This window comes from Amblyomma americanum, chromosome 4 (assembly GCF_052857255.1).
Source record: "Amblyomma americanum isolate KBUSLIRL-KWMA chromosome 4, ASM5285725v1, whole genome shotgun sequence".
NCBI lineage: Eukaryota > Metazoa > Arthropoda > Arachnida > Ixodida > Ixodidae > Amblyomma > Amblyomma americanum.
Genome location: NC_135500.1, coordinates 115,197,328 through 115,341,506, shown reverse-complemented (window position 1 = coordinate 115,341,506; position 144,179 = coordinate 115,197,328). Strand labels below are relative to the sequence as shown.

The 144,179-nt window shown below is 47.3% G+C and overlaps 2 protein-coding genes and 1 pseudogene across 2 annotated transcripts; all 3 read right to left on the bottom strand.

Annotated features, from left to right (window-relative positions):
• Positions 1 to 40,072: 40,072 nt before the first annotated feature.
• LOC144129776 (histone-lysine N-methyltransferase PRDM7-like) lies at positions 40,073 to 65,793 on the bottom strand. Its single transcript, XM_077663850.1, has 7 exons — positions 65,709 to 65,793; positions 53,630 to 53,743; positions 51,060 to 51,161; positions 50,555 to 50,631; positions 43,378 to 43,566; positions 42,715 to 42,967; positions 40,073 to 40,149 (listed from the first exon to the last, which is right to left on the bottom strand). The coding sequence occupies exons 1-7, from the start codon at positions 65,791 to 65,793 to the stop codon at positions 40,073 to 40,075; spliced, it is 897 nt and encodes a 298-aa protein (XP_077519976.1).
• A 6,969-nt stretch (positions 65,794 to 72,762) lies between these two features.
• Positions 72,763 to 105,844, bottom strand: LOC144129775 (histone-lysine N-methyltransferase PRDM9-like). Its single transcript, XM_077663849.1, has 7 exons — positions 105,835 to 105,844; positions 104,727 to 104,828; positions 104,233 to 104,309; positions 94,911 to 95,099; positions 94,250 to 94,502; positions 77,163 to 77,328; positions 72,763 to 74,393 (listed from the first exon to the last, which is right to left on the bottom strand). Exons 1-7 carry the CDS (start codon positions 105,842 to 105,844, stop codon positions 73,883 to 73,885), a joined length of 1,308 nt encoding a protein of 435 aa, XP_077519975.1. The 3' UTR covers positions 72,763 to 73,882.
• A 24,147-nt stretch (positions 105,845 to 129,991) lies between these two features.
• Positions 129,992 to 131,893, bottom strand: LOC144129774 (uncharacterized; annotated as a pseudogene).
• Between the last annotated feature and the right edge of the window lie 12,286 nt (positions 131,894 to 144,179).

The following is a 144,179-nucleotide window of genomic DNA, read 5'->3' as shown; positions in this document are numbered from 1 at the left end:
TCAGATTTTGTCCCCTGCCTTAATTTCAACTGCATCTGTGCAAGTTTTCTTTTTTCCAGCACAATTTGGAGTTTCAACTTTTCAATTTCACTCGCTTTTCTGCCTCCTCCTGCTAAACACGTCGCATCATGCCCTCCCGATTACACCACGCAGCAAGCATCTCCGTTTTCTTTGCTACCGTTTCTAGCACGTAAGCCTACACCGATATGGCGAATTCGGAAAAAGCCGAAAGGTCTCATACCCCACTCGTTGCTCTCTGCCACGGTGATCTCGTCGCCCCCAGTGATGACGAAAGGCTCCTCGACGCGGACAACTTGAGCCCTGGATCTCTCAGCAGCTCGCTGACTTCAACCTCAGCAGTTTTCTGATTTTTGTCTCGTTTGAATTGGTCGCCTGGTTCGCTTTCTCAAACTTTTCGATGTGGACGCCTGGTTGTTTTCATCTGCTTGCCGACTCGAACCCTTGAAGGCTTGTCGTGGCCCGACTCCTTCAGCTCCTCGCTGACTTGAGCCTCCGTTGTACAGTCGAACACGGCCAGTGTTCCTGAATCTCGCGACGTCAGTATTTCGACGCAGCTTCACGTTTTCTCAATTAGGACAAACTGCTCTTTAGCTTGTCCGCCGACTTGTCTTGCTCTTTTCACCTTCCGTCCAAAGGCTCGAGTACAAAGACGTTTTGATCCTGTGTCGACTGCACCAGTTGAGTTTCCTTTTCAAAATGACTGCACCCGTTGCAATCTTGTCTCGACTGCGCCAGTTGGGTTCCACTTCAGATTGCGCCAGTTTTGCAATCCTGACTCGACTTCGCCAGTTGCAATCCCCTTCAGATGGCCATGAGAGGAGACACCTTGTTGAAGATGAAATCGGCGTGTGTTGATGTCCCGGTGGTTCTAACTCGCAAACATTCACGTTACTCTAGGAAAGGAGAACGTTAACTATTTATTTATAACTTAAATAAAACAAGAAGAAGCGAGCAAGGAGAAAACTATTTACAACATGACTAAACCGTTGATCAGACGAATTCAGTTTTGGTTCAACCCAGGGCGCTTACTTTTAAACACTCTGTCTCCGCGCTTAGCGGGAACAGCAACCAATAAGGTAGCAAGCGACCCTCCTCACCAATCAGTGATTAGGAAAAGGAAACTATGGTTTCGCCTAGATTTCAGAAAGAATATTGATTAAACAATGGTCGAGGAAAGGCAAGCCAAAACTCTGCAATGGGCCTTCTTCCAATGCGGCGTCCCTCTAGCGGCCGCCGATTGCAAACCGAGTTGGGGGCAAGCCTAGCAACGCCTTTCTTTCCTGTGTGTTCAGCTTGCAAAGCCATTGGATGTGTTCTCTCGGCTAGTGAAATTGTTTTTGAGTTCGCGCCGAGTTCCGCCTATTTTTTTTCGTCATAGGCGAAGTCTCGCTGCAATTGCGCGATGCTCTTCACACGCCACCAACAATTCGCCGTTTTTCTATCCAGTTTTTGCTACGTCGTATGTGGCCGCGCTTGCCGCATAGAGGCACCGACGAGCCGGACTTTTTTCAGCATTTTCAACGAAAAAAATTGGAGGTCAGACTTCAGAGATGCGCCCGCACTTAGCCAAGAAGGTATTCAACAACATTTCAAGGCTGCGGGCGCCGGGTGGTGCGAACGGCAAATGCGCTGTGGCTGGAACTTCCTGCAGGACAAATATATAGCGCATGTGCAGTGGCTAAGTACAGAGGAGGCGGAGTATCACAAAAGTACTTGTCCCCTTCATTGAAGAGCAGGCATTACAAACAGCTGGTTATGCTGAGCGGTGAGCCAATGCAAATCGTGCAAGCTTTTTGCGAGTCTACCACAGGGTAAGTATTTTCCTTCAACTACTGTAATGTAGTGTGCACGATGACGCTTGCGCTAGGCCACTGCGTTACGATCTCAGTCCTCGCGGAAAGCTGGCGAGTACAGGCGCAAGTGAACACCTTTTTACATTGAAGCTGTTCTGCCCGCACGCATGTGAACGTGTTTCCAAGAGGACATCCTGCCGCGCGACGACCGGCGAGCAGCAGCCGCTGGCTTCTGTACTACAGCGAGGAAACTAACTCGTGCTGCTGCTATAACAAAAACCTATTAAATGCATCACTTGGGCTTATAAAACATGTTCTGCTTTAAACCTTGTGTGCGCCGTGCATGTGTCCCTTGCAATTTGATAATATGTCAATAGAACAATTATGTTGGCTCATTCTCTAAGCTGTTTATCGATCCATATTCAGGCAAAGACGTTCCTTGCAGCGAGCGCGTTTTGAACTGATTTGCGGTTGCCACTTTGGAGTCATGTACTGTATGCAATATTTCTGTTACTTCCCCTTCTCAAACAGGTTGAGCGCGACATGTCAACACTTAGCTGCATTGCTGTTTGCCGTTGTGGATTTGAAAACACCATCAACTACAGACCAGCAGTGTGCATGGGTTGTGCCATATGGAGGTGTCTTTCATGCTCATATTGATCGCAGTTAGTGAATTTGAGACAAGAAATCACAAAATGAATGTGTGAGATTTTTATTTATTTTTTATTCGAGAAGCGTGCCATGAGGCATAAGTTGAAAAAGGAAGGGGGGGGGAAGGAATTTCACGGGATTGAAAGTTAAAAGAAGGAGTGAAGAACCGTTGCGCTGAGGTAGTCGCACAGGTTGCTAATGAAACGGTTGTCCATAGTCCACTTCACGTAGTCACTTCCGCGGTTCCACCGCAGGCCCACCTCCCTGAGGAGCCGTTTTCTGATAGCAGCCGTCGCTGGGCACGTCCACAACAAGTGCCGCACTTCACAAATGGCCGGTGCAGCGCTACAGTGAGGGCACCTGTCAGGTGCTGGCAGATCTTTGGCACGCCACCAATGACGGACAGATAGTGTCAGAGCCGCCCCTGCCCGAATCCGGCGCACGCACAGATACCTCCTCCTGCCGAGTAAGACTATGGGGGAGAAGGTGCGAACACGGAGGAATTACAGCGCGTGTTCGCTGGCGCAGAACTTCGGAATCGGAAACATGGGACAGGAACGGATCTGGGGGAAGGTGGGAAGGTGGCGGATCGTCTAATGTATGAAGATGAGTCATAGCACCCGCTTGAATGTTATGTGGATCCTGGGCATGGCCGCGAATCCAGTGTATGCGCACAGGACATGGATACTTTGCGCAGAGCACATGAATTGATTGTGAAATCTGGAACGTTCGTCGAACAGCCTTAAGCTGCTTAAGGGCGATGCGGGAGTCGGTGTAAATATGAACTGTATTGAATGTTGGAACGAGCGGAATGGAAGCAATGGCATTATAAATGACTTGAAGTTCCAATGCCAGGGGAGTGCACGTATCCGCAGAATACGTCGCGCGAGAGTTGAGATGCGGATGAGATGGACAATACACAGCAGTAACTCCCCTCTCTAAAGAATGTGATGCATGCGTGTATAATATGCACCCTTCAGGCAGATACGCTGCTGATACCGACGGAGAAACAGTGGGGCGATTATCAGTGAGCTGGCAATAGGACCACGGTGGAAGTGTATTTAAACTATGAAGTTTGAGAGACTATTTTCGAGCTCTATTTGCCACCCGTTGGTCGATGATTTCACTGAGTGTATTAAGTTGGGCGAACTCCTGTAGCACAGGTATAGGTGTTAAACGAGGCAGATATGTTATGACGCGCATAGCCTCACGATTGATAGCTTCAACGGAATCCCACTGTCTGCGGGTGAGACGTTGAAATTGTGTCTGATATACTATCCGTGGCTGAAGGATAGAGCGCACAAGCTGGCGGGCCGTATGAGCGCGTGCGCCACCAGAGCGCATAGCTATGCGACGAATCAGACCTAGAGTAGCGTGAGCCAATTTACGGGTGGCTGTCAGCCACGGAGTGCCAGTCCCAGATGTATGGAGGAGAAGACAAAGAATACGATCAGTTTCTACCTGAGAAATCAGAGAATTATGTACCGAAAAATTTAAAGGGGGAGCTTTCCGTAAGCCGGCTTTATTTCCAATTCGAATGAAACATGATTTAGTAGGAGAGAGTGTTAGACCCAGAGGTGGGAGGCAAGATGTCAATATATCCAGCGCGTGTTGAAGGACCACCTGATGAATAGACGAATCTGGATGACAGCAGCACAAGGTTATATAATCGGCATACGCAAGCACGTGGAAAGAAGGGATGCACTCAAGGGCTCGAACAAGAGGAATTAAAGCCACATTAAATAATGTGGGGGCGAGAACGGAGCCCTGCGGCACTCCTCTATTGGAAGTGAAGTCACCAAAGGGCTTTCCGTGGACACGCACACTGAAGGTTCGATTTGCTAAAAAGGCGTGAATAGAGAGGAGGAACCGGTGAGAGAGACCAAGAGTTTGAAGGGAGGCAAGAATGGCAGAGTGAAGGATGTTATCATATGCCTTTGTTATGTCTGTAGCGATTACGGTTCGTACAAGGTGACTCTGCGGGGAGTGGTCAAGCACATCAGCAGCAAAAGTAGCAAGGCCGTCCTCCGTTCCAATTTGTGGGCGGAAACCAATTTGGGAATCTGGGTAACAATCATAGGATTCCAGCCACCGCGACAAGCGTGCGGCTAGAATGTGTTCATAAAGCTTGCAGATGGTAGGCGTAAGGGAAATTGGACGAAGGGCCGAGAGAGATACTGAAGGCTGACCTGACTTGGGTATTGGAACCACAATAGAATGCTTCCAGTCTCCCGGCATGACGCCAGAAAGCCACACTTCATTAAAAGTATAAAGTAGGGTTTGCAAAGGCCTCCCTTTCAAGTTACGGAATAAGGAGTTAGGTATGCCGTCGTGCCCAGGAGTAGTAGTAGTTTTTAAACGTTCAATGGAGGCCAGCAGCTCTGCAATGGTGAGGTCAGAAGTAATCCTATCGGAGGGCTCTGTAACCGATAAGTCAGGTGGAGACGTAGCGGTGCAGTCATGGTTTGGAAAAAATTGACGGGCCGCTTGTTGTGCAAATGTGTCCTAATCCACATTTAGCGCGAGGCGAATGCTCTCTGTGTAATCTGCTACCTGAGAAGGGCGCTCCATGGCGTGAAACGCTCTCCAAAGATGTCGATTGCCCTGCGTAGAGGACAGGCGGGCACACCATGCAGCCCAGCGTTGCCTGCCTAGCCGCTTTGCATAGCGCCGCGCCCGTGCGGTAGCGCGATGAAGAGTAGGAAGAGCCGATGGGTCATCGTGGTGACGAGTAGCGTCAAGATTGGCGACGAAGAGCCCACAGATTCAAGAGATGTATGTCCAGGTTTGGGTCGTCTTCTTTTACAGTAGTGGTAATAGTGTGAGTAGCGAGAACAGCAGAGAGAGTAGACAGTGCTGAAGAGGGGTTGAATGTAGATAAATGATTGTCTGCGCGTACTAAGTCCCATGACGTTATTCGTACAGTGCGGCGTATTTTCCGTAGACGCGTAAGCGTGAGGGGGATAAAAATAGGGCTGTGATCGCTACCCCAAGTATCAGAATCAACAGCCCAACGAGGGCCTAGCCACCAAGTCAAATAGGTGAATACTGGCCACCTCGTGGGCGGGTAGAAGTATTCGGGGGGTTTAAAAGTTGAAAGGAATGATCCGAAAAGCTCCCTTGGATGTGTGCACCCCTTGAGGAACCCGATGGGTAACCCCACGCAGTGTGTGCGCCGTTGAAGTCACCACCAACTAGAATAGGGATACCCGAGTTGGTAGAACGTAGAAAACGAACCCATCCCTGATTGGGAGATGCGGAGCCAGGACGACTGTAAAAAGAAACTAGGACAAAGGGTGTGCGTGCAGGTTTTACGAGAAGTGCGACAACCTCTTGACGTGTGTTGCACCACCGTGAAAGGTCGAGCGGTGTGTGCGGAACTGAACTGTGAATATAAATTGCAGATTTACCTGGGCTGAGAGAGGAGGCGGTGCAACGGCGATCAGGGATAGAGGGTGAATGGTATGCGCAGAAACCTGAAAGGCGTGGGAGTGTATTATGCTCTTGCAGTAGGAACGCCCAGTCCTCAGCTTTTCGTCGCGAAGGCGGATGTTCACTTCAGAGGCCTTATTAGCGAATCCTCGACAGTTCCAATGCACCACCGCCGATGATGAAGCGCTATCCATGACGAGACCGAAGAGCTTCCACGATGAGGGATGCCACCTGCTTCATCAGCGCTAATATCTTATCTACTGTCGGGGTTGTCACGGCTAACAGGTGGTCGGCACCTGATTGTGGGCCAGTGCTTACCCTAGGTGATTCCTCTGATGATTGCTCCCGAGTTATTAGAATTCTTCGAGAGGATTGAGAACGATGCTGTTCCCGGCTCTGGGTGAGTTCGTCTAGTCGGCGGCGAGCCTCCGCGATTGCATTGTCTAAATCTGTGTCTTCATCTGTGGTATCCACATGTGATGGATGCACTGGACGTTTTGGCGTACCATTTGATCCGGGAAGGTGAGCAGCTTGTGCATATATATGTACGCTGGTGAGGAGACGTATGGTGAGCAGCGGGCTCAGATAAAGGAAGTTCAGGGAAGTTGTTGTCGTCACATGCGAGAGCAGCAAAGCGATTACTTGTAGGAACATCCATTTTTGCAGGCGACTTGTGAAACTTCTTCGCTTGCTTCTTCTTTGGACAAGCGGGGGAGCGAATGTCATCGTCCGGCGATTTGCACAGGACACAAGGAACTGTTGGTTCATTCATGTCGGCCACAGCTGCTGGATTAGGGCAGGTATTCAGCATGTCTTTCTTTGTGGCAGTCATAACAAAAAATACGACGAGGTCGGAAGGGCTGTGGTTTGACGATCACAACGTAGTAGGTAAGGTACTTCGGGAGAGTCAACGGGCCTTGCAGGATGAGCAGGTATGAGCCCCGGCGACCCATAGGCCGTGCTTGCAATACAGCGTGAGTTGAGCAGCGAATATTTGCGCGCACCTCCTAGGGAGGGCTCGTGCTGACGACATGATAAACCATGCAGCGGAGTGTGTCAGGACCAGATGCAAAATATATTTGCACCGGGACATGCTTGCTGTCATCCAGGGGGATCCGCGTAACTGCGCAAACTTTCTGGGCGTCCATCAAGGATAACAAGTTTACCATGATGGTGTTCGATGGGCGATGGACGAGAAACCCGCAATAGTTCGAAGAGCCAAGAGCGTGGTGAATTGTGGCTTGAACATTCCGGGCAGGGATGGCAGTCATATCAAAGCGCAATGTAGGCTTGATGGTAACGCGGAACGAGTTCGCAGCAGGCGGAAGAGAGCCTTGACTCACGGGAGGCACCTGTGGAGGAGGCTCAGACGCTGGTGACGGCCCTTGGTGGGAATACTGAACTGGCGCGACGGGCAGTTTCTTGAGGGAGTGCCACGGGCACGGAGGCGGTGGAGCAGTCCATGTTACAGGCCAAAGTCGTAGCATCGGAAGACGGCGCAGGCTGGATGCCCAGAGGCGCTGACGATTGCGTGGACGTGGAGGCTGCGTCAGGTGGCAACACAGCGGGCATCCACGTAGCTGTCGTCGACAACGCAGAATCCATGCAGACGCGTAGCGCGGCCTCGCTCGGCAGCGCCGAGCTAAGCCTAGCTTGCCCCTGAGGGTTCCGGTTGGGTTTTCTCACTTGAGAATGCGCCCACCTTGCCGGGAATTTCTCCACAGGGGCGTCGTCAGCATTCGGTCTCACGGAGGGCACTGTCCGACCCACGCCACACGCGAGAAGACATCGAAAAGCGAAAACACAGACCTAGAAGCAGACACGTAGCCACCCACTAGGTCTTCGTCTTCTTCCCTGATTTTTATTTACATTCCATAGAAAAGATTGAGGAGTACGAGCGAAGTATATAAAGCGGCGGTCGTGCATTGTTACACTACATTGTGTAGAGCTCCTTCTCATATACATATTCCTACATTCCGTCACATTTCACCTCCTTGTGAGGCTTTATCAGAATATTATTACTCCCTTATTAGCTGCTCGTTCGCGAGGTACAAGTAGTAATTTATTAGTTACCTCAATTAAAAACCTTGACCCTGATAGAATTTCATGCGAATTTCACTCGTGTATTAAATAAATGAACACTTCAAGAAACTAGTACACCTTTGATCACTCGCTGTGGGAGCGCAAAACTCCTCCAGGAATGCACCGGTTACTACGATGCGGCCATGCAACGCTATGCTATTGTTTACATAACTGCATATACAAACAGCCATGTACTGCTTGTTTTCATGCATATAACGCAAGCTAAACTCACATTATCAAAAATATTTTCTTGCGCGCCGGTTTTATTTTAAGTTGTTTAGACACTGCAATAACGCTGCAAGAAGCGCCAATGATGCGATCGCCGGCCAGGGAAACAAAGCTTGATGGACGGTTTTGTTGACACCGCTAATGACTAGCGCTTCTCGCTGACTGCATCTTCTTTTTCAGATGTGAAAAATACTTGATTTTAAACTGCTCTATGCACTAGCATTCTTGGGGAAAGTTTGGATTTAATAATGCACTCAAGTTTGTTACCCACAGGTGGCACCAAAAACTTGCCCTGGCAGCCTGTAGGTTTTGTCATCGCACCGAATCACTGCAGCACTCCTTGCTTATTGTACGCGCTTCCTACGACGTACAAAATGTTCCATTTAAGTCACTATTGACAGAACTACACTAGATGATCATTTGTCTTAGATGAAACTTGTGAATTCGCTTTCTTCAGTCGTCTAAATCTCACACACGAATCTGCGGACTTGCTAGGCTTACTCGTCGAGGGAGAATTCGTCCTGGGCGGCACCGAATAAGATTTGAGGAGAGCCTCATCACTAGCAAGTGTTCATGTCTGATTATATAACATTCAGCCAAGCGTTTCGTTTTTTCCAAAAAGCTTAAGGCTGTGACAAGCGCAGCTTTTCAGGTCGTCAGCAGGAGTATCTTCATCGACCTGCGAATGCAACCTCGATCGTAGAAGAAAGGAGGCATGTCCACTGAAACCACAGGCCGCATTGCAGACGACCCTGGGGCCTGCATGTCCTTGCGACGTACCGTGAGGATTTCAATATGGCGGTCGCTGTCGGTGCGAGGAGTTTCCCGATCCCAGTATCGATCGCATGGACACTGAAAATTTGGGAATATAATCACAGCCTTTTGTATTTTTCAGTGAAGTACAAAACAGCAATACTTCGAAGAAACATGCAATAACCATGTCATGATCTGCGCGTTTTCAGATGTCCGCCAAAACAACGCTGCAGAAGCCGCTTCACTATCTCAGAAAGCAGATATTTAAAAATTGCGCTTTACCTTGGCGTAAAACCTGTATATATGCTCAGCTTGATGCTTGATGTTTAGCAGCTTAGATGCGATGCGCGAGCTTAGATGCGATAAGCAGCTTAGCAGCTTATAGCTTAGATGCGATGTTTACCAGCTTGAACCCGGTATTTCGTTTTATTACGCTATCTGAATCTTGGTATGACCACAGCAGTCCTCCCCGCGACCCCCAAATTATGACTGTTTTAGTCGAATCAGAAGTTTTTCACGTTGCGGCGGTGTCAGCATGCTAGTGCGAAAGAATTTCCACGTGCAATGTCTCTAAAATTCTTATGTGTTTCCGATGATTATGAAGTGTTGCCTGTTTTGCACGCCCGTACGGTTTACTCTGTTTTTTATCGACCACCACAAGGAAATTGATTGTCTTTTTCTCTTCCCACAAGGGGTTTTCGAATACATCTCTAATTTTCAGTACATCCTATGTGGTGATGACTTCAACATTGATTTCTGTGCTGATACTGCCGTGGGGCGTGAATCTGAACTGCTGCTACGGTCTTAAGGTTGTTTTAACGTCATAAGTGGCTCTAGCAGAGTTACCTGTGAGACTTCAACGTGCCTTGATCTCTTCAACACGAATTCTTGCTAGGCTGATATCAGGTCTGGTGTTCTTTCATAACACGTCAGCAACCACATGCCAATTTTTTTTTTAGCGTTCTCCTACATTTCGTTCAATCACACGTAAAAACCTTGACCACTTTCAGGGGGAACTGCACAAAGTTGACTGGAGTACTGTTTATGCCTCTCAATGTGCGTATACCGCGTTTGAACTCTTCATTGATAATTTTACCTCATGTTATAAGAAACACTTTCCTCTTTTTAAGAAGGCCTAGATCCTCACAAAGTCGTAAGCCGTGAATCACGAATGACCTATTTAAATAATTAAAAGAAAGAAAACAGAGCTTTTTAATAAGTTTATTAGGTCTAAAGATCCTGGCGATCTGCGGATTTTTAAGTCCTTTCGTAACCGGCTTACAAAAGAACTACATCAGGCAAGAGCCTAATATTTTGAAGCACCCAGCAAGGGGGTGTCTGCAGCTTGCAGGCGTTAGTGAGTGGCGACACCACGGGTTCCCGAGCGTCCGCGGGGGGATGATGGTGAACAGTGCATCACGCCGTGCGTGGCATCGCCGTGTCCGGGGAAAAGGGGATCCTGGTGGTTGAGCTGATGCCGAGCGTTTGGACCTTTAAGGCCTCTCGGCGGAGGCAACACACCACTTTGGCGCCAGCTTCTTCTCGACGGCGCCTACGGCCTTACCCCTCCAGGGGAAATCGGCAGTCGCCTTTTCCTATCCTCCCCTCCGTCTTTCCCTTTCCTATCTTCTTTCTTACAACTCTCCTGTCTCCTCCTCTCTTCTCGTTTTTTTCAATACATACAGTCGAACCCCGGTGCAACGAAATTCATGGGGTGCGCGAAAAATCTCGTTGAAGCGGAAATTTCGTTGTGGCGAAATCAACCCAAAAAAGTTCAGATCTGGCTGCACTGTCCAAAAATATCATTTATTTCCAAGAAATTCGATCATCTTCGCTTGCGTGTTTTTAGTGTATGTGAGCGTCGTGGTGCGAGTTTCCGCACTGGGCCAACAACTGCATCGCGATGTCGTCGTCATGCGCACCAATGAAAGCGCGAATGGTGTCAAATGCGTCCGTCACATGCAATGCAGACAGCAGGGCTGGAGCATCTTGCACGCCGCTCTCATCTTCCGACGAGGCGTCGTTGTGGCGGGCCTCTTCAATTATTCCTTTATCGGTTAGCTCCTCGCGTGCTACCATGTATGGCGCCACCCATTCGCACTCGACGGACTATGGGGCACACATCAATTCCAGGAACCATTTTCGGTGAAGTTAAATGCCATGAACGTACTGACGGGTAACGTTATGCTTGTTTTGTCGCAAAATAAGTGTTAAGCCCATCTTCACTCAACAAAAATTTCGTTGAATCGTAAAAGGGCCTGAAAAATAATTCGTTGTGGCGAGAGCCAGCATGCCTTGTTTTCTATGGCTAGCTGACAGGGAATCTGAAATATTTCCTTGAAGTGAAAATTTCGTTGAAGCGTCGTTCGTTGTAGCCAGGTTCGACTGTATTTCTTAGGCGGCTAGGGTTAACCTTGTGTGGCGTAACTACCCTGAGTTGCCCATATTTGGTTAAAGCAGTGGTGTAGAGCTGGTGGAGGCAGGACTTGCTTTCAAGGTCCTGTCCTATCCCCTTGTTAGGCTCCATGTTGGGTGGCTGGCACCATGACCGAAGAACACACTTTTTTATGGCTGCTTCTCTCCTTTCAAATGAACGCCCGCTGAAAAGAGGGAGGACCGATGTCACCTCTCAGTTTTTCAACAAAAAGGAAACTATAATTCCAAAGTATCACATCGTTCATAGCGAACAAAAAGAAAAGCCAGCCATCCCTGTTTCTAGTATCAAAAGTTCTCACAGATTTCCTGGGTCCTAAGTATAAAGTAACAAAACTAGCTAGTGATCCCCTTTTGCGCGAACTGATCGATATCATTCAGATCTCAAAGCTGGCAAACATCGAAACTTTTGGTGATATTCCTGTCTCCGTGACCCCACACAGATCTCTAAACACAGTACGCTGTGTTATTTCTGACAGTGACTTTCCGCAACTAACCGAAGAAGAAATTCTCGAAGGAATGCTAGATCAGAATGTGACTAATGTACACAGAATCAAAATCCGTAAAAGAAGACAGAAATTCCGACAAAGCACCTGGTTTTACCTTCGCCTCCTGCCCCCTGCCCGAGTCAATCGAGGTAGGATATGCAAAAATCTCCGTCCGTCCGTAAATACCTAACCCTCGACGCTGCTTCAAGTGCCAGACGTTTGGCCACGGCTCCCGAAGCTGCCGTGGCCGTGATACCTGCGCCAAATGCGCCTCCAATGATTATCAATCAAACGACTGCGATGCTGCGCTGCACTGCGCAAACTGCGAAGGCGATCACGCCGCTTATTCAAGGTCGTGCCCTGAATGGAAAAAAGAAATGTAAATAATTACCACAAACACCAAAGAAAATATAACATATAAAGAGGCAAGACAGTGTTACGCAACCACTCAGGGCACGTTCTCTTTCACTGCACGTACAAATTTCGCCGATATGGTGCGTGGGCGCGGCACACCACAGCGGCCTTCGGCACCTGCCCAGCTCACACCTAGTGAGGCTGAGGCAGGGCCATCCGCGCACCTGGCAGATGCAGCGAAAGCTGCTATGCCACCCTCGAAAACGGGCCCGCCAGCCACCCAGTCGGCATGCCGCAAGGCTTGCCCCGCTCGGGAGAAGCCCAAAACCTCCTTGCCCCCGGGCTCCCCGCGGAACTCCAACGCCTCCAGTGAGGCAATGGACACAATTCTGAGCTCACCTCCGCCGCTGCGGAGGCGGAGCTCTCTTGATCGCAAAAAATAAAAACCCTTAATAACAGGCCCTCAGCAAGGGGGGACCTAAGGTCTCTATACATCCCCCCCCCCAAATAATGATGGCGTTTTGTATCCACTGGAACTGCCCTGGAATTCTAAATAACTATCGTGACGCAATAGGTATCAAATTCTCTATCCCCTGTAGCACTGTGTCTGCAGGAGACCAACTTGGGACCGTCGCATAAAAATATTTTTAAAAAGAATAAAGTTCATCGCAGCGACCGTGAGCAAATAAATAGACTCTCTGGAGGCGTTGCTGTTGTAGTTCAGAGCTGCGTTGCAACCCATTAAATAAAGCTCCAGATGAATTATGAAGCCGTTGCAGTCACCGTCCTAAGCTTTAAAACAATTGCCGTATCCTCTACATATCTTCCAACACATCTCACTGTAACACTACAAGATCTAGTGGAGCTTTTTAGGCAGCTACCAGAGCCATATCTGGTAGTCGGGGATTTTAACGCGCACTCCTCGTTTTCGGGGAGTGAACAGACAGACACTAGAGGTCGGGTTTTAAAAGATTTTATTCTGTGCAACAATGTCTGCGTGCTCAATACCGGCAAACCCACATAAAGCTCTTCATCCTCAAGTAAGACGAGTTGCATAGACTCGTCTTTTAGCTCTGCATCCGTCTTTCCTTATTTTAAGTGCGATATTCTTGATAACCCTTACGGAAGTGATCACTTTCAGCACCACCAATAATCCGAACAAAACCGCGCCGTTGGAAGCTGCACTTAGCGGTCTGGCCACTATTTCAAGAAAAGGCCTGTATAGTGAAAAATTTTTCTGATAATCTCAGCGTTGACGAACTAAATGAAATTTTTGCATGTATCATTGCGGCTGCACGTCTAGCAATTCCTGAATCGTCAGGAGTTGTACGAAAAAATAATAAGCTCTGGTGCACACAACAGTGCAGAAAGCAAAAAAAGAAACAAAAAAAGCCTGGGGAACTTTCCGAAGATATCCCATCCACGGCAACCTCATAAATTTCAGAAAAGGCGAGAGCAAAAGCACGGTACATACGTCGCAACGCTGAGAAAACTTCATGGCAATATTATGTGTCGTTCATAAATAGTTCAGTTCCAGCGAAACAAATGTGGGAACAAGTCCGCAAATTCATTGGCAGCTTTACCTTTTTACAATTCTTTTCCTAACAGCCCCGGACTCACAGACAAGCATTAGCGAACAGGCCGACAAACTAGGGGAACACTTCGCCACAGTTTCTAGTTCCTCACACTACACACAATTATCTATACAGTACAAGAACACAACAAAAAAACGACTGCCGAGAAGTTGCAGTGCAAATAAACATTACAATAAATTAATCACACAAGAAATTCGTACAATGCTGTCGGCGGGCAAACAGACAGCACCAGACCCAGATGAAATACATTATGAAATGCTTGTTCACGTCTCCGAAGACGCTGTAGAAGCTCTTCTGAAATTATTCAATAAATTTTGGCAGTCTGGAAAAATGCCGTGGTTGTGCCATTCCGGAAATCTGGATAACCGCCAACTTCGGCTGGCAGTTACGTTACAGGCCAATAGCACTTACGAGTTGTCTTGCTAAATGTTTTGAAAATGTGCTAAATATTAGATTAATGCTCATCCTTGAATCGCGCAAACTTCTTGATATCCACCAATGTGGATTTAGAAAAGCATGCAGTACAAATGACCATCTCATCCGTCTTGAAAACACAGTCCGTGAAGCATTCATACACAAACAGCACTGCTTGGCAGCATTTTTTGACCTGGAAAAAGCTTATGGTACCACCTGGAGGTCGGAGATTCTTCGTGACCTCGCGGATCTAGTTATCCGTGGCAGGATTCTGAACTCTTTAAAAGACTTTCTTTCTGACCGCTCATTTCGTGTACGTCTATGTTGCACGCTTTCAAAAAAAAAATTCATCCAGGAAAATGGCTTACCGCAGGGGTGCATTATAAGTACCACACTGTTAATTGCGTATATCGCAAATAATTTCCAAATCCACCATGTATTCCGTATATGTTGACGACCTTCAAATTTCATGGCATCTTTCAGCTTACCAACATGCGAAAGGCAGAGACAGCTTACACTGAACAAACTAGCGACTTGGGCAGACCAAAATGAATTTAAGTTCTCTCCACAAAACACAGTTGCCGTGCTTTTCTCACTGACACCGGGCTTGCAGACGGATCCCACCTGCAATTGAATAAAATTATTCTACAAGTAAAACAAGAGCATAAATGCCTAGTTTAACGACCCCCCATAATGCGCAGGTCCACACGGGACGGAGAGGCAAAGAGACACCGTATGGCTCAGTTTAAACAAACAGATATATTCAATAATTATACATGGTTATGATTATACATCAGAGGCTGGGGTGTCCGAGCTTACGTGCCGACGACTTCATGGGGACGATAGAGGGGCTCCGGAGTTGAGCTCGAACGGTTGCTGGCAGAAGCTGCACGCCGTCGGGCTTCGGCGCAGAAGGCCCCCTTGGCGAACGATGTCGTCCTGAGCATTCCTTCTTCCGTACTCCTTGTCGATTTTTATATCCTTCTTATTCCCCACATTCCCTAGGTTGAGGACGCCCACGCCGGAGTGGGAGGGGCCTAGGGCTTTCACTTGGGCGCACAAACACACCACCGCACTTATGGTCTCGCCCCCGTCACGTGTTGAGTCCGAGGGAAAGAAGGTTGTCGTCGAGGTAGCGTCGGCTGTGGTAGACGGTCTCTGGCCCGCTGACGGTTCCCGCGGGTCACCGACCTCCGTTCTCCATCAAATGACACTCGCCACTCAAGGCCGGAACGCGAGGTCACTAAAAGGCCGGGAAAGTGGTCCCTTGTCCTAGGATGTGCTCGGGAGTTTTGGTGATGATGCCCGCCATCTTGTCACGGGGCCAGGCCCGTCGAAACGAGGCCCTTTGTCCCCGGCACGGTCACGGCAAATGGGGAAGACAACGCCCGTCTCCCCGCGGCGACGGCGTTCGACACGTGCCGACACTATGGAAAGGTTGTCCGGTTGTGCTTAAACCTCTTCGTTTTGGTCGTTCACTCTCGACGAGTATGGCTCGGTAATTGGACGCAGCTGTCACCTGGGTCTTCTCCGTGCGGTCCATGGCGGCAGGCCCGAAAGCAATCCCACTCAAGTTGCTTGCAGCCATATACAGTAGAAACATGTGTGCTGGCTGCTTCCAAAACGAGACCGGCTGTCGCCGATCTCCTCTCTTCCAGCTGAATTGCTTTCCCTTGAGTGCTTTTGCCACCACTGGCGGCTCCGTCTACGCCGCGCCGTCGAACGCGGACCCTCGTAGCACACACAAGGAACGTCACACTCGCTCACCCTCCAAAAGAATGTTCTCCGAACATTTGAGTCCATGCAGCTCCCCTTCGCTTTCTGAATCGCCTCGCACAATGCGTCCGACAATACATTTTTCGCTGCACTCAACACCACTGCACAACACCAAATGCTTCAGCTGTCATAACTGGCGTCTCCAGGGGCAGCACTGATCTTCTTTTACAGATAAACATGAAACTCAGCACCCAAGCCTCTCCTTTCTAGTCCAAACTGGACTAAATAAATTTACCACAGTTACAAAGGAGCTCCCTCTTCTAGCACGATAACGGCACAGACAAAAATATAGATAACGAAAGGAAGTAGGGCAGGTTCTGCATGGGCTCCGCATGCTCTCCTGTGAAGGTGTTACTTAATGACAGAAAGGTTTAACTACCAACTCCGATATCTTAACACATAAGCACATAGCAATGTTATGAGCTGCGGCATTACACAATTCTAACCAGTTCACAACTCCGCTCTGTTTACGCCATTAGTCCGACTTAGCTTTCCGATTTCGCAGCGGATATCGGCCTTCATGAGTCATACCAAGTAAGTCTGTGACCCTTTGTCTGCTTTGAGACTCGCGAGGGCTCGTGGCAGGAGCCTCTCCTGGCATTATTTGCGCGGCAACCTCGCGCGCTTCTTCTTCTAGCAATGCATGAAGTAAATCCGGTGGCATTCCGGCCGTCACCTCTGGCGCCTGCCGAAAAAATGCAGGAGAGGGCGTTTCTTGCGAACTATCTGGGCGCTCCGCTTCACTTCTGTCCCCATCAAAATCCGCGCTTTCCCTTTCCTCATTTCGTGAATACTGAACCGGTGCCGACTTGAGGCGATTTGCGTGTATCCTTATCAAGCGCCGGTTCACGTCTCGGACTCTGAAGTTTACCGGAGAAAGCTTCTCGACAACCTCGCACGGTCCTCTCCACTTCGTCTGGAACTTACGAGCTAGCCCAATCTGCCTTTGGCAGTTTTTAATGTACACACTGTCCCCCACATCAAACGGCGCGTCTCTAGCACTGCGATCGTGCACCTCCTTCCTGCGCTTCGCCGCTTTCTTTAAGGCCTCCTTTGCGATGTCCCTCGCCACTTGCAAGCGCGATTCTAGCTCAACCTTATAGTCGTCTAGTGAAGCGTATGGGACACGACGGGGGCCCTCTGGCACTTCACTAGGCTGGTCCGGGTCTCTGCCGTAGAGAAGAAAGAATGGCGATTCGCCCGTGCTCTCGTGTGCTGCGGAATTGTAGGCAAACATTGCATACGGGAGCCACATGTCCCAGTCCCGCTGGTCGCGCGAAACAAAATGCGACAGGAACCCGGCCACGGTTTGGTTCAGTCGCTCCACCGCGCCGTTGCAAGCCGGATGGTACGGTGTTGTCTGCTTCTTAGCGATCTTAAGCAGCTCGCAAACTCTCCTCATTAGCTGCGACACAAAGTTCGTTCCCCGATCTGTCAAGAGTTGCCTCGGGGGTCCATGTCGGAGCACGATCTGTTCGACAAATGCTCTTGCAACCGTGTCTGCCTTCTGATCTGGGAGTGCTACCGCTTCCGCGTATTTTGAAAGGTGATCGACAAATACTAAAATGTACTTGTTTCCGGAAGTGGTCGTGGGCAATGGCCCCATTATGTCCATACCTGTCCGCTCGAAGGGAGCCGAAACCTCAGGGAACGGCTGAATTGGAGCTGGTCTTCGTACCTTGGGTGTTTTTTTTTACAGGAATGACACTTCGCACAGTAGTCTCTAACATCCTGTCACATGTCACTCCAAAAGTACAAACGCTCCACACGCCTGCGTGTCTTCGCTACGCCAAAAATGACCGGCGCATGGCGCACCGTGAAACGCGCGAAGAACCCTTTCTGTCCACGACCGAGGTATGACGACTCTCTCCCAAGCGGTTTTCTCTGGTCTCCCTTTCCTGGTTGGCCCCGTAGGCCGACACAGGGTGCCGTCTTTGCCAATGAAATAACCTAGCTGTTCGGGGTGAGACGGTGCGCCCTCTAAGCTTTCGATTATTCGCTTCAGGTCAGGATCTTTGCACTGCTCTGTGCGTAATTTGGCGGGGTCGACTACGGGGACAAACTCATCTATAGCTGCCACGGCAGCTGTGCGGCTGTGTGCATCAGCATTAAGATGTGTCTTTCCTGACTTGTGCTCCACTTCAAAGCAGTATTCCTGCAGGTGTAGATTCCATCTAGCGAGTCGCGAGCTAGGGTCCCTGACACTCATCACCCATTTCAGAGGATGGCAGTCTGTGACTAGCTTGAATTTGCGGCCGTAAAGGTAGCATCTGAAGTGCTTTACTGCCCAGACAACGGCGAGGCACTCCCTTTCCGTGGCTCCGTAGTTTTGCTCTGTGGGGCTCAGCTGTCGGCTAGCAAAAGCAACGGGATGTTCTTTGCCCTCGATAACCTGAGATAGCACGGCACCAACTGCGAACTTTGACGCATCTGTGGCCATAACGAAGGGCAAATTAAAATCCGGGTGGCGCAACAGCGGTGCACTCATTAGCTTCCTTTTCAGGGCCCCAAAAGCATCCTCCGCGTTTTCGTCCCAGCGAAAGGCGACATTTTTGGCTGCTAAGGCGGTGAGCGGCTTAGCGAGCTTGGCGAACTCCTCTATGTGCCTTCGGTAGTAACCGATCAGGCCGAGAAACTGCCGGACCTGGCGGACGCTAGTCGGGGATGGAAAATCCGAGACACACCTTAGTTTCTCAGGGTCCGGTCGCACGCCGTCAGCTGAAACAACGTGCCCGAGGTATTTCACCTCGTTTTTGAGGAATTGGCCCTTAGAGGGCTTCAGCTTGAGACCCGCTCCTCTTAGTCGCACCAAAACCTGCTCAATATCGCGCAAATGGTTCTCAAAACTGTCACTATATATGATTATGTCATCCATATACACGAAGCACAGCCTCCCCAGAAGACCTGCCAGGATAACATCAGCGGTTCTCTGCCAGACAGCAGGGCTGTTGGCCAGACCCATCGGCATTCTTTTCCATTCATAGGGCCCTGAGGGCGTGTTGAATGCCGTTTTCTCGGCATCTGCCGGATCCATTGCTATCTGCCAGAATCCCGCCGCCATGTCCACTACCGTGAAGTACCTGGCAGAGCCCAGCTGAGAAAGCGTCTCCTGTATATTGGGGATGGGGTATGGATCGATGCGAGTTACGGCATTTAGTTTGCGGTAGTCCACTACCAATCGATACGAGCCATCTGGCTTTTCCACCAATAGTGCTGGTGCTCCCCAGGGTGACTTTGAGTGTTCGACAATGCCGCGATCAATCAGGTCCTGCACCTGCCACGCCATCTCCTCACGTTGGGAGTAAGGAATCCTGTACGCGCGCTGGTAAACGGGCGATGAAGTGCCGGTTTCTATCCTGTGCTTTATAACGCCACAGCAGCCCAAATCCAGGTTGGACGCGGCGAATACCTCCGAGTAGTCGTTCAGCAAACCAGCCAGAGCCTCCCTCTCCCTGGATTTTACGTGAGAAAGATCGAACGACTCCTTTGGAGCAGCCAAAGGACTAGCATGCTCTACAGTTGCGAGTACCGTATCGGTGAGCTCACGTTTCTCTATCGCGGAGGTGAAGAAAGCCAATGTTTTGTTCTTGGGAAGGCTCAGTGGCTGCTGGCTACAGTTAACCACCCGTAGGGGCACTCTGTGGGCGTCATTAACTGTCACGAGGCACGCGGCTGCCTTCAGGCCATTGCTGAGAGAGTCGACCGGCTCAAGCACTCCCACGGCGCCGCTCTCTACATCTGAAGGCACACACGCGTACAAAATGTTCTCCGACCAAGGAAGGACGGCCGCCTCATCGACCAGCCTGACGGCAACCCGCGAATATAATACCTTCTCCAATGATCCCACTGTTTGACGGGTGTCAATATCGGTAATGCGAATCTCAGCCCCTCTCCTGTTCAAAAACGAAACTTTTGAGCCGCCCGCATTAACCTCTTCCTCAGAGAATGAGACTACTACCTTCCCCTTTCTCAAAAAATCCTGCCCTAATATACCTGACACTCCGTTTGGCAGACACCGTGTCCGGGAATACGTAGCAGTGGTGCTCCAATGCAATTCCGCCGAGAGAGAAGTGTAACCGGTAGAGTCCACTTATGCCAAGAGGATCCCCCGTTATGCCTACAAATTTGGTTGCCATACCACCAGACGCTTCCAACACCTCACGGTCCCCCTTCCTTCGAAGCGCGTTAAAACTGCTCTCCTTAAGCAATGTCACCTTTGACCCCGTATCTATCAACAATTCCATGCAACAACCATTTAACTTGCAACGTACAACAGGGCATGCCTCGTCGGCCACACAAACCACCACCACCTCATCACCCACTGCTCCCTCCCCACGCTCCTCAGGATGGGGAGGACTATCTAGTTTTTTGTCTCGGTATCTGGAGCCCCGCTATAGGCTTGCTTAGGGCGTGTCTCGCCTGCTTGTCTTTGTGGCTCCCCACGGCGCACGTTTTGGCAGAACCTAGCGATGTGTCCGCGACCCTGGCAAGCGAAGCATACGATTTCTTCAAAATCTCGCATACCGCGCCTGTAGCTTTGTGGCGGTCTCCGGTTTCCAGCGAATGGGCGCGGTTGAGCGTGCGCTTCAACCTGGCGTTCCACCTGCTGAGATAGCAGCTGTTCTAAGCGATCTAACCGCTCTGTCAAGAGAGCAACCTCAGGGTTGAGCACCGCTCTCTCTATGACGCGTACTCTCGCTGCGGCTGTCGTTAACGCCTCATTTCGTTCCTCATCCAATGCGGCCGCCACGGCTTGGTCGAAATTGCTCGGCTTGCGCGAGAGCACGAGCCGGCGCACGGGGTCTTGCAGACCAGCCACGAACAAAGCGGTCATTTCCTCTTTAAGTAGATCCTCCGCGTATTTCTTCTTTAGCTGGTATTCTTCCTCCTCCTTGCTTAACGTATCACGTGCTAGGCGCTGAAGCCGCGACGCAAACGTTCGCACGTCCTCCCCTACCATCTGTCCGGCGTCACGGAACCTCTGTACCCGCACGTGACGTGGTTCAGTGTCGAAATTCTCAAACGCGAGCTTCTTAAATTCCGCAAATTATTTTGTGGATTTTACTTTTTCGTCTCGCCATGCAATATCATGAGCAGCTCCTGCCATCATACACCTCGCCATTCCCAGCATTTGAGCATCGGACCATCCCGCCATTTTCCCAATCTCTTCTAGCATGGAAAAGAAATCGCAGATTGGAACCCCTGTCTTATCTCCCGTAAACGTCGGAATGACGCTTCCTAATGCCAGCATGCTTGCTCCGAGCGACGGCTGTAGAGTGGGAGCTCCCTCAGATACAGACATTTTTTTTTCGCTCAAGCCCTCCGGTGCCTCAAGCCTCTCAAATGGGGGTAAAAGTCCCACAATCAGTCCCGTGATTCCCTTTTGATTACAGTTTTGAAGTCATGAATGTCGCAGCATTCAGAGGACATTTGCTTTTGAGACCCCACTTCTGACACCAGTGTGACGACCTCCATAATGCGCAGGTCCACACGGGACGGATAGGCAAAGAGACACCGTATGGCTCAGTTTAAACAAACAGATATATTCAATAATTATACTTGATTATGAATATACATCAGAGGCTGGGGTGTCCGAGCTTACGTGCCGACGACTTCATGGGGACGATGGAGGGGCTCCGGAGTTGAGCTCGAACGGTTGCTGGCAGAAGCTGCACGCCGTCGGGCTTCGGCGCTGAAGGCCCCCTTGGCGAACGATGTCGTCCTGAGCGTTCCTTCTTCCGTACTCCTTGTCGATTTTTATATCCTTCTTATTCCCCACATTCCCTAGGTTGAGGACGCCCACGCCGGAGTGGGAGGGGCCTAGGGCTTTCACTTGGGCGCTCAAACACACCACCGCACTTATGGTCTCGCCCCCGTCACGTGTTGAGTCCGAGGGAAAGAAGGTTGTCGTCGAGGTAGCGTCGGCTGTGGTAGACGGTCTCTGGCCCGCTGACGGTTCCCGCGGGTCACCGACCTCCGTTCTCCATCAAATGACACTCGCCACTCAAGGCCGGAACGCGAGGTCACTAAAAGGCCGGGAAAGTGGTCCCTTGTCCTAGGATGTGCTCGGGAGTGTTGGTGATGATGCCCGCCGTCTTGTCACGTGGCCAGGCCCGCCGAAACGAGGCCCTTTGTCCCCGGCACGGTCACGGCAATTGGGGAAGATAACGCCCGTCTCCCCGCGGCGGCGGCAGCGGCGTTCGACACGTGCCGACACTATGGAAAGGGGGTCCGGTTGTGCTTAAACCCCTTCGTTTTGGTCGTTCACTCTCAACGAGTATGGCTCGGTAATTGGACGCAGCTGTCACCTGGGTCTTCTCCGTGCGGTCCATGGCGGCAGGTCCGAAAGCAATCGCACTCAAGTTGCTTGCAGCCATATACAGTAGAAACATGTGTGCTGGCTGCTTCCAAAACGAGACCGGCTGTCGCCGATCCCCTCTCTTCCAGCTGAATTGCTTTCCCTTGAGTGCTTTTGCCGCCACTGGGGGCTCCGTCTATGCCGCGCCGTCGAACGCGGGCCCTCGTAGCACACACAAGGAACGTCACACTAGGCATACCTTTTGACAGAAAGCGCACACTCATACCCCAAATAAACAGCCTCAAAAAGAAAGCTTAACGATCTTTAAATATACTGAATGCAATCTGACGGATAGGTTATGTCTTTTACAGATCTACCGCTCCGTAGTACAGTCCACTTTGGACTATGGATGCACTGTGTACGGGTCTGCAAGACCATCATACCTAAAAAAGCTGGATCCCGTACAAAACCTGGGTCTTCGTCTAACAACTGGTGCATACAGAACGTCCCCGATAAACAGTCTGTATGTAGAAACAAATGAACCATCTCTTGCAAACAGAAGAGCAATGCTTACCAGTGCATATGTACTGAAAATAAAATCCTTACCAAAACACCTTTTTTACGCCCATAGTTACCAAGTGCACATCTAGAAGACTGTTCAATATTAAACCACAGTCAATCAGACCTTTGTTATTACGCTTTGAAGATGCATGTCATGAACTGGGAATACTAGATGCTCTACCTAAATTTTCCGCGAGACACGATCCATTGCCGGTATGGTACTGCCTTCCCGCTGCTTGTGACTTGGCTCTAAAAAACAAACACCGCCTAGACACCAAGTCCAAGAATACTTGGCTGTGAAAGAGAAATATTCAAGCTACATGGAGTTTTACACAGATGGCTCGAAAACAGCGATGTACATTGGAAGTGCCGTGGTACAGGAGAAATGGGAAAAAATAGTAAGATTGCCAAGTTATGTATCAATTTTTCCTGCCGAATGTTATGCAGTGTGTATGGCTGTCGACAAAATATTTCATGAGAAAATTGAAAACAGTATAATATACACCGATACCCTGAGCCTATTCACAGCGCTGCAGTCAAGAAATGCATTTGAACCCTTGGTAGGCAGCATCATGCACAACTTAGAAAATTTCACAACGCAAGGACATGCGATAAGTTTCGGCTGGATCCCGAGCCACGTCGGCATAGAGGGTAACGAGAGAGCAGACGCAGCAGCATTACGAGCTCAAAACGGTGAAATCAAAACTGTGGACTTGCCTTTTAAAGACTGCATGAAGTTGATACATAAAAAATTAAAAAAATGACATAAAGAGTGGGATAATGAACTGAACAACGAACTACACTTCATAAAACCCACTTTACGGGATTGAAGTTATGCAGACACAAAGAACGTTTCACTGAAATAATCTTATGTCGCCTTCGTTTAGGACACACACACTTGACACGCAACTACTCACTTACGAAAGAAGCCAAACCTGCTTGTGAAAGATGCGGCGACGAGCTCACACTAAACAATATCTCATTTACATGTTCAAGCCTAGAAAAGCTAAGAAAGAAGTATTTCAGTCAAATTTATAATCAATGCATTCCATTTCACCCAGCGCTGCTCTTGAGTGATAATGCAACTGTTGACATTTTCGATTTTTTAACTTTTTACGAGAGGCTGGTTGTCTTAAAAAAAACTGTGAATGCCTCACATTTCTTAGATAAACCTCAGCCACTTTCTCACTTCTGAGAAGAAGGCTTAGGTGTCTTTTTCATTGGTTGGGGGCCTCGACATCCTTGCCCTGGAAAGGGTGGCCGCTAAGGTTACCTTACCTTTTAAATACTGTTACTATTAGCCATTTTAAAACTTTGTCTGCCTTTTACCTTCACTAGGTGATATGAAATAACCTTTTAGGTTCTTTACATCACCTTTTTTTTCTTTTTTGCATAAAGCCAGCATAAGGCAATTTTCTATACCTTGCGTTTGGCGCATGATGGATTTAGCCGCCTACGTGCCATAAAACCCAACACAACAGAACATATTTTGAAGCGAACTTTCTCGTGTACCTAAAAGATAGCCGCAAATTATGGCACAGTCTAAATGTTTTAAGAGATCGGGACTCGAGGGCAGCACCCGAAATCTATTGTGGTGAACGGCGCAGATTTCATTGCTGATGCACTACACCGGTTGTCTTAATGGCCATTTCAGCACTAATGGTCGCCAAACTGCTAGTGTGAATCCATGCCGTTATATTAATGCACACTGCACAGAATAGATCTTTCTTCACCCTACAAACGAAGGTGAATTAACAATGATTTTCATAGAACTTCGCAACAGTACTGCCTGTGATGTAGATGACCTGAAGATCGGGCCCGTGAGGTATGTCCATGACCTAATTTCACCTGTTCTTGTTCATGTTTACAATATTTGTCTTTCATTAGGCCAATTTCCAAAAAGAATGCTGTTTGCAAAGGCGCTAGCTCTTTTCAGAAAAGGTGACAAAGCTCAAATTTCTAACTTTAGGCCCATCTCCATACTTCCAATTTTTTCCAAAGGACTTGAGAATATCATATTTTGCAGGCTATGTAGCCTTCTCGATAAGCATAAGTTAATAACCCCGCATCAACATGCCTTCCGCAAAGGCATGTCGACCGAACTAGTTCTCCTTAAACAGAAAGAGCTAATCCTATAGAATTTTGAGGAACGCTTATTAACCTTAGGCGTTTTTGCCGACATGTCCAAAGCCTTCGATTCCATTGACCAGAAACCTCTTCCTTGCAGACTATCTTACTACGGCATTTGTGGCATCGCCCTTAGCTTAATTGATTCATAACTAAGTCATACAAGGCAGTTTGTGCATGTGAATGTCATATCAAGTAATGTCCTTCCTGTTGTTGTAGGTGTCCCGCATGGAGGCATTTTGGGTCCTCTGTTGTTTAACATTTTCGTTAACGATCTCACTAACATTAATCCCAATACGGCATTCATTATGTATGCTGATGATACAACACTTCTCTTCTCCAAATCTCCACGACCTAACCCTACATGCTAACGACGTGCTTTCTAAGTTACATCTGTGGAATATTAAGAACGGCCTCTTAATAAGCAGTGTTACACTTTCAACCGAAAAACATGAACACTGCGTTACCTAGTGATATACTGCTAAATACTTTTAAAATCTAAGTTGTAGGAACATTCAAATGTTTTGGCGTGCACTTTGATCATAATGTGTCCTGGCATTCTCATATAAATTTCCTCACCGGTAAATTGTCTCAGGCGCTGGGTCTTGTCCGTTCTGTCAGATGTCTTCCTTTTTTCGTATATAACGCGCATTTCCTCTGTCATCTTAATTACTGCTGTCTTGTATGGGGGACAACAACTTGCACAAACATTCACAGACTGCTTGTCATTAAGAAAAACTTTCTCCGCGTCATATGCAATAAGCGTCACGACTTTCATTTTGCTCCCCTTTTCCGTGATCTTACAACCCTGACACTTCCCTTCTTTTGGATCACCGCCTAGTTTTGTCCTACCGTAACGACACAAAGAATAAAATAGGTAATATTTGCTCTCTCGCTAATCTGTCCAAACGCGTTGCCTCCTATACTACTCGAGCTCCTGAGACTTGCTGTATTCCTCATGAGCGAACTAATTATGGTCAGCAAATGTTAAACTACAGTTTGCCGAAGTTACTAATTGACATAACTCAATGTAACTTCGACGTCCACGCTTGTTCTTTAAGAAACCTGCTTGAAACATTTTTTCTAGCATTTTTGTACGCATGTTTGTGTTTCTGTAATAAGGTGTGTACGGCGTTGGTTTGTTTTGTTTTATTTTCTCTTTTACTGTTTCAATTGCATCTCTTTGTGTTTCTTGTTTTGCCTTTGTTTAAACTCTGGTCTATTAATAAGCCATCTCTCCGCCCTGCTGCATCCGCTTTAACGGTACTTGGGGCCGGTCAAGCTGCCTCTGAGCAGCTTTTTCCCTTTGTATCCCCATCAACCGCTGCATATCCTTGTTTGTGGAAACAAACTCAAACATGCGCACATGCCAGCCAGGCAATTCGACATAAATTTTGGGCGGAACAGGATTCTTTTAGGCCCTGTAATGCAGTTGAGCCAGTGCTGGTAACGGCAAGCAGCAAATGCTCATATCTAGGTAATTAAACTAAGGGTTATGGCGAACTTTCTTTAACTAAGTCGAATTGTGAAATACGGCTTGGAGGTGCATATAGAGTGAAAACCCATTCAACAGCTAGTGACTGCCACGCATAGGATCAGTGCTGAGGCGTGATAGAAAAGAAACAGCAGTGGAATGAAGTTACAGAAGAGGGCTGTAGCACGTAATAGAAACTTTCCGATGACATACGGGAAGGAAATAAAAAGAATTGAGCTTTCCAGTTGGCGGCGGAAAACTAGCGTCCGCCTATTTCCATTATTTATTTTCAGCTCTTTCAGATCTGCGCCATTTTAGAGAACGCTGAAAGCGGCGCCGAGCATCGATAGCCGAGCAGGTGAACATCAACAGGACGAGTGCGAACAGGGTTGCGTTAGTTGACAATTTTGGATGGCCGAATCATCTGCGAACACCAGGCTGACTTCTGCGGCGTTATCCTGCCAAATTCAAACACAAAAGCGGGACAAATCTAAGCTTATCAACACATGAATGTCTGAGCATTTACAGTAAAGGAAAATCTCTGCTTCTTTTTCCTTTTCGCAGAAAAGGTACTAGCCGAAGGTAGACTGCTCCACGCAAGAAAAATGTTTTGATTTTTTTTGTTTTAGTATTTCTGTGCTTCAAAAGATGCTGTTCACGTGATTTTTTTTTATTGAACACTTTCTTGAACAACTTTGTTAAGATGGGACGTTTCCCTCGCGAACTGGTATAAATGTAACAGACCTTCTCATTCAAGTTGCGACACCTGCCGCTCAGCGTGGGGGCGCCGCCTGTCAAAGTACTTCTGCTGTCGAGACCGGCGCAGTGTGCCCTTACTAGATAGCTTCTCGAAGCCAGAAGTGTTTTGTCAAGTGGCGTCCCCACGCAGAGTGGCACGGGTCGCAACTTGGAGGGGTGGTCTGCTACTTTTGCCCACCATAGTAACTAGGCTCTTCCAAAGGTTTTCAACCCCGTTCGGCTTTGTCGTGCCTCTTGGCCGTCCTCGATCTTTCTTTTGTGTCGCACAACCTTAACTTGGCTTCAATCCACTATTCACTGTGCGTTTTATCTGTCTTTCACGTCGGCATTGCGACAGAAGCACGTACCCTTTCCCTCGCCTGTGGGCGCATAATAGAGCTCGCTCAGTCCTTGCTGTACTGCGGTTCCTCTTTCTCAGCGGAAGAGTGGTGTCTGCGCACGTGGATTCTCAAATGAGTCATGTCCGCAATGCCCTTACCGCAGTGCGGGCAGTGCAGCGCGTACTGGCGGCTATGAACTACTCTCTCATGCCTTTTGGTACTGGAGCCCGTGGCGAACCTCCGCCCACAATGGGAGCAGGCATGGGGCTTCTCTCCCGTGTGTGTCAGTATGTGCCGTCTGAGGACGCCGAGGCCTGAGAAACTGTTTCCGCAAAAGCGACACACGAGTGACGCAAGCCTGCCGCCGGAGGAGTGATGCAGTTTGCGGTGACCCGCCATTTGAAAGGTGCGTGCGAAACGCTGTCCGCAGTCGGTGCACTCGTGAGGCTTTTTCTTTGAATGGGTAAGCAGGTGGCTGGTGAGGTGATGCCTCAGTGCGACAGCCTTTCCGCACTCCTTGCACACGAAGGGCCGCTCGCCCGTGTGGCTCCGTTGGTGAGTGGTGACATGGTTTCTGTATGGAAGCAAATGAAAAGAGTAGGGGAGAGGGCATATTTTCACCGGCATAGTTGACAACGATTATCAGAACATCGTCAATATTCCCTGCATAATACATAAACAACCTGCGCCTACCCAACATAATCATCGTCATCATCAGCCTGACTGCACCTACTGCAAGGTCAAGGCCTCTTCCATGCCTCTCCAATTAACGCATTCCTTCGCCAGCTGCGCCGACACAATGCCTGGAAACTTAATCTCATCTGCCCACCAAACCTTCTGCCGCCCCTACTATGCTCGCCTTCTCTTGGAATCCAATTCGTTACTCTTAAGTACCAGCGGTTATCTTGCCTTCGCATTAGATGTCCTGCAAAGCCCATTTCTTCCTCTTGATTTCTACTAGGATGTCAATAACCCGCGTTTCTTCCCTCACCCACTCTCCCCGCTTCCGGTCTCTTAACGTTACACCTATAAAGAATTGAGGTTTTTTTCCCCCGAATGCAACTGCACAACTCGGCTCAGTTTCTTCTTGTAACAAAAAAACATTGATCCTCTCCGACTCCGTTTATTCCAGACTGAAAATAAAAAATTCCCGAAAAAAATAGCAGACGGTTGAGCAAGGCTGAGCATGGAATACCGTGCAGAAGCAATATAGCCAGGGTGCTGTGTTTCCATTCCGTCAACGGTACAGCGCACCAAGTCCTGCTCTTGCCTCTTGGCTGGTATCAAAGGTTTTTTTTATACGACGATTTTTGCTGCAAAGCCCGCATAATGCAAATAGCATAAAAGGTAACGCACAACGCAGCGAGGATTAGTCAAATATTTGTGAATGCGGTAATTGTTTTCCTAATAATTAAGAAGCCAAATTGAGTTTTACTCTGTTGCTTAAGCGAGAAATTTTCACTCGCATTTCAGAATGCGACCTAACAGGCAACACAATCTCCAGAGAAGTTGAGAAATGGCTTCAGTCGTGTAAATGATGTAAAAAAAGAAACGAAGAAAAAAAGTGTTCGTGCAAAAATTGGATTCTTACGCTTTCTAAAGCAGTGCTCTAATCAACTGCGTCACAGAAGAAACGGAAATCAGCGGTGTTAACTGTGCATTTACATGTTCTCAGTAATGTCCTATATTCCACGTGTGACGCAGCTGAGTTAGTGCGCTGTACCGTCGACGGTTCGAAAACACGCGTGAAAAAACTGTTCGAACTCGACAAGGCACAGAAGAGAAGGAAGACACAACAGGCGCGCCGCCTTCTCCGCGTCAAGTGCATTCTTTCTCTTCTGTGTCCCGTCCAATGCGAGCTATTATTGCCTAAGCGATAATTGGATGGGTGCCAACGCTCAGCGGAATCGTCTGTTTTCTGTTCCGTTTTTGTTCGCAGCCGGCCCATCTCGAGTGTTTCGTCCCGCGGCACTGCCCGCTCATCGTCGTCTTCTACGTGGAACTAACCCTGGGGTTCTAACCCCGGTGGAAGATGGTCTTCTGCCCGCTCGTGATCGTCTTCTACGTTGCAAAAATCCCTGCTAGCGCACTATTTACAATACAGAAAAAATTCTCTGTAATTCTTTTTTGCACCTTGTCTACACAACAGACAGCAAGACATATTTTGGCTTACTTGTGATTGCTGGTATAGGGGCAGTATCTACAGCAGTGTTTCCCTTCCGGCTTCTGCGAGTGGTTGCTCTGCCGATGCTTCTCCAGAAGCTCTTGTGCCGAGAACAGGTCACCGCATGTCTCGCAGGGGAAGGCCGGAACTGGAGCAGACTTGGTGTTTTCACCCTCTGAAAAGAGATCAGAGTAGAGAGCGATGTCGTGATGAGCACCGAATACTTGGGACGCTTTTCGTTTTAGCACTTCTCTTTCTCTAATCGTCAGAAACGCACATCGGTAACGCACGGCAACCAAACAGGTGAAGTAGTGTGTCAGAGCCTCTGTTTTCCTTTTTATTTTGAAGAAAGAATAGAACGAAAACTTCATGTCGCTGGAGTCTGTAAAATAATTACGACGGCTCATCTTTCGGAAATATTCACGTGACTTCGCGGGCGCCATTTTGCTCTACAGCGCGCAGCTTCAGCGGCAAACACACCGGGCTGTCTTTCACTGCTCCTACAAACGACAACCTTGCCCGCAGTTTAATTGAAGCATGATTTTTGATAGGGTGACAGAGAGCGCAGTGAATGAGCGTTCATTACACCTTTCTTTCCTAACACCACTCAATCCTCTCGCCTTTTCTTATTCAGAGTTGACTCGGGGGGGGGGGGGGGGGGGGGTTATTAACTTCAAAAGGCATTTTCATCTTCTGACCAGGATAAATTTGCTTACATGAGATTAAACAGGTTGGTAGCAAATTATTCAAACTTGGGTGGCAACTATGAATTACAACTACCTAGGAAGGTGGACCACTGTAGTTAACTTCCCGAGCTCGCAATTGAAGTTTAAATGAGCTGTTTAGAAAATACTTAAGTGGGTGATATGTGAGCAATGAAAGCCAACGAGTGTTCCTATCACGTAGAAGTCTGCAAGCGAGCCAATAATGCAGAAATATTTCTTTACAGCGTTACCACTTATTCGTGAGGTAGTGGGGTCAGCGTTTGCATCCGGCTTCAAAAAATGAGGCGTAACAGCCTCTCCTACATTGATTCCTTCCTTCATGACCCAACCTATACGGAGAAGTCGAAGTGGGAGAACAGGGCGACGACATTGCCATCAGTTCCGGAAACACTGAGACACTCGTGACCGCCTCAGAGCAAGAAAAGTCGCGGCCAAAGTCGCGGCCTGCCGTCCGAAGACATGCTTCCGAACGCCGCTGCAGTGAGCGCAATGGCAACATTCTGACGCTGGGGATGAAATGCCAGTATAAATTAGGCACATATGGTGGAACCAGTGAAACTGACGCTGGAGAAGACAAAAAGGCACACACGCTACACCGTACTCACACAAACCTGTGCATTATGAACCAACTAGCCCAGCAATTTACTTTACCAAAATAAAATAGGCATATCGGATAGCGTGCTCTAAGGTATGCGTGCACCAAACGCTATTTCGCATCGAGCATTACATTACGCTTGCTTTGCGTACCCTATTTTCCCAATTTATCGCACGCGTGAATTGCGTGCTCTAAAACATCTTTTACAAAATGGCGGCGGCAATTGAAGCAGGACCCCTCCGACCCTCGCCTAGGACTAAATTCCTCGTTTGTACTGTCGTTTCCTGTGCGTTCACTGGCCATAAATGGGGCACCGGGCCTTTGATTCGTCTCATATCTCGCCGATAACAAAATATATGAGCAACAAATTTGCTTTAAGTTTTACTTCGACTGATGTTTATGCCGCCTGTAGCCTCAAAAGAACCGTCAATTTTTTGACAAAAATTCTTCCTATTCTAACAACCAGACGGCGCCACTGGGCTGAACTTATCGTTACAACGTTGCATACGCTCAACTAAACGTGTTAATGTGACAAATCGCGTAACGTGCCGCAAAATGCGTGCGTTTAGCTTACATAAACGGCCATACGCTTATGGCACATAGACAGCGTGAATCATACTCTTTTCTAACCATAGCTCTGTACGCCCGAGCAGAAGAGCACACACGAATAGGAGCAGAGGAGCACATTTAACCGGCTCTCCTGATTGGCTGAGGAGATCTCCGCCTTCGGGATACTAAGGGATGAGGTTGTGTTTCCGTCGAGATGATGTACTAGTGCCTGAACAGGGTCCCAAAAATCACCACATAGGTTTGCATAATCGATTTCGTAGACTCAACGAACTTGGTTTCATAGCTATTAAAAAGGCTGGTTGTGCGAAGAAGAATGAAAGTAAGTTCGCTGGGTATACGGAATGGATTGTGTATAGCATACAATTCACTTTCGTAAATAAATATATAGGTCAGATTGGAAGGCGCCTGAAAGACCGCCTTCGTGAACATCGTTACAATGTCACAGAAAAGAAAGGTGGTTTCACTGATGTGCATTGCAGCAAATGCATATCTAAGTGCAAAGCTACATAAAAACTATGAAGAACGCACTGCCGTAATTTGGAATGGTTGCGAACATACGCACAAAATTATTCAGGCAGAAGTCATAGGTACCTTAAGTGACACGTGCATCGGTAAACAATCTATCGGGCTAGAGCTCTCAAAGAAGTAGAATGTCTAAGATAATCACTAAGCAGCTCGTCTCCGGGTCTTTCGCAATGCATGGCCACGTCATGTATATCACTTGCGGTTCACTATGAACAGAAGTTAGCTCTCGTGGGTGTGCTTACTTTTTCCTGTGTGATGTTGAGTTATTCTCGGTGATGTTAGCAGTACTGTTCCTCACGGACGGCGGAGCAGGTTTGAGCCCTTGCGAGCGGGTGGCAGGGTTCAAATATTCTAGCAAAAATTAAATGGCTGTTGTTTAGCCCTGGTCAAACCTAGAATGACGTGATAGCTACATCTGGCCGAGTGGAACCCGCCCAGTAGAATTGCAAAGTAATCACCTGTGTTACACGGGCGTTTTCAACGGCAGTTCAGTTAATCGGCAGTTGAGGATTTCAACTGCCGTTGAACTCAACTGGAATCGCCAGCTGTTACTCGAGCACTTCGCGTTCAGTTCAGTTAGCACTTCAACCATATGACCTCGCGTCTAGAGCGAAGTGTAAATAAGAAAAAGGCAGGGTCTGCCTTTTTTTCTTGTTGTAAATGATCGTAGTGTATATATTCTTTACTATAGTGACAATTCTTTTTGTGTATTTTTTGCTTTGCGATAGAAATTTGTGGGTGCGAGGCACACTGCGCCAAGACAATCCAGTAAGAGGGCAAGTTTTTCGGTCCGTAGGTCGCCATCTTGTCAGTTGGCCGTTCAACTGAGATCCCCGATCTCAGTCGAACTCAACTGCCGTTGAGATTTGAACGGCAGTAAGCACTGCCGTGTAACACCGCTAACTGCCGTTCACTTTAACTGAGAGTCAACTGAACTGCCGTTGAAAACGCCCGTGTAACACGGGTATAAGTCTTCCACCGCTCCTTTTCGCTGGTCGTTCCTTCTTCATCTTCCTTCTTCTCCCCCTCTCCACTCCCCCCACTTCCTCACACTCTGTTTCGCCGGTGCACCGCGTCGCCGGCAGCTGCTCCACACCACGTGACCAACCACCTCGTGACAAGCCACGGCGCCGCCACGGAGCTCAAGGGGGCCCACGCAGCTCAAGGGGTGCAACGCTGAAGGCTCGAAGTGCTATCGTCATGTAGCTATCGCAACAATAACAGTGTTACAGATAGAACTCTCCACTCCCCAACCCAATCCAGCAATCACACCGGGCCTCTTCGATTTACCGCGCTCGGGCAGCCAGCTGGCTGCCAGCAAGTTCGCCCCTGACACGAAAGAGCATGATGACCACATGGGCTGGCGTCCACCAGAACCAGCCGGCCGGCAATCAGGGCGGCAACTCGACCACGAATCACGGAGGGCAAATGCTCTCCGTAGCTTTGCGCTCTGCTGCGTCTTGTTGCTACGCACGCGTACGGTAGAAACATGGTTTATGGTGTATGGGGGTTTAACGTCCCAAAGCGACTCAGGCTATGAGAGACGCCGTAGTGAAGGGCTCCGGAAATTTCGACCACGTGGGGTTCTTTAACGTGCACTGACGGTAGAAACAGGCTACCTGGGAACGAAAACAATGACCTGAAGTTATTGAGGGCTGCATTACAGTGCAGAACAAGCATCCCAAAGCACTCGCACCGGTATACATCTGCGGCGACGACGCGGTCGTGTGCTTTCGGTGCGCTGCGTGCTGTGATAGCTTCGAGAAATCCTCAAAAGCATTCGCTCGGCAATCACAATCTTACATCTTTCAGTCGATATCCAATCGGAGGGAAAACAGCCATTGCGTTGCTCATGCAACGACCCACCGCGCTATCGGATTATCGCGTGTTTGTTTCCTACGCAGTGAGAATGACTGGTAGCACCGCAGACGATCGACCCTGCATGGCGATTGACTCCGCGCTGTGGTCGTTGCGATTTCTACATTCGTGAACTGCTTCCTGTGGGCTGTAATCAGAAAAGAATCGGGATTCAGGATACGTTTCGTTCAACTGTAGTCTGTCGGCCACCAGATTTTGCGGCCGGTTAGGAATACACGCATAATCATTGATAAAAGCGCATATCAGCTGGTTGAATGTTCATCAGCAGCTAACGGATATCACGTACAAATTTAGCTGCGTATCTTATCCGCAATGCTACAGGTTTGCTGCAGAAGACTAGCCATCGAATGAAAGGCGTTACAATACGGCCTTGCGTGTTGGAGTCTCACGTACCGCTAGTGCTTACATGATGATATGCGCTGGGAAATTCTTCTCTTTATCTCTTTAATGAGCCGAACGCAAAGACGACGGATGCGCAGGTTACTTCACAGACATTTTAAGCACCTGCGGCAGAAGGCCTGAGCATCAAGCGGTACGGCAGTCGCAGACGACGGAATCAGCTCTCGTTTCGGCTGCCAAAAGTGCACTTTTGGGACCATATATATGCTCTCACAGATGCCTCGAGCAATGTGCTCGTCAGGACTTTTAATAAAGGGCCTTTTTTACTCAATAAAGCATTTCTCAAATCACATCAAGCCTTTCCACTGCGCAGAACGCCGTCAAGACCGTACGGTGCCGTATCGCGCTACACGTACCTCGCAAAACACATCCAGCACATTCGTATTTGCACGCATACTGGGAGCAGGAATCTGTGGCCTCTCTCGTGAAAGGCCTCGAACACCATCGCAATATCAGCCGGTTGCACGAAATAAACAGCCGAAATATTTTGGGAATAACTATGCGATCGTAACATGAAGCGACCTTTGTGCTTGCGAGGTGGTCAGACCATCGACTGCGATCACACACACATGAGAAAAAAAATGAACAGAGAGAACTACCGCAAAGGTGCCATTGCAGTAGAAAAAGATGATATGCACCGCGGTATAATCGACAAAAGTGCCTCCATCGCGCAAATCATCGCATGAAGGACCACTGTCCTCCTAGTTCTTATAAAAATGGCCGCGCGCGCTTCCCGCTACCATACCATTTAACCGTCGTCTGCTAGTGTCCCGAGTGCCCGTGACGTCATAAAAAGAGGCCCACAGTCACCGCCACTTAGCGTGGAGTTGGTGGAATCGCGGCTTGGATCACCTAGCAGAAATAAGCTTCCTTTGATCAATCCACCATTTTACTGCTGCCGAACGCTAGAATAAAAGCAGACATTTTACGGGGCATTTGTTTAGATGCAATAGCTTTTAATCAGCTTTGGAAAGGTTGTTTATAGGTACTAATATCAGCAACTGTGTCGCGTTCTCGTCTTTCTCAGTAAACGTTTACCTTTGTACATTACTTTAAATAATTTTACCTCGGTTTTAAAACCTTTACCTTCCTTATTTCTGTACTTACAATTTTATGGAGCGCAGCCATATTGAGAAATAAAACACGCTCAATTAGCTTCACTGCTGCGTCTGTAGTTTTAACGGGGTCACCTGTATTTATTATAATTTTTCTTTCAAGAAAAATATACACACTTCCGGTTTCCACCTAATTACAGTGTAGCAAACAGATGTCTTCGTTTGCGGATTTAAGACTTCAAGTGAGGTCGACGCCGCTGTTCTCAATGCTCACAAGTGGCTCCACCCCTGATTTGTTGCTGTTTTGATACAGATAGAATGTAGAAATTGGTGCCCATTTTTATTATCGGCGTCGTTACAAAGTAAACTGTCATGATAAAGTCAGCTTTTACTGCAACTGGATATTTGATGCGTGGAGCTTGGTCGTTAATATGTACAGCAAATAAGGCGCTCATTTCATTAGATAATATGCCAGAATATATCTTGCTGGTTACATATTACGTCAAGTTTAGAACCTTATCCACTTCGCGCGCTTGCGGAATAGTTCAGCAGATTTTTTAAGCGCATTTTTCAAAGCAGCAGACTCAAGACGTGCTCGCTTTGAGTCGAGGACATTCCTTGCGGCGCGTGGCTTAAAAAGATAAGGGGATTCTAGAAACTGTTGGGATTGTGCCTGTGCGAAAACGGCGCAGTTGTTGTCCTCTCTGTAAGCTCGTCGGTGTGGGAGGCCCCTCGCACGATGCCGGCCTAAAAAAAAAATGAAGTTCGCAAACCAAGAGGTACTTTCAATATTGTTTAAATAGCAGCTGTAACTTGACAAGGAAGCTATTTCTTGAAGTGCTGGTAACAAGTTTCCTAGTTTACAGACACTTTTCTATAATGCACCGTTAAGTCTATCCTATTTTTCAGTACAGACTATTATTTGGAGACGTTCCAAACATCTTACCAAGCATTTGCTCGTGGTATCGCCCTAATTCAGGCGTTCTGTTCTTCATCCCGGGGAAACTAGGAAACTTGCTCGTTGGGCTCCGGTTTCCAATTAATCCGGCAATTGGGCACGCAGCACTTGTTAACATAACCTAACAGGAGGGTAATCCACAATCCACTCCAATTAAAGCAGCAGCACATCACCTCGACGAAAAAACAACCGCAAGCGCAGCACAAGGCGCAGGCTATGCCTATATGGTCAACGTACAGAAAAAAAGTTCGTTCGGATTCCGGAAGATGTCGCGACGTGCAACGACTTTGCTTGCCCCGAGGCAATCAAAGGAGCGTCACGTGTTTGCGGAGCCGATCGCATTGTCGTCGACGTCGTGCCCCACTCCGACTCCTCTGAGTAGGTGGGATTAACCATTGTATACCTTCCTGGCCTCATATGCAACACGCGTGCATCGCTCGTAGCTTCGAAAAATGCTGCACGGAACTGTAAATGGTAGCGCTATTCTTTGCGCTGCCTTCATCCGCCACAAAATGTAGTGCGTTATTTGTGGCCATCGAAACTTGGTAAATGTTTTCACTGTAGGCTTACCACATGACACATTTGTCATTAACTTAATTAAATGCACCGGTATTGCTCACAACACTCAGTCGCTTTCTCCTGTTATAGACCACTCGAGCACAGAACAAGTGCGCAGTAACACGGCTCCTTTTATTAGACAGTTTTAGCTGTGCGTACGCAAAGCACTACGGCGCTGCGTGCGTTACGCTGCCCGCTCAAAGTATAGTTTTAGATGGCCGTGCTGTAGCGTCCCTCAAACGCACGAGCGTCCCTAATAGCCTAAGTTGCTTTCGGACGTTAAACCCCACCATAAGTCAATCGCACGCGTAAACAGTAGCGCCATCTAGTGACAGGACGTGAAAGCACATCAACGCTCGGTTGAAGAAAATTTGATCGGTGATTACTGATAACTAGGGTGAGTGTTGCCGAAGAGCAAGCGGAAGTCAAGTCCGCCTGCTCGATGAACTCACAGAGGCTCACCATTGTTCTGTCACGGGTGCGCTCACAGCCGTGCGGACTCAGGAGCGCCTCGAGACTGACGGGATGATTCCCAGTGCCCTGTAGGCCGCGAGCATCTCGCGAAGCAGCACTGGAGAAGCTGTGCAGCGAAGCAGCATGTGGTCCAGTTATAAGGCTGATGCCTTATTAAAATGAAAAACAAACTTTGTGCAATCATCCAGAATGCATTCCTGATGAATATGTGAAGTTATGATGTTTTTTTTTTTGCTTTTCTCATGTTTTGTACGCGTACTATTCTTTATGCCTGCTGAGAATCTGACTTTTATTTTATAAACGCAATTTGTCGGCTTCGTGTGCCGCACTTGTAATGTACAGTATTGTGATGGACCCGAAAGTAGCCTTGAGCTATGGGTCCAATATTATTGTGCATATTGTAACATTGCAAATTCATTTTTTTTATAAAAATATGACTCCACGATATTACTTTTGCACTAAACAAATCACCCCTTGACCAAAGAGCGGGAGCTTAGTCCCCTAATACCTCTTCCCCAGTGCAGGGTAGCCAACCGGAACCACTTTCTGGTTAACATCCCTGCCTTTCCTTCCTCCTCTTTATCTATCTATCAATCTATCAACCAATCATCTATTTATCAACCAACCAATCATCTATTTATCAATCAACCAATCATCTATTTATCAATCAACCAATCATCTATTTATCAATCAACCAATCATCTATTTATCAATCAACCAATCATCTATTTATCAATCAACCAATCATCTATTTATCAATCAACCAATCATCAATCAATCAATCAACCAATCATCAATCAATCAATCAACCAATCATCAATCAATCAATCAACCAATCATCAATCAATCAATCAACCAATCATCAATCGACCAATCAACCAATCATCAATCGACCAATCTATCTATCTATCTATCTATCTATCTATCTATCTATCTATCTATCTATCTATCTATCTATCTATCTATCTATCTATCTATCTATCTATCTATCTATCTATCTATCTATCTATCTATCTATCTATCTATCTATCTATCTATCTATCTATCTATCTATCTATCTATCTATCTATCTATCTATCTATCTATCTATCTATCTATCTATCTATCTATCTATCTATCTATCTATCTATCTATCTATCTATCTATCTATCTATCTATCTATCTATCTATCTATCTATCTATCTATCTATCTATCTATCTATCTATCTATCTATCTATCTATCTATCTATCTATCTATCTATCTATCTATCTATCTATCTATCTATCTATCTATCTATCTATCTATCTATCTATCTATCTATCTATCTATCTATCTATCTATCTATCTATCTATCTATCTATCTATCTATCTATCTATCTATCTATCTATCTATCTATCTATCTATCTATCTATCTATCTATCTATCTATCTATCTATCTATCTATCTATCTATCTATCTATCTATCTATCTATCTATCTATCTATCTATCTATCTATCTATCTATCTATCTATCTATCTATCTATCTATCTATCTATCTATCTATCTATCTATCTATCTATCTATCTATCTATCTATCTATCTATCTATCTATCTATCTATCTATCTATCTATCTATCTATCTATCTATCTATCTATCTATCTATCTATCTATCTATCTATCTATCTATCTATCTATCTATCTATCTATCTATCTATCTATCTATCTATCTATCTATCTATCTATCTATCTATCTATCTATCTATCTATCTATCTATCTATCTATCTATCTATCTATCTATCTATCTATCTATCTATCTATCTATCTATCTATCTATCTATCTATCTATCTATCTATCTATCTATCTATCTATCTATCTATCTATCTATCTATCTATCTATCTATCTATCTATCTATCTATCTATCTATCTATCTATCTATCTATCTATCTATCTATCTATCTATCTATCTATCTATCTATCTATCTATCTATCTATCTATCTATCTATCTATCTATCTATCTATCTATCTATCTATCTATCTATCTATCTATCTATCTATCTATCTATCTATCTATCTATCTATCTATCTATCTATCTATCTATCTATCTATCTATCTATCTATCTATCTATCTATCTATCTATCTATCTATCTATCTATCTATCTATCTATCTATCTATCTATCTATCTATCTATCTATCTATCTATCTATCTATCTATCTATCTATCTATCTATCTATCTATCTATCTATCTATCTATCTATCTATCTATCTATCTATCTATCTATCTATCTATCTATCTATCTATCTATCTATCTATCTATCTATCTATCTATCTATCTATCTATCTATCTATCTATCTATCTATCTATCTATCTATCTATCTATCTATCTATCTATCTATCTATCTATCTATCTATCTATCTATCTATCTATCTATCTATCTATCTATCTATCTATCTATCTATCTATCTATCTATCTATCTATCCATCCATCCATCCATCCATCCATCCATCCATCCATCCATCCATCCATCCATCCATCCATCCATCCATCCATCCATCCATCCATCCATCCATCCATCCATCCATCCATCCATCCATCCATCCATCCATCCATCCATCTATCTATCTATACAACCAGCGTATTTCAGTTCGAGACTGACCCCTTCTCGTCGTTATACGTTCGGGCACCACACATCTGAGATAAACTTAGCGACCCATATCCTGCACGAGAGTGGCAAAATTCACTACCCAACATGCGTCAATAGTAAACTGAAGTTTTATCATCATTATCATCAGCCTCACTACCCCCCCCCCCCCCTGCAGGCTACGCCCACAACGCCCACTGCCTCTTCCATGTCTCTCCAGTTAACCCAGTGCTCTGCCAGCTGCACCCACCGTATACCAGCGAACTTCCTATTCTCATCCGCTCACCTAACCTTCTGCCGCCCCCCGCTACTTTGCATTCTATTGCAGTCCACTCCGTTACCCTTAAGGACGAGCGGCTATTTTTCCTTAGCATTACTGCCCTGCCCAAGCCCATTTATTCCTTTTGATTTCGAATAGGAATGTATTTAACCCGGGATTGTTCATTCAACCACTCCACCCGCTTCCGGTCTCCTAAGTTACACCTCTCATTTTTTTCTTACCATAGCTCGCTGCTTTTTCTTTAACTTAAGCTGCACTCTTTTCGTTAGCCTCCACGTTTCTGCCCACTGGGTGAGTACCGGTAGGATACAGCTATTGCATACTTTTATCCTGAGTGATATTGGTAAATTGCTATTCATAATCTGAGAGAACCTGCCACATGCGCTCCACCCCATTCTCATGCTTCTAGTTATTTCCCTCTCATGATCCGGATCAGTTGTCACTACCTGCCCTAAGTAGACGTATTCCTTCAACACTTCCAGCACTTCGCTTCCACTTGTGAACTGGCTTTCCATTGCTAGGCTATTTAACATTACTTTAGTTTTCTGTATGCTAATTTTTAGACCCACTGTTCTGCTCTCCTGCCTAACTCATTGATCATGATTCGCAGTTCATCTCCTCACCGAATGAACAACGCAAAGTCATCAGTGATCTCGCAAATTCTTCCGGCATTCTCCATTACCTCTTATTCCCAACTGTTCCAATTTAAGCCTTGGTATACCTCCTGTAAACAGGCGGTGAATGGCTTTGGCGAGATCGTGTGTTCTTGTCTGCCTGACGTCCTTCCTAATTATAATTTTATTGCATACTTTATGGAGGAATCCGGGAGCTATGCAGTTGCTATATATATATATATATATATATATATATATATATATATATATATATATATATATATATATATATATATATATATATATATATATATATATATATATATATGTATATATATATATATCTTCCATTATTTTCGCATAAGGCTCTTCTACACTCACAGAGCTTGAACGGTAGCGCGCGAGCGGCGCGAACTTGATTGCATTATGTATTTTGTAAATACTGTACAAACTCTCGCCTGTCCTTTCTTGCTATCGCTCTCCTCTATACTTCCCCTCGCTATCCTCTCCCTTTGCCTTTCACCTCTGCAGGCACCTCCGCAGGCTCGGGTGCTTATAGGCGCACTAATGAGGAATCTGAACTCGCCTTTTTACCCCCGGGACTCTACCTACACGTTCCGGGAATTCTTAAAAACTTCGAATTATTGTCCTGTGCGGCCGATTGCCTTAATTAAATCGGGTTAAATGCGTTGGTTTCCGCACCCGCCCCCCCTTTTTTTTTTGAACTCAGAGCGGTAGGTAGGAGGAGTCAACCAACGCATCAGCCAGTCCCGTGGCGGCTTGCCGCTCTGCCATTGGCGAAGTGATACGTAAATCAAAGAGTCCCCGTGTATTTTTTTTTCGGTGGGCCTAATTCAGGGCTATTTTGTCTGTGACTGAATCTGTTTATTCAGAGAAACCTAAAAAATAAAATAAAGCGAAAGCGCAGCCTCCACTGGACTGCCTGAAAGGCACTGCACGCATTGGTTGACTCCGCCTTCCAACCGCGTTGAGCACAAAAAGAAGCGGGAGCCGGGACGTTTAATCTAAATTAATTAGGGCAATCGGCCGCACAGGACAATAATTTGCAGTTTCTAAGGATGCCGGGAACGTGTAGATAAAACACGAGTTCAGATTCCTCCTTAGTGCACCTTTAAGATATTAGATAGTAATTGCCGCGGCCGGCAGCATTCTTTTCTTTCCGCTTCTTTTATCTTTTTTTTTCTTTTACTGCTACTACTACTTCTACACTCTGCTTCCGCAATTCCTGCATGAATGCTGAGGTTTTCATTGAGTCAAATGCTTTCTCGTAATCAATGAAGGCTATATATAGGGGTAGGTTATATTCTGCGCATTTCTTTATCACCTGAATGATAGTGTGAATATTATCTGTTGTGTATTGTCTTTTACGAAACCCTGCCTGATCGTTTGATTAATTGAAATCTAAGGTTGCCCTGACTCTATTGGCGATTGCATTAGTAAATTCTTTTTAGGCAACGGACAGTAAGCTGATTGGTCTGTAATTTTTCAAGTCCTTGGCGTCGGCTTGCTAATGAATTAAGATAATGCTAGCGTTCTCTCAAGCTTCTGATACGCTCGAGGTCATAACTTAAGGTAGTCGCGCGTTTAAGCACGTCGCTAGGGCATTCTGTAGCCGCAGGCATCTTATTCCATGGGCAGAGCATTGATTTACCGTTGCGAGCCCGAGGTGATATAACCCTGCCGACCTGAAGTGAATCACATCCGCGAAAAGTGACGAACACCTCACCGTCCCCGGGTTGCCGCGAAGCCCTTGGCTTGGTGAGCAGTCCTCGCTCCCGGGCGCACGATGGACCACATGACACGAGGAGCTCCTCGCCCGTGCCGACAGCCTTGCACGTCCTGTAGTAGATGTTACCTTGGCGCATGTAGGCCACCAAGTTAGGTTCCCGGGGGCTGGCCGCACAGTTCACGTATCGCATCCAGTTGGAACTGTCGAGTGGACGACCGTCCACCAGGAACTCCTTGCCGTTCTTGCGAACCTGGGAACACGACGAAGAACCACGCCTGTGTGTCAGGCCATCAGCTCAATGTAAAAAGGCACCATGAAATTCTATGTGGTGACTGTGTAAATTCTGCCCATCCTTCTGCGCTGGACACCGCTATCCCGCTGGAAGCAACAATGGAAGACGTACGACTGTATATGGAGTGTCAAACGTAAACTCCTCCTGGGAAAGTTTTATCATGAGCACTTGAATCGTAGCGCGCGTGATATTATCCGCTGTTCGTACAGGTGTGATACACTCAGAGATTTCTCTTCCGTCATCAGATGGCGACAAAGCCACCAACTAGAAATTATTTCACCTTTAGAGCTATTATAGTAGAAGACCGAAGTTGCCGGCGCTCTAAACGCGGCCGCGGTGGTTCTAAACAGGCCTCGTAATAGACACACCTGCCAGGTATAGGCGTTGCAATCCCCGTTGTCTTCCACTCTTACACCCTCGTAGGGGCCGAAGAACACCCTCCTGGGCAGCGGCTTTAGCGTCAACACCCCGAACTCGGTGCGCTTGAGGGCAAAGCGGCGGATGCACAGACCTTCTGGGAGGCTCTTGTTGGCACGCAGCGGGTCCCCGGCTTCCACCTGCGAGCGGCACGCCCTCTCGTGGATCACTCCACTGCTCCTAACTTCTGTTTTTCAAAGCATTCACTAGAAAACCACACTCACTACAGCACTCAGCCTTAGTGGAGTTGCCATTGCATACACGAAAACTCCGTTCTTTGCAAATGAATGAACGCCGCACTAATAGGTATCTATGCTGTTAAGAGGTCTTCCTGATATGTGACATGTTAGCGGGTAATCATGATAAAACAAAGGGTGCAGTAATTCAACCAGTAACGGTTGTCCGCTGAATAACGTGGTCAGGGCATACCTCGTCACTATGAGATGTAGCTCAATCACATTCAGGGCCACTCACACTCACATCCACTCACTCACACTCATAACCACTCACACCTACGCCCACTCACACACACACACACACACACACGACCATTTACACTCACAACCCTTTCCTGACGCTCATGTCCACTCGCTCACATTCACGTTTACTCACTGTTTTCTTGTTTTCGGAAAACGGAAGGAATGAGAGATTTACTACCCCGGCCAACTACGCTCGTGGCTCTCCTTGCAGAGCCTGGTTCGCACAGATGCGTTGGTGAGCAGCTTGGGGCTCTGTCGGGTTCTTTAGCCAATTTTCGCAGTTTCGATGCTAGCAGGAAATTATCATAAATCACGCATATTCATGTCCCGAACCAATCTTATGCACGTGTGCTCCTGCGCTTGCAACTAAGATGATAAGCGCGTGTTTAGCGTCAGCTAAGATGCTTAGACACGTTTTTGAACGGTGTCCTTAAAGGAAAGCTGAAGCACTTTTCGAAAAAAAATGAGTTCTCTACGTCATTTTATAGTTTTTAGTCCACTGAAACACAATATATGATTCAAAAAGAGTGGAAATAAACGCAAAAACTTGTTTTTTAGAAGAAAACGCGCCCCATCGCCTCAGGGCGCCGAGCGAACGCCGCTCTTGCCCGCGATTGGTCGGGACCGTCGTGACGTCATTCACGGGGATCTCTGGCCAGCACCGACGGCGTCGCTGCGTAGCGCGTTGCTTCGGCGGGCTTTTAAGAACTACGTTCTGGAAATTATGGATAATTGAAGCAGTGTTGAACAGTTTGGACTTTCACCATGCATGTTCGAGCCATCAGCAGCTTCAGAAAACGGCGGAACCAACGACGCCGCTGAGTGCGCCGGCGGCGAATGTCAAGTCGCGACATTTTCACGCGTTGGAAATCTCGACTGGATGGATGGGTAGATGACAGCTTTTATTTCCAACGGAAATGGAGACCCCTTACTACTCACCACCCCCGGCATGCAGGCCTGGAGGGCGGGGGCCGGAGCCTCCGTGACTAAAGGCTAACGAAAAGAGTTTATCCCTTCGCGGCTGAGGCCGCCAGGCGGATTGGCTTGTTTCTGCCGAGCGGGTTCTTCGCTGCGCAGCAGGGCTTCCCAGCTTTCTTTGCTATCAATATCTTCGTCGACTCCGAGGTAGTCAGCGCATTCCCATATTCCTTGCTTCCGGGTAACCGTGGAACCACCGGACTGTCGGAATCTGGACGAGCGCGCGCAATGCTATTCCGAAATCGTTGAGAACTACAGACTAAACAGAAAACTGGGGCCACCGCCTGATAAGAAGGTAATAGAGAAGCGACCGCATGGCGGCGCCTGCAAGTCGGAAATTTCGTTAACCCAGTATGGGCCTTTCACGTGCTACCAGGGTTACACGAAAGCCAAATCTCGACTGATACGTATGTTTTGCGTAGGTGCCTATGTTTTGTGTAGATGCAAGTGGCAATAAAAAAAAGTAAATTGCGCCGAAACGTTTCTGTGTACCGCTGCTCCATAAAAGCCTGGCCACCAACTTCTTGCAACGCCTGTAAACATGATCTAAATCAGATCACCGGCACACTTACACGAGTCGCGCGAGGTAAAGCATTTGTTTGTTCATTTATTTATAGTTACTTTCCTAATTACCCCCGAAGGCCTTTTAGAACTACAAAATAATGCAAAACTACATGAGTGGAGTGGGTGCACTGCTGTACTACAGCGCGAAGAGACGAGGCGACCGGGAGGACCCGTGTGCGTTTTCCTTCTGTCGCATATTCGCATGAAACTTTTGCACTTACCCCCGTGCGCTGTTTTTTTTTTTCATGCTGAACACGCTTTTGAAAATAATTATGGCTGCGTTTCGGACCACGCAGTGCTGCTCATCAAAACAGTGTGCTGCGAGATATAGTTTCTGCTGTTGCGTATCGAGATAACGAGCAGAATTACTTGTGGCAGATATATGCGTACCGTTGCTCGACCACTTTGCCGTTCTGACTCAAGGACAAATTAGCATGAATTCTGGCGCCATTGTCTATCGTCAGCCATGACCAAGCGGTCATGAATGCAAATGTTTGCTTTGCTCAAGTATACTAGGCCTATATAATCGTTTTTTTTTTGTTCAGTTAGGTGCGGCTGCATGTGCTGCGCGCTGATGAAAGATTAAGAGAATTGCTTGTGCTGCCAGGAGGTTCAAGCAATATGGAAAAAAGCAAAAAGGCACACAGTGCGTAACGAGCTCAAAAAAGTTCAAGACTGTGTGCCTCAGTAAAGCATTGCTGGAAGTGGCTTTAGGTCAGCATGGATGTGAACCAGCTCGAAAAGCCAAAGAGTTTACAAACAGGTAAGAAAGTAATACATCGAAAAGAGAAATATTGCTGCACATATTTTGTGCAGGCAGTTTCGGCATGCTGCGTGCCACCAGATTGTCTGGTTAACGTGGAAGAGGCTGGGGGAGAAACACCGTCGGATTCTACCAAGCTGTGGGCTGAGCGCTGTTCGAAAGAAGTACCATGCCAAAACTCGTTAATATACAGGCTCCAAACATTACACGGAACGCCCGAACGAGAGAAAGTAAACGGCGATAGCAGAAGGTTGCGTTGATCTGTGGTTCGCCAAAGCGCGGGCCGCAGCGAAGCAAGCGCAGCCGGACGGCCGGCCGACTCTCCGTGAATGGCGTCACTTCCGCCAGTTCTCCCTCTCTGCCGTCCCCCCACCCGGCTCTTCCGGAAGCGACGAGGGCGTGCCGGCGGCGGGTTTTTAAGAAGCGATTGCAGCTCTGTTTGCGTACAGAATCGGGAAATAATTTACGCACATGATTTTCAAGGTCCTTTCTTCCCGACCACAGCGTTTCATGAGATTTGAAAACCGTTTCAGCTTCCCTTTAAGCGTGCGCAGGGTTCTTCATTAGAGGGTGAAAAGTTTCAGCGCGGCGGCCCCTACTTCCCAACCTCCTCTCACCTGGGGCCTTAGGATCAAAAATGAGCGCTAATATGAGGAATGATGCACTTTCAAGCTATACAAAATATAATTGAGCAGTAGTTCATTCTTTCATGTGTAACATACGCAGAGGAAAACAATCCCTGCGCAGCTGAGCATCGATTTAATAATGTGGTTCAGAAGGAATTTTCCAAATATCTAAGCCAAATAACATATAACTCATATTTGTTTTTTGTTAACTGCAAAAGAGAACCTGGAAAGATCGCCTCAAATTTAATTGGCAAGTAAACACTTCTTGGAACGCAATTTCATGGGACCTCGGCCGCCAGTATCGTCAAAAACCTGCATGTCCAGAATACTGTTCTATAAGCAATGAAGGAAAAGGTCTAACAGAAAAAAGGCATGGGGCCCCTTTAGATGATGAGGGTGCTAACATTGCACCTAATTATTCTCACCGTAGTCAGCCGCGTCGTTGGTCGAGGAAACGTCATTCGTGGAACGATGCGTACCTAGCTAAAGTTTTAGCCATTTTGCGATTCAAGCACGTTTGAAACGGCACGACGACACTGGGAAAAAGCTATATTAGGAATTTTTCTGAGAAAATCGCATTATCCGGCTCAAAGGATTCCTGATGCCGGCCAGATATCAGTGCAGCTAGAATTGGTGAAATCGGAGCCTGCAAACAGAAGCTATTACACTAACAGACACAATTTAAAACACAAAGGTAAAAATTTCAGAAGCCCATTCCACTCGACCAGTGCTGTTACTCTCGACGCCTACCGAAAGGTCGCCTATGGACCGGAAATGGGCTGCTTCCTCAAGCCAGCCTTGGTACAGTGGAAGAACTTCAGTAATGAATGGTCCCTCTCGGGTAAGGCCGACCAGCAGACAATGTGGCCCACGTGGCGGCGAGACGTGCTCTTGCGAGGGAAGCAGAGGGAGAGTTCGGAGGCACTGACGAGCCATCTGCACGCGGTGGTGGCATGCGCCCATTGGCGTGTCCTCGCGGGAGTCTGAAGGGATTAGCGCTGGTGTGGCTCAGTTCTGTGACCACACCTTCATGTATACCAGGAGGGAGCGTGGATAGAGTGTCATGCGTGAAGGCCGCTGGCTTGTCTGTTGTGCTACCTCCGGGTGGCCTCATGTGGCAGAAATTGGTGAAGACTTCAGCACTGATGTCCTTGCGTGGGTGCGATACGCAAAGCTTCGCGTCCGACTTTGGTGGAGACTGCAGCTGGGCCGCGGCGGTGATATGGAGAACGCCCAGCTGGGGATCAGATGTGCGATGGTGTCACCTAAGTGGCGAGACCCTGTATCCGGTGTTGGTTTGCCGCCGTCTCCGATGGGAAGAAGCAACATTGCCGCAGGACGGGTGTCTCCGCGCCAGGGCTGAACTTGAGCCTATTGGTGGGCATTGTGTCTGAAGGGTATTTAAAATAAAGTAGAAGGGTGGAGGAGGAACTTTTGACTCGAATGATGATGTGAGCGAATAAATTTCCATCTGTAACCCGAATGTTCTCAAGGAAGCTCATTCCATGTTCCGACAGAGAAAAAGAACATATGAAGAAATATAAATAGTGCCCATGATTCGGCGCGGCAAGACAGAACCACACCTTGCACACATGCAGCGGAAGCTCGCATGATGGTTTTGATTTCCTGGGCAGCTTCCAGCTGCCCAAATCGACAGCGGCGTATTTCCTCGTACATTGATGCTGACGGCAGTATTTTCATGACCTTGAATAAAAACGGTTTTGTATACTCTGGAGTGATTGTGCGAGAGCTTAATCCTCGGCTCGTTCCTGCTCTTTGAGTACAGTCCATTCGCTGCTATTGCTTTCTTCTGTAGCTTCTTTTTTCAAGAGTGAGAAGGTAACACTCAGAGACGTTATATTTTCTATCTCTCTCCCGAGTGTAGAAGAATTAAGTTTGAACTCTACGTCCAGCCAATCAAAGTGGGCGCGGCCAATTTGGCTCACATCTCATATCCCAGAAAATCACAGCAACGTTTCGTGTCCATCGGCAAGGAAATTCAGATATTGAGAAGATTAAAGCATTAACTATTACCACTTCGTCTATCTCCTTGGCATCAAGGCGTTACTATGTCTGGCCTAATGCATACAAATAAAAAAACATATATGCTTGATTTGCAATGAAGGGATCCTTCAAGTAAACAATAGAAACAATTAAGGAGCACTGGGGTTACCGAAAAGAGGCCTTGCTTTTCGCGCCGTTTCGGGGCTTGAGCCGAGCTTGTGCAGTTCAAGAGTAGGGCCAAATGCGCCAGGTTGTTCACGTGAGCCCGGATCAAAAAAAAAATCACGGCCAGAGCCGAGCTCTACAATGCCCACACCAGGGCACAGAAAAAATTACAGGGGACACTTCCCCTCTGCCAAGGATATGACGTGATAGCTTGAGTTAATTCAATGTATGCAGAATTGGTTGTTTTCTTCTATACGTTCTTAGAACTCCGGGCCCACTGGTGCACAGGTTAAGCGATGCGCCACAGCCCTGCTATGGCAGGCGCTGCCACAGGGCGTGCTTTATGTGCTCCAGGTTGCTCTTCCCGAGTGACCAATCATTTTAACTGCCAACCGCCATAACGTGCAGTTTACTCACAATCCGGCGGGTAGGTTGTGATGACAACAAGAGATCACGTGGACCTAGGTGGCCCACCTGCATCCTAGTTTGCTTTTCTTTTGATTCGTGGTGTTTTGCTGCACACGGTCAATGACGACGCCGGATTTTCAGCGACACCAGCTCCTTAACGCTCTCGCGTTTAAAACCTAAGCGTCCACTCCAGTACTGGAGATACCACCTTACACTAGTTATCGCAGATCATTTTCCCATCGTTGATTTAGTAGCACGCATTGAAACCCTTCGTATATGAGCTCAAGCAGCGTAGAAGGACTGACAAAAGACATCTACCTCTCTAGCAGTGCCAAGGCGAATTTCGATCAAAGGATCTGACACATTTCGTAGCGACTCATTGCACCCGCGAAGGGCGTGTGCCCACGCCAATTGCCAACTAGTAAGGCGAACAGTAACGAGAGACTGCCGCTCCTGCGCCAGCGAAATGCCCTGCTGCAGTCGTCCAAAAACACTAGCATGATGCCTTATGCTGCCTCGAGGCGCCCTCGTCAATGAATATTTGCTTCCCTCAGCTGTCAACAACACGAATAGCGGATACCTTCATCACGAAACACACGCGACAAACTTCGCTCTCGCGTCCACACGCCACTTCCATCCACTCACGACCACTCGCACCCATTCACGTAAGCTCACAGCCATCCATCACGTATGTCCATTCACCACTCATCACTACTCACACTCACATCCACTCACTCACACTCATCTCCACTCACGCTCATATCCCCTCACTCACAATCACACGCACATACACTCCCAGTCCCAATCAGTCACTGACACTCACACTCACAGGCGTGAGAGTGAGTGAGTGGGGCGATGTGAGTGCACTCATGAGCGATGTGCCGCCCTGTTGGTCGGGTAAGACACAAAGAGGCGGTGAAAGGAGAGAAACAGGAAGAGTGGCTGCAGTGGACAGTTCCCGTTATGCAAGCATGCTGTGCCAGGTGAAGGTAAATTCTGGATTCAAGGACTGCCCTCTCCACTCGGGACATTGACTGTCTTGTTTTGCGTCGGCTCGGTCTGTGCGGACTGAGAATAGCCAGATACGAATGGGACTCCAAGGCAGCGTTTCCCTCTCAGCATGCACGTGCTTCGCACTCACCTCGGTGTCCTTAATGTGTGTCAGCGGTCCGTGTACGGGGCAGTCGCCGGGGTGGTCGCTCCCGCAGTCGTCGCAAACTGCAAGCACAGTGTCCAGGGCGGGGTTTCGCTGAAGGCGCAACGAGAAGGCCTTCATGCAATGCTCGCTGGCTTAAGTCATGGGAGAGGCATAGGAATAGGAAGTAGTTTACACACACATGAAATATGTGTGTCTATAGGTGCCTAAGCCTCATTTGGTAATCAATTAAAAGGCAGTCTTAACCGAACTCCTTCAAAGTGTGAGACATGAACAGCATAAAGTAACTTTCCGAAAGCTGCTCCAGAACGTAATACAAACAGCCAGAAAGACCAGCTAGAAAGAGTCTTTTACGGAAGACTTCGCGGAGTTCTGTAGATGTCATCCTGCATTGCCAATGTCCACGCAGTTACTAAAGACTAGTATGCTTATTTAAGACGTGCGGTAGTTTCCTAAGGAAGCTAGGAGAATGTTTTTGTGCACAGCTCACACAGGTATTGTTCGTCGGAGCTCTCCTCGCTGTCCTTGGACTTGACTCTCTTTCGCTTTCTTCTCGGGTAGCGGGACTTGCCGGTATGCTCTGCGGAGGAAACTGCGATCAATCGCAGGAGAGTTGCCGTAAGAATGGTTTTGGCACCGAATCTTGCGAGAACTTGTAAACGCAAGCTGCAATTGTGTGCTAAGAACAAGAGTGGCGGCTTGAGCATAATGAATTGTCTATCAGTACAGATGAAGTTATGGGGGAAAAAATTGACAGCCCCTGTCTGACACAAACCCAAGTGGTTTATCAAAACTTAAGCTCACTTTATCCGCCTCCCCCCCCCAAAAAAAAAAAAAGGTTCCCTGTCTAAGAAGGGAAGAATAGATTATTTGATTGCTTCACTTCTCAGTGTCCTGTGAGAGATCACTTTAGTCCAATATACAGGAGGAGTCTGGCTGACCCTCTATGTATCAGGATCGAAATAATTGTTTTCACATTTCCGCGCAAAGTTCTATACGCAGCGCGAGCTTAATTTGTTGTGCAAGTGCATGTTCTGTGGCTTTTTGCGGCGTAGCGTTATATATGCGAACGCCATCTCTGCTAGAACCAAGGCTGGGCAACCTCGCCCTCTCCTCCCAGCTGCTATTTTTCTTCCTCTCACTCACGCTTGGTGAGAGAGGCCAGTTTGCTGTGCGCTGCGAGATCCCTTCCCCTAACACCGTCCATCTCACCTCAGACGCTTTCCGACACCCGAGAGAAAGCGGTTATGCTTCTTCAGCGCGGTTACCATTGCGTGTGCCATTACAAGGAGGCCGATGAAGACCTCACGCCGTAAGAATTATGGCGAAAAACTCATAATTTAAAAGCACTGTAGTGGCATATAACTCAATAATGCAGCGGTCAATAGATTTCAACAGACGCCCGCCAGCAAAGCCGTCAACAGGAGTGAGATAATGTCGCGAATATCTTTCTTGCGCCTGTCAGCTACCATAAGTGTCGCACTAGTAAGCAAGGGGATAATCCGCGACGTCATGACATTCAGTCGACGCCGTTGGCTGAAAGGCCTTCTTTGGCATGCACTTGCTGCTGCATTGCTATATATAGCGGGACCCACTGTTCCCAGTCAATCGCGTAGCTCGACTGCCGTCGCGTAATTTGTTGGAGCGAAGTGTCTCATTTGAGCGTGGACTTCAGAACCCAGCCCACTGCTGCGGAGCTCAGACACTACTGAGCTCTTCCGCTTGTGTAAGTGCTGCTCCGTTGCTTGAACCGCTGTACAAACCCATTGTTTTTTATTATAGTGTTGTTCCGTTACACACCAAAAAATTGTGTTGTCTGCTGCTCGTGGTGTGTCCCTCATCGGTCGATACCTTGGCTCGCTAACCCCCTGAGTTGGGGAGTCTCTCAAACTAGGGGTTCAACTTTCAGTTTTTGTTTCTTTATATGTCGGCGAGCTATTTTTGCAGCGTTATTTTAGAACGCCGTTTTCGTTGTTTTTTCTTTTCGGCGAATGAATTACTGGATTTTTTTTTCAAGTCTTTAAAGTGTAAATGCTGGGTTGTTAAAAGTCGCTCACACTATTTCGCCGTTTTTTGCGATCATTAAATGTTTATTTACCAATAATTAACATTCAAACGGCGGCACTTGGAGGTGTGCTTGTGGATGGAACTGCGATATTCATTATAAATGTAACCTATGTTAAATGAGATACACAGCAGACAAAACTCCAAGTGGAAGTTTGCTTCTAAGGACTAGGTTGGCGTATGTCATGGGTGGAGTGGTCCGCTGGGTCAAGCGAGAGGTCGGATTTAACGCATTCTGTGTGTTGATGTCAGTGACAGAACTGTCGGTCGGTCGGTCGGTCAGTCGTCAAGGTAGCCTCGACATACTTTCTCGTGACGCCCATACAACGTGCCGTGGCAATGTCCGACATGAAGTTGATAAAGGTACTTAAGCACCGAACAGGTTTAAGCAGGCGACAATAGTGAAGAAACAGTCCTTAGCTTATAAATGGCAAGGATGTGGTGTTCACCAGTTTGCATACACGTGCAAGCTAGCGACACTATGCATACAATCGCAAAACCGTGCTGCTTATTCAACACCAGCGTCTCATCCCGCTCCAGCTTCCCCACTTACTAAATTTTCATCTTTGAGTGTATATCGAACTCAAAAGCCACGTAGCAATACATTGCTTGCAATAATACTGACCTGTTTCTTTCACATCCAATTTCTAAAACTTAATTTGAGGCACTTTTATTGCTTTTTTTGTGGGGGGGGGGGGGGGTTCAACTGAAACTGTCATCCCCTAAATACAACAATATCAGGCTGCAATGGTCTGTTGTAGTCTCTATACTGCCGAGGTCGTAGCAGTCAAAGACTGAAAGTCCGTGCAGAACCACATCCGAAAAAAAACTTGCTTTTATTGTTTCCTTTCATTTGCCAATAGAACGTGAGAACCCTTAGTGTGCACTCTAGGGCGATTTAAAGCTCGGCTTTCCACGGCTGTCGCCCGAGCACAACCAGGCGATAACGCAATTCCCTTTGGCCTCACGTCATACGTAGGGAACCCGAACACTCACAGGAGGGATGGCCGGAAGCCCCTTGGCCGCTGTGATCTTCGTCCTCAGCGCAGCTGCCTTGCTTGGCGACACGCTTCGGGTAACGCTTGTCATCAGCTACGATGGCGCCACTTCCTAAGACGAATGAGTCGGGATATTAGGGATTACAACGTGCAGTTAATGCACACCGACCGCGAGACCTGCGAAGACGAAACTCCCTTTCTCTATGGTGACATAAGTCTAGCAGCACTCATGTTTCACGCATCTGGGAACAGCCGTAATGGTCACGTTATGTGCGTCATTCGATTGTTCGCCAGTAAATAGGAAGTCTATGAACAGAAATCAAAGGCACGATAAGCCTGAACGAAAGAATGCACACAAAAGCCAAAAAAGGGTAACGATATGCACGCAGAAGCAGGGGAAAGCAAAGCAAATCTCTAGAATGCGTAGGAACTGTATCCACTGTTTTCCAAGAGTCGTATTTTTAATTGTTAGGCACATCAGGACATGGACTTCAAGACCATCAGCGCGGAAAAGTGGAAGACATAGCTGCCTCCCCCCCCCCCTTTTTTTCCCTAGCGATGACGCTAATCTCTCAGCCCACGTAGATCCTAATACCACACATGTGCGCACGGCGCGTGCCCGTAGTCCTTCAGACATCTCGTAGTGTTTCTTGACTGCATGCAGTTGTTACAAGGCGGATTTATAGTGGTGGCGAAGGCTGGGCCGAAAAGTGGTTTAGCGCGACTGCAGCACAACCAGAGGATGGGGGGGCAAAACACTCATATAAATAAATGATAAAACTACAAAATTGGAATGTAATCTGCCAATAGAAAAGAAAAAATATATTAGCACCTTGTTTTATGAAAGAGGTAAGTCATTTTAATAAAACCTGGCAAATTTTGTATTTTTGCAACACTCTTGACCTGCCCCCTATTCATGAGTGTGCGGTGCATTACAGCGCGTCTTTGCAGGCCTTGTTTCGATACCCGGCTAACCCGGCCACAGTGGCGGGAGCTCACGAAGCGATTTCTTATCGCCAGCTGTCTGCGATGGCGCGCCTGGTAAAGCGTATAAATTTAGCTCGCCGGTCTCAAAATGCTCCTTTTGCGAAGTTTTCGTCGTCCTTGCACGTCGCTTCTTTGTCACCGTTCGGTAAGATTTGCACCCCGCTGCACCGCTGCGGCAGTTTTCTCGGTTTTGTCGTTTCCTTCGGCGTGCGGCCAGTGCGAAGTCTTTTTCCGTCTTTGCACGCTTCGCGCTCTTCTTTCCAAGCGCTTAGCGCTTCATTTCAAGATGAGCTTGCGGCATGTGAAGAAACGATGCTTCGTGGTACACTGCGACAGCGTGGATAGTACCATTGGTGTCACGCTACACCGATTCCCGCTGGACTTTCACAGGTGTGTCGTCTGCTCTAGGTATGCGCGATAGCTTCGATATGGTTTCGCCGGGCTGTTCGCTCGTGTTTCATAGCTGTAACCCGTTCGTGCGTACTTGGCTTCATGTTTTCGGGGATATTTATGTACTACACTGCAGGGCACACACTTTCAGTGCTGAGGTGTGCGAATGTCCTTGCCCCGCGAATGTCCTTGCACTTCACTGTACGCTGTACTTCATGTGTACTTTTGTTGACGTAAAATTACTTCAAATTGATCCGGCTAACGACTAGAAGTACTCTGGAGATGGTACGCCGGCTCAATGTATGGTATTTGCTCCTACGTTGAGCACGTTTGAGGGTGCTAAAGCTGGCTTTAACATTGCCTTGCAGATGTAAACGCACCTGCTATATTCTTTCAGCTGAAGAAATTAAATGTGAAGAATAATCCCAGTGTGCTCTATGGTCTGTGTTGATGCGCCTACTTATGTCATGTTATGTTTGCTTCAATTGAAGCTGTCGTAGCATTGTTTCCTATACTTTTCAATTTCCAAAACTGACAACGTTCGTGGCACTTCAGGGCTTTTTCCTATCTGCACTGTGACTATTGAGATGATTAGCCAACTTAAACAATACTGCTTGTGCTGCCTGTGACATGTATTTTTTGTTTGTGTGCCAAGGGTGTGCTTTGTGACTGTATTTGTTTGGTTGCTGCAATAAACAATGAATATGAAACTATGAAAACCATACTTGCCGTACACTCTATTGCGAACTGTGCACTTGAGCCAGTGTTTTGTGCATCATACCTTGCTGTACTCAAAAGCTCTCAAAAGTACTAGCACCAGTATTTGCACTACGAATCATGCATGCTTCGCCAGTGTCTGGAAGTGTTGCTGCCTTTCTATGCTGCCCCTCCTTTACCAGTCACTTTCATTGCGTTCCCAATTGCACATTAACAAGGCCATAACTAGCAGGAACTCGAGCACATTTGACTGGCAAAGGTTGGGGCGCGCTGAAAGGCAGCAACCTTCGAGAGATACGGGCTCGAAAACGCGGTTTCTACAGAAAGACCGCTTTATAATTCGCGCCAAAAGCATACGTATGCGTGACGTCATTCTACGTCACGTTTGCGTAGTTTGCCCCCCAAAATCCAGGGGGTGCTGGAGTGCCCATGAGCCGCCATTTTTTTGGACCAATGGGCGTCTATGGAGCCTTCGCTACCAGTATACATCTACCTTGGTTGTTATCTGTGCTCTGAGGCAGCCTGCTCCAACCAACCTCACGACACGCGAAGACCAGCATGTATCCCATCCCCCTCATCCCATCGACTTCTCTCACCCTCGGATAGAAGTCGTGAAGGGCAGCCAGGCGGTATCATTCCATTGCTCACCGCTGCTAGCAGCCTGGGGAGGAGGCAGCTTTGGGTGCAGAAAGTGCGGATTGGCAACCTGTCACAGCCGATGCTGATGTCGATGGTCGTGTTTTTGTGGCATTTTCAGGGAGATGACTTCTTTCTTCCACTTAAGAACTCGGCCCGATTATACCTTCCTTTGGCTTTAATTGAACGACTCGGGTGACAATCGCGGCTGGTCGCTGTAACTGCTGCCGCGGTGCAACGGTAATGCTCTCCAAATTGTACCCAGTCGTAACTGAAGGCGCAATTCAAGCGCCGGCATTTTATTCTTTTTCCTCTCCGCGTTCTATATTTTCGCATCGGTGTCTGTTCGTTCTAAACCCTCGTGTTTACCAGTCTGTAAAATAAACAAAAAGCCAAACCAAAGGGAACAGCCCTACTCGCGCCGTCCCTCCTTCGAGGGTGCGCCTCGACTCGATGGTGTCGTGCTCAGCACGCAAATGTACAGACGTGAACAGGTTGGTATGGTAGCGTTCAGGCGGTCGTCTGCACAGCAAACGGAGTGAAATTTTACAGCAGGCCGGTGCTGTGTTTTGTAGCCTGATCCCACGCTTACGCTAAGCTGCACAGAAATAAAAGCAAGGAACGGACAGCACTTGCGCGCTATGATTTGTTCCGCAGCACACCAATCCAGCGCTCTAATCAGGTCTTCTCACGAATGTTACATGTAAGCACGTTGCTTGCTCAACTGAAGTGTTCGCCACACGTAAATGCTACCGGGATTAAGCTTCCCGAATTGAAATCGAAGCAAGCGACAATGGAGAGCGAAACAATGGCGATCCGTTCTATAGCTTTCAGCATTATGCAGCGATTTCGCAAAGCCCTGCTTCCCTTATCAATGCAACGCAACAAAGCCGGGTAGGAACACTCAACGCTGGCGATCTTGACGTCACTAAAAACGTCCTGGAGTTGGGCGATGATAGTGCGCGGTCACTTTGCATGGTAGACGTTTGCAGGCACACGTCGACGATCGCCAGTTTGTAATCGGTTTTGCGTATTACGCCGACTATGCAAAGCGTTTAGCTAAACCTGTAGGCGCCGACCTTTAATGCAAAAACATGAGTTCATCGCTCAATGATGCAAACATGTTAAGGCGCTCAGCTGGTCACAGGTGAGTCCTCTTTACGATTGCCATTTTATATAGACTGCGATGCCGCATGGTCACTTGTCATTTGCACCATGGTATACGGGATGAAACTCTGCCCTTTGTATGCATACATTGGTCGGTGCCGGTCTCCGTCAGCGTTGCTGCAGTGTTCAGCTGATTTTTTGCTGTCTGGATCCACAATTTTCCTTTCTGTTCGCGGAAAATAATTCCTTATTCGCAAACACCTTTACAGAGAGTAGCGGCGAAGGATACATTATACTTAAAGAAATTCGAAAGCCCATGAACTATTTAGCGCCACTCTGGAACCTGCATAGCCAGCTCCTGAGCTGCAGTGCCCAAATTATTCAAATGATCGTGGCAGGGCGCGATAACCGCAATTAACTACGTCGTAAAGGAACGTTACTTGGTTTTTGCAGCTGCGCTTCTTAGCGCTGCTCGAGCCGGTCGAGGTAACAGGCACAGCGACCAATGATGGCCGCGGGTTTGGTTGCCGTACATTCTGGGATCCAAGCTCGGATGATGGTCAATGACAGCAGCGCTTCCTTGAAACCAGAGAGCCGCATGTATAGTTCTGGCTCATTCACGGGGAAGAGATCGGTGACCCGGCCACTCGATATCTGCGGCGCGTCTGCGCTGCTCTATGCATAACTGTGGGTTGCGTAGCCTATATACGCGGACCCCTTGATTTCCCACCTCCACTACATACCTGACATTCATATAATGCTTCCAGTGTTACTCTTAGGATGAATCACTAAATTTACGACAAAGTGTGCCGCAAACAAGCGTAGGGCAGCCACCAAAGTTTGCTTCAGAGTTGAACTAAATTATGTGACCTAGTGCTGTCTTGGGCCTGGAAATAAATACTTGGGACATGCGCTTCTTTCTTCGGTGGAGTCGTCGCCACCCAGGCGGCATCTCTTTAACGTGGGCGATGCTAAGTCTGCGCTTGCTTCATAGCTACACTACAGGCTCGCGACTGGCGCAAGAGAACAGCACATAATTTCTGCACAGTGCTCAGTGCTGTGAGAAGCCAACACGAAAAAAACACACGAGACTGTAAAAGCGCCGGCTATCAAGTGACAGCTACCAGATACTCTAGTGTGGGATATTGTGAACACGGCGCAGAGTCGGCAAAAGTAAACAACTTCCTAGCCCACTTTGCGGTCTTTCTAGCAGCCGTTTTGACAAGCTAGGACCACCTTTGTGTAAAACAAAAGCGACTTCGCCAAAGTGATATAAAGGCTTCCCAAGTCTGGTCATATGTATGCGTTGCTTATAGAGGACTCCCACGTCAGACAGAATTGTCGTTTTTTAGAATTGTCGTGGTAAACGTCGCACGGCCCATTTCGGCCGCTTAATTACGGTTTCCAAAGCACTAGGAATACGCGGAGGGAGCGCAGCAAATCGACTTCAACGTGTCGCCCAGCCTCCACGACTTGAGAATGTGACTCCGCCTTTTCTGCGATATATAATGCTGTTTTGTTTTTGGGGAGTAGCGGCGGGGGTGATTAATGCCCAAAAGCTGCTCTGGCTATTATGGACGCCGTGGTGGTCTCCAGAAATTTCGACCACCTGGGGTTCCTTGATGTGCACTGACATCGCACTTCACACGGGCCTCTAGAATTTCCCTCTCATCAAAATTCTACTACCCTGGGCGGCATCGAACATATTTAAGGGTGGCTTATATGCAAGCGTCCGAGTGATTGAGCGGCGCGTCGCAGCAAAAATTTGCTACTTGTAGCATTCGCTAGCGTTTTCGCTTCCATGTGAAACAAGGATCACCAGGTGTGCTCATGGCCCGCACACGCTGTAGCGAGTGGCCAGACCACGGATCTCGTCTCTACAAATGTGCCTTAACTACCTGCGGCTCTCTCGCTTCACGGAAGCGCTGCTGTCATTGACCACTAAACGAGCTTTGATTTTCTCTCTATATGGAAAATATGTCATCATTCGACAGTCCGTTCATTTCCTGCTAGCAACCTCGCGCCGAAGAAATGCTCAGAATGTCAGTGCTTCATGGAAGTAGCCCACTAGATATGGCACGCCAGAATGGAAAGATTATACCCCTGACTCACGGGCATTTCGAAGGCCCCCGAATCGATAATGGAAGTAGCCCACTAGATATGCCACGCCAGAATGGAAAGAATATACCCCTGACTCACGGGCATTTCGAAGGCCCCCGAACCGATATTCTATCGACTCAGAGGCCATCGAGCGCTGCTACGCGGGCAGTTTCAATGGCCATCGAGTCAATAGCCAATCGAGTCAACGGAGCAGGGCAGAACTCCATAGAGATTTCGAGGGCATTCCTGTGCTGCCCAACGTGGCTAGCGTTGCTCCGAGCGACGCCAAGCGCACTTTCATACACGATACATTCACAGTACAAAAGCATGACATATCATTATTCAGCGAAACTGTAATGCAAGCAGTCTGTACAATCATTTTAAAATTGTATCAGTCTTCTTTTGAGCCCTTAAAGTGCGTTAATTTTTACGTTGCGGTCTTTGCGTTGCTTGCGTACGTAGAGTTGATAACATGGCGGCGCGCTGCCCGCCCGCTTCTAACAAATAACAGCTTCGTCGCTTATCCCTCAAAGCAATATCGTGTTCTAAACAGTTGTATTCGCCTTCGATTGGCCCAATCTTACCCTCGCATAAAGCTTCAAGAGGCAACTATTTTTTTTTTTCAGATATCGAGGCGATTTCTCAGGTGTTAAGCATGAACGAAGCAGTCCTCCCACGCAGTTCGACTGATTGGATTGGACTCGTCTGATATTAGAGTGGCTACAGTAGTGTCTGCATCTGTCACTAGATGGCGCTAGGAACAACTCGTGTCGTACGTCGCGTACGTGCAACTAAAAGGATTCTCAACAACATGCGCGTAGGAATGTGTTTCAACAAAATTGCAAAGTAGAGATTGTGGCGCCACAAAAGCTTGGCGTAAGACAGGAGAATCATTTAAATGGCCAGAGAGATTTGCCATGTAGCAGCGACACAGCCCCGTCGAGGTCGTTGGCGATTGTGAAGTTTGAAGAGCATCCCTTCTTAAAGGGGTCGTGAAGTGTTTTCCGAAAATTTTGGACGACGTGTATATTTGGAATTCTGACCCTTCATTCTATAGCGTACAGTGATTCGTTTCATCGTCCGGGTTGATCGAATAGCGAAAAAAAGTTAATTTCGATTTCCCGGCACGCGTCCTCCTCAACTCTACAGGAAACGTCATCATAAGTAGCCAATCCGAGGCTTCTGTCGCCGACACAACATGGCGGCTTAGCGAGGCCTGCTTGCCCATAGTTGACCGAGGTCAGAGCACTATATGTACTCAAATGTGGCGTCAAAATGACGTCACGCTGCATCACGTATTAAGCGCATGTAAACGGAGAGTCGTCGAGTTTGGCCGGCCTTGCTCAACTCGATGCCCTGACAGAACCACCCGCTATCGAGTTCATGTAAACGAAAGACCCCACGGAGGACGGAGAAGCGTAACCGAAACCGAAACTGATCCCAGGTCAATGACTGATCTATACTCCGTTTCATTCTTAGCTGTCTACGCAGCCAAGGCTACGGTGCCTGTTTGCGATCCTCGTCCGCATCATAATATAGTGCGTCAAAAATAAAAATAGAAATGAATTGACAAGCAAAGTGAACAGTAGTTAATATTATAGTAGACCGATGGAAGTGTTTTATTTTGCAAATAGATTGATTTTTCTTTTATGTTTTCCAGAACCGAGTGACGCAGATTTTTCGTTTTCTCAGGCGCCGGCTGTATCAGGTTTTCGCAGCTGAGCCGGCAGGTCTGTTTGTGAAAATGGCGTCGCTGTCACCTGCTCGCTTGTTTTCTTCCCCCGCTTCGACTTCGAAAACATCTCCTGTTCGCCTCTTTTCCAAGGTGAAGTCTCCAAAGTTTTCTAAAGAATGCAAGGCGGTGATAGTTAATGTCTACGCAAGCATAAGGAAGCTCCACCCCGAGAAGACTGTGCGTGACGTTCTCGCAATTGTGGGCGAGATGACCGGAGTGAGCCCTCGGACAGTTGTGAGGATTAAGAAAGAAGGTCTTTCTGGCGGAGTAAAATAATTGAAGTCACACTGAATTCTATCACCCCCCAATTAATGATTCATTGTGTGCAGCATGCGAAAAAATCCGTGAACACCGAAAAACAGCGCCTCTCAGCACGTCCGTTGCCAACTCTCACTTCACTTTCGTTTCCCTGCGGAAAAAGTTAACAGCACGCTTCTTATTAAAGAAGTCATTTCATTTTGATAACAAAAAAGGCCACTTATATATGGCTCGCATTTAGACTTTCTATCTAGAGATTCGCCGAAAAAAGATAAAAAAAAAGGACAAACCTACGCTGAGGATCGAACCTGGGCCCCCTCACAAAATGAACAAACATGCCCGCGCTTCGTACCACTCAGCCACGACGCGAGGCGGAGTGACACATTTTGTTAGTTTTTTTTTGACGGACTACTTCCGTACCTTTGGCTGTGTAGACAGCTATGTATGAAACGGAGTATAGGATCACGTGCTGTTCTTTGCCGAGTAAAGTTCCGTGTGCAAATAATTGTCACACTTTTTTTCGCTTTCTAACTTTCATACTAATCTATTATTTTGGGGTAAACGAAACTGAAAGATATATCAGTTTCTAAGCGTCTTAATGTGACGTATTTGGGTAGTACTTCTGTCAGCCGCCGGGGCCGCATGGTCGTTTCACGAGCGCAAAAAGGCAACGATTTCCAACGGGCTTTATTAAATGCAGACTCAATATTGCGCTGAAATATTTCGGAATCGGCATGTACAATATTTATTGAATCAATGTAAATTACAACCGGGCAGCTTCATTTTCTTTTCACAACCCCTTTAAGGAAAAAGCAGCGCGAGCCCCCCCCCCCCCCCCCCCTCGTTCTGTTCACAGAAACCATTAGGGGCTTCTTGAAGGGCACAATAGCGACAGCGGCTGAGTAGTCGGGCACACAAAGACGCTCAACCCTCACAACCGCATGGTCACTCTCGAGCAGAGTTGCGCCTGACACGTTGCAGGTAATTGATTGCTGCTATAATGTACATTTTCCTCTCAATTTGTAATTTTAATCGATTGCATTTTTTCAAGACGGCAACGTTTCCCGTAATTCAATTACTTAGTCTGTAATTGATTTCTGGTGCTAATCTACTTTTTCCAAAACAGAGTGTTAACGGCCGGTAGAGGTTGGAGAAACTAAACCTGATGGCAAACACAGGTGGTTACGGAGATAATTACGCCGAGACACAGCGAAAACCGACCGGCTGCGGAGGAGCATCTTGTGTAATCATGTCCGTAGCACATCACACTCCATGCCATCAGCGCCCGATTCTACGGCACTCCCCCGTCTCGAGAAATGTCATGTGACTGCTCTGAGCTACCTCCGTTCTGTCTGATAGCACCGCAGCTAACCTCTCACAATGCTCCAAACTCGGATGCTTCCACACAATACACGGAGCGACAATAAAGCATGGCGCTTCCTAGGGTACTTTGACACTAGCATCGCGGTACTGCCCAGCTACGACCTGTTGCGTAAGGTGTTCAAACGTTCTATTGCCGTCCTACGCTCCAGCGCATGCATTGAGAGGGGCGAGTGCAGCATTCGAAAATCAATTTGTATGGAGAATTAAACACGAGTAACACAATATAAATCAAGCCGCTGCAGTTCATTGTATTCTGAATAAATTGATGTAATGGCAACAAAGGTTGGAAGGAGAAGAACGCCATAGCAATCGATTATTTTTCTGGAATTTTACAGTTATTTTTCTGGGGAAGCAACTGACCTCTGTAATCACTAACATTTCAGATGGAGTTTTTGTAATTGGTGACCTATTTTTTGTAACGTGTACCAAGACTGCTCTGGAGTCTCCAACCAGAGCTACGCGGTGGTTACACGCGGCACAAAGCTGCTTGGCCTAGCATCCAACTGTGAGCAGCGGGACGACCACACATGCGGCTGGTATTTAAACTTCGGCCAGCCCGTGACACCACTACGGATAGCCCCGCTAACGCTGTCGGTTTCTTAAAGAAAAACGTGCAGCCTTACTTACTGCGGTAAGTAGGAGCAGGCTGAGCGACGCTTAAAGCCCTGGTAGTGTTCTCGAGACACTCCCGCATGAACATGCGTGACCAAAGTGCCTGCTGAACCTCATTGCTTTACGCGATAGCATAAAGAAACCGTTGAGCCATTTTGCGTTAACTCATGTTGCACATTGCGATTTTTTTAAATAAACAAAAACTACATAGCCGAAGCGCAATTTGATCCCGCGCCGATATGAGCAGATTCGTTCCGCTAGCCAGTGCTTTCGACCACTATGTATACGCCAATGCCACAGGCATAAAGCCCGTTTGTGAAACTGCTAGTCTCTGGCCCAGTAATCTGGATGCCGCAGTTTTCATCGAGTTATCGCGTTCTCGCCACTGACGGCACCGTAAAAACACCACACCGGGTTCCTTGTGCTATCGCAAACAAGGCTTGAGATTGAAGTTTTCACCTTTCTTTTTTTTTGTGCCGATCCAGGCCTAACCGTTGATCTCACTTTACAAAGGCAATGACATCAATATGGTCACCAATAAATGCTTCCAACCCTCAAACAAACTGACACGACAAACTGAGGATGCGTTCCGATACTCCCATGTAGGCATCTACTTAAGTGAATAGCTGTCTAGCGGGATAGCTGCCATCTTGAGACGCGTTATATTGGGCGCGATCCAGGCAGCGAAGACGTCGATGCAAGTAAGCTTCCTGTTTAACCATGGTCCAGCACTATGGTGGTGAGAACGCCGAGCAATGTGGGCGTATATAATTACGGTTAGGCAACTTCCATCAAGCGTGAGTCATAGCGTTAAGTAAATTACGTGAACTAGCGGCTAATTACACAACATTCGTGGACGTGCGTTTACGGCTGTGCATATTGAAATGTGGACAAGAGAATCATGCGTGTGAGAGCATCGCTAAATCAGTGGACGGCTTGAAACAAGGACTGAGACCAGTGGACGTTGCATGCTTGTTTATAATCAGACGATGCTGTCTTTTCGCACCTTGATTTTATAGCCGGTTACGGTTAAATCTTGCTGTCTTTGGTTCCTCGCCTGACAGAGACAGGTAGTGTAACGGCATGCACATGTTCCTTTTTCTGTAGTGTCTCTATGAAACCATCTTGTGCATATTCATTTTTATTTACAGTCTCGTAAGAAAAACACACCTGACGATGCCAGATTTCTGCACCTTAATTTTAGACAGTGCAAAGTTCAAACTGGTAGCTCTTTCTGAGTTTCCTGCCGTGTTACAGGGCAGACCGCAGGTGCAATGCAACTGCGTGCTTTGCTCGCTGCAGTAGCGGTATAATCTTTCGTGCTCATTGTTTTTATGCTTATCACCTGGACGTCGACGCTCGGCGTTTTATTTCCAAAACTGGAAGGCAGTGCTTACAAACTTTGATCGAAAAATAGAAATAATGGTGGCTCGAAGATGAGGGCCGCTATAGTGCACTGTACAACAAACGCAATGAAATTAAATTTTTATAAATTTAAATATTTTAGACTTGCCTCCTGCACACAACTAATTTTTAGCAAGGGCAGTACTTCGCGAATGCGGCTGAAGTCGATGGTTCCGAACACCTCGCAGGTAGTAAATTTTGCTATGCAGGCGGGACAGGCCTCGTAGTGCTCCCCCTGTCTCGGAACGCTTTCACGTGGTTGTATGCTGCGCGTGCCCGTACACTCTAGAGCATGCGTGATGAAGCCCTTTTAAAGCGGCATGTCTCAATCAAGTGTGCCGCGAACTGTAGGGGTGCAAGGACACTGGAGTAAGGAATATCGTGCGGTAGGCATTGGGAAATCAATGTTTTGAGCAGTTGTAAATTCATGGCTCAGAAAGTTCATTGTTCTCAAATACATTTTGAAGACGGGACCAACGAGCTCTTCTGAGAAAAATTTTAGATGAATCTGCGATTCCATCATATTGCTCAAATTATTTGCGATTTGCACGGATACATCAGGATTAGGTCCTCGCAAAAATTAATCGATTGACGTATGTCCAACCGAAATTAAGTTCCCGCGTTTTACCACCATATCTGAACGACCACAACGGAAAGCAAGGAAATGTTTGGCAGAAGCCTCGCGACGCAGTCGGCAGTAGGCTCTATCGGACAGCCGCCGCAGCGAGCACTGCGTCGACAAGCTCACCTGTTGCTGCGCTGCCGCAGTCGCGGAGGCCGGCACGTGTCCGACACTGAGGAGACGGACGTCGCCGCAATGAGCGAAGCTCCATGGCATCCGCCACTGGTTGCATCCACGAAGTCCTTCAGCACGCACCACCTCACTTCGCGCACAATCTGAAGCACGTACTGCACACCTCAGGAGAGGGGAACGTCTCAACTAAACAAAGATTAAGCGCGAGTGCTGAGCTCCTTGTGCATGCCAGCGCTGCAGAATGCCAGACGGATATAGGATGAAAAGATCGCCACAAACACAGGCCGCGGTTACATGGCAGCGACAAAGCCACAGCGGACCGAGTTGGCGCAGCGTCTGCTGCGATAAGGCAGTGCTTGTATGGCAGAGCATCGAAGCGTCCGCAATGGTGGCGCCGTCTGGTGTCGCAGCTGGGAGTTCACGCAGATTCCACAATGGCCAGTAGGTGGTGGTTGTTGCTATGAAGGGAGGAGGGGGATACTGGTCCCGACGTATGTTAGCCCTTTGGGCATCACTCTTGGGGAAGCAGTAGCAAACGACGCGCGACCGTATGGCTCCCGACGGACTACGAAAGCCGGGAGAGAGCGTAGCAAATACATTTCAACCTGTGGCCCGACTTCCAGGACTCGCCATTGTGAACCTGCCTTTAGGCTGCTGATGCTCATCTCCTGAAGCGATCCGACGCGCGGAAAACGGGTGTCGGTCGTTGAACCCCGCTGCGTTCTCTCCCCCCCCCCCCCCCCCGCACTTCCAAGGCCAGGGACTCCCAAATGTCCTGCGATACGCGACGAACGGTTGCTTCATCACACGTTCCGAAAGGCTTCCAACAAGCATGCTTCTCAGCGACTCCTCAGCAAGATTTTTCCCTCGTTCTGCGGATTCCTACTCGAAGATGCCATCTTTGGGACGGCTTACTGCAAATACACTTGCCTGCACTAGACAACGCGGAGGCGAACAGAGGCAGCCATGTTAGGCTGGCTAGAATGGCAACCACGCGGCAAGGCTCAGCACAGCGGAGGAGAGAATGCGGGCGGAGCGCAGAAAGAAAGCTTCGCACCCCTCTTCCCAGAAAAGGGAGACCCCGCACACAAGGGTGCATCGAGTCGCCTCTACGTCAATATTGGACCGTAATAACCTTGCGAAATAACCGCGACAAAGACACGCGTGTCGTACAGTCACGAAGCACTTGCTCATCTGCAGCACTCCACTGATCCCCGTCCTCTCCCTATTAATTTTATTTTCTCTGGCCGAAGCTCAGGTGCAGAGGTGGGCATTTGACCTCAAAAACCTGGACGTCCCCTCCACACCAAAAATAATTTGCCGACTTCACTCAACCTCAACCTCATCAGTTGAGGTTGAGGTCTCCTGAGACGTCCTCACCTCAATTTTCTTGAGGCCACTGCTGACCTCCCTAAACCTCACCTCAAGCTCAAGTTGTGAGGATGAGGTCGGCTGCTCGACCTCAGAAAACAAGTGAAAAACAAAACAAAAAGCGATTAAGAAGTTTTTCAGTTAAACACGATTCCGAGAATCCTTTGAGACAGGATAGAAATAATGATGATGGTATTATTTAATTAGGCGGGTACAGGCTCTATTGATGTGCACGCAATACGAGAAGCTTATAATCTGGGATGAACCCTCAGAGAGTATATGGCCTGTGGGCAGGGGTGTCCCATACGCGGTTACCACCAGCACGTCGTTGAGTACTTAATAATGTCAATATTCGGCAACCTGCTTCGCGTATACTTGTTCGTAGTGGAAGCCTCCCGCCCATTCACGCACGAACCGGCAATTCACAAACACCGCACTTCTACACCATCTACCAGAAACTGGGAGAAGGGGGAGGGGGGAGGTATTCACGATACTCTTTTCTGAATATAGAGTGACTGTTCCTCGATGTCCTTTCCAATGCGACTTTTAAGCAGACGCATATCGGTATATTTCGATTTTCTGGCTCCATCCGGCATTGCGAGAATGCTCTTTTCATACCTCTGTATGTTGCCTTCGAAAACACTTAACAAGCTGCGACTGTAGTACACCAACAGAGGCACGTTGTATTTATGTCTTGGTAGAAGCGAGCGGTTTTTTTCGTTAATGGGAAAGCATTAGATGGCTCACTTTCAAGGTCATATCCGCAAAAAAGTGTCCGCAAAAACGGCACCATGTGACGTCAAGAGACGACGAGTCACGCGACGAAGATGACGACGTCACATAATTAATACTAATTAATATAAACAGGTAACGCAAGGACTAATTAGCGTAATTAGTGATGACATCGTGTGCGTGACGTCATACCAGGTCACATGACAGCCATGTAATGTGCCATCAGACCTAGTCACGTGACGACGCTGTAATATGACATAACGCCTACTCACGTGACAACGATGTAATTCCTCGTCGTACCAGGCCCCCATCCACCCCACTTCCACCCACATTTCAAGATACATATGGATCCCACATGCGCGCATGACGGATTACAAAGAGTGTCACAACCCGGTACACATTAATGACATTCGAATTGTCCAGCAGCTAAATGCGCCATTTCTCATGTAAGACATACTGCAAAGATCATGCAACGACACAAGCCTTTGACTCTCCAGATGATGGCGATGATGATGATGCTACCAGTGTATCCTTATGAGCCCGGGGAAGTCTGATATACCGCTATCAAATTAAAGGTTGCCACAATATTGATTAAATATTGTACATTACCCAGCAACCGTAGAAAATTATTTTGCGGAGAAAATAGGAGCACCTGCAGCTAATAATTAAGGATGATGATATTGATGTTCCTGGGAGGTCAAGACCCTCCCCCGTTTCCGCCACTTCCCTCAAAGTGGCGATGGTAGTGGTTTCGAAATCTTGGTAACTCTCCGATGACTCGGTGAACCCGCGGCATTTTGAAAGTGCTAGGTTACGTCTTCGAACACTGCGCCAAGTATTAAAATCAGACGGGTCAAAACAACTGGCCTAGAGCGGGCAGCGTGAACCGCTCTCTGTGTAAAGAGCATCATTTCACTCAGCTCAAAATTCCCCGCAGTGAAATCTTATTTCGAGCCCCCCCTCCCGGAAAAAAAAAAACCCGCCCAAGTGCTTATACGCCTCAACAGAATTTTGGATACCATTTCGTCAACCAGTGAGACAAGCTGCTTTAAAGAAACAGTGAGGAAAACTATCAATTTTTTTTGTTAGCAAAATCTAATAGTCCGGCATTTCATGGCTTTGTTGCCGCTTGTCAGAGAGCGAAAGATGCACTTATTTAAAAAAAAAATTTGGATGCAAAGTTGAAAAAGTTTTTCCCGCCGCTCCGATTCAAACTCGAGAACTATTATGACCTCACGGCGAACTCTTATTACGTCATAGGACGGAGTGACGTGAAACGTGACGTAAACGCAGACTCCGTGATTTCTGACGGCTAGCAGTGTGGTCTAGCAGCTGCCGAAATTAAAGCTACCGCCGCCGCTCGTTGAAGGCATCTATCGGGGGTCGCTACCGTCGCTTCGTGTACGTTTGCACCAGCGTCTTGCCAGCTTTACGATGGATCCCGTTCCCGAACCCGACGACCAAGTTATCGCAAAAACTCCGGCCTGCATTTCAGCGACCTCAGCCCCACAGAGCGTGCGATGCTTTTGAGGGAGCACGGTTAGGTTAGGCGCATGCGGGTCGCTTCCTCCTTCCGCCGTGACCAGATGTTGCAAATTTAATATCATAACCCCAGTGCGGGGAGTCGCGAGGGGCCAGGACAAGGTCGGCGCGTTGCGCCCATCGGAGGCTGGACGGGGCTTTGGGGGCAACGGATTGTTATTGCTTCAACGGCGCGGTTGCACGGTGCAGCAGGCGGCGTCGAGGTCTCTCACGGTTGCAAGGGCAAGGTTATTATTTTTTTTTTCCACAAAAAACGAATGGGTGCTCAAGGGCGCTCGCGTTTAAAGTTGGCGGCTTGAAACTAAAGCCGACACACGACGCTTCAACGGCTTCTGCTGGATCCAACGGGTCCACTGGATCGGGCTATCTCGCCCACTTGCATGTACCCTCAGATGTGTACTGTGAATGAATTAAATTATTCGAGAGCTCGAAAAGAACAGCTCCGCCCAAGTGCCGGAGCTATTGAATTATGTCACAACGCGCGCCTCGCTGCGGAGCCGAATCGGTCTGGCTGGACCGGCGGCGGCTGGCGCACTCGACGCGAAATAGAGACATGCTCCAAGTCTCTGCCAGTGCGGTCGCAGTGCGCCGGAGCCGCCGAGCGCGTCGGCGGTCAAGCGCAGTTGGAGTATAGAGGGTCTCTAATTGGCCGACGTGACGTCGCCGAGCAGCGCGCGCGCGCACGCGCACGTTACGCCGGAGTACAAAAGTGCTTTAACAGAGCCTGCGCTTAACCGCTGACCAACGTATTCGGTGGCGGCATCAATGGAAGCCACTGAAACCGCCCGCCCACTGACTGAATGAAAAAAAAACCTGAGCCGAGGCTCGGAATCAAACCAGGGCCTTTGCTCTTTGAGGCGGAGACGCTACCACTCCGCCACGACGGCTGAAGGCACGTTCCTCAATAAAGTCGCATCTAGTGAATGCATTCTTCCGATCCTGAAGAGTCCGCGCTTTCGCTACGTATGTCGTAGCCTAACAGAGCTAGGCCATCAGCAATTTTTCTTAACTGCCTTGTACCTTGTTTCCCGTCCCTAATAAACGATTTCCGTTAAGTAGTTTCAAGTTGACTGGCACAGCCGGGAATGTTTCGCCGGGCGAGCGTGCGAAGACACAAGTGCTCTTTATACTGTGAACTACCTTGTACGATCACCGACCATCGTGCCATCATAGTTTTTCATCGACCGTGGCGATCATCTGACCAGCCCCTTCAAAGGCTAACTAGCACTTGAAGCGGCACTTGGAGTTCCTCTGCTGTTCGGCGCTTGTAAATCGAGGCGCGTCAAAAACAAAACCACGGGGCACGCAAAGCTCATAGACGCGAAGCGCCATAACAAATCAAAACTCTCCTGGCCGCCTGTGGCGCCGCCAAGCATCAGTTTTCTTTGCTTCCAACATTCAGGTTGTCTTTTGTCTGTCTTCCTTGCGCGATAAAAGTGCACTATCGGTTTTAAAACAAAACTTACGTCAATATTGAACCGCGCAACCTTCCTTAGTCAGCCTAAGAGATTCGCGGCCCTATGTAGAAAGGAAAATTCCTCCAAGGTAGCGTCTCTTGTCCTATGAAGTCATCACGCTGTACTTGCGAGATTAGGCTGTGGTGGCGATACCTGTATTATTGTTCTTGCTATTTTCTGTATTACAAGAGCTTTGTTTTCAGTGAGAGTGGCGTTTTTGAGATGAGGATCGAGCTGGTATTCTATCGATACAAGCCAACTTCAATTTCTCCTCACTGTCCTTTTAAGCGAATCACTTGTTTTCCTTGAAAACTGAACTAATCTATGGTACGCCAGCATCCTCGAAGTTTTTTTACCCGCCAGCATGGCGTAACCATTCTGCGAAGCCGTTCAAAGTGAACGATTGGTCTTTGCAAAATAGTTGAAGGAAAGATAACGTTCAGTGCTTGGTCGTCTACAAGGCAAGCCGCCAACCTAACTGATCCCATACGAGAAAAGAAAAAAACAGAGAAGGATTAGAAACATGCAAACAAAAATGGCACACTAAAAACTGAAACGAATAACACTGTGCCCCATTAATCGTCATAATAGAAGGTTTGAAACAGCGACTCAGCAGCACAGCGCCAGCGCGTAATCAGTTCTATTCACTCTTCTTCATTAAAAAAAAACAGGAAAAGGAATCAGCTACCACACCACCAAACATTCATTATAGTTCTGCATTTTTTCGCCGCTGCTACACCGCTATGCTGGTGCGTTCGCCTCGTGTTGTGGTGTTTCGGCGTAATAAGCGAATTTCCGAGAAGGAACAAGGAAAAGGAGACCAAAGAGAGGTTATTCGGAAAGATATAAAAGTGATTTTTTGTTTGCATCTGCTTGCATTACAGAACAGGAATATACAGAAGTAGTTTGAGATTCGAAAGGGGAAGTCACCAATTAAAAGCTTCGACGGTTTTATACAGGTTTTTCTGGCTTCGTACTTTTTTAATCACATCAGCAGGTCTCCTTGTTAGGAACCGCCTGGATCACATTCTCTCGCCTCTGCCGACTACTCCAGTTTCTGTTAAGTCGGCTTGTAATGTACAGCAGGATCCCTTTACTCGACTGCAAGGCAAAAGCCGTGACGTCAGCGCCGGCAACGAGCTTATATAGAAGTACCATGCAGCACGTTTCGAACCTACGAGCGATGTAGAGGTCTTGCAGATGAGGTCAGGAAGGTATACAATGGTTAACTCCAACTATTCGGAGAAGCAAGACAGCAATGTGGGCTAGTTGGTTGTACATTTGGTGTGAATAACGCGCTACACACTAACAAAACGACAACTGGAACGGGGACACAGGACAAGCGCGCACAAACAACTGAGATTTATTCTGGTACGAGGGTACATAAATACATTTCATGCACATGCTGAAACAATCAATTCATTGCAAACGGCTGTGTCGCACGCTCCTTCGTTTGTTGATGAGATGCACCTCCCCACTTGATGACATCACCGAGGGCGTGCTTACGCACTCGCCTTCACCGGCCTCCAATATCTCAAAGGCTTCTTTTATTTGTCTTTCTTTCTTTTCCTTTGCCCGAACTAAAATTGTTGTCCGATAAAAGTACTGTGAACATTTGTGATTTGCGCAACGGTAGGCGAGGTTTCCAGGATTCGTTATTTTTCCCAAGTTATTACTGTGCTCTTTCAACCTGGTGTTTAGACATATGCCTGATTGACCTATGTAGCTCATGCCGCGTGACAAGGGAACTTTGTAGACTATACCGGTGGCACATTCTACGAACTTTTCTTAGTGTGCAATACCACAAGTGTTAGCTAATTTTTTCTTTGATTGATTCATTTCATGACAAAGGCTCACTAATTTCCTAGGTGCGGTAAACACCAGGGGAACATCATATCTCTCTACTACTTTCTTTAAGCCGTGCGAAACATTATGTACATAAGGAATGACAACCACACCAGCACCCTGCTCTGCAGGCTATTTCTGCTGTATTTTTCTATCCAGTAGCTTTTGTAGATTCTTTGCAGCCACAGACGTTATTAGTGCGTCAGGGTACCCACTCATCCTTAGCCTATCAATTTGCCTCTTGATGCTACGCTCTACCTGATGAGACCACGATTTCTTAAGACACTGCGCCAAACTGTTACTTGCTTTAACTCCTTTTCACCAATTTAGAGTGCGCGGAATGATAACTTAAGAAGCTTTTTCCCGTTTTCGTCAGGTACATCCAACACGTGTGCTTGCCACCTTCTTTTATCTCTATGTCCAAGAACCTAATCACAGAGTTCTGTGGCAGCTCGAACGTGAATTCCAGTCCGGCAAAAACCTCCCGGAAAACATCGAATATGCTGCTTACTGACAATCGGTTCGCAATCGCAAAAGGGAAACAAAGCAGGAGACCATCCACAAAACGAAATGCCTCTAATAATTCAAACTGTGCCATTCTTGATCCCCGCTTTTTTTTTTTTTCGCTGAGAAAGTACTAGCCGAAGGTAGACTGCTCCACCCAAGAAAACTGTTTTGATTTTTTTTGCTTTAGTGTTTCTGTTTCTCAAGATGCTATTCACGTGGTTATTTTTGCTTCTATTGAACACATTCTTGACCAACTTTATTGAGATGGGACGTTTTCCTCGCCATCTCCGATAAAAGTAACATACCTCGTCATTGAAGTTCCGACATCTGCCACTCTGCGTGGGGGCGCCGCCTGACAAAGTACTTCTGCTGTTGAGCCCGGCGCAGTGTGCCCTTCACTATAGTGTACTAGATAGCTTTTCGAAGCCAGAAGTGCTTTGTTAAGTGGCGCCCCCAGGCAGAGTGGCAGGGGTCGCAACTTGGAGGGGTGGTCTGCTACTTATTCCCCCGATAGTAACTAGGCTCTTCCAAAAGTTTTCAACTCCGTTCGGCTTTGTTGTGCCTCTTGGCGGTCCTCGATCTTTCTTTTCTGTCGCACGAGCTTAACTTGGCTTCAATTCACTATTCACTGTGCGTTTTATCTGTCTTTCACGTCGGCATTACGACAGAAGCACATACCCCTTCCCTCGCGTGTGGGCGCATAATAGAGCTCGCTCAGTCCTCGCTGTACTGCGGTTCCTCTTTCTCAGCGGAAGGGTGGCGTTTGCGCACATGGATTCTCAGATGAGTCATGTCCGCATGGCCCTGACCGCAGTGCGGGCAGTGCAGCGTATACTGGCGGCTGTGAACTACTCTTTCATGCCTTTTGGTAGCGCTGCGTCTCGCGAACATCCGCCCACAATGCGAGCAGGCATGGGGTTTCTCTCCCGTGTGCGTCAGTATGTGCCGACTCAGGACGCAGAGGTCTGAGAAAGCGTTTCCGCAGAAGCGACACACGAGTGACGCAAGCCTGCCGCCGGAGGTGTGCTGCAGTCTGCAGTGACGCGCTATTTCATAGGTGCGTGCGAAGCGCTGTCCGCAGTCGGTGCACTCGTGAGGTCTCTTCTTTAAGTGGGTCAGCAGGTGGCTGGTGAGGTGATGCCGCCGTGCAAAAGCCTTTCCGCATTCCTTGCACACGAAGGGCCGCTCACCCGTGTGGGTCCGCTGGTGTGTGGTGACGTGGCTTCTGTATGGAAGGAAATGAAAGGATTAGGGGAGAGGGCATATTTTCACCGGCATAGTTGACAACGATTATCAGAACAACGTGAATATTCCCTGCATGATACATAAACAACCTGCGCCTACCCAACATTCATCATCATCATCATCATCATCAGCCGGACTACACCCACTGCAAGGTCAAGGCCTCTTCCATGTCTCTCCAATTAACCCTGTCCTTCGCCAGCTGCACCCACCATATGGCCGCAAAATTTTTAATCCCATCCGCCCGCCTAAACCTCTGCCACCGCCTGCTACGCTCGGCTTCTCTTGGAATCGACTCTGTTACTCTTAAGTACCAGCGGCTATCTTTCCTTCGAATTACCTGCCAAGCCCATTTCTTCCTCTTGATTTTTACTAGGATGTCATTACACCGCGTTTCTTCCCTCACCCACTCTCCTCGCTTCTGTTCTCTTAACGTTTCACCAATAAAGAATTGATCTTTTTGTTCCCTCGAATGCAAGTGCACGACTCTGCTCAGTTTCTTCTGGTAACAAGAAAGTATTGAGCCTCTCCAACTCCATTTATTCCAGACTGAAGATGAATAATTCCCGAACAAAATAGAAGACTGTTGAGGGAGGCTGAGCATAGAATACCGTGCAGAAGCAATATAATCAGGGCGCTGTATTTCTATTCCCTCAACGCTACAGCGTACCAACTCCTGGTCTTGCCTCCGGGCTGGTATGAAAGGCTTTTTAAAGACGATTTTTGCTGCAAAGCCCGTCATAATGCAAATTGCATACAAGGTAACGCACAACGCGACGTGGAATAGTAAATTATGTGTGGGGTGCGGAAATTGTTTTCCAAGTAAGTAAGAAGCCAAATTGAGTTGTACTCAGTTGCTTAAGCGAGAAATTTTCGCTCGGATTTCAGATTACGACTTAACAGGCAACACAATCTCCAGAGAAAATGAGAAATGGCTTCCGTCGTGTAAATTATGTAAAAAAAAGAAACGCATAAAAAGTGTTCTTGCAAAAATTGGACTCTTGCGGGTTCTAAAGCAGTGCTCTAATCAACTGCGTCACAGAAGAAACTGAAATCAGCGGTGTTAACTGTGCATTTAGACGTTCTCAGCAATATCCTATATTCCGCGTGCTAACGCAGCTGAGTTATTGCGCTGTACCGTCGACGGTTCAAAAACACGCGTGAATGAACAGTTCGAACTCCACGGGGCGCAGAAGAGAAGACACAACACGTGCGTCGCCTTTTTCGCGTGAATTAACTGCCTTCCTTCTCTTCTGTGTCCCGTCCAGTGCGCGCTATTAGTGCCTAGGCACTAATTCGAGGCGTACTAACGCTGAGCAGAATCATTCGTTTTCTGTTCCGTTTTTGTTTGCAGCCAGCCCATCTCGAGCGTTCCGTCGCGCGGCACTGACCGCTCATCGTCGTCTTCTACGTGGAACGAATCCCTTGGTTATGATGAAAAAACAGCGCAAGGAGCGAGACGAAAACACGAAGGAAGAAGACACAGACACGGGCGCTGACTAACAACTGAAATTTTTATTTCGATGCAGGACACATATATAAAGTACAAAGATGGGGGTGTGTCCAAGGCGATCCTGCGCAATCACCGAAACAGTGTGGTCACGTCCAAGGGTACCAAACAATAAAAAGGTGAAAAGGCCGAAAGAAAGACAAAAAGGCGATAAAACCACGGTGTAAGAGGCCGGGACGGAAGGTGAAAGCGATGAAAACGATGAAAACAGATATGCACGCGCCAAAAGGGAAAAAACAGCGTTAAACTAACGGTAAAAACGGGACTAAAATCGCGGCACAAGGTGATTAACAAAAAGACAGAGAGGGGCATTTAAGAACAGGAATAAACGTTTACCCTGCCTCTAAGAAATTCCAATTCTTTTTGCGACAAGCACAGGGAGGGTGTACTCACACATTGTTCCTTTGCGTGGTGGATTTCGAATGCTTCTACGATTTCCCTGGATATCCTATCCCGTCCTTTAGCAAGAATTGTGCAGCGATTGAAATCTGGGTAAAGGACGGGATAGGATATCCAGGGAAATCGTAGAAGCATTCGAAATCCACAACGCAAAGGAACAATGTGTGAGTACACCCTCCCTGTGCTAGTCGCAAAAAGAATTGGAATTTCTTAGAGGCAGGGTAAACGTTTAATTCTGTTCTTAAATGCCCCTCTCTGTCTTTTTGTTAATCACCTTGTGCCGCGATTTTAGTCCCGTTTTTACCGTTAGTTTAACGCTGTTTTTTTCCTTTTGGCGCGGGCATATCTGTTTTCATCGTTTTCATCGCTTTCACCTTCCGTCCCGGCCTCTTACACCGTGGTTTTATCGCCTTTTTGTCTTTCTTTCGGCCTTTTCACCTTTTTATCGTTTGGTACCCTTGGACGTGACCACACTGTTTTGGTGATTGTGCAGGATCGCCTTGGACACACCCCCATCTTTGTACTTTATATATGTGCCCTGCATCGAAATAAAAATTTCAGTTGTTAGTCAGCGCCCGTGTCTGTGTCTTCTTCCTTCGTGTTTTCGTCTCGTTCCTTGCGCTGTTTTTTCATCATGGATTACCAACTAGCCCGGCATCTTGCACTTCTGAACTTCATCCCTTGGTTATATCACCGGTGGAAGATATTCTTCTGCCCGATCATGATCGTCTTCTACATAGCGGAAATCCCTGCGTCAGCACTAATCACTATATAAGAAAATTCTCCGTAGTTCTTTTTTTGCACCATGTCTAAACAACGAAAGCAAGACATATTCTGGCTTACTTGTGATTGCTGGTATAGGGGCAGTATCTACAGCAGTGCCTCCCTTCCGGCTCCTGCGAGTGGTTGCTCTGCCGACGTTTCTCCAGAAGCTCTTGTGCGGAGAACAGGTCGCCGCATGTCCCGCAGGGGAAGGCCGGAACTGGAGCAGACTTGGTGTTTTCACCCTCTGAGAACAGATCAGAGTAGAGAGCGATGGACACCGAATACTTGGGACTCTTTTCATTTTAGCACTGCTCTTTCTCTAGTCGTCAGAAACGCACATCGGTAACGCATGGCAACGAAACAGGCGAAGTAGTGCGTCAGAACTTCTGTTTTTCTTGTTGGAGCAAGAATCGAATGAAAACTTCACGTCGCTTGATTCTGATTCTGTAAAATAATTACGACGGATCCCCCTTCGGAAATATTCACGTGACGTCGCTTGCGCCATTTTGTTGTACCGCACGCAGCTTCACATCTTGACAATACATTTCTCCACCGCGGTAAACGATCTGCCACTAAAACAGGTTTGGCCTGAATGGCAAAGATCCCTTCCGGTGTAAAGAGAAGCTGACTTTAAGAGTTTTGCAAATTAAGGGTCATGCCCACTCAGATTCCCGCGCCGTCCCAGCACGCCACGGCCCCAAGTGAGAACATGTATTCTCGTTCTTAAGACATATTGTGTAGGGATCAAACTTATTAGGTACATCGCTGCCAAAGTACTGTGTGAAAGGAATGTCCACAGGCCTGTCAAGCACACCTGTGGCTAGACACGAAGCCAACACCGACAATTCCCTCAAGCAAGCCCGAGAAGCTATTGCGGAGCGGCTGATAATGGCCACAACCAGCGCATTGATTTCCAGCATAGGAAATATATAGTTGAGACTGGCGGCCGCTACAGTGAAGAGGTCCAATGGTGTGCCAGCACTGCTCCTAATTATAAGTCCTGTCGCGCAAAAGGAATTTTCGCTCCCAATAGTAACCGGCTCCGAAAGAAACCGAAACTCCCGCCAGGTTCCACGGCAAAAAAAAAAGCAATCGAAGCCAATCAAGTCCAATCCCCAAAGTCGGCAGCTGCGGCAGGCTTAGGCGCCATGTTCTTTTTGTGACTGCATTGCATTTCGGGCGTTGTTTTTTGTCTAGTAACATTGCGTTTCGTGTTGCGCTTTACGTGGCCGTTTCGTGCTGCGGTTCTGTGAATGTGCTAATGAATATGTGTGCGACTTGTGCGCTTCGAAAGACCTTCTGAAGCGCCTGAAGTTGTTCTTAAGATATTGGAAGACGTCGTATTGCGCCTTGCACCACGCCGTGACAGCGGCGGCAACAACGTGGAAGAAAGAACGACCTGGCGGGATTGCTTAACAATGTGAGTAGAGACCTTGAAATTTTCTTTCAAGATGTTGTGGTGGGGTGCGTGAACTGCTTTAAATGCTGCTGGGTGTTCTCTGACAACTGCGGAGTGCAGTAGAAGTTCGAGTTCGACGCAACGGCTTCCGCAAGTGCGCTGTTTTAACGTGGCCGCGAGCCAGTCACAGAGCCATGGAAACGGTCGCTTCGCGCCAATAACTTCTCCGCAGCGAAGAAGTTGCGATATGGAGTATAGTTGCATGTTCTTATCTCATGGTATATTTGCCCTCACTGTTGTGATGAATGGGACCAACGCGTGGAAAGCACTGTGTTGGAACGACGTATGCTTCTCAGTGGCTCTGGTTCTCGGCGTTTAGTTTTTCGCGCGCGCGCGCGCGCGGGTGTGTGTGTGTGTGTGTGTGTGTGTGTGTGTGTGTGTGTGTGTGTGTGTGTGTGTGTGTGTGTGTGTGTGTGTGTGTGTGTGTGTGTGTGTGTGTGTGTGTGTGTGTGTGTGTGTGTGTGTGTGTGTGTGTGTGTGTGTGTGTGTGTGTGTGTGTGTGTGTGTGTGTGTGTGTGTGTGTGTGTGTGTGTGTGTGTGTGTGTGTGTGTGTGTGTGTGTGTGTGTGTGTGTGTGTGTGTGTGTGTGTGTGTGTGTGTGTGTGTGTGTGTGTGTGTGTGTGTGTGTGTGTGTGTGTGTGTGTGTGTGTGTGTGTGTGTGTGTGTGTGTGTGTGTGTGTGTGTGTGTGTGTGTGTGTGTGTGTGTGTGTGTGTGTGTGTGTGTGTGTGTGTGTGTGTGTGTGTGTGTGTGTGTGTGTGTGTGTGTGTGTGTGTGTGTGTGTGTGTGTGTGTGTGTGTGTGTGTGTGTGTGTGTGTGTGTGTGTGTGTGTGTGTGTGTGTGTGTGTGTGTGTGTGTGTGTGTGTGTGTGTGTGTGTGTGTGTGTGTGTGTGTGTGTGTGTGTGTGTGTGTGTGTGTGTGTGTGTGTGTGTGTGTGTGTGTGTGTGTGTGTGTGTGTGTGTGTGTGTGTGTGTGTGTGTGTGTGTGTGTGTGTGTGTGTGTGTGTGTGTGTGTGTGTGTGTGTGTGTGTGTGTGTGTGTGTGTGTGTGTGTGTGTGTGTGTGTGTGTGTGTGTGTGTGTGTGTGTGTGTGTGTGTGTGTGTGTGTGTGTGTGTGTGTGTGTGTGTGTGTGTGTGTGTGTGTGTGTGTGTGTGTGTGTGTGTGTGTGTGTGTGTGTGTGTGTGTGTGTGTGTGTGTGTGTGTGTGTGTGTGTGTGTGTGTGTGTGTGTGTGTGTGTGTGTGTGTGTGTGTGTGTGTGTGTGTGTGTGTGTGTGTGTGTGTGTGTGTGTGTGTGTGTGTGGTATAATTCCAAGCTCAACAAAACATGGCCTGCCTATTCCACGTTACAAATGCGCCGAGTGCGCAGCCGTTCAGTGCCTGGAAGTCGAATGACGATGTAGCTACAGCTCTGAGTTGCGTACTTCAAATGTACAAGAAATGTTGGCGATGTCTTTCGCTACGCAAATAACTTCTGAATTCCTTCCGGCTGTGTTCCCTCACAGAGAGCATTAACCATTTTGTGGACAGTGGATTTGGTTGATTGGTTTATTGTTGGCCTTTTAAGCATACTTCGAACTGCTGCAGTAATGAACCTCTACAAAGAAAAAAACATATTAACACACCTTTACACTTTCCAACATGTCGCTGCACTGTGCTGGGGATGCTTTCGTTTTTGTAATTGCACACATTCGGCTGTACCACCGCAAACTGCAGATATTTTTTCGAGTGTGCTTTTATGTAATTTTATTTCAAATGACTTAATGTGTGCAATGGTGACACGTGCAGTTTCGCCAGAGTTCTTCAATGAGAGAAGTACTGTCACTAAAATTTTGCCGAAATGTGTAATTGGAGCTTCCATTCGCGATTAGTGTCGTGCTGTAAAAAGCTTACTATTTTACATTGTCTTTTGTCATGTCTGTGGTATTGGCGCTGATTCATTCGCCTGGCTGTAATTTCACTGCTTTTCTGCAGCAACTGAAACAATTCTTTATTGATGTGGAGGCTGAGTGGTTATGGCGCTCGGATGCTGGCCCTAAAGACGCGGGTTCGATCCCGGCCGCGGCGGTCGAATTTCGATGGAGGCGAAATTCTAGAGGCCCGTGCGCTGTGTGATGTCAGTGCACGTTAAAGAACCCCAGGTGGTCGAAATTTCTGGAGCCCTTCACTACGGCGTCTCTCATAGCCTGAGTCACTTTGGGACGTTAAACCCCCATAAACCAAACCAAACCTTTATTGATGTCACTACAAGAGCGCTAGAATATCGTGAGTTTATAATCTGCCTGTAACTGAATGGAATCATTTAAATGTTGGCAAAGGATTATACGGGTGAGATGCTTGAAAAGTAATTTGACATTGTTAATACACCTACTATCTTTTTACAACTATTTCAGCAGTATCAACCTAGCGTTATTGGAGCAGGAAAGCGAGAAGTTTTCGGAATGGAGCAGGATCAGAATTGATGAAGTGCTCTCCTTCGTAACAAAAAGGGTCGACGGCACCACTGTCTTGTCAGATGTTTAGTAAGTGCAATTACTATGTTTGAAGCACCACTCTGAGAGACGCAGACGTAGATGCTCTGTGCTGCTCATCAGCTATTGAGGTTAAGTGACAGCTGTTCTCACAATTTTCACTGGCCCTAATTTTCTTACTGCAATTAACCGGCCACTTGTAAAACACAGAAGGTTAATTAATACACTAAAAACAAATGATGGGCAATGTCAAGCGCATTAATGACAATAAATATTTTGTGTATCAGAATAATATCATCACAGGCTAATGTAATAGTACTATTCATTGCAATGAAATAGTTCAATATGTCAGGGGTATCAGTCAGAGCTGGATGGTGTTTACAGTTCTTTTCTAAGGGTACATTGCATTTATTTTGAAGTCGTACTTTCTGTATTGGCATGTTAGCAACCTTTTCAAAGCTAGATGACCAGAGTGCTACTGCTTAAACATACTGATCTGATTGGGGCTTCTTTTTGCATTATTGTGAAAGCAGTTGTGTGCTAGATCTCACTGACAGATTTTAAAGCTACAGCTTTATTGGCCGGAAACTCGCGATTTCGCTGTGTCGGTGCTCCATGGAGGCCCGTGACGTCACAACGCGCGCCTCATCGCGGAAGGTTACTGTGCTTCCTGCGCTCGCCGCACCATCTGGCATGACGTCACACCACGCCGGTCACCGCCGCCGCCGTTTGGTAGGACGTGACACCGCGTTCCTCGTCGTTGCGCTCGCCTCCGCTCGCTTCGACAGCTGCGTCGCATGCGTGATAAGATGTCACAGGATTGAAAAAGAGAGCTGGCGTGCGCCGCAACCACAGCTGAGGCGACAGTATGGACGGCGACAATTCTGATAAGCAGGAGGAGGCCTGGGATCTACAGCGGAACGAGATGAAGAGGAAACGAATCGCCCAGAAAACAGACGAACAGCGCGCCGAACGACTGGCGAAACGCCGCCGTGAATATGCCGCCGCGAGACAGGCACGTTTAACGTCCGGTGTCTCGACCACTAGCAGCAGCGACAGCAGCCGGAGGAGAGACCTGAGTCCTGCTTCACTGAAGACAGCCCGGGATGAACAATGGAATGCGACCAAGAGACTTCAGCGGCTGGCTCAAGAAACCGAGGAACAACGTGCCGTTAGCTTAGAGAGTAGCCGTAAGAGTGACGCTACCCCTTCAGTCCTTGGATAGCCTCGGTCCTGAAATCAAACATGGACCTACCGGTCATACTGGACGTTTATGTGCTTCATACATTATGGAATATCTGAACAAGTTCATACGGGAGTTTCACACTTGCTTTCGCTTCATATATCCTGGCATAGCCGAGCTAAGCCACAGCCACTTTTTTTCTTTGGCCTATACGCAGTCATCTCGATACTTCAGGCTGGCAAGCATGGTTGGCGCCTACATGATAACTCCTCATCTCTGCACAGAAAACAATGACGCACCTCATAATCTGCCAGCCAGATCACATCACCGGCTTACTGCAAGTCATCAGCAGGTTATATGGTTGAAAATAGTGGTGTGTATGCAATTGAATTATTTTGCTGCGGAACATGCACAATGAAGATCACATCCAAAGAATAGCTGGAAGTGCCGGCATGAACTAACTGCCTCCTGTGGCCAATTTTTATTTTCAGAATTATGCAGTCAATGAAAGGATCTGAATTACAAACGAAATATGTTTACACCAGCAAGGCTAGAAAGGCAAACCTCATATCAGGCGTTCGCATATTTTAAGTGTGTGCTTTGAGTTGGTTGTTAATATCCCAGCACATTTATCCTCCTAACTATTTACTCTAAAAGAATGCAACGAACATGAAACAGGATTGGTTTTCGAAATATTTGTTTTGTTTCTCCTCTAAACCAGATGTGGCTTTTCTTCTCATTTTTACATTTGTTCACATAGTTACTGCAGCACATCATACATTTCTTGGGAAATGTATTTGGCAGCCTGCTTCTGATGATCTCTTAGATTGTTAGAAGCAACCTGCCTATTGTGAATCCAGGCAACGCTTAAACACAGCTCATGAAAGCATGTGCATAGGTGTAAAATTGTTTGGATGTTGGCAGCAGCAGGTGAGTGAAGAAAAGGGGCTATAACATATGACATTCACCGCTCATGTTGAAAAATACGGAGGATTGTCGAAAATCCAACTCTAAAGCGTCCTATTCTGACCGCTCTGTATTCCCTATGGGTGGACCAAGCTGTACATGCAAAGCAGTGATGGAAAAGAGAAGTGTAATGAAAGAAACCAGAAAAAATATATACGTAATGAAAGAAACCAGTCCTTTTGTTGGGCAGAGTCACGGATTTTGTGTAGTTTTTTGTGGTTAACAGCAGGCAGTGAAAACCGGTCAGAACTGAAATGCCAACCAATGCGCACCCTTTTGTAAACAGTAATATGAGTGATGGTTAACTGGCTCATTACTGCTCAGTAACAGATATTAAGTACTCCTTGAAGTTTGCATTCTTATGAAATGATTTTTAGTCACGCATTGTAGAAATTAATATTGTACTCTTTCTTTTGCTCATTCTTGAATTTTGTGTCTTGCTCTTATTCCTGCTTCTTAATGGTGTATGGCCACATAAGGTATGTGGGAATGTTTTCTGCTTTCTAATGATGCATAAGGCATTATTCATAGATACAATAATTACATGTATAATACCATGTGGTATTCTGGTACGACCACTGAATAATTTATAATCGAATTTCTTTCCCAGTCTGTTTCGGTTTCAACAGCCAAACGATGACTGTGACATCAAGGTGTGCTTATAGGTGACGGGAGACATGAGGAAACTGCGACATAATCGCTTCTTTTTATTTTAATGCGCTGCGATACTAAAGGCAGCCGGTCTCAACAGCCGTAATGACAACGAATGCCAGCGATATGCTATTTTCTCATTCCTCATGTGACCTATAAGCAGTTTATTGTCACATTCATTGTTCAGCGGTCGAAACGGAAACATCATGAAAAGAAAAATCACTTATAAAGTATACCATCTGGTGATTCATGCATAGTAGTGTCTTCTGCATCTTTGTAGAGGAGAAAACATGCCACCAAATTCGGTGTCTATACTCTTTCAATAACCGGTCAGTTTAATACTGCACAGATCTCGCATTTGCTCTTCAAAACGATTTTGATCCATTGATAATGTTCTCTTTTTTATTATGCTCACAGTCCTTGGACAGCTGTAAATGATATAGTTTCAGAATGCTACATAAAGGCACATAGTGCTTTCTAACTTAATTTTCGTAGAATGAACATGCAGCTAGCCTTTTGCTGTGGCTCCAGCTAGCATTTTGCACCTTATGTAAGACATCAAATTAAGGCAGGCTCATAGTAAGAGGTATTCAAGGGTGAAGGCAAGGTAGTATTTGAGTCTGTACTCCGCTGTTTTTTTTTTCGTGAAAACACTGCTCTCTTTCATATGTGATCTTTACTGTACTTGTGGCGTGGAAAATAATTTTAATCTGAAATTAATTGTCCCAAAGTAAAATGTCTGATACTGCTCACGTGCCACACCTCCTACCAATTGTCATAATTGCTGCAAGTTACTAAGGCTCGCTAGGGGCTGCAAACATTTAATTCCATAAGGTACTGTAAAAGTTGCTACGTGAAATAAAGTTACTCGATTGCGTATGGTGTCCAGTTGCTCCGTATTTCTTGCATGCTTACAGCATTAACAGTTGTTACATCATGTACTTACGGGCTGTTTTCTTTCCCACCAGGAAATAGAGATCAATGTGTAAGCCTATTCCATAGCAATGCTGTGGCCAAATGACATACAGAATTTTTTGCATATTCAAAAGCAACACGCTGCAACAAAAAGAGTGTGAGAAAGCATTCCTAAATAACTCCCGAAGAGCTTTCTGAAAATAGTCATTACAGTGTGTCTCTTCAAAGCCACTAGCTGATCTCTGTAGGAATGTGGCGGCCATTTCGTTGTTGGAACTCATAACTCAAATCTTATACACAAACAAAGATCACGTTGCAATGAAATGAATGCATTCAAATGTATTTCTATAAAATTCCTTTAAGTAGTTTCAAAGTAGAGTTTTAAGTGTTTCTTTTAAAGAGCATTAGCCTTGTGCCTGTAACAATGCGGTGTCCAATTAGTCATTGAAACACTGTACCCAAATTATATACACATTCAAAAGCAGCACATTACAATGAAACGAGTGCACTCAAAAAGGTTTCTAAACAAACTCCTTGGGAAATTTGTAAAGCAAGTCATAACAGTGTTTCCTTTAAAGGACGTTAAAGGGGCCATGACATGATCGTTCTTCATATTGCAGTTTTCTGTTTCAGTAACTAATGCAAGAGCTTATAATTCAATTTCCGAAACTTGGCTGCCCTGGACGTGCTGTATTTTCCAAAAAATACGATCGAAATTGAGACCAGGAGACTCCTCCCACCGGCAGCGACCGCCATATTGCAAGCTCTCATGACGCCACTAGCACATGCACGGAGCAACGTCGTCTTCTCTCGTTGCTACAAAATGCGCAACGAGATCTCATTCCCCCCTGTGCTTTCGCGGGCGATCGAAGTAGCAGTCGTCCCCCATTTAAGAATGACTGGTACCGAAAAAGCGATAATAACAGTAACGCAGTTTTTCTTCGGTTTATGTAGGGTCCGGTCACACTATAAGGTCGATGCGACGGCGATAGACGGTCGGTGGTATCATCTGTACACAAATGCCGTCGCTGACGCACTGGTCTGTCACGCTTGACCGACGGCGACGCTAGCATGATCAACGATCGCGTATCGTAGTAATGCTAAAGGGTCAGTTTAGTGGGAACCAGAAGAGAGTGGTAGGGGGCTAGTTGGTATGAAATTCTATAAACTTAAGAATTTTAACTTATTGGCCTCATGCTAGCCACGGCGACATACGCCATGTGCGTGTACCAGCGAAGATGTGCTTTCATTCGGTGCCTGCGCATAGAACCGATGGGCGAGGCAAGCGACACGGGCAGAAAATGCCGCACGACGGCGAAGCTCGCCGCCGTCGCCTGGGCTTGTGCGGCCGAGCGAAAGCTTCACGCCCGGTGAGGCGACGGCCGGAAAAACTGCGCTTGTGTAAATTATCCGTATCGAAAGAAGCAACACAAGCGGCTACATATCAAATCTTCACACTTTGTTACTGATCAGTCAGGAACTTTTGCCATATTCTTGAATTTCGGTTGATGGTGGACCGCCGGCCCCTTTCGTGACGAGGCCTGACGAGTTTGCAGGATTCGTGTGTGCGATTTCGGCGATTGCGGAGATCGAATTCGCAAGTTTTAGCGAATGTAAATAGCTGCCGAGCGTAGTTTTCGCTACAGTGCCCTCAAAGTGACGACTGCCCACATCGCAGGACGTGAGTACAACAAGGGGGAAGTTCCGATATATGTGACCCGGTCTGCAAAGCATGTGCAGAAGGAAGCCGGAAGCAGCCGTCGGCGTCGTCAGTGTATAACAAATCTGATTGTTTTCATTAATTAAAGTAATGTCCGAACGTATTTTAACCAGACCGATCTAAAATTAAATTTTGGTGACATAAGAGAAAGCAGATATAATTAGTGGAAAGCGCCGGTATCCTACGCGAAGCGTTTCTCAACTAGGGTACATAGCATTATTGGCGCTTATTGCAGTGTTACCATGGTGTGTAAATGAGCAAAAGTGCAATTTGTGAGCAAGAGTACGTAATATTTAGGATAAGGATAACCCACCTGGTGTATTATGCCACGCAAACGAGCAGCACTGTTTGCGTACAACCAGAGGTGGGCAAATGCCCTCATTTTTTCTTTTCCTCCCTCACCCTCAGTTTTAAATCCATAGCCCTCCCTCGCCCTCGCCCTCCTTTTGAAAAGTTATCCAGTCCTCCCTCGCCCTCACCCTCACTTCCAAAAATATGCTGGCCCTCCCCCACCCTCATCCTCAATAGCAGTCGTTTTAAAACTCGAGTTATTTTTTGTAGTCTGCAACTTCTGGCGATATTACTGAGTAATAAACATATAAGACAAGCCCTCAAACGACAGCCTACATGCTTATATTGTTGTGCCTTTACGTGTGTGTGTGTGTGTGGGTTGTTTGAGCTAATACGTGAGGCAAAGCCGAGACAGTTAGGAGTTGAGCCCCAAAATATCAATCTACCTTTACATCTGGCACGCACTGCATGCATACATGTGTCCAGCACTTATAACATTTCATTGTTGTCTATATGGGCTGCTAAAATGAATCAGCGCGTTGTTGTGTCTATGTACAAAAACTAATGCACGCCAAGGATATTTAGAAAACAATGCAGTAGCGTTTACCACCACAATTACAAGAAGTGCTAAGTGCAGAATAGACTCAAAAAGTAAAGTTTGCAGGTCGCTTAATTACCATTACCTGCTTCTAATCTCCCGCTATTTCGTGCGGCGTGCTGCATGACGCTTCCACGCGCACGGATGGAAGAAGATCAAGACCACACTTTCAAACTACAGCGTCAGAGACGGGCAGTTTAACACACGTGAACGCGGGTACGTGACGAAGACGACAACATCGCAAGCGTAGCCGGAGAGTTTGCCAGTTCGTTCAGGCAGGATGCTGAGATTTCTCCCAACTTATTGTTCATTTGAGGGAAGTGTATTAACCGACCCACTTTAAACTGGAGTGGCACTCCCTCTTGGTGATGTGCTTAGCCTCACTTCTTGTCTAGTGCTCTGCTGCTGTCTTGTTGCGATGTGTTTCGTGGCGTTTCCTAAATGGTTTGTAAATAATTTAGCTAATGTAAATAGAATATATTTTGACTGTAATATACACCATACTTAAAAAAAAGCTGAGGCTTTAAAGAACGTAGTGGTCCGAAGCAGCGGACACCGTAACTGATTTTTTAGTGCCGCCGTGGTTTTTAATCCCACTCTCTCAGATAGGAAGTTTTTTACCTCTTTAGTTTCTTCCCCTAGTGTGATGCTGGCTTTTCACAGCAGTCAGGATCTCAGGCTGTCACTTAAAATAAAGCATTACTCAGGCCACTTCAAAATCAAAAGTGTCGCTAAAATGCAGCCTTTGGGCTGAATAATGGTAGTCACTAAGTCCTCGAGTCTGGAATGAACAATTCGTGTGCTTGCCATTTTTGTGCCCTAGCGCTTCCACACCGCCGAAAAGCGGTTGTCTCTCTGTCCGAAGCCTGCATACAGCACGTGGGACACTTTAATGACGTGACGTTGTTAGGTCATATCAAGGTTCCCCCCGGATTGTGAGCAAACCACCCACCGTGGCAGTTAAATTAATGATTAGTAGCAAGAGATTCTCAGAAACAACGTGGGTCTCACAAGCCCCACCGATGGCAGCACTTGCCATCGCAAGGTAGTGGCGCGTAACTTAAGAGGGTTCACCAGTGACAGTGTCTTTAGGAAATACATGGGAAATTTCAGAAGCTGTAGCGTGTCTAAAAATGGCTCGATTTTCATGAGGTCTGTGGCAGCGTTTTCTTATTTAATGAATGGAGGAAATGTTGCAGACAGATATTATATTTTAAGTTTCATTTTTTTACAAATTAAAGCTAAATATCCAGAAATATTGCACATTTAGATATGTCGGTCTTTCATGCCATCTCGTGAAAAAACTAAACCAAATATCAAACTTTCGTCCGCAACATTTTCTCCCTTTTTCTTTCTTGATTGTCAAGCCGCAATTTTCATTCACATCGTGCGTAGTATTTGCGTTTTACAGGCTCTGAAGGTTGTGTATGTATTTTCTGCTGGAATTTGAAATTCGCGCCAAATTTAACGCGCGACGTGGCTCCATCTTTCGCCAGAATATTTTGTCGCTACTACACTCAACCACCAACCTCCTGGTTGTCCGCGTTCGTGCGCGCAGGTATTTACTCAGAACTTGGACGGACCTGAGCTCTTTCCTTTTTCTTGCTTGGGCTGTATTCGGAAAGGATTTCTGCGTTTCGTTTTTGCACGAACTCTTGGTGCGGAAAGGAAGTGGAATGCAAGGCCACACCCAAAAGTCAACCCCCCCTTTCCCCTCTCGGCAGCCACACAATAAGGCATTGTTAGTGCCAAAATACAGGATGGGGGCTCCCTATTCAGGACAGTGTGGGAGAACAGCATTCTTCCTTGACCAGGGCAAGGGCGCAGTGACCCAGGTGTGGAGAAAAGTCAAGAATGAAGCCGCAAAAAATCCTCATAGGAGGGCCTCGATCCGATAGCAGCGCTTACATGAACCCACACGCCTGGTTGTTTGAAAACCGGTACTGGTACGCATGCCAAGCCGGGAGTCGACGGGTCGGGTCCAGTCAACTCCGCCACAAGCGGTAGGTGTCTCAACTCGATCGTGAACCGATGTGCTTGTAAACGCTGTTGGGTCGAAAAGTAGGGTTATTGAGAGGGAAGGGGATAAAGCGAACTTGCTTTCCACTTGCGCCGTCGCACCTCCGATACAGCGATGGCGTGACTCAATCTTGGAGGCTGCTACTGCTTGCTCGACGCTTGGTGTCGCTACAGCTGAACCGAACTCTAATCGCTAAAATCTAGTTCATGTAAACACGCAGAGGTTGAGTTTAGATTGACCATGCTCAACCCTACCTCCGAATTGACCCGATGCTATCGGTTTCATGTAAACAGGGCTAATGGCGTAGACCGATTGCCATGACGTTGCGATTAACCTCCTTTCACTGAGGCACTTGCCAATCACCTGCGATTTCACGCTATACTCGCGGACAACTATGTATGTCAGTGCAACAGCCCACATCAAGGGGAGAAAGGACCGTCTCCTTCCTTTTCCTGCTCAGCCCTTGCTGCACTGCTACTGCGACGTCATGAGAACCGGTCAAAGCCAACGTTCGACTTTGGCTCCAAGCTAGTAAAACCAGAATGTTTCGGATCGGCATCGAAACATCGGTTCTCTAACGAATCTTTGGTCGAGCGTCGCTCTTTTTCTCCAATTTTCCTCGCGACCAGGCATATCTCTGCCAGAATTTTCGCGTTATCAGTGCAGGTGCTGTCTACTGTACGCGGGTAAGCATGGTTGCACCTTACCTGCAGAAAGGAGCTTGCGGATTTCCGAGCCCCCTACTCCAGAATAGACATCTCTGTGGTGTAAATAACGTGATGTCAAATGTTCATGGCCTGGCTGGCAAAATCATCCAGTTTTGCTCCTGAACCGGTTTCGCATGTGTCGAGCGTTCCCCGACTGTCTTAATTCTGCCAATTAGATACGCCTCTGTATGCGCCACACCTAGTCGCATCTCCTGTACTACGCTTCCAAAAGTCGCACATTTCAAACAGAAAAACGCTTGGAAGGGGCGCTATATAAATACATATATAAAATTTATACTACATAAAAGTTTATAATATATAAAATATATAAAAAAAACATAAAAAAGCAGAGGTCGTAATAAGACTTTTTCGGAAACCATAGTAGGTGTGGAATTTTCGCTCTCAAACGCCTGACGTCATGACAATTCAGGTGCGCTGCCGTTTTTGTGTTCAGAAAGAGCACACGCGGTTGGCGTGGCTGCAGTGGCCATCTTCTATTAAATTGCAATTTTTGTTATTTTTAACAATAAACCACTACTAGCAAATTTGTCCAGAACAGTTGGTTGTCGCTTGTGCAATGACGAAATTCGCGTTCAGAATCACCAGTGATTTCTTGCTTCCACATCTACGCATCATCCAAACGCTGAGTGTCAATTCCCTACCATGCCTGCAAGATATTTGGTTCATAAAATCAGGAGCGCGATTATGTGGTCACACGTTTCACCAGAGACAGAAATGAACCAAGAGGTGTTCCTTTTATTTATAGAGCAGTGCAATCTTTTCTTTTTTAGCGCATCGCAGAATGCAAGGCAGAGCTTGCGATGATTCAGAGCAGAGCAGGCGATGATTCAGACCAAGCTGGTTAAGCTGCGGCTTCATTTCCATGCTAAGACTGCAGTGGTTGGCTTTGCCCACCACATTGCGGCACCGCTTTCTTATACTGCAATTCTAGCGAAAATAGAGAAATGATAAGACTGCAATGAAATACAGCAGGCTTTGATTTGACAGTGGAATTTCGTAGAAGCTTTGTTTTATGCCGCAGCCAGTCTTTGAAACCTCACTTTACACAATTTTTAAAAATAGTTTTTTTTAGTTAGAAGTGCGCTTTTTTCGGCATAGCAGTGTCAGCGGTGTAGTGCACTGCGGCGACGGAGAAAGCGTGCGACTCCCCGCCTTTCGTGTTCGCCTCGTGTATCTCCAGACTGCAGAAACTCCGTCTTCCCCGAGAACCTTCACCCCAAGAACTAGTGCTTTGATCGGGAATTCATAACGGGCTGCACAGGCAAGAAACGTTAGCCCGGAGTACGTTTCGGGCCACCACCATCGACCTCAGACAGTGTATCTTCCCCTCCCTCACCCTCACCTCACTATGCGTTCCCTCCCTCGCCGTCACATCACCGTGTCTTTCCACCCTCACCCTCGTCCTCACGATTTTTTATCCGCCCATCCTCCCTCACCCTGCACCTCACCGAGTGAAATCCTCATGAGGGGAGTGTGAGGACGCCCTCATGAGGGCTCGCCCGCGTGAGGATGCCCATCTGTGCGCACAACAACCTCAGCGCGGTACTGCAGTTGTCGTAATCGTCGCATTCCTGGGGCACAATGCGCGTGCACAGCTAAGTGCTGTACTATTATTTCGAAGCACTCATTTAGACGATGGCGACTATTCATCGGTGCGGACAGTGAAAGCGTTCGATTCGCGTAGGGTTTAGCAAACGGCTTGGTTCCTGCAAAAAGGTTCTACGAGTCGAAGGAAATGTATGTTCGACTTACAAACGCGTACAGCACAGCGCGGAAGTCGTCGCCCTCGGCACTTTTCTCAGCTCCTTTCGTGCCTCAAGGTTCTGTAGTGCACCTTTTGATAAACTGAGTTTAACTATCGAGGGATGAACAGCGGACAAGAACTTGGTAGCTATAGCTACAAAATGCCGCGGTTTTCAAGGCGCACATCGGCGAAGGCATACACGGCACGTGCCGCTTTTCACATACGGGAGCAATTGACTGCTCAAAAGAGACCACACTCATAACATACGAACATCATGCTTCTAAGCGTAAACAATAAAGCAGGGGTCCATCGATTTCTCTTCAACAATCGGAAAGTGGGCGCCACGAGCATGTCCGCTTCCCCAAGGATCACTCAGCTCGCGTACTGATTTGAAGGCTTCCCAATAGAGAACACGGAAAATGCATTTTTTTTCGCAAGGGTAAAAACAAAAACTTTTCGAGCGACCGCTGTCTACGGTGCGCATTCAAGCACCTCAACAGCTCGCAGCAGACGACGCGTGGCGTGTATGCGCTCGTGACGTCAGCGATCAGAGGTTGCCAGACCAGCAAGCAGTTCGCGAAAGAAACGAAAAAAATTCGTTTTAAAAACATTTACCGCCCAGAATCAACTGAAAAATGGGGAATTGTAATTTAACCTCTTGGAAATTAAAGGCGATAAGCAGGGTATGCGTGAAGTAGGCTGTCATGGCCCCTTTAACCGTGTTCCAATAATCATGCGGTGACCGAATAGTTATTGAAACACTGTTGTCAAATTCTATATAGATTCAAAAGCAGCGCGTTAGAATACAACGAGTACACTCAAAACGATTTCTAAACAATTTCTCAAGGAGTTTCTAAAGCAAGTCATTAGAGTATTTCTTTTAAAGGACATTAGCCGTATTCTTATAACCATGCGGTGGCCAAGTAGTTATTGAAACACGGTACCCAAATTCTAAAAAGAATCAAAAGTAGCACATTACAATGAAACGAGTGTACTCAAAAGGGTTTCTAAACAGACTCTTCAAGGAGTTTCTAAAGCAAGTCATTACAGTATTTCTTTTAAAGGACATTAGCCGTGTTCATAGAACAACGCAGTGGCCAATTAGTAATTGAAACTCTTAACAAAATTTCCGTACAAATCTAAACGAAATACATTACATTCTATTGAGTAACTTTAAAAGATTTTATAAAGAACCACAAAATCAATTTTTGTGATTCTTGTGCGCTACTAGTAGCTCCACCGCCGATTTCTTGCTGTTTTGATACAGATAGAATGGAGAAATTGGTGCCCATTTTCATTATCGGCGTCTTTAGAAAGTAAGCTGTCATAATAAAGTCAGCTTTTACTAGAACTGGATATTTGATGCCTGGGGGGAGCTTGGTCTTTAATATGTACAGCAAATAACGCGTTCATTCCCTTAGATAATATGCCAGAATATATCTTGCTGGTTACATATTCCGTCAAGTTTAGAACCTTATCTACTTACTGCACTTTGCCGATTAGTTCGGAAGATTCTTTAAGCGCATTTTTCAAAGCAGCAGATTCAAGACGTCTTCGCTTTGAGTCGAGGACATCCCTTGCGGTGCATGGCTTAAAAAGATCAGGGGCATTCTAGAAACTGTTGGGATTGTGACTGTGCGAAAGCGGCGCAGTTGTCCTCTCTGTAAGCTCGTCGGTGTGGGAGGCCTCTCGCACGATGTCGGCCTAAAAAAAATGAAGTTCGCAAACCTAAAGGGACGTTCAATATTGTTTAAATAGCAGCTGTAACTTGACAAGGAAGTTCTCTCTTGAAGTGCTGGATTCGTTGCTTACAACTGTAACAAGTTTCCTAGTTTACAGACACTTTTCTATAATGCACCGTTAAGTCTATCCTATTTTTCAGTACAGACTATTATTTGGAGACGTTCCAAACATCTTACCAAGCATTTGCTCGTGGTATAGCCCTAATCCAGGCGTTCTGTTCTTCATCACGGGGAAACTTGAAAATTTGCTCTTTGGGCTATGGTTTCCAATTAATCCGGCAACTGGGCACGCAGCACTTTTTAGCATAACCTACCAGGAGCGTAATCCACAATCCGCTCCAATTAAACCAGTACCGCATTACCTCGACGGACACACAACCGCAAGCGCAGCACAATGCGTAGACTATGCGTGCACGGCGAACGTACAGAAAAAAAGTAATTCTTCAAGTCTTTGGCGTCTGCTTTCTAATGAATTAAGGTAATGTTAGCGTTCTGTCAAGCTTACGGTAGGCTCGAGGCCATAACTCAAGGTGGTCGCGCGTTCAAGCACGTCGCTAGGGCATTCTGTAGCCGCAGGCATCTTATTTCATTGGCATAAAATTGATTTATCGTTGCGAGCCCGAGGTGATATAACCCTGCCCACATGAAGTGAATCACATCCGCGAAAAGTGACAAACCCCTCACCGTCCCTGGGTGGCCGCGAAGATCGTGGCTTGGTGAGCAGCCCTCGCTCCCGGGCGCACGATGGGCCGCATGACACGAGGAGCTCCTCGCCCGTGCCGACAGCCTTGCACGTCCTGTAGTAGATGTTACCTTGGCGCGTGTAGGCCACCATGTTATGTTCCCGCGGGCTGGCCGCACAGTTCACGTATCGCATCCAGTTGGAACTGTCGAGTGGACGACCGTCCACCAGGAACTCCTTGCCGTTCTTGCGAACCTGGGAACACCACGAAGGAATTTGCATGTGTGTCAGGCCATGAGCTCAAGGTAAAAAGGCACCATGGAATTCTATGTGGTGACGGTGGAAATTCTGCCTATCCTTCTGCGCTGGACACCGCTATCCCGCTGGAAGCAACATTGGAAGACCTAGATCTGTACATTGAGTGTAAACCGTAAATCCGTACTGGGAAGTTTTATCATGAGCACTTGCATCGCAGCGCGTGAAGTGATCTGCTGTTCGTGCGGGTGGAATACACTCAGACATTTCTCTGACCCTCATCAGGGGGTGACAAAGCAAGCGACTAGAAATTATTTCACCTTTAGAGCTATTATAATAGAAGACAGAAGATGCCTGCGCTCTAAACGCAGTCACGGTGGTTCTAAGCAGGTCTCGTAATAGACACACCTGCCAGGTGTAGGCGTTGCAATTTCCGTTGTCTTCCACTCTTATACCTTCGTAGGGGCCGAAGAACACCCTCCTGGGCAGCGGTTTTAGCGTGAACACCCCGAACCCCGTGGGCTTGAGGGCACAGCGGCGGATGGACAGACCTTTCGGGAGGCTCCTGTTGGCACGCATCGGGTCCCCGGCTTCCACCTGCAAGCGGCACGCCCTCTCGTGGATGTCTGCACTGCTCCTAGCTTCTGTTTTTCAAAGCATTCACTAGAAAACCACACTCACTACGTCATCAGCCTCAGTGGAGCTGCAATTTCATAGGTGAAATGGCCTGGCTTAGCTAAGGTTAAGCCTAGGATGAGAAGCATAATAGATTTGTGAAAGGGATTCGGTATCGCCTGCCCGTAAGTCAGGCGAGTCTCTTCGTTGTTTAGCAATCTCCTGGAGGAGCGGGAGTTAGCCTTGGTGGTCGCGGCCGCGCGAGTTGAGCCCCGTCTCTCCTCAGCTGTCGTGACGTCAGACCACGTGCTCGGCTGCAGCGCCCCTAGCGGGAGGAGCGGGAGTTAGCCTTGGTGGTCGCGGCCGCGCCAGGCTGGGCTATGGTTGAGCTAAGTAGTGTCCCTATTATGCTTCGCATAAAAACTCTGTTCTTTGCATCTGAGTGGACGCCGCTGTCCTAAGAATCTATGCTGAATAGAGGTCTTCCTGGTATGTGACATGTTGGCGGGTAATCGTGATAAAACGAAGGGGGCAGTAATTCACTCAGTAGCGGTTGTCCGCTGAATAACATTGTCAGGGCATACCTCATCACTATGATATGTGGCTCGATAACACTCATGGCCACTCACACTCACATCCAGTCACTAACACTGACGTCCACTCACACACACGACCATTTACACTCACCACCCTTTACTGACGCTCTTGTCCACTCGCTCACATTCACGTTTACTCACTGTTTCCTTGTTTTCGATAAACGGAAGGAATAAAATATTTGCTGCCGCGGCCGACTACGCTCGTGCCTCCCCTTGCATAGCCTGGTTCGCAAAGATGTATTCTTGAGCAGCCGGGAGTTCTGTCGGGTTCTCTGGCCAAATTTAGCAGTTTCGATACTCGACGGAAGTAACGGTTTATCACGCATATTCATGCCCCGAACCAATCTTACGCACGTGTGCTCCCGCGCTTGCTGCAAAGCGGATCAGTGCGTGTTTAGCATCAGCTAAGAGGCTTAGACACGTTTTTTACCGCTGTCCATAGGCGTGCGCAGGGTTCCTCATTGGGGGAGCAAAGTTTCAGCGCAGCGGCCCCTACTTCCCAACCTCGTCTCACCTGGGGCCTTAGGATCAAACATGAGTGCTAAGATGAGGAATGATGCAATTGCAAGCTATACAAAACATTATTGAGCAGTAGCTCATACATTCATGTGTAACATACGCAGAGGAAACCAGCCCCTGCGCTGCTGAGGCATCAATTTAACAACGTGCTTCCGAAGGAATTCTCCTTATATCTAAGCCAAAAAAATATGACTGATCTTTTTTTGTTAATAGCAAAAGAAGAACATGAAAAAATCGCCTTCAATAGAACTTGGAAGTAAACACTTCTTGGAACGTAGTTTCACGGGACCTCGTCCGCCAGTGTCGTTGTCACATATATTAAGGAGCCTAAATTAATTTTAAAGGAAAGAGGTGTGAGGAAGACGACGTGGATTAACTGCAGAATAAAGAAGAGGAAGAAGAAGCATTCAGTGAGGTGGAGAGAGATGATTGGTGGAGAAGAGAAGAAGACGACGACAAGGCTTACGTGGACTAACACCGAGACTATAAAATGGGGAGTGAGAGTGAGGCACGGGGGGAACAGCAGAGAAGCGGAGGCTCCGGCGGATCAGGGACACATCGGCTGGAAGAGAGCGACGCCGGCTACTGCTCCGGTGAGCTCGCGTTCTACGGCCTCGCATCGTGGAAATCCTGCCGTGCCTGAGCCCGTTCCGGGGAGCCAACGGAGGACGCTACCTCCTGCTACGGCCAGGTGTATCTCCAGCGCTGTTGCCACCCATCCGGGTGGTGCCCCCAACGCCAACAGCATCGGCATCACCTCCACGCGCGCTTGGACCGGGAGCTTATACGACGCAGCCAGCGACGCCAGCTCAAGCACGTCGAACGCCGCCTCGACGCCGGATACTGGATCCATACAACGCCGCAGCCGCACCGAACCAACCGTGAGCACGAACGCGGACCACGAATAGTAGAACGCTAGTAGTAGACGCTGGTAGCAGTGCGCCCGGATCGTGTGTATTTATAGTCGTGTTTTGCGTTAGTTTTGTTAGTTTTGTGTTCTAGTGTGTGTGTCGCGTAGGGTGTATGAAATGTGCGTTTGTGTGGGTACACCCGTCGCCTAGTCCATTATTTCGGTCGGTGTGTTCTCCTGAGAGATCCGTTACAAAGATAAGTGGCGAGCCTGCCAGAATTCATTTCCTTTTTTTGCTCTTTGCTTTGTCTCGGATCTTTCCAATCTCTCGACGACAGAAAGCATGGATTTGGCGAAAACGTTAGAATTGGCGCTCAAGCTAGATTTAAGCAAAGAAGAGGCAATGCGTCTCTATGACGAGGAGGGAAAGAGGCAGAAAGCGGAGGCAGATAGGCAGAGAGAAGAAAGGGCGCAAGCACGCGCAGACGCTCGCGAAATAGATGAGAGAGCTCGCGAAGCAGATAAAAGAGCTCACGAGGCAGAAGAGCGGGAAGCTAGAAGAGCTCGCGAGGCAGAACAGGAGAAAAGAAGGATAGAACGGGAGGAGTGTCTTTTGTGGAAACAGGCGCATGTTGGGGGAGGATATCAGGAGATCACGGACAGTGATCAGCGTTCCTTAGCGGGTAGAGAATCTCTTAGACCGGCCAGAGTTTGTCCAAGGAAGCTGATGGCTCCTTTCGATGACAAAAGAGATTATCTGGACGCATATCTGCAACGATTCGAGCGGATAGCTTTGGGGCAAGGCTGGGAGCGCAGTGAATGGGCCACGGCATTGAGCATGTGTTTAGTCGCAGAGGCGCTCAATGTGTTTGGAACGATGCCTGCTGCTGATTCCATGGACTACGAGAAAGTCAAAAAGGCGCTCCTCCAAATATTCAGGCTTACGGTAGAAGGATTTCGTGAGAGATTTCGCACCGCGAAACCTGAGGATTCGCAAACCGCTAAGCAGTTTTCCTGCAGGCTGACCAACTATTTTGATATGTGGCTTGATATGTCAAACACAGAAAAGAGTTTTGTAGGGGTGCGTTAAAAGCTGGTCACAGAGCAATTTTTAGCATGTTGCAGCTCAAAGCTGGCGCTATTCCTGAAAGAAAGTTGTGTTCATTGGAAGAGTTCGCCGACACTGCAGACCAATTCCTCGAGGCTCAAGGGCTAAGAAATTTGAGTAAGGCAAAGGAAGAAAACCCAAAAAATTCTAGACAATGATGCGGCAATACCAAGAGAATATGGCGGTGCATCTAAGGCGCCAGTAAGGTGTTTTCTCGGTGGCAAGGTGGGACACCGTGCAGCTGACTGTCGGACTAGTAGCGCTGCCCAAAAAACACAGGTTCTTTGTCAAGGTTGTGAGAGGAGGGGTCACACACTGGATGAGTGCCGATACAGAACGCAGGACCGAGCTGCATGCGTTGTCGACTCAAGTGTAGAACTTGTCATGCCACCCGAAGTTCCACAGCTGAAAGGAGAGCAAACGCCCCTGGAAAATGAGGCAGTGAGTGGAACAACCAAGTCGAAAGCAGCAATGCCAGTGGTGGTTGGGCAAATAGGGGACCGTCCTATATTGGTGCTTAGAGACAGCGGAGCCAACACAGTCTTGGTTCGGAGAAGCCTGGTGAAGGACGAGGATCTTACAGGGGAAGCATCGGTCGTCACTCTGGTAGACAGCACAGTAAGGTACCTTCCTGAAGCCAGGATTCTAGTGTCCACGCCATATTATACTGGGCAGGTAGTGGCAAAATGCGTAGACCAACCCATCTACGATCTCATTCATCTTGGGAAACATTACGGGTGCAAGAAGTGTCGAAACCCCGATCCCGAGTGGAGGATGCTCGACGTAGAAGAACATCCAAAGGAGGATAGGCCTGTGACAGTTCAGATGGGTGCAGTCAGTTTCTCGTCGGCAGTGGAGACAAGAGCTCAAGCGACAGCCCGAGCAACGCAGCGTCCGCTATCTACTCCTGTTACGATATGCTTGAGCATAACACCGGGCGAAATTGCAATTAGGCAAAAAGAAGACCCGAGCTTGAAAGCCTGCTTCGAAAGAGTCGGGGAAAAAGTGAAAAGAAAGAAGACTCGTACGTCCTTCGAATATCAATGGGTAAATGGTCTTCTGCACAGGGAATGCATATTTAGTTCAGAGAGGTGGGTCCAACAGCTGGTGCTACCGAGAGATATGTGAGAGACTGAGCTACGCTTAGGACATTACGCCATTATGGTCGGATACCAGGGTGTTCAAAAAGCGGTGTCTAGGATCACCAAGGAGTTCTTTTGGCCGGATGTTCAGAGTGACATTAAGCGCTTTGTTCGTTCATGTGACGTGTGCCAGGGCACAGTTCCGAAGGGAAGAGTTGATCCCTTACCTCTGGGTAAGATGCCAGCCACCGACCTACCGCATCAAAAAGTGGCTACTGACACTGTCGGGGTGGGATGAGGTACTAATAAACCCCAATTTCAATGAAGACAGACCATAACATTGGAGTGGACTTCATGAGTAGAGCCAACTGAACAGCTCTAGGTACCTCTGGAATGTAACATTTTGGTGTGTACTTGATTGGTTGTTGTTGCTGTGTTAATTTATCTGTGGGATTTCCTTTGTTGTTGTTGTTGCTGTTTTTGGTGTTATGTGATCATACAAGGGAGTGTGTTGTGGACACGAACATGTTTATTAAGGACTCTGTGCGGACAACGGCAGTGGTGTGTTAGTGTTCTGAAAACGCAATTTGGTGTGCTGTGTTAGTGGTGTGCGTTTGGTGTGTGCTGGACATCTGCGGTGTGGTGTGTGATGGGTCCAGAATCGCCACAGAAGATAGTCGGTTGGCTGGATGGCTTGGAGATGAGGATGACGTGAGCAGTTTTTCATGGAAAAACTCTTGAGAGGGGGCCCTTGTCACATATATTAAGGAGCCTAAATTAAATTTTAAAGGAAAGAGGTGTCTGGAAGACGACGTGGATTAACCGAAGAATAAAGAAGAGGAAGAGGTATTCGGTGAAGTGGAGAGAGATGATTGGTGGAGAAGCATTCGGTGAGGGGGAGAGAGATGATTGGTGGAGAAGAGAAGACGACGACAAGGCTTACGTGGACTAACACCGAGACTATAAAAGGGGGAGTGAGAGCGGGGCACAGGAGGGAACAGCAGAGAAGAGGAGGCTCGGGCGGGTCAGGGACACATCGGCTGGAAGAGAGCGACGCCGGCTACTGCTCCGGTGAGCTCGCGTTCTACGGCCTCGCATCGTGGAAATCCTGCCGTGCCTGAGCCCGTTCCGGGGAGTCAACGGAGGACGCTACCACCTGCTACGGCCAGGGGTATCTCCAGCGCTGTTGCCACCCATCCGGGTGGTGCCCCCAACGCCAACAACACCGGCATCACATCCACGGGGGCTTGGACCGGGAGCTTATACGATGCGGCCAGCGACGCCAGCCCAAGTACGTCGAACGCCGCCTCGACGCCGGATACTGGATCCATACAACGCCGCAGTCGCACCGAACGAACCGTGAGCACGAACGCGGACCACGAATAGTAGAACGCTAGTAGTAGACGCTGGTAGCAGTGTGCCCGGGTCGTGTGTACTTATATTTTTTGTGTTTTGGGTTAGTTTTGTTAGTTTTGTGTTCTAGTGTGTGTCGCGTAGGGTGTATTAAATGTGCGTTTGTGTGGGTACACCCGTCGCCTAGTCAATTATTTCGGTCCGATTGTTCTCCGGAGAGATCCGTGACAATCGTAAAAAAACCTGCGTGCCCAGAACACTGCACTATAATCAATGAAGGAAAAGGTCTAACAGAAAAAGTCATGGAGCAGACTTGGCGCCCCCCTAGATGATGAGGGTGCTAACACTGCATCTAATTATTCTCACTGTACTCCGCTGCGTCGTTGGTCGAGGAAACGTCTTTTGTGGAAGGATGCGTACGTAGCTAATGTTTTAGCCATTTTGCTGTACAAGCCAGTTTGAAATGGCATGATGATACTGGGAAAAATCTACATTAATAATTTATTACAGGCAACCGCATTATCCGCTTGAAAGGATTCCTGATGCTGCCCAGATATCAGTGCAGCTAGAATTGCTGAAATCAGAGAGTGCAAACGGAAGCTAATCCACTAACATACAGAATTAAAAACACAACGGTAAAAAATTCAGAAGACCATTGCACTTGACCGGTGGTGTTGCGCTCGACGCCTGCCGCAAGGTTGCCTATGGACCGGAAATGAGCTGCTTCTTCGAGCCAGCCTTGGTAAAGTGGAAGAACTTCAGTAGTGAATGTTCCCTCTGTTGTAAGTTCGACCAGCAGACAACGTGGCCCACGTGGAGGCGAGACGTACTCAAGGGAGGGACGCAGGGGGAGAGTCCGGAGGCAGTGACAAGCCATCTGCAGGCAATAGCGGCATGTGCGCAGCGGCGAGTCGTCGCCGCAATCTGAAGGGATTAGCGCTGGTATCGCGCAGTTCGGGGACCCCACCCCCATGTATACCAGGAGGGAGGGTGGATCGAGTCTCGTGAGTGAAAGCCGCTGGCTTGTAGGTTGTGCTACCTCCGGGTTGCCCCATGTGGCAGAAATTGGTGAAGACTTCAGCACTGATGTCCTTGCGTGGGTGCGATACGCAAAGTTTCGCGTCCGACCTTGGTGGAGACTGCAGCTGGGCCGCGGCAATGATATGGAGAACGCCCAGCTGGGGACCAGATGTGCGATGGTGTCACCTCAGTGGCGAGACCCTGTATCCGATGTTGATTTGCGCCATCTCCGAAGGGAAGAAAAAACATTGCCGTATTACGGGCGTCTCCACACCAGGGCTGAACCTGACCTTATTGGTGCGCATTGTGTCTGAAGAGTATTTAAACCACGTACAATGGTGCAGGAGGAACTTTTGACTTAAATGATGTGAACGAATAAATTTCAACCTGTAACTCGATGGCTCCCAAGGAAGCTCATTCCATGTGCCGACAGAGAGAAAGTACAGATGAAGAAATATGACTAGTGCCCATGATTGGGCGCGGCAAGACAGAGCCACGCCTTGCACACATGCAGCGGAAGCACGTATGACGTTTTGGATTTGCACGGCAGCTTCCAGCAGCCCAAATCGCAAGCGGTGTATTTCCTCTTACATTGACGCTGACGGTAGTCTTTTCATGACCGTGAATAAAAACGGTTTTGTTTACTCTGGGGAGATTGTGGGGGACCTGAATCCTCAGCTCATTTTTTGCTCTTCGAGTACAGTCCATTCGCTGCTATTGCTTTTTTCTGTAGTTTGCTTTTTCAAGAGCGAGAAGATAACACTCAGAGACGTTAGATTTTTGATCCCTCTCCCGAGTGTAGAAGACATGTTTGAACTCTACGTCCAGCCAATCAAAATGGATGCGGCCAATTTGGCTCCCACCTCATATCCCAGAAAATTGCGCAACGTTTCGTGGCCATCAGCAAGGAAATTCATTTATTGAGAAGATTAAAGCATTAAATATTACCACTTCATCTATCTCTTTGGCATCAAGGCGTTACTATGTCTGGCGTAAAGCATACAGACAAAAACATATATGCTTGATATGCGATGAAGTGCTCCTTCAAGTAAACGATAGGAACAATTAAGACGCACTGGCGTTACCGAAAAGAGCCCTTGCTTTTCGCGCCGTTTCGGAGCTTGAGCCGAGCTTGTGCACTTCAAGAGCCGGGCCAAATGCGTCACGTTCTTCACGTGGGCCCAGTTCTATAACAAAAAATCACGGCCAGAGCCGGGCTCTACAACACCCATGCCAGGGCACAGAAAAAATTGCAGGGGACACTTAATCTCTGCTAAGAATGTGACGTGATAGCATAAGTTAATTTAATGTATCCAGAATTGGTTGATTTCTTCTATACATTCAGAGAACTCCGGAGCGCGTGGTGCAGTGGTTAAGAGATGCGCCACAGCCCTGCGATGGCAGGCGCTGCCACAGGTCGGCTTTTTGTGCCCCAGGTTGCTCTTCCCGAGTGACCAAACATTTTAACTGCCAACCGCCATGGCGGGTAGTTGCTCACAATCCGATGGGCAGGTTGTGATGACAACAAGAGATCACGTGGATCTATGTGGCCCACCTGCATCCTAGTTTGCTTTTCTTGGGATTCGTGTTTTTTTTTTCCTGCTCGCGGTCAATGACGACGCCGGATTTTCTGCTACACCAGTTCCTTAACGCTCTCGCGTTAAAAAATAAGCGTCCACTATAGTACTAGAGATACCACCTTATGCTAGTTAACGCAGATCATTGTCCGTCGTTGATTTAGCAGCACGAATTGAAATTCTTCGTATATAAGCGCAAGCCGTGTAGGAGGACTGACAAGAGAATCGGCATTTCTAGCAGTGGCAATTCGAATTTAGATCAAAGGATCTGACGTAATTCATAGCGACTCAGTGAACCCATGAAGGGCGTGCGCCCACGCCAATTGCCAACTAGTAGGGAGAAGAGTAACGAAAGATTGACGTTCCTGCGCCAGCGAAATGCCCTGCTGCGATCGTCCAAAAACACCGGCATGATGTCTTATGCTGCCTTTAGGCGCCTTCGGCAATGAATATTTGCTTCCCTCAGCTGTCAACAACATGAATAGCCGATACCTTCATCGCGAAAAAAAAACGCGACAAACTTCGCTTTCGCGTCTACACGCCACTCACATCCACTCACGACCACTCGCACTCATTCACGTCAGCTCACATCCATTCCTCACTATGTCCATTTGGCACTCATCACTACTCACACTCACATCCACTCACTCACACTCATATCCCCTCACTCGCACTCACACGCAAACACACTCACACTCACAGGCGTGGAAGTCAGTGAGAGAGGCGATGTGAGTGCACTCATGACCGATGTGCCACCCTGTGGGTCGGGAAAGACGCAAAGAGGCGGTGAAAAGAGAAAGAGGAACAGTGGCTGCAGTGGACAGTTCCCGTTACGGATGCATGCTATGCCTAGTGAAGGTAAATTCTGGAATCAAGGACTGCCCTCTCCATTCAGCACATTGCCTGTCGTGTTCTGAGTTGGCTCTGTCCGTGCGGACTGAGAATAGCCAGATACGAGTTGGACTCCAAGGCAGCGTTTCACTCTCAGCATGCACGTCCTTCGCACTCACCTCGGTGTCCTTGATGTGTGTCAACGGTCCGTGTACGGGGCAGTCGCCGGGGCGGTCGCTCCCGCAGTCGTCGCAAACTGCAAGCACAGTGTCCAGGCCGGGGTTTCGCTGAAGGCGCAACGAGAAGGCCTTCATGCAATGCTCGCTGGCTTAAGTCAGGGAGAGGCATAGGAATAGGAAGTAGTTTACACACACATGTGTCTATAGGTGCCTAAGCCTCATTTGGTCATCAATTATAAGGCAATCTTCAACGAGCTCCTTCAACGTGTGAGACATAAACAGCATAAAGCAGTTTTCCTAATGCTGCTCCGTAACGTAAGACAAAGAGCCAGAAAGACCAGATAGAAAGAGTCTTCTACGGAAGACTTCGTGCAGTCCTGTACATGCCATCCTGCATTGCCAATGCCCACGCAGTTGGTAACGACAACTAAGCTTATTTTTGACGTGCGCGAGTTTCCTAAAAAGCTAGTAACAGGTTTTTGTGGGGTGCTCACACAGGTACTGTTCGTCGGAGTTCTCGTCGCTGTCCATGGACTTGACTCTCGCTCGTTTTCTTCTCGGGTAGCGGGACTCGCCGGTATGCTCCCTGGAGGAAACTGCGATTAATCGCAGGAGAGTTGCTGTAAGAATGGTTTTGACACCGAATCTTACGAGAACTTGTAAACGCAAGCTACGATTAAGTGCTAAGAACAAGAGTGGAAGCTTGAGCATAATGAATTGTCTATCAATACAGATGAAGTTATAGGGGAAAAATTGACAGCCCCTGTCTGACACAAACCCAAGTGGTTTTCCAAAACTTAAGCTCGTCTTAATGCCCCCCTTCCCCCCCCCCCCCCAAAAAAAAAATATGGTTCCCTGTCTAAGAAGCGAAGAATTGATAGTATAATTGCTTCACTACTCAGTGTCCTGTGATGTATCACATTAGTGTAATATTCTGGGGGAGACTGGCTCAACCTCTTTGTATCAGGATCAAAATTTTTGTTTGTACATTTCAACGTAAGATTTTATACTCAGCGAGAGCTTTGCCGCGCAAGTGCATGTTCCGTGGCTTTTTGCGGCGTAGCGTTACATATGCGACGCCATTTCTGCTAGAACCAAGGCTGCGCAATTTCACACTCTCCTCCCAGCTGCTATTTTTCTTCGTCTCACTCGCTCTCGGTCAGAGAGCCCAGTTTGCTGTGCGCTGCGAGATTCCTTCCCCTTCCACCTTCCATCTCACCTCAGACGCTTTCCGACACCCGAAGGAAAGCGCTTATCCTTCTTCAGCGTGGTTACCATAGCGTGTGCCATTAAAAGGCGGCCCATGAAGGCCTCACGCCGTGAGAATTACGGCAAAACACTGATCATCTAGAAGCACTGTAGTCGCATATAACTCAATAATGCAGCGGTGAATGCATTTCAACACACGCCCTCCAGCAAAGCCGTCGACAGGAGTGAGGTAATGTCACGAATAACTTCCATGCGCCTGTCAGCTACCATAAGTGTCACACTAGTAAGCAAGGGGATAAACCGTTAGGTCATGGCATTCAGTCGACGCGGTTGGCTGAAAGGCCTCCTTTGAGATGCACTTGCTGCTGCATTGCTATATATAACGGGACTCACTGCGCCCCATGGCTCCATGCAACATGCTGCGCGTGCCGACATGGGTCATCCGGTGCCTTGCAAGTGCGAACGGGTGCATCCGAATGCAACAAAATGGCGCATGTCAGGCAAGTGCTTCGCCGGCTGCACGTTGAGCAAGTGTGGGGTCTGGCCATCGGCGTTCGGAGGAAGCGGCGACCTTCCCAACCAATCGCGTAGTGTAGAAGCCCGATTGCCATCGCGCAATTTGTTGGAGCGTATTGTCTCATCTGAGTGTAGATTTGAGAACCCAGCTCACCGCTGCGGAGCTCAGACACTACTGAGTTGTTCCGCTTGTGTAACTGCTGCCCCGTGGCTCGGAACGTGGTAGAAACTCGTTGTTTTTATTTATTACTGTGCTGTTCCGTTTTCCACAAATAAAATGTGTTGTCGCCTGCTCGTGGTGTGTCACTAATCGGTCGATACCTTGGCTCGCTAACCTCCAGAGGGGGGAGTCCCTTAAACTAGGGATTTAACTTGTGGTTTTTATTTTTTAAATATCGGCGAACTCTTTCTGCATCGTTATTTCAGAACGCAGTTTTCAGTTTTTCTCTGTTCGGCGTATGAACTACTGGCTTTTTTTTTCAAGTCTTTAAAGTGAAAATGCTGGGTTGTTAAAAGGCACTCACACAATTTCGGCGTTTTTTGTGAGCATGTTATGTTTTTTTACGAAAAATTAACGTTCAGTTGGTGGCGCTTGGAGGTGTGCCTATGGAAGGAACTGCGATCGTCAATAAAAACGTAACGTATGTTAAATGAGATACAGACGGCAGACAAAACCCCAAGTGGAAGTTTGCTTCTAAGGACTAGGTTGACATATGTCATGGGTGAAGTGTTCCGTTGGGTTCAGCGAGAGGTCGGGACATAAGGCATTCTGCGTGTTGATGTAATACCCCTGTCACACGGACACTGTAAAGGTACTTTGAACTAATGCTCCATTACTTTAAGGACAAACGCGTGTTGCCACACGGACGCGCCAAAGGACACCTAGCTCAAAGGAGCTTCGAAACAAGGCAGCTCGAGTTCGTCCTTTGAGGCTTCAAGGGAGTACTCTCTCTCCCAGCGAGTTAACAGCATGAATAAATTGAGAAAAGAAACGTTCAATTTTCATTTTGTAAATTCACTTCATAACATCAGTGGTGTTTTAAAATATAAGATCATTTGTTTTGTGGCAGTCTCACCACGCCATACTCTCGTTCCAGATATACGAGCGTCACGGTAGCCACGGTAAATATGCCGCCATGTCGGCCATGTTGTTTGTTGCTTTTACACAATACGGTTATAAAACTAATTTACTAAAAAATGTGACATTTCTGTATTTAGATGTGCAGTGAGGTTTGCAATTTTAATAACGCTTTTCGCCGATGAGGGCGCTAAAAACTTCTTGCGAAGGTCGTTCCGCGACCGTGTAGCACGGACGAACTCCCTTGAAGTAGTGCTCCTTTGGGAGCATAAAGGAGCATTAGTTCAAAGTGCCTTTAGAGTGACCGTGTGACAGGGGTATTAGTGACAGAACTGCCGGTCAGTCGGTCAGTCGTCAAGGTAGCGTCGACATGATACCTTTTCGTGACGAGCATGCAAGGTTTCGTGGCAATGTCCGACGTGAAGTTGATAAAGCTACTTAAGCACCGAGCAGGTCTAAGCTGGTGACAATAGTGAAGAAACAGTCTTTAGCTTATAAATGGCACTGAGGTGGTGTTCTCTAGTTTGCATACTCGTGCAAGCTAGCGACACAATGCTTACAATCGCAAAACCGTGCTGCTTATTCAACACCAGCGTCTCATCATGCTCAAGCTTCCCCACTTACCAAATTTTCATCTTTAAATGTATATCGTATTCAACAGCCACATAACAGCGCACTGCTTGCAATAATACTGACCTATTTCTTTTACATCAAACTTCTAAATGTTAATTTGATGCACTTCTATTGCTTTTTTTTGGGGGGGGGGTTCCAACTGAAACTCTCAAACCCTATATACAACCATATCAGACTGCTTTGGTCTGATGTAGTCTCTATATTGCAGGGGTCGTAGCAGTCAAAGATTGCAGGTCCGTACAGAACCACATTCCAATAAAAATTACTTTTATTCTTCCCTTTCATTTTCCAATAGCCCGTGAGAATCATTTGTGTGCGCTCTAGGGAGATTTAAAGCTCGGCTTTCCACGGCTGTCGCCCGAGCACAACCAGGCGATAACGCAATTCCCTTTGGCCTCACGTCATACGTAGGGAACCCGAACACTCACAGGAGGGATGGCCGGACGCTTCTTGGCCGCTGTGATCTCCGTCCTCTGCGCATTTGGCTTGCTTGACTACACGCTTCGGGTAACGCCTGTCGTCAGCTCCCATGGCGCCACTTCCTAAGGCGAATGAGTCGGGATATTACGAATTACGACGTGCAGTGAATACACACTCACCCCGAGACCTGCGGAGAAGAAACTCCCATTGTCTATGGTAACACAAGTCTAGCAGCATTCATATAGGTTAATTAGTTTAAGGCCTTCTGGGAACAGCTGCAATGGCCTCGTTGAGTGCGTCATTCGATTGTTCGTCAGTAAATAGGAAGCCTAAGAACACAAATCAAAGACGATCAGCGTGAACGAAGCAAAGCGCACAAAAGCCAAAGGAGGATAACAATATTCCACCAGAAGCAAAGGCAAGAAACGCCAATTTGCAGAATTCAAAGGAACTGAGTCCATTGTTTTCCAAGAGTCGTATTTTCAATTATTTTGGACACATCAGAACATGGACTTCAAGACCATCGGAAAAGTCGAGGACATAGCTGCCTCCCGTCCCCACTTTTTCCCTAGTGATGGGGCTAACCTCACAGCCCACGTAGATAATACCACGCATGTGCGCAGGGTGCGTGTCCGCAGTCCTTCAGACCTCTCGTCGAGTTTCCGGACTCCATGCAGTTGTCATCTGTGCTCTGAGGCGGCCTGGCCCAACCAAGCTCTGGACACGCGACGACAAACATGTATTCCATCCCCCTCATCCCATCGACTTCTCTAACCCTCGGATCTAAGTCGTGAAGGGCAGCCAGGCGGTATCATTCTACTGCTCACCACTGCTAGCAGCCCGAGGAGGAAGGAGCTTTGTGTGCACAAAGTGCGGATTGGCAACCAGTCACAGCCGATGCTGATGTCAACGGTCGTTGGTCGCGTTCTTTCGGCATTTTCAGAAAGACGACTTCTGTGTTGTGTTCTGTTGGGTTTTATGGCACATAGGCAACTGAAGCCATCATGCGCCAAGAACACGGTATAGGAAAATTGTTTTGTTGAATATTATAGAAATATAAGTATCTTCCTTGGTGTAGAGGCCCTCAAACGTTAATACTGCCCACTGAACACACACAAATTTTAGAAAAGGCTACTAGTAAAAACTTTAAATAGGGCTAGGTAACCTCAGTAGCTTTCCTTGGCTGCGCTAAGATATCGAGGCTCCCAACCAATCAAAATAAAAGCCTCAGCCTTCTTCTCAAGCATGAGAATGTGGTTGAGTTGTACTGAAATTCAAACGAAACCAGTGCGTAAAAAATTTAGTCTATTGAGAAATCCTGTTTTCTTAAGAAAGCTAAAAACACATGATATAAAAACAATTGCATCATCTCCTAAAAGCAGTGCGGTATGAAAAGGAATTTATTCGTTATAAAATTGAGTAAAGTACTTTATCCTTAGTTTTTCCAGTTTCGCACAAGAAATTAAAACGTATTTCATCATACCTTCATGTCCGCATTTTTCGCAAACAGGTTGGGGGTTTTTCAGGTTTAAGGAACGGTACAATAATAGCTTTTTCTCAGACTTCAGGTATTTTCCCCGAAACCCATACTTTGTTAAATAATCTTAAAAGTGCCTCTACAGCAGGCTTGGAAAGATGGGCAAGCATTTCATAGTGTATTTGGTCGGGTCCTGAAGCAGTTTTCTTACCGGCAGACAGTACAGTGTTGATGAGTGTAATAATACCATTACATTTTTAATTACCACCTCCATTTGTTGGAAGCTTTTGTTTTTCGGCTATATTTCTGTATTTTAGAAATGACTGCGTATAGTGTGATGAAGCGGATACTACAGCGAAGTGCTCCTTAATATGTCTGCCTGTTCCCCTAAACACGTTTGTGTACCAGGTGTTGTGAAAAGAGTAATTGTGAAAGGTGAGTAACGGCCGTTCAATTTTCGAACTTGCTCCCACATTTGTTCTTATGTGGTTGAGCTGTTTATAGAAGAGACATAAGTTTGTCATGGTGTTTTCTCGGCCTTGCGCCGGATACCCCTCCCATGTGCTCTCGCCTTTTTGAAAAAAATAAGGTTCTCATGAGTTGGGTATCTGCGAAAGACTCGCCAAGCTTTATTCTGCAGTTTTTTTGGCCTCCTTACATTTTCGTGTGTACCAAATTTTGTGGTTCTGGCGAATCACTCCTGTCGATTTTGGAATTGATACATGTGCAGCAGAAAGAATGCATGTTGTGAACATTTCGTTTATCTTATCTATGCTGTGGTTTTCTAAAATTATATACTGTAAACTGGTTTTTTAAACAATGCCCAATCAGCTAAATGTAGTTTCCAAAGCCGCGGTTTTGTTGAAATAGCTTGGCGAGGATGACAGACCTATTATAACAGGGAGATGATCGTTTCCATATGGATTGTCTAAAACATTCCAGTTAAAATCGCTAAAAACAGACGGTGAACTAAAAGACAAATTTAAAACACTCATTCTCCCCGAGGAGGGGGAACGGTATGTGCGTTTACCCAAGTTTAGCAAACCGACATTAGTGGATAGAATAAGATCCTCGATGAGTTGCCCTCTAGCTACAGTTCCCTCGCTTCCCCAAGAACGAGAACGTGCATTAAAGTCGCCAAATACCAGTTATGGCTCTGGTAGCTGCTTTAAAATGCCCTCTAAGTCAAGGAGCGTTATTTTCAGCTGTGAGTCAATATATACAGAGCACACTGTAATGGTTTTATGTGCAAGCAGAGTGGCTGCTACAGCCTCAAGTCTTGTTTTTAGTTGAAGCTCACTAGTCGGGATACCGTTTTTTACTATAATTGCCACACCTCTTGACTGCCTGCTCACCTGTTCTTGGTCGCGGCGGAAAACAGCATAATTCTTCAGAAAATTGTTTTGAGGCCCTAAATTTGTCTCTTGTAGACATAACGCAACAGCAGCATGTGCCCCTAAGATATCTTTTGTGCCACTGTAGTTATTCACAAGTCATCTACAGTTCCATTGCATTTTGAAAGCCATCTTAATTTTGTCTTCCTATGTAATTAAAACTAGATCAAGTTATTTATGGTCCCTTGATTCGGGGCCTGTCTTTTTTGACCGATCCAGAGAGCTCCGCCGACCGCCCGACGTGGATGGCACAGGGCTGCCCTGGGCCGTCTCCATCGCCTCTGCAGAGGCGCTGGACGACCGTACAGAGGGCACGTGGACATTAGAGTTGGAACTCGACCTGTGGGAGGAGTTCTTGGGGGCCACGGACACGGGGGTCTGCGAGGCCTCTTTTTGGGTTGGCGGGGTAGTGTTACGTACTCCACTTGTGGGCGCGGATGGCCCCGCCGCGGGCTCACTGCGATTGGCCTGGGCAAGTGCCAAAGTCTGTTGTGGTGTGCCGCGCCCACGCACTACATCGGCAAAGTTTGTTTCTGCTGGAAAGGAGAATGTGCTTGTTTGTGTGCATCGCCTTCTTGCTTCTCTGAGCGAAATTTTTTCAGTAGTTTTGAGTGTGATTATTGCTTTTTCTTTCTTCCAGGACTGACACGCCCTGGAGTATGCAGCATGGTCTTCCTCACAGTTTGCACAGCGTGGGGCGCCGTCGCAGTCATCAGAAGATTTTTAAAACAACTAAATATTTCACGAGCCAAATCTTACAACTCATTTTTGCCCAGTCTCTTAACACTAGTCAGATTCCAGACGACTGGAAATTAAGCAAAGTTGTCCCAGTTTTCAAAGCTGCAGATCGCTCCGACCCCTCAAATTATCGACCAATTTCACTGACATGTATCTCTTGTAAACTTTTCGAACATATAATATACTCGCACATCGCATCTCACCTTGACCACAACCGTTTCTTCTTTCCCAATCAGCATGCTTTCAGGGCAGGTTTTTCGTGCGAAACTCAGCTGTTCGAACTTACAACTGATCTTCACCTAAATCTAGACTCCGCCTTCCAAACCGATATAATTTATTTAGATTTCGCCAAAGCATTCGATCGCGTCCCTCACCAGCGTCTCTTTTCCAAACTTTCAGCTCTGTCACTTGACCCGCTTGTCTTATCCTGGATCCACTGTTTCTTAACCAACCGCTTGCAATTCACCGTCATCGCCAGTCATGCATCTCAAACTACTAGCGTAATCTCCGGGGTTCCCCAAGGATCGGTTCTTCCTCCATTACTCTTTTTAATCTTCATCAACGATTTGCCATCTGGTATTTTATCATCTGTCCGTCTCTTTGCGGATGACTGCGTCATTTATCGCCGCATCAACAATAGCAGTGATCAGGAATTATTACAGGATGACCTAAGCCGAATTCAGAAGTGGTGTTCCGACTGGCTAATGCAGCTCAACGTTTCTAAATGTAAGTTCATGCACATCTCACGTAAACGTTCGATTCTTCATTTTTCGTACTCCCTGAACTCCATAGCGCTGTCTCAAACTAATTCATACCGGTACCTCGGCATCGAGATAACAACCAACCTAACCTGGGCTAATCACATCACGAAACTATGTGCTAGTGCCTCCAGATCACTCGGATTCATCAGGCGATCACTTTCCATGTCCACCGCAGCCACCAGACAACTAGCATATGAAACGTACATTCGAACTAAACTAGAATACGCCTCAACAATATGGAATCCTCACCAAGCCTACTTGATAGATTCACTCGAAGCCATCCAGAATCGGGCAGCACGCTTCATCACCTCACAGTATAAATCTCAGCTCAGCATCACAGCGTTGAAATCATCTCTCGGCATCAAGTCATTAGCCTTTCGCAGGAAAACTTCAATTCTTTGTCTTTTTCACAAACTGTACTTTAACTTTCCAGCACTTCGAGAAAACCACCTACGAGCTCCGGTACGATCATCTCGTCGTTTATTTAACTCCTTAAGCATACAGCGTTTGCACGGCTCCACCAATTATTTTAATAAATCTTTCCTTCCCAGTGCTATAGAAAGCTGGAATAACCTCCCTGAACACATTGTCATTGAGACTAATCCTTTCAGATTCAGACAGCTCCTAATCGACTATCTCAACGACAAATAATTTTTTCCTGCACCCTATGCCAGCTTCCAAGCCCTGCTAACTGACCATCCTGTGCTACTTCCAAAGTTGCAATTTGTTTTTGTTTATATTTCTGCTACACTCTGTCATGACGTGATTATTTGAACTTGTTACTTCTGTCTTTTTTCGTCTTGTTCTACTTTTCTGTTCTATATTTTCTATATTTTTCTGTTTTTTATATTCCTTCTATATTTATATTCATTCTATTTATATTCATGTATGACGGCTGAACACCCCTGTACCCCCCCCCCCTTATGTAATGTCCCTGACGGGACCCTTAAGGGTTAATAAATGATGATGATGATGATGATGATCTTTTGAAGCACATTTTCCGCATGTTTCACGACCGCGGCAACTCACGGAACCGTGGCCGAACCTTTGGCAGTTAAACCATCGTCGAGAGTTAGGAGTGTAGGGTCTCGAATTTATTTTTAGATAACCCACTTCAATTGAGTCTGGGAGAGTACTATGTGCAAATGGGGGGGTCAAGACTATGTGCTTTGTTGGGATTTATTTGCCGTCTTCTCTTATTCTTCTCCTGTGGACATCAACGACGTTTTGCTCAGGAAGCCCTTCTTTTATTTCTTGTTCAGTGAGGTGGAGAAAATCATTCTCTGAAATTACACCACGGACTGAATTGAGGGATCGGTGGGCAGATATGGACGCAGGAATTTCACCCATGGACACAATGTTGGAAAGTTTTGAGTGTTGGATGCTATCTCGGAGTTCCAGTAAGAGGTCGCCACTGGCCATTTTTGTAACCTTGTAGCCAAAGCCCAGGGCAACCGTCAAACATTTTTCTACAATGCATGGCGAGATTAGTCTAGCAGATTTATCAGTTTGCTCACTATGAATCACCTGAAACTTAGGAAATCTTTTTTTTCATGAAATTCTGAGTTACCTCGGTCCACCCTCTCTTGTGAGGGCGATCCGTTGCTGAGAGAAGGTTAGCCATAGAATAAGTGTGTTTTTCGGCTACAGTGCCAGCCGCCCACCATGGAGCCCAAATTGGGGACGGGACAGGAACTTACAAGCAAGTCCTGCCCACGCCAGCTGTACAACCCAAATATAACACCATATGACTCAACTCAGGGTGGTTGGCCACACAAGGTTAACCCTCGCCGCCAGGGAAAAAGGAAGAAACTAGAAGTGAGTAGGAAACAGGAAAGTTAAGAGAAGGGGGTAGGCAAGTGAAAGATAGAGGGGAGGATCGGAAAATGCGATTGCCGATTTTCCCCGGTCGGGTCAGGACGGAGGTGCCGTCTACAGGAAGCTGGGACCTAAGTGGTGCGTTGCCTCCGCCGAGGGGTCTTATAGGTCAAAACACTCGGCATCGGCTCAACCACCAGGATCCCCTTTTCCCCGGACACTGCGATGTCACGCACGGCGAAGCGCGGGTGCTCGGGTCCGTGGTGATGCACTGTTCACCATCATCCCCCAGCGGGGATGTTCCTGCGGATGCTCGGGAATACGTGGTATCGCCACTCAACAAAGCCTGCAAGCTGCAGACGCTCCCCTGCGGGGTGGAAGACGACTTCTTTCTTCCTCTTAAGAACTCGGCCCGATTTGACCTTTCTCTAGGTTTAAACGAATGAGTAGGGTGATAATCGTGGCTCGTCCCTGTAACAGCTCCCGCGATGCAACGGTGATGCTCTCTAAATCGTACCACGTCGTAACTGAAGGTGCAATTCAAGCGCCGGCATTTTACTTTTTTTTCCTCTCTGCGTTCTATATTTCCCCACCGGTGTCTATTCCTTCAAACATTCGTGTTTACCAGAGTGCAAAATAAAAAAATCAAACCTAAGAAAACAGCCCTACCCGCGCCGGCCCATTTTCGAGGGCGCGCCTCGACTCGATGGGGTTGTGCTCACGCCGCAAATGTGCAGACGTGAACAGGCTTGTATGGTAGCGTTCAGGCGGTCCTCTGCACAGCAAACGGACCGAAATTTTTGAGCACGTACTGAGTTTCACTGCCAGAGCCCGAACTGAAACTCGGATGCACTGAAATAATAGCAAGGAAGGAGCAGCACTTGCACGCTATTATTTCTTCCGCAGCACACCACAACAGCGCTCTAATCAGGTCTTCTATCGAATATTACATGTAAGCACGTTGCTTGCTCAACTGAAGTGTTCGTCACACGTAAACGATACCGGGATTCAGCTTCCTGAGTTACACTCCAGGCAAACGACAGTCGCGAGCGAAACAAAGCGTCATGCAGCGATTTCGCAAAGCCCTCTCACCTTATCAATGCAACGCGACAATGCCGGGTAGGAACACTCAGCGCTGGCGATCTTGACGTCAGTAAAAACGTCCGGGAGGTGGGCGATGATTGTGCGCGGTCACCTTGCATGGTAGACGTTTGCAGGCACAGGTCAATGATCACCAGTTTGTAATCGGTTGTGCGTATTACGCCGACTATACAAAACGTTTAGCGAAACCTGAAACTATAGGCGCCTACCTTCAACAAAAAAAAACGAGTCAATCGTTCAATCAAGGCAGCCTGTTAATGCGCCCAGGCTGGTTACAGACGGAGTCCTCCTTCCTGTTGCAATTTTTTCCCGACTGCGACGCCGCATGGTCACTTTTCATTTACACGGTATACGGGATGAAACTCTGCACCATTCTTGTACACTTTGGTCGCTGGCGGTCTCCGTCAGCTTTGCTGCAGTGCTCAGCTGACTTTTTTCTGCCTGGAACCACAATTTTCCTTTCTGTTCGCGCAAAATAATTCCTTATTCGCAAGTACCTTTCAAGAGAGTAGCGGCGAAGGATACATTATACTTAAAGAAATTCCAAAGGGCATCAACTATTTAGCGCCACTCTGGAACCTGCATAGCCAGCTCTTGAGCTGCAGTGCCCAAATTATTGAAATGATCGTGGCAGAGCGCGATAACCGCACTTAACTACTTTTTAAACGAACGCCACTTTGATTGGGCGGTTGCGCGTCTTAGCGCTGCTCGAGCCGGTCGAGAAAACAGGCAAAGCGACCAAAGATGGTCGCGGGTTTGGTTGCCGTACATTCCGGGAACCAAGCTCGGATAATGGTCAATGACAGCAGCCCTTCCTTGAAACCACAGAGCCGCATGTAGTTCAGGCACATTCACGGGGAAGAGATCGGTGACCCGACCACTCGATATCTGCGGCGTGTCTGCGCTGCTCTATGCATAACTGTGGGTTGCGTAGCCTATATACGCGGACCCCTGGATTTCCCACCTCCACTACATACCTGACATTCATATAATGCTTGCAGTGTTACTCTTAGGATGAATCACTAAATTTACGACAAAGTGTGCCGCAAACAAGCGTATAGGTCAGCCACCAAAGTTTGCTTCAGAGTTGAACTAAAGTATGCCACCTAGTGATGTCTCGGGCCTTGAAATGAATTCTTGGGGCATGCGCTTCGTTTTTCGGTGGAGTCGTCACCACCGAGGCGGCATCTCTTCAATGTGGACGATGCGAAGTGTGCGATTGCTTCATGGTTACACTGCAGGCTCGCGAGCTGGCGCAAGAGAACAGCACATAATTTCTGCACTGTGCTCTGCGCTGTGAGAAGCCAATACGAAAAAAAAACACGACACTGAATAAGCGCGGGCTATCAAGTGACAGCTACCAGATACTCTAGTGTTGAATTCTCTGAGCACTGCGCAGTCGGCAGAAGTAAACAACTTCCTAACCCATTTTGCTGTCTTTCTAGCGGCCGTTTTGACAAGGTACGACCACATTTGCGTAAAAAAAAACTGACTTCGCCAAAGAGGTATAAAGGCTTCCCAAGTCTGGTCATATGTAGGCGTTGCTTGTAGAGGACACCCACGCTAGACAGAATTGTCGTCTTTTAGAATTGTCGTGGTAAACGTCGCGCGACTCATTTCGGCCAATTCATTACGGTTTCCAAAGCACTAGGAATACGCGGAGGGAGCGTAGCAAATCGACTTCAAAGTGTCGCCCTGCCTCCACGACTTGGGAATGTGACTCCGCCTTTCCTGCGATATATAATGCTGCTTTGTTTTTTGGGAGGGGCTGCGGGGGGATTAACGTGCAAAAGCTGCTCTGGCTATCACGTACGCCGTAGTGAAGGTCTCCAGAAATTTCGACCACCTGGGGTTCCTTAATGTGCACTGACATCGCACTGCACACGGGCCTCTAGAATTCCCACCCCAATGAAATTCTACTGCCACGGCCGGCATCAAACATATTTAAGGGTGGCTTATATGCAAGCGTCCGAGTGATTGAGCGGCGCGTCGCCGCAAAAATTTGCTACTTGTAGCATTCGCTAGCGTTATCGCTTCCATGTGAAACAAGCATTACCAAGTGTGCTCATGCCCCGCACACGCTGTAGCCAGTGGCCAGACAACGGATCTCGTGTCTTCAAATGTGCCTTAACTACCTGCGGCTCTCAGGTCTCACTGGAGCGCTGCTGTCAGTGACCACTATCCGAGCTTCGATCCCAGAATCGAGGGGAACCAAACCAGCGACCAACTTTCGCCGCTGCGCCTGTTTTATCGACCGGCCCGAGCAGCGCTAACAAGCGCTTCTTCCTAATCGAAGTGACATGAGTCTACGACGTAGTTCATCATCATCATCATCAGCCTTACTACACCCACTGCAGGACAAAGGCCTCTCCCATGTCTCTCCAATGGACCCTGTCCATTGCCAGCTGCATCCACCCTTTGCCTGCAAACTTCTTAATCTCATCCGCCCACCTAACCTTCTGCTGCCCCCTGCTACGCTTACTTTCTCTTGGAATCCACTCCGTTACCCTTAAGGACCAGCGGTTATCTTGCCTTCGCATTACATGCCCTGCCCAAGCCCATTTCTTTCTCTTGATTTCGACAAGGATGTCGTTAACCCGTGTTTGTTCCCTCACTCACTCTGCCCACTTCCGGTCTCTTAACGTTACACATATCATTTTTCTTTCCATGGCTCGCTGCGTTGTCCTTAACTTAAGCTGAACTCTTTTCGTTAGCCTCCACGTTTCTGCCCCGTAGGTGAGTACCGGTAAGATTATGCTGTCGTACACTTTCCTCTTGAGGGAAATTGGTAAACTTCCACTCATGATCTGCGAGATCTTGCCATGTGCACTTCACCCCATTCTTATCCGTCTAGTTATCTCCCTCTCATGATCCGGATCAGCTGTCACTACCTGCCCTAAGTAGACATATTTTGTCACAACTTCTAGGCTCTCGCTGCCAATTGTGAACTGTTGTTCGCTTGCTAAGATGTTGAACATTACCTTGGTTTTCTGCATGTTAATTATTAGACCCATCGTTCTGCTCTGCCTGTCTAACTCATTGATCATGATTTGCAGTTCACCTCCTGAGTGACTCAGCAAGGCAATGTCATCAGCGAATCGCATAATATTTAGGTATTCTCCATTTATTCTTATTCCCAACTCTTCCCAATTAAGGCCTCGGAATACCTCCTGTAACCATGCGGTGAACAGCATTGGCGAGATCGTGTCTCGTTGCCTGACGCCCTTCCTTATTGGAATGTTATTGCTGACTTTATGGAGGACTATAGCAGCTGTGCAGTTGCTATATATATCTTCCTGTACTTTGACATAAGGCTCTTCTACCCCCTGATTACGCAATGCCTGTATGAATGCTGAGGTTCCCACAGAGTCGAATGCTTTCTTGTAATCAATGAAAGCTATATGTAGAGGTTGGTTATATTCTCCGCATTTCTCTATCACCTGATTGATAGTGTGACTATGATCTGTTGTGGAATATCCTTTACGAAAGCCTGCCTGATCATATGGTCGGTCAAAGTCTATCGTTGGCCTGACTCTATTAGCGATTACCTTAGTAAATACTTTGTAGGCAACGGATAGTAAGCTGATCGGCCTGTAATTTTTCAAGTCCTTGGCGTCCCATTTATGAATTAAGATAATGTTTGCATTCTTCCAAGCTTCTGGTACAGTCGAGGTCATAAGGCAATGCGTATACAGGTTGGCTAGTTTTTGTAGCACGATGTCCCTTCCATCCTTCAACAGATCTGCTGTTACCTGATCCTCCTCAGCTGCTTTTCCCCGTTTAATTGCTTCTAGTGCTTTCTGTACTTCATCTTTCGTTGCTGGCGGGATGACGCATTGCTATGCACTGCTGTCTTTCTCATTAACGCTCTGATTACATTGGCTGCTGTACATGTCTGTGTAGAACTCTTCGGCTATGTTAACTATTTTGTACATATTGCTAATGACGACGTAGTTACGTGCGGCTATAGCGCCCGGCGACTGCGGCCGAATCTCCGATGTTCGCGTTTTACAAGCGGCAGTGCTACACGCGAAGAGCACGCGCTGGCGGAGCGAGAGTTCGTCTGCTTCGTGCACCTCAAGTTCACTACAGATCAAGTATAGCGGCGACCCACCACAGCGCCGCGGCTGTGCGCAATTTTTTTTTCTCTTTCTAGCTTTATTTTCTCTCGATATAGAAAATTGGTCTTCATTCGGCAGTCCGCTCATTTCCTGCTTGCAACCTCGCTCCGAAGAAATGCTCAGTATGCCAGTGCTTCATGGAAGTAGCCCATTATATATGTCACGCCGGAATGGAAAGATTGTACTCCTGACACACAGGCGTTTCGAAGGCCCTCGAACCGATAGTCTATCGAGTCAGAGGCGATCGAGCGCTGTTACACGGGCAGTTTTAGTGGCCATCGCGTCAACGGAGCAGGGCAGAACTCCATCAAGATTTCGAGGGCCCTCGAGCGCTGCCAAGATTGCTAGCGTTGCTTCGAGCGACGCCAAGTGCACTTTCGTACACGATGCATTCATGGTACAAAACCATGAGCAATTATTATTCGGCCAAACTGTAATGCAAGCAGTCTGTACAACAATTTTAAAATATTATCAGACTGATTTTGAGCACTTAAAGTGCGTTAGTTTTTACGTTGCGGTCTTTGCGTTGTTTGCGTACGTGGCGTTGATAACATGGCGGCGCCCTGCCCGCCCGCTTCTCAGAATTAACAGCTTCGTCGCGAAACCCTCAAAGCAATATCGTGTTTTAAACTCTTGTATTCGCCTTCGATTTGCCCATTCTTACCCTCGCATAAATTTTCTAGAGACATATAGCTTTTGTTTTTCAGATATAGTAAAGGGAATTTCCCAGGTGTTAAGCCTTAGGAAACAGTGCTACAGTAATTGTAGCAGTCTGCCGACGCAGTTCGACTCATTGGTTTCGACTCGTCTTGTATTAGTGTGGATACAGCAGTGTCTGTATATGTCAGTAGATGGCGCTAGGAACACTACGCGCGTCTAGGGTGCCTGGAAGCCCGCTCGCCTCCCCTTTCAGGGCGGGGACACCCTTTGTACTATCCCGCACCGCCGTTTCCCCCTCCTAGCGGCATGTTGGGTCTCACGCGTCAGTTGCGTGCATTGCGCTATGCGTGTGGCACGGTTTCTGTGCGGTCGTGTGGCGACTGTAATAATGCTACTGATCTGAAATAGACAGTACATATTTGTTTCACTCGTGGTAGTCGTGTTTTTGCAGTTTTGAGAGTATTTTATGCATGATGCATTCGCTCTAACTACAAGACAAACGAATAGTTATGACGGACTGCTGTGTTTTTAAGTCAACGGCTGCACTTTAAAAGGACAGAAGTTATTTGGTTTTCCTTGATAGGATAATATGGACTATATTATGGTCGCCGAATTCCATATAATTACGCTGCCTTTGTTGTTTTGAACGTAAAGAATGTTCCCTAGGCCCCAAGTTTTCCTTGTATACAAGCAGCGCGGAGCATGTATGTCCTGCCAAATATAATATTTTTTAGCAGTCAACATTCAATTTCCAACATTTTCTGAAGTGCATTTGTCTTGTTGCTGCACCATATGAGAAAAATTCCACGTAATAATGTCAAATTTCTCTTCCAAGTAATCTGTCACCTCACTGCTCTGGAGTAGAAAGCTGAGGACACGTCTGAAACCAAATGGTCATATTTTCTGAACTGCTTTCCTTAGTGGCTTGTACCGCAACAAAACAATTGCAAGTGGTTGCGTTTCCCTTTGGATGGTGTTGACTACACGTAGACTGATGATGCGATGACATCTTCCTAATTCGTTGTGATTAAGTCGCTTTATTCGAGGTCAGATTTTACTAACAATCTGTTTCCTTTCAAAACTTGAAGAAAAATCATCAAAAGCGACTGATGCAAAAAGAGGCCTCACAAAATCAGCCCCTAATAGCTATTCATTTTCACTACCATTGTCCCTGCCAGGGTAAACTAAGAAAGAGGAGCCGGAGCAACAAAGGAAAAAATTGAAAATTGGTTTCTTAGGAAAGGAAATGGCGCAGTAACTCTCTCACATATCTGCTGTAAGCGAACGGAGGAAGTTGGGAGTAAAAGAAGAGAGAAAGAGGTGCCGTAGTGGAGGCCTCCCCAATAATTTCGACCACCTGGGGACGTTTAACATTCACTGACATCGCACAGCACACAGGCTTTTGCGATTCGCCCATCCCTGCTGCTGCTGTCATCGAAAGAGGCAAAAAAAGTAATCTATAGGACATGGTTGCCCTGAAACACGCGTGACGAATTTTACTGACGTGGCTGAGTGAATGCAACGAAAAGAGCCTTTTTTCCCCCAGTTGTGGTTTCTTTAAAAGTGGTACGAAAAGGGAGGAAAATAAACCGTTACTGGAGAAAAAAGCCGCCTTGCGCGTCACGCAGCCACGGCTTTTTTGCTAACTGACGCACAGAAGATACGTTTGGCGCCAGGACATTCGTAGTGAGCTGGCGCAAAGAAGGAGAGAGGAGAGCCTTCCTGCCTTCGTGGCATTAAGGTAAAACAAATAATAAACTGAACAAAAGGTGCGACGAGAGCTTCACATACTCGCTTACCCACAAGAGCGCCTAAATAATACGGCTGCCTTATTGCGAAACGCCTTTTTGATCAGGTTGTGAAGCCAAAGCCGCTCGGAAAGTTTTGATGTGGCCTGGCAGGTTTTAGCGCTGGCCTTTAAGCTTTCTTGACCTACGTCATCAGTGCAAGCGCTTGTGGTCTGGTGGTGAAAACATGCGACCTTTGACATCGTGGTGCAGAAGGTGCGATATGTACCGAGGCGGCTGTAATCGGGAGAAGAAAGGCCGCGACGCGTAACGATGACGACGTGCTTCTAATCGGAAGAAGAAGAAAGGCGGCGGAGAACGCACAGAACTTCCAAAACCGAGGCAAAAACGGGCCACGCCCCTTTGATTCAAGTGAGCTCATAGTGTGCGTGAAGTAGCAGTCAGAGACCAAGTTATGAGGGTCGGTTGTGTTCCCGGGTGTCTGTCCGCACTATTGAAATGACCCGATTATTTGGCTTTGCTCGTGACAGCGCGCGCCGAAAAAATTGCCAATCGCAGGTCAAACCGGACTGCGTGAACAACAGTAAACCTCAAAGTATGAGAGGTAAGGCATGCGAAACGCTTGTTTTCCAGAGCAATTTCTGCTTGGGACGAAGGGATAAAGCACTAGTTACCTTTTCATCTTCATAATTATTTAAATTAGCAGCCATGAAATGCACCTTCTTGCTTTGATTTCATGGCGAACGAAAAGCTGCCTGAATGGCAGTCTTTGGCCAATATCCAACTGCAGCTCGAAATAAGTAATCTTGATTGTTAGAAAGGTAATTGAAATGGAGAGTATTCGGGTCAAAAGGTTGAACTGGAATATGCTACGCAAGTTGTACGAAAGCTGTTATGAACGAACACTGCGCAGAATAAACGCTACAGAATAGAACCAACACGCATGAGTGCACCGACTGTTCATAGGGCGCCGACTTTACCTGCAGGTTAGCTGCGAAAGATAGTGTAATTTAGAGTAACTACCTCTGATTAACTGTTTAAACTATCTCTGGTACCACTCTGTCAAGGTAGAACACCAAATTTCCTGAATTACTCGCGACAGCTGCAATTTTCTCTTCGAAACGGCGCGCCGCCGCATTGCGCTCAATGCAACTGAACGCGAGAGTGAGACCCAACATGTCCCCGCCAGGAGCGGTGTCTCCACCCTGAAACCGACGCTGGCCCATGGAGGCACCCTACGCGCGTCGTACGTCGCGTACGTGCAAATGAAAGGGTTTTTGACGACATGCGCGTATGCGTGTGTTTCAGCATTTAGTAGAGATATAAAGTATTTCTATTTGCACAAAATTGAAAGTAGCGATTTTGGCGCCACACAGGATTGGCGTAAGACACGAGAATCATTTCAATGGCCAGAGAGATTTGCCATGTAGCAGCGACACAGCTCCTTCGAATTCGATGGCGATTGTGGCGAAGTTCGAAGAGCATCCCTTCTTAAGGGAGAAGCAGCCCGAGCCACCCCCCCCCCCCTCCTCGATCTGTTCAGAGAAACAATGCGGGGCTTCTTGAAGGCCACAATAGCGACAGCGGCCGAGTGGTCGGGCGCACAAAGCAGCTCGACCCTCACATCCGCATTGTCACTCTCGAGCATAGTTGTGCCTAACATGTTGCAGGTAATTGATTGCTGCTAATAAATTACATTTTCTTCTCATTTTGTAATTTCAATCGATTCCATTTTTTTTTTTCAAACGGCAACGTTTCGTGTAATTCAAGTACGTTGTCTGTAACTGATTACTGGTAATTATTTACTTTTTTCAAAACAGAGTGTTAACGGCCGGTACAGGTCGGAGAAACTAAACCTGACAGTAAACACAGGTGGTAACGAAGATAATTCCGCCGTGACACGCGAAAACCGACCGGCTGCGGAGGAGCATCTAGTGTAATCATGTCCGTAGCAAATCACACTCCATGCCATCAGCGCCCGATTCCAGGGCAGTGCCCGTCTCGAGAAATATCATGTGGCTGCTCTGAGCTACCTCCGTTCTGTCTGATAGTACCGCAGCTAACCTCTCACAATGCACCAAACTCGGATGCTTCCACACAATGCACGGAACAACAATGAAGCACGGCGCTTCGTAGAGGAATTTGACACTATAGCATAGAGGTACTGCCCAACTACGACCTGTTGCGTAAGGTGTTCAAACGTTCTAATGCCGTCTACGCTATAGCGCATGCATTGAAAGGTTGAGTGCAGCTTTCGAAAATCAATTTGTATGGAGAACTAACAACAAGTAATTCAATATCAAGTAAGCCGCAGTTGTTCATTGCATTCTGAATAAATTGATGTAATGGCGACAAAGGTTGGAAGGAGAACAACGCAATAGTAATCGATTATTTTTCTGTAATTGTTCACTTATTTTTCTGGGGATGTAACTGACCACTCTAATCAGTTACATTTCAGATGGAGTTATTGTAATTGGTTGCCTATATTTTGTACCGTGTACCAAGACTGCTCTGGAGTCTCAAACCAGAGCTACGCGGTGATTACACGCGGCACAAAGCTGCTTGACCTAGCATTTAACTACGAGCTGCGGGACGACTGCACATGCGGATGGTATTTACACTTCGGCTAGCCAATCACACAACTGAGGGTAGCCCCGTTAACGCTGTCGGCTTCGGAAGGAGAAACGTGCAGCGTTTCTTATGGGCACTGTACGATCACTTTCCGCATGCGCACGCGTCGTTGCGACTGTCCGCAAGGGCTGCGCAGGGACCGAACAATGGAGCGCGTGAACGCATTCGCCTGTGCGCACAAGTTGGTTCAACTTCAACTAGTTTCCGCACGAGCTGATGGTCGCATCACGCTATTGGCTGCTGTCCCGTGACGTATCAGCGCACCGGCGCCAGGTCGCGCCACCTCGGCCAGATGGCCGCCCGCGAAGCGGAGCCAAAACCAGGACTAGTAGGTGGTAGCTATGTCGAGAAACACATACTATTGGCTGCGCGTGACTATTACGAGCGTTGACAGCGACTTCGAGCTTCACTGTATGCAACAGCGGCAAGCGGCAGTTTAGCCCAAGTTGTTTTGTCGCCGTCTACACTGAGTTGACCGAGCGGGTACGCCACACGTAACAGAGCCGGAGTCGCGATGTGTTTATTTGGAGCCGTTTGTGATAGATTCAAGTGTTCGTTATTCGCGCGACGATCTTCACGAACTGCAGCGAGAAGCCGCTCCCTAGGGTGAATTTCCTGTGAATACAGCAAGCTTCACAGCGCAGTGGCAAGCGTCAGTGTAGCGAAAGTGATTGCAGTCGGAACGAGTGCTTTTGCGTCAGTCAGTGATGTCGTCTGCAAGTATAATTACGTTTGAAAGGCTTACTACGCACGCCTTGTTCTTCGAGTGCTGAAATGAACTTAGAGCTGTACAGTAGATCCTGGTTCGGGTGCTCGCGTGTGTACTGAGTTTGAGAACTGCCGTGAGTGAGTTGTGACGGAGTGAACTTACCAACTTCGAGCTCTGTAGCGAGCACATTCGTTGCAGCGGTTGCAGTGATCGCGACCACAAGGCGTCGTGCTGCGGCGTATCCATCACCGATATCGATCGTAGTTCGTGTGTACTGTGTTAGACAACCGCCGTGTGTGCGACAAGACCATTCCGAAATTTGTGTTTTGCGTATGCGGAACGGCCTCGGCTGCACAGCCGTTGGGCTGTTTTCTACCGCGACTACAGAAGCGTCGCCAGCATTCTGCGGCATTGTGCTCCATAAAGTGCAATTTGCGACTATGAGTAGCCGAATTACGATGGTATGCCGGCGGCACTGTGAAACCTGTGTAAAAACATCGGTTTGCACAGCAGCTCTCACATATGAAGGGTCTTTTTTTATTCGGGCCCATATCTGTAGTAAATATTTGCGTAAGAAATTGAATGAATACAGCTTCCCCTGCATGTGATCATGGTCTGAGCAAAAGCATTAGTGTTAAGTTTAGGTTGTAACATATCACCAGATCAGGAACACTTATGTGCAAACAAAAACCATTGTTACAACTGATTAATCGGCGTTTCACAATGCCGAAGTCTCTAATATAGGCCGAATTGTGCAGCTCCTTTTCATGGGCATTTCATTACATATGATGCCAAAAAAGACCACAACAGATGATTAAGCTTCTCAAAGCAAGTAACCCATATACAATTGGGCCTTTTTAATATCAACACTTTGGGTCTTGATCAGAACTGTGCATACGGAGTTTTCTATAATAGTGAATCGTGATTAAAAATGAAAAGCATTTTCAGTAAATTGCTGTGATTACAATTTATTTTTTGCTGAGCAGCATGCAGTGAAGTTGCATTTTAGACAAATGCTTGCAATACTAAGTCCATTATCATGGTTGCCATGGCTATCGGTTAAATGGAGCGATTTCGAAGTGTTCCGTGAGCCATGACAATCAGGATAAAAACTGTACTCTTTTAATAAGCACCTGATCCCATATTTATTGTTGCTTTCACTACACTGCTATCGCCGAGGTGCTCAACAACTTGGCTTTAATAGTGTCGAACATTTGTTAACTAGCGCTTCCTAAGTAAGCTGTACCAGCTTGTGTGAGACATTCTTGAAGCCTTTAGAACCGTATATCATCAATGCACATTCACCTGCTGTGTTTATTTACCTTTACCTGTGACTGCCTGCAGTGAACATTCTTTGCCTGCTGGAAGAACTTGATGGTGGGCCCCTTAGAATGTATTTGTCGTAAATGTAGATTGCTTCCTAGAATTCCTTCGTGTTATTTGCATGTGCTGCATTTCTAAATTTGTTTGCTTGAATGTAGATGCTTGTTTGCACCTTCCACAATGCTCAGCTATAGGTTTCTGTAAACACACATCTGTTCACATTTGTCGTATGGTAGGGACAGGGCCACATTTGTGCATATCGCCAAAACCACATTAACAATGTTTATTTTGATTTTTTAAAAAGTGTTATGCGCTATTGCACTCTGGTTGGCTCTGCAATGCTGACAGTGAGCCGTTTCTGAAAGCTCTACATTGCCGGTGCAGCCGTCGACCTGTCGAGGTTGAGATCACATTTAATTTCAACCCATTTCCTTACTGCTTGGATTTTATTTGAAGATACCCTGCTTTGCACCTGTGCTGAGTTCTCCTCGTGGCCGACATGCTTTAACTCGAGAAGTTTTTTTTTCTTCTTGCCGCGTGCTCTGTTTAAAGAAAAACATTAAATTAGTGTTGCAAGTAAACATCTGTGAGGTTATAACAAGAAGGTTATACAGTCAGCGAGCGGCCTAATTAATTAATTTGTGCAGTGAACAAAGTGCGCCAGGAAGTGAGTCGCCGAGCCTTTTAGTACCATTGATTTTGACACCGGAAACAGAAATGCTTCGTCATTCAGGAAGTGCAAGCGGTAAGAGTCGGCGTGCCTGGCAGTTCAATGTTTAACAAAAACAGCACGCTATGCTGCAAGTGCTATGAGGGCAATTCCAGGGTGCAACAGCCATATGATTCAGTCTGTATTGGTCGCCAAACACTTCTAACAGCCCTTGCACTATATTATAGTATCTGGTTACCACAGTCCAGACTTTCCCATTGCAGCCCATATTACACGACAAAAACATGCGGGTCCCAATTGGCTTTGTGCATTTAAGCCTTGTCATTTCTCCAAACAGGTAGTTTCCATGTTAAGGCATGCATGCTTTGATAAAGTTTCGTCCCCAGAAAAACTTTCATAATTCAAGCTGCATATCGCAGGGTGGATATTAACGAGGCATGGCTGCATACGGCAGATGGTGATGAATTTTTTTACTTCTGATAATGTCACAAGCACCAAATCATTGCACCATTTCTATGACTAGCATGGGTTCCTAATCATGAAAAACACTATATACTCTCACACTGTTAAATTGTTGTGGCCCTTTAAATTGTTCCTTCCAGATCGGTACGCTTTTTGAAAAGAATTCCTGTGATAGCCAACTTCTCGTTCTTCGTGACATACACTTGCTCCTTAGTCTCTTTGGGAAAGCGTGCGATAATATCCATTATAAAATAATGTTTTGCATCGTACTGTTCCGAGTGGGATTTAAGTGATCCTATCCAGTTAACAGCATGGTAACTCTTGATCATCCTGCATTCATTTTTTTTTTTTAATCTCGGGCAACCTCAAAGGTATTGTACTTGGCCCTTCCCTTTTTCTTAGATTCATTAATGACCTTTCTTTCACTTCATGGGAATAACGCGCTACACCCGGAGAAAAGCCGACAACTGAAACGACGGACACAGGACAAGCCCCCCCCCCCCCCCCCCCCTCATTGTGCAAATCACAAATGTTCACCTTACTTTGCACAGACTACAATTTTAGCTCGTGCAAGGGACCAGAAAAAAAGAAGCCTTTCAGATACGGGAAGCCGTTGAAGACGATTGCGTAAGCACACCCTCGGTGTTGTTATCAAGTGGGGAGTTAATCTAATCAAGAAACGAAAGAGCGTGCGACACAGCCGGTGGCGGTGAATTGTTTGTTTTGAGCATATGCATTAAGTGTATTTATATGCCCTCGTACCAGGATAGATTTTAGTTGTTAGTGCACACCTGTCCTGTGTCCGTCGTTTTTAGTTGCCGGTTCATGTCCGTGTGTAGCGCGTTATTCCCATCAAATGCAAAACCAACTAGCCCACGTTGCTGCCTTGCTTCCTTTCACTGTTTCATTTAACTTGTCTTCATTGATTGCTATATGGTCTGCGATCCCACTATCAATATCATCATTCCAACCCTCCAGAACAACCGTCTGCGTGCACGGGAATGGCCTATATGGCAATGTTAAAAGGGCTGCATTAATAGATTTTACTGCCAGCCATACCCGTCTCCATTGCGAGCTGATATGTGTCAGTATTTCATTTGTGCTTGTATCTTACCTTGCTTCAAGTGAAGCACCGCGGAGACTTCCAATATGTGATGTGGTTAATATGCTAGGTGCATGTGTTTACGCATGTCATTTTTATGTGCGTGTGTCATTTGATCATTATCCTCATATGAAATGGTCAGCCAGGTATGTCATGGGGCCAGCATTTACAGTGTTTATAAAAGGGTGCCTCCTTCTCTATAATAAAGCTAAATTTCTCATATAGTTCTGTTGTCATTAATGGAGTCGGATTACAGCTGCTTTGAATTTTTCGTTTGAATGTGATTTTCTTACATTGATGGCAGTGAAACGCACGGAAAGGCACAAACCTGTACTCAATGTTAGTTCAGTCATAGAGTTGCTGTTTTCCTTACCTTAGTAACGAGTTTTCAAATCAGACCCTAAGTAGGATTATCATTCTGGTGCATTATTTTGAAAAAAGAAGCCACAAAACCAGACATTTGTTTCCCTAATACATATAGCCCTTCTAGGACTGCTTATATTCACATACACTCCCTGTATGAAGCCGAAAAGTAGGCATAGAATAGGCAAAGATCTTCAAGCAGTTAGGTTTACGACTAAGTCATTTTAACAAAAGGTATGCCTAAAGGGAACTTCGCAAGTTTGAAAATTAAACTGGCAATGAAATAAGCTATACTTTGCAGATGTTGCTAATAACAACAGCTAGCACGGTCAAAACTTTTATACATGACAAGTTGTGCACAAAATGCTCACTTTTGTCTGCTGTTTTTGGAACCAGAATCACTGTTATGATCCCTCAATATTTCTCGGCTCAGAAAAGAGTCTTAAACATTACTGTAAAGCTATATGATAAGATTAGGGTTCATGCTGGTGTATATGACAAAAATTCAAGGGTTTTCAAGGACTTTCAAGGCCCTGTGCGTGGATTTTCAAGGAGCACATTCCCTGTTAGAAATCCAAATAGGACAGATGTACAGGGGTAGACAGAGGCGTGAAATGATGAGAATTCACTGAAAAAGGGGATTGTCGCTGGAGCCAACGTTTTAACAAAGAAACTTGTCTTCAGATAAAACGATGGCTCTAGCGATATTTCCTTTTTCGACCACTTCTCATTATTGTGTTACACGGATGACCACTTTCAGTGTGTTAGATGATGCAAACATTTATTCGCTAAAGAAGATCAGCCTAGCAAACACTCACTCAGTCCTTAGGTGGCCTCATTTTGCTTCTCCTGAATTTTTACGTCGATGTCCGAGATCTCCTGCTGCTTGCTCTTGGCAGTCTTTCTTAGGCTGTTTGACTTCATGATGCAAGTCAGGTCACTGGTTACCTCTGCTTTTTCTGCATATGAGTCTGCTGATGCTGTCAATTCTGCAACTGCGGCTTCTAGTTTCTTTTTCTTCCTTCTGAGAGTTTCAATCTCTTCATCAATGCAGCGTTTCTTCCGCTGTTTCGAATCTTCACGCTCCTGCTTTTTCTGTGTTTCCAAAAAGGCACGGTATTGGATCCTCGCAGAAGCAAAAGATGCTTTCAATTCCTTTGTGATGGGCACATTGAAAATTCCACCTGCTACGTGTACAGCATCACAGATAATCCGCTGTGAAATGTGAGATACTTCTTTCATGTTCTCTACTGAAACCTGGCGATTCACACTGAATCCTCTCTCTACACTTGCTTGGCCATGACTAAGTGTAAGCAGCAGTTTTACAACCCTGCAAACCTCTGCATATGCTGAGCCAACCTTTAAAAGTTCATAGAAAAACTTGTCAAGTGTATGCGAGCTCCTTTCAAATAGCTGCAACTCATGTTTGCGCTCCTGTAGCAGCTCCATGAACTGTGCAAGCACAGTATCCTTTGGATGCTCATGGATTCACTCTGCTGAAATGAGTGCATCCAGAACTTTCTTTAAGCCTTCCGCACACTCATCCGGCTTCGATGACATCTGCCTGGGGTCTAGTGAAGAGAGGCCTCTCACAATGGGATATCGCAGGGGGCTCTTCTCCAGGATCTTTTTTGTGACACTTAGAAGAAACTGCTTGCACTGCATGCGAAATGCAAATGCAGCTTTCACACTTACTTTGTGGTTTTTAAGAAGCTGCTCGGCTGTGTGACCAACATCTATCTTCTCGAGTGGCACATGGTTGTTTAAATCTTCAAAGTCAATCTTCAGGAGGCCAGTGATTCCAACTGATGAACAGAGAACAGAAGACTTGAGAAACTTTGTTAGCAGTTTTCTGACAATATTCTCAAGGTCCTTTGCCAAAAAGAACATAACTGGCTTATCTGTCTGAAAGTGTGTCAGAAATGGCTGGAGGGTCATTGCAATAGCAAGTGCAAACTTGAGCTTTGCTACCACTAGTGGGTCACAGCAAAAGTCACAAACATTCTGAAAAGACGCACACCTGGGAAGGTTCACTTCCTTGCTTCTTGCCACTTCCACATACTTCTTGACGTCAGGCCAGAGAAGCAGAACCCGCTCTATCACTGCGACGTTCTCAATCCACCGATGTGCACAGAACTTCAGAGGAAACAGAGTTTGCCCAGTGACAGCTACAAAGTCTTCTCTCCGGGCAGGTGCATCAAGAAACAGCCTACACACACTTGAGAGTAAAATGTCCAAGCTCCATTTGCCTGCTGTAAGACCTGCCTTGTAGGCATTATGCACAGTGTGCAAGCTACAGCTGCCCAAGTCTAAGCACCTCACCTGATAGTTCTTCTGTAGGTGCTCCTGCAGGCCTCTGAATGCCTTGAGATTCACATTGGGTCCGTCCATTGATATTTGCACTATTTTATGTAACGGAAGTGGTTCTAAGGTTCCAAGCAGTTTTTCTTGCAGGTCTTCAGCCTTGGCATGGCCCATAAACACAGATGCGAAGTAGCGTACGGTGACCGACTGTGATGCATCCCAGTACCTTAGATGAACGTCCAGTTGCTTTTGCTGGCAATTCTCATTCAGAGACTCGTCGAACAAGACAACATAGTAGTCGCTGTTCTCTATCTCCCGCCGCAAAGAGGTAAGAAAGAATGGCCTCAAACCATAGCACGCGATATACGAGCACTTCTGCTCACCGCATGTGAAAGATTGTGCCACCTCACTGTCTGGAAACATCCTCTTAAACAATTCATTCGCCTGTGATGATGAATTATATGAATAGTGCGATGTTATAACCTTCAATGTCCACAGAATTTCTGCGTCTATCACAAGTTCATGCTTCTTGCATGCATCCATCAAGTTTGACGACTGCGATGGCGCTGGCTGTGGTTCATTCGTTTGACATTCAGATATGGTCAGGAAGCTCCTTATTATGCAGCTGCTCCCGGCGGCTTGCATGTGCTCTCTATGCTTTGCACTTTTTAGATGGCTTTTTAGTGCCGACTCCCCCATGGCAGTGATGTCGAGACACTTACAGCAAAATTTGCATTTCGCCTTGTGCGGATTTGACATGTCCGGCGCAAGCCACTCTCGGTAGTTGTTGTTCAGCCACGACCTCTGAAATTTGCATTTTCTGGGCATTGTTTGCACGCACGTTGACTGGCACACACTACGCTGCAGATGCACAAAATGTCACGATACCGCCGTACACGTGCAATAAATCTAGCGATACAACCGCACATACACATCGCACAAAATGTCACGATGGAACCAGACACGCACGCATAAGCGTTACACGTGCACAAAACGTGACGATACAACCGCACACGCAAGCGCTAAAGACACGAAATGTCATGACGGAACCGCAGACGCACGCATAAGCGTTACACACGCACAAAACGTGACCATACAACCGCACACGCACGCATAAGCGTTACACGTGCACAAAACGTGTCGGTACAACCGCACACGCAAGCGCTAAACGTGCACAAAATATCACGCTTCGAGCGCTTAATCACACACACACACAGCGGCGGCCATTTATGTACTCAACTGGAAAGTACACAGGAAATGGTTGAGCGGAAACGGTGGACAAGCCAGCGTCATTGTGGCCAGACGTTCACGAGCGTCCGCTAGGCACGTGCTTACTTGACTTTGTACGAAACTCACACTATTTTTAACAATATCACAGCGGGATTGGAGGTGGGTTGATATTTTAATAAATACAATCACTGGAAGTGTATTAAGAATAAAAATTTAGGAAATTCAAGGATTTTCAAGGATCTGCGAAAATTCCAGGACTTTCAAGGCCTTGAAAACAAACTTTTCAAATTCAAAGGTTTCAAGGACCCGCACGAACCCTGTAGGATACACGCATGTATGCCTTACACGCACTTATACACGCACCCTACACGCACTGCTGAAGGGTGGGAGGCAGCGATGGTTGGGGGTCCCGAACTCCAGAGATGAACGCTAGTTGACGTGCGATCTCTTCTGTGATGAACTGCTGAATATCGTTGCTGAGCTGCTGCCCTCGTGCGGTCACGGCATCAGCGGCAGGACCTCGGCATGATGCACGGTGCGACGAGTGAGGACACGTTGCTTACGGAGCTCCTCGTACCTCTGGCACAAGCTGATGACGGAGGCCACAGTGTTCGGCTGCTTGGCAAAAAGCATTTGGAAGGCATCTTCATCGATACCCTTCATAATATTGATTATCTTATCAGCCTCAGACATATGACTATTCAAGCGCTTGCAGAGATCCACCACGTCCTCAATACAGCTAGTGAAAGCCTCGCCTGGTTGCTGAGCCCGCTCTCGTAAGCGCTGTTCGGCGCGGAGTTTGCGCACGCCAGGGCGGCCAAATACCTCAGTAAAGCTTGTATTGAACGTGGACCATGTGGCGATATCCGCTTCGTGGTTGCGGAACCAGAGATTGGCGACATCAGCCAGGTAAAAAATGACATTGTTAAGCTTCATGGCGTCATCCCAGTGGTTGTGCGTGCTGACCCGCTCGTAGGAAGCCAGCCAGTCCTCGACGTCAGAGTCGCCGAGCCCACTGAAGACTGCCGGGTCCCGTTGTCAAGGCGCGCCGCAGCCGACAAGCGGAGCAGGAGGCGGCTGGGGAGTCAGGGGGGCGTTATTCGGCATTTCTGATATTACAGTGCCGCTGCGCAGCTCCAGGACGGGATCAGGAGCAACCTCCACCACTCGAAAAGGGGCTTAATGGCCTTGAAAGAACCAGGCACTGAACGGGCTTCGGCGGTCGGGTTCCAAGCGTTGGCGGTTGTTGTAGAGCCAGCCAGCAGCGTGCGCTCAGCGATAGCACTGCCGCTACCGCGTTGGCACATCTTTGTCGTTACAGCTTATTTTTTATTTCATTTTGTTTTGCAACAACAAAGCTTTCATCTTGTAAATATATTTCTACTAATTCTGCTTGAGATAACCACTATGCATGGTCAGTGCATCCGGTTTCCCTGAATATATGAAGTATTCTTTCCCAACCTCAACAAGGAGCCGTCCAGATGTAAGCCAGTTTACCAGCTCCCACATCATTTATGTTTGCACTGAAAGTAAAAGGCATGTATGACCTTTTACTAAGTACTAAGCAACCACTTTGTTTTCATTAACATGGGCGTTTTCAGATTGTTTTGGAGTTCTACAGATAACATGCCAGCTTGTTTCTGCATGTGTCACCATTGACTGGCTCTGAGCACAATTCTCCAAGGTTGTTTGCACTGCTGCATTCTAGCTTGTGCAATTGTCATTGCAATATGAGCTAAGGAATGACAGATAAAATAAAACTTGTCGCCTGCTGTCTCTGCAAAAAACAAAGCTGTGCATTTCAGCGCAGTGATAGATGACTTAGCCCCTTTAATGTCACCACACTTTGCTATTTCAAGTTTGCCTTTTCTAACGGACCGAATAACATTACAGAGAGAAAGCAGTACTGTTGCATGGTCATTTTCTGTGAAACGCACAACAGCTGCAGTTACAACCGGTTTTACATTTTCCGGATTACTGGGAATGTCATAATTTTCTTGTGTATTTGGGTTCCTATTCGACAGCAGAGTACTAAAATATGAAATTTTTAATACATGCACAATTCAGATACACACTACATATATCGACGAAAAGATAACTGTCTTTTGCAATAACTTTTAAGTGGGGAGACAGCAAGGAGACCTGTTTACTGGACATTGCTACTGTCAACTAAAAAGTGCATGGATTAATGGAAAAGCTACAAAATAAAGGCAAATAAAATACATGTAGAAAGACTGCATTGTGTTAGTTTGAATAACTTATGATTTAACCTGCGCCCGGTCTCAGCTATGTGATTTTCCCTGTTATAATTACAAACGATCGAATATGTACCGCTAACCTATTCCTTGTTCTAGTCCCGTATCCTTGGCTCCGAGAATTCGTGATACGAATTGCGTCGTCGGTCTGAAATCGTTATTGCATGTTAGGGTATAGCGTAACTTTCTATGGGGGCACTCTTTATATATTAGGAGGCAAGAACCTTCGATCGTAGTTAGAACGGTTGCATATATGCGTGGTCTTCAGCGGAGTCTAGCCGACTAGCGGTCGAACGAGTTGTGTCGCGATCGCGGTGTGATGCCTTCTATCGCTTTCTGAAGTAGAAATAGCGCAAACGTTAATCGTTTCCCGTGACGCTGTTTTAGAACCTCGCCTACGGTGTTGCAAAGTTTGTTGCGATTTCGTTCGTGGACGTCAGAATCGGCCGCGCCGAGATTCATGACTATCACAGCCGATCGCGGTTTTACCTGCTACGAAAAATCTCACAGCTAAGCATGTCTCGGGTGAGCCACCACATCAATGTGTGCGTATTCGTACGGCAAGATACCTTCGTGTTTTACTACGGCAGGTGCCTGTGCTGCCGCACGGGCGGCACTGACGAGCGAGCCAATCAGAACACGGAGTCGTCCGCTCGGTCGCATGCTGCAAACTTGATCGTACACCATCTCGTCCGCAACGCACCCTCACGTGGCCGTACTCATGGCCGCAAAAACACGTGCGCAAGCGAGAAAAAAAAAACTGATCGTAAAGCGCCCTTGACTGCGGAGAGTAGGAGCAGGCTGAGCGACGCTTGGAGCTCTGGTAGAGTTCTCGAGACACTTCCGCATGAACACGCGTGAATAAAGTGCCTGCTGAAACTCAGATTTACGCGATAGCATAAAAAAAACCATTGAGCCATTTAGCGTTAACTCATGTTGCACATCACGAAACTAATTAAATAAACAAAAACTATATAGCCTAAGCGCATTTTGATCCCACGCCGATACGAGCAGATCCGTTCCGCTAACAAGTGCTTGAGACCACTATGTATACGCCAATGTCACAGGCAAAAAGCCCGCTTGGGAAACTGCTAGTCTTTGGCCCAGTGATCTGGATGTCGCGGTTTTCATCCACTTATCGCGGTCTCGCCTCTGACGACGCCACAAAACACCACACCGGGTTCCTTGTGCTATCGGTAACCGCGCTTGAGATTGATGTTTTCGCCTCTTTTTTTTTTTAGACAGATCCAGGTCTAACCGTTGATTTCAATTTACAAAGGGAACGACATCAATATGGCCACCAATAATTGCTTTCAGCCCTCAAACGAACTGAAATGACAAACTGAGGATGAGTTGTGATACTCCCATGTAGGCATCTACTTAAGTGAATAGCTGTCTAGCGGTATAGCTGCCATCTTGAGACCCGTTATATTTGGACGAGAACCAGGCAGCGAAGACGCCGATGCAAGTAAGCTTCTTGTCTAAACATGGTCCAGCACTATGGCGATGAGACTGCCGAGCGATGTGGACGCTTAATTACGGATAGGCAGCATCCATCATGCGTGAGTCATAGCGTTGTTAATAACATGAACTAGCGGCTGATTACGCAACATTCGTACACTTGCGTTTCCGGCTGTGCATATTTGTGAATTGTGGAGAAGGGAATGACGCGTGTGAGAGCATTGCTAAATCAGTGGACGGCTTGAAACAAGGACTGAGACCAGTCGACGTTGCAGGCTTGTTTATAATCAGACGATGCTGCCTCATTGCACCTTGATTTTACAGCCGGTTAAGCTAAACCTAGTTGCTGTCTTTGGTTCCTGTACAGGAAGAGACGGCTAGTGTAACGGCGCGCGCGTGTTCCTTTTTTTGTAGTGTCTCTATGAATTCATCTTGTGCATATCATTTTTATTTACAGTCACGAAAGAAAAACACAGCAGACGATGCCAGCTTGCAGCACCTTAACTTTAGACAGTGCAAAATTAATTCTGGTTGCTCTTTCTGAGTTTCTTGCCGGGTGACACGGGAGACCGCAGGTACGTGCAATAGCACGCAGCAGCGTGTTTCGCTCGCGGCAGTAGCCGCATCATCTTTCGTGCTCATTGTTTTTATGCTTATCGTCTCGACGTCGACGCTCGGCGTTTTATGTTCAAAATTGGAAGGCAGTGCTTACAAATTTTGATCGAAAAAATATAAATAATGTTGAGTCGAAGATGTGGGACGCTACAGTACACTGTACAACAAAGGCAATGAACTTAGATTTTTAGAAACTTAAATATTCCAGACTTGCCTCGTGCACAAGACTCATATTTAGCAAGGTCAGTACTTAGCGAATGCGGCTGAAGTCGATGATTCCGAATACCTCGCAGGTAATAAATTTTTGCTAAGCAGGCGCCACAGGCCTCGTAGTGTCGGAACGCTTTCACCTGGTTGTATGCTGCGCGTGCCCGTACACTCTAGAGCATGCGTGATGAAGCCCTTTTCAAGCGGCATGGCTCACTCATGTGCGCCGCGAACTGTAGGGGTGCAAGGACATTGCAGTAAGTGATATCGTGCTGTAGGCATTGCGAAATCAATGTTTTTGATCAGTTGTGAATTCATGGCTCAGAGCGTTCATTGTTATGGAATTCATTTTGAAGACGGGACCAAAGCGCTCTTCTTGAACCATTTTAGAGGAAACTCAGATTCCGTCATATTGCTCAAATTATTTGCTATTTGCACGGATACACCAGCATTAGGTCCACGCAAAAATTAATCGATTGACGTATGTCCAACTCAAGTTACCGCGTTTCCCCACCAGTTCCGAACGCGCACAACAGAAAGCAAGGAAAAGTTTGGCAGAAGCCTCGCGACGCAATCGGCAGTAGGCTCTAGCGGGCAGCCGCCGCAGCGAGCACTGTGTCGACAAGCTCACCAATTGCGGCGCTGCCGCGGTCGCGGAGGCCGGCACGTGTCCGAGACTGAGGAGACGGACGTCGCCGCGATGAGCGAAGCTCCATGGCATCCGCCACTGGTTGCATCCGCAAAGTCCTTCAGCACGCACCACCTCAGTTCGCGCACAATCTGAAGCACTCACTGCACACCTCAGGAGAGGCAAACGTCTCAACTAAACAAAGATTAAGCGCGCCAGTGCAGAGCTCCTTGTGCATGTCAACCCCGCAAAATGGGGGAGCGGTACAGGATGAAAAATTCGTCACGAACAGAGGCAGCGGTTACATGGCAGCGACAAAGTCACAGCCGAGTGAGGCACTGTTTGTATGGGAGCGCATCCAATCATCCGCGATGGTGGTGCCGTTCTGTGTCGCAGATGAGAGTTCAGGCGGATTCCACAATGGCCAGTCGCAAGCGTCGCGCGACCCAACCGTTCCCGAAGTGCTAGGAAAACGGGTAGAGAGCGTAGCAAATCGATTTCATCCTGCCGAGCGACTTCCAGCACTCGCCAATGTGAACCAGCCTTTAGGCCGCTGATGCTCGTCCCCTGAAGCGAGCCGACGCGAGGAAAACCGGTCTCGGTCGCTGAACCCCGCTGCGTTCTCCCCCACCCCCCGCACTTCCGACCCTAGCGACTCCCAAATGCCCTGCGAGACGCGACGAACGGCCGCTTCATCACACGTTCCCAATGGCTTCCAACAAGCATGCCTTTCAGCGACTTCTCAGCAAGATTTTTTTTGCGTTCTGCGGATTCCTACTCGAGGATGCCATCTTTGCGACGGCTTACTGCAAATACACTTGCCTGCACGCACACGACGCGGAGGCGAAGAGGCAGCCATGCTAGGCTCGCTGGAAACGCAACCACGCTGCAAGGCTCAGCACAGCGGAGGAGAGAAGGCGGGCGGCGCGCAGAGAGAAAGCTTCGCACCCCTCTTCCCAGAAAATGGAGACCCCGCTCGCTAGGGTGCATCGACTGTAGTGGGTCATCCGCAGCACTGCACTGATCCCTATCCTCTCCCTATTCCTTTTATTTTCTCTGACCACAGCTCGGGTGCTTCTGAGGTCTCCTCGATTTGGCTGCACTTTCTGCACTAGTTCACAAAAGTGCCGTGTCAGTGTAGTGCCAGTTCTTGCGGCGCGAATGTAGCCCGACACTAGTGCTGTCGGTGCAGCGGCCAAATCGAGTGCAAAAGTGCAGAAACTTTCGTCTGCTGCAGCCATGTACGTGTTGGTGTCTGTCGCGTGTTTTCACATATGCGCGTGATTCTGCTAGCTGCATTGAACGCTGTGCAAATTTGCTCGAAGTGGCACATCTCGTGGAGCGGCTATAAAATTTGTTAATTCCAAAGGTGGTGAAGAATTTGACACCGTTCTTTCTGTTGCGTTGTGCAAAGTGACGCAGGCCACGGTCGACCGTCACTGATTCAACGGGTACTTTGAAGAGGCAACAATGAATTCGAGAGATTATTCAGAGTACCGCTCGAGACGATCTTTTACAGTCCATACGTGTGATTCAGGCTGCTTCCGTTCTATCGAATAGTGACTGCGGTTGTCCACCAAGAGTTGCCTGAACTATATTTGAACTCAACTCAATCGCGTTTACTTTCGGCGGACTGTGACGGCGACGTGACGGTCCGAGGCTAACTGGCAGGCGAAAGTGTGGGCTGACGGCGCGACCTCGTTCAAGCCCAGTCGCTGTAGTAAGCGGAGGTACTGACGTCACAGCGAGTCACGCATTATAAAACATCTCACAAACTTCCTCTTTATGGAAGCGCTCCATCGTGCTGCGTCTATAATAATTGCACACAAAAGAGAAATGGTGTAAGCAACGTACGAGGCTGGACAGAAAGACGAGAACACATACGCAGTACGTACTACGTGCGCCATGACAGCCAGTCGCTTACGCGCGTACACAGACACGCGCGCATACACACACGTACGCGCACTATCATTTCAGCTGTTTGGTGAGGGCCCGGCGCAGATGCCGCCTCTCTCACGGGTACGCGGCCCTCTCAACCATGGTCTCAACGCCGCTCACTAAAACAAGCATAGCCACCGTAGCATGGCCGCGGAGCCGTCTGCTACGGAGCGCGCCAAGCACCTTGCACTACTTGCACGAGAAGAGAACTCGCCGGGAGGCTAGTGCAGCAGTGCAGAAGAACTCGTGCAGCACGAGGCCAAATCGAGCGCCGAAGTACAGGTGGCACTAGCTGCACTGTCAAATCGAGTGCGAGAGTGCCGCACTTCCTGAACTGGTGCAGAAAGTGCAGCCAAATCGAGGAGACCTCTGGTTACGATGCCGAGGACAGCAAAGGCCTTTTCGTTCCGTTTTAACGCGAAAACATTATACACCTCATGAGGCGGAAAACACAAAGTTGTCCACGCCAGACGATGCCCGATGCGTTCGCGTCAGCGTGGCCGCATTGCAGACGCGCACTGACCGCGATGCCGTTCTAAGTCAACGCCTGCTTCTCTGCTGATTTCACCGCATTGAAAGCCTTGCCGCCACCGCTCCTACTTTTTGTTCCAATTGCTTTCAGGTTGGGCTGATCACCGATTCCGAGCAACCATGATTGTGCTGCAGTCCCGAAGGCACTGCAATATCCGGCAGCGTAGTTGAGCTTATTGAGATTAATTAAGTATCTTTACAATTTGAGAAACAAGTCTCTGATCGCCTCACATAATGAAATCAGCTATGCAATTTACAACCACTGTGACATCCACTGTGTGAATGGTCGGCTAGAATTGCGAAGAGCGCAATCTTACTACACATATCAGATGATAGTGCTCTGCATCCTGCAGGATTGACCCTGCTTTAATTTATGCATTCCCCTCAGAGAACAATAGCTCTAAGCATACAAAAAAACGATGGGTTTCTTGCTAAGTATCTTCCACAGTTAGAGGACTTTCATTTCAGGAATTGCATGAAGGCACCAATTACATGAATTGTTTTGGTCGTATTTTTCTTTTCGTAAATACTAAACTCTAGAAAGGCCACCGCGGTGGCTCAGTGGTTATGGCGCCCAGCTGCTGACCCAAATGATTCGGGTTCGATCCTGGTTGCGGCGGTCGCATTTCGATGAAGGCAAAATTCTAGGGGCCCGCGTACTGCGCGATGTCAGTGCACGTTAAAGAACCCAAGCGGTTGAAATTATCTGGAACCTCCTACTATGGCGCCCCTTATAGTCTGAGTTGCATTGGGACGATAAAACCTCATTAAATCAAAAGATTAATTCCAGAAATTAAGGGTTTAGCGATGTTGTGAAATTCAAAGAAAATATATAGGGAAATTTGAACCACTCTCTATTTTTCTTTTTATTCGTCCAGAACAGGATTTGAGATCTCAGAACTGCAACAAATAAAGATACAAAAATTTTAAACCACTGTAGGAAATAAAATGATGCAAATAAATACACAAAAGCTTCGGTGAAACATTGTGAAAAACGACATAAGCACTCTCAGAAGTACGAAGTCGCTCCCACAGTATACACACACGCACGAAAAAAAAAACAACTAGTAACAAATTGACGTGCTGAACCACAGATGAGCATAACAAACGAAGACAAACTTCAGATGCTAGCTCCAAGAACTTCACCGTAGACCATTTCGTGTGACTGACTGAGCGCATTCCTTACCTCTACACAGAGACGTAAACAATGATGGCACGTTCAAAACACCCCAGTCAGTGTAAACCCTTTCCCAGTTCGCACATGAATTTAATTCCACAGTGCACTCATTTCCAGCAGACCCTCTGAGCATGAGCGAGCATGCACGATGTCCAAGGGAAGCGTTAAAATACATTAGGTACATTGACTGCAGTGTTTTTATAGCTGTTATGACATTGGTAAACACAGCAGTTGGTCGAGCACCCATAGTTATCCAAGTTTGTTTTCGCCTTCGGACGAACACTTCACCGCTCGCCTCGCTCGCTGCAAACTGAACGAGAGCTGCGTTGGCTGCGTCCGCCTTTCGCCACCGCTGTTAACCAGGTGGCGCCACTCTTGCGCGCCAAACTGCAGCGCACGGAGCCCATACTAATGTGAACGGAGTACAAACCATTGCGATAATAGTGGCAAATCAACACGATACATAATACGAGACGCATAATCGACACAGCATTAGAAAAAAAGGCATTAATTATCACGGCAGCTAGTCTCCCGTAGGAGTGGTTCGCTGAGTGCACCGCGCTGCCGGTGATCGCGAAAGTTCAAGTTTGCACCGCCACTGCGCTCATGGCGCTAGCTACCGGTGAAAGATTAGTTGCGTACACATGCAAGGGCGTAGAAAGACAGTAAAGTGGGTAGAAATAGAACAGCAGTCAAAGGGGTGGAGACACCAAAATTTTGGTTGGCGTGTTCTTTGATTCAAACGTTGCGTATTGCCCAAGGACGCGTGATGCACGCTGCGAAATTCATATAAGTGCGGTAAATAATTTATAGGTGGTGTCCAATCTGAACGAGCCGCACGGCATGCTGGGTACTCCGACTCTCGGGCCGTGCGGCAAGATGCGTGTGTACAGCGCTTTTCTTCATATCTGGAATTGACAAGCTTGAATTTGGTTCTTCATATGCTAATACGCGCGAATAAAGTCGTAAAAATGTGAGCATGCTGTACGTGCATTATTATGCCCGCGCTCGACGTCCCGTATTTGAATTAATGGCGAAAAAGCGTTGCAAGTGCGAAGTTTCAGCGTGCGTCGTTTGTTCGCGCAGAAGTTTACGACGCTTCATTCACTCGCTAAAAAGTTATTCTGCTGTTACTCCTCGGCTGCTGCACTGATCCCTAATATGCGTTAGGGAACATGTTTCCGAGAGGTTTTACGCTAGCAGGCGCTGAATATATGTACTACCAGAAACTGAGTGAATGCGACGGCGAAGATCTTGCACATGCGAATCGTCGGCATGCCCAGCTTTCCGGGACATCAACTACTTGCGCCATCTAACTGCAGTGGCGGCGACAGGGCGCGTAATAATAATAATAATAATTGGTTTTTGGGGAAAGGAAATGGCGCAGTATCTGTCTCATATATCGTTGGACTGAACTGCGCCGTAAGGGAAGGGATAAGGGAGGGAGTGAAAGAAGAAAGGAAGAATAGGTGCCGTAGTGGAGGTCTCCGGAATAATTTCGACCACCTGGGGATCTTTAACGTGCACTGACATCGTACAGCACACGGGCGCTTAGCGTTTTTCCTCCACAAAAACGCAGCCTCCGCGGTCGGGTTCGAACCCGGGAACTCCGGATCAGTAGTCGAGCGCCCTAACCACTGAGCCAACGCGGCGGGTAAGACAGGGCGCGTAACTGAATGGGTTGGGGTACAAAAAAAAATCGTGAAACGTGAACAAAAGCACCTACAAAAAATGCTTCCGGGATTTGTATAACATGCACTTGGCTGAGGAATGTGCCGAAGTTTCGGTTTTGTGCTATTAATACACGAGCTTTTCAGCACGTTTGAATATTATACCATGCTGCCTACGGGAGCGGGCCAAATTTTGCCATTTTTTCAGACTTTGAAACTGTATAGCGCCCGTAACACGGATAGATATCGAAAATGCTGCCCGGATTTAGGTACCTTAATAAATGCTGTTTAAAATAGTGTGCGGCGATCTTGCATAGCTTTGATTAAGAGGCTTCTTGAGGCCTTTTAATCTGAAACCTGATATTGCCTAAAATATCAAACCTTTACGGCGCGGTTCAGGTGTCCAACGATATATGAGACAGATACTGCGCCATTTCCATTCCTCAAAAACCAATTATTATTATTATTATCAAAGATCGCGCCTGGTAGCGAGCTACGCTGCAGAAATGGTTCGGACTGATTAAGTTGCGTCCATTTTGATGCTTACCTTTTTTATCGGGTGACTTTTGCCTTGTAGACAAGAACACATGCCAGAGCTCGAACCCAGTGTTTCGACCGGCGTTTTAAATACAGAAGGTTGTTACGATGACCATGCATTAACGCAGCTACATAAAGTACGCGCGGCTGTTCATACATATGCTTTTTGTGGAGCAACTTTGCAAATTTTCAGCCCTGTGCTATTCTTCAAAAAGTTTATTTGCGCGTGTGATCATGATATATTAGGGTATGAGAGCTCGCTCATCTGAATTTTAGCTATTCCTGTCACTTTGAAAGAGCGTAGCGGCATTCAAACAGCCGGCATCAAAAAGTATACGCGGATATAAGTGTTTCAGTTTATTATTCTAAAACTTTTTAAGAAAATTTGACATAGCTTTGCTCAGAAACATTCTGAAGCTGTTCAGCTGTCGTCGCGCATAACATAGAATTTGGAATCTTG

Coding starts and splice junctions, on each gene's coding strand:
- LOC144129775 (XM_077663849.1), bottom strand. Junction 95,100..104,232: donor CACACATCAAGGACACCGAG/GTGAGTGCGAAG, acceptor TGCCGCTTGCAG/GTGGAAGCCGGGGACCCGAT. Junction 94,503..94,910: donor GCAACGCCTACACCTGGCAG/GTGTGTCTATTA, acceptor TGGTGTTCCCAG/GTTCGCAAGAACGGCAAGGA.
- LOC144129776 (XM_077663850.1), bottom strand. CDS start 65,793: ATGGAGCTTCGCTCATTGCGGCGACGTCCGTCTCCTCAGTGTCGGACA. Junction 51,162..53,629: donor GGCTTCCGGCCATCCCTCCT/GTGAGTGTTCGG, acceptor GATTGATCGCAG/TTTCCTCCGCAGAGCATACC. Junction 43,567..50,554: donor CACACATTAAGGACACCGAG/GTGAGTGCGAAG, acceptor TGCCGCTCGCAG/GTGGAAGCCGGGGACCCGCT.